We start from the raw sequence: 144,179 nt of genomic DNA, 5'->3' as shown, positions 1-144,179 counted from the left end.
AGGATTATCTTTCTTTCTCATCTGAGGCAGATGGGAAAGTATGTACTTAAAGTACACAATCGCCATAGGAACAAAGTAACCAGACTTTGGAGATGGTACCAGAAGATCTCAGAAATGACTGTCTCCCAAATTAACAAGTGAATTACAACTTCAATAGAGAATATGTGGAATGTAGCCTTTGAGTCATTCTCTCTCTCTCTCTCTCTCTCTCTCTATATATATATATATATATATATATATATATATATACACACACACACACACACACACACACACACACACACACACACACTCTGCCAGGCAAGTGCACTTCCACTGAGCCCTAGCCCCAGCCCCTGAATCACCTCTTTAAAAGCCCCCGTTGCTGCTGAAGAGCGAAATCACAGCCTGTGGGATAGGAGTTCCCGGTGTTTCTCCCTTGCTAGAAAAGCAATAAAAGTTATTTTTCCTTTAAAAAAATAAAGACAACAAACAAACAAGTAAACAGTGCAGAGATGGTGGAGCAGGTTGCACACGTCCCACCTCCTCTGCAGTTCAGAATTGAAATAGCTACTTTGATTGGTAATAGGGAGTTCACTGAATTTCAACACTGGACTTTCAGAGACTTGGAAAGACTCTGAGACTCTTATTATTGAATAGTGAGAAAGAGCTAATCAGGTTTGTATCTACACTGGCAGCCAGGAGCAGGGCAGGGCAGAGATGAGGCGTCACATAAAGGTAGAGAAAGAGATGTATGACATAATTGTTGCAAAAACAGTGCAGAAGGGAAAGTCAGTGTGAATTTAGTTGGACCTGAAGCTGCATACTGAGCAGTTGCATAGTAAGTACTCAACTTTTCTCAATTTATAAGGAGAGAACTGTGGCAGAGAGCCATCTTGATGGGCTCCCTAAGTTTTATTCCCTAAGCATGCACCTTAGAGAAATAATCCCTTGCATCTTCATCTCTTCTAGAGATCAGCAGCAATTAGTACCATGGAAAAGTGAAATAGTAGCAAGCTATCTGAATAATTTATACAGTGAGATCACAGTAATCCTAAATCCTGTGAAATCAGCCAGCCATCAGAAGGAAAGGAACAAGGCCCACTCTGCTACCCAGGAGCATAAGCACTTCTCCCTGCACACCAATGATTCTAGAGAATATACACAAAGCAACCTGCCCACATCCAAGTGGGCTTATTTGGCTGAGCAGGGGATGTCCTGGCCCCAGAGCTTCCATAATTTGAGTAGGTCCACAGGTTTTCTACCAGTCTGGAATTTTCAGAGCTACCTAGGTCCCACCAGAAGAGGATAAGGTCTTCTTGATCAATTCTGGTCCATGGTGCCTCTCTCTGAGTACCAAAAAAATCTGAAGTGCACACAAAACTGCCACCTGCACTGGTGAAGACCCGGCATACTTAAAGTCAATGAAATCTGTTATCTGTCCTGCAGACAAAGGGTCCCACCCACTCCAGAGAGGGTTGGGTCTGCTGGGCAGGGGAATTTCCCTGCATCAGCCACTTGGTAAAAACATCCCCCACCGCCCCACTCCCCGACCCCCCACCCCAGCCCCAGGTACCCAGTCCATCTGTGGAGTCTCCAGAGCCACAGAAGATAAGGACATGGAGAAGCCTTTGTGATTAACTCAGGCCCATAGTATTCCTTGCCTGCACCAAAGAGGGATCTGGCGACTGGACTGGAAGCAACACAGTCCCTAGGGGGAACACTGACCTACATCAGAATACCAAGAGCTGCCTGAGTTTGTGCCAGATCAGGAATAGGACTAGTGAAGACTGGGTGTGTAGCTACAGTGGCTGGACTCTTCACAGTTTTTTGAAGCAAGAGCCTGATCTAAACCTGGGAAAAACCAAAAACCCAACCCTCACCCTAATGCTGAACGGAGCAGTTTCATTGCTGCCTCCACACCCACAGCCAGTCATGGAGGTCATGCAATCAAGGCTCAGACATTGGCCATGCTTCTGGTGACTGGTGATTTCAAAACTACAAGTACCTGAAAGATGTCTCTATGTGTTAAACACCTTGGCAGAGAAAAAGTTGAGTCTTTTTCATATGTGTTTTTGATTTGACCTATGTTGGTATGTTTGGTTTCCTAATATTACTTGTTATTTCAAACTTTTATATGATTTTAAATATTTTTAATTTATTAATTGGATTTTTCTTTTTTCTTTTCTCTCATATGTATTACCTCCCTTTTTGTTTTCTATCCCTCTTCCCTCTCATCTTTGTTAATTTTTAAATTTGTTTTAATTAGTTACACATGACAGTATAATGCATTTATGCACTTTGATATATCATACATAGATGGGATATAACTTCTCATTTTTCTGAGGGTACATGTTGTAGAATCACATTGGTCATGCAGTCACATATATACATAAGTAATAATGTCTGGTTTGTTCTATTATCCTTCTTATCCCCACATCCCCTCCCTTCCCCTCCCTTTACTTTCCTCTGTCTAATCTAAGGTAACTCTTTTATTCTCTAGTGCCCACCCACATTGTGAATTAGCATCCACATATTAGAGAAAACACTTGGCCTTTGGTTTTTTGGGATTGGCTTATTTCACTTAGCATGATATTCTCTGACTCCAACCATTTATTGGCAAATGCCATAATTTCATTCTTCTTTAAAACTTAGTAATATTTCATTGAATATATATGCCACATTTTCTTTATTCATTTATCTATTGAAGAACATATAGGTTATATCCATAGTTTAGCTATTGTGAATTGAGCTGCTATAAATATTGACGTGGCTGCATTACTGTAGTATGCTGATTTTAAGTCCTTTGGGTATAAACTGAGGAGTGGGATAGCTGAGTCAAATGGTGGTTCCATTCCAAGTTTTCTGAGGAATCTTCCTACTGTTTTCCATAGTGGTTGTACCAATTCATAGTTCCACCTGCAATATAAGAGTGTATCTTCCCCCCCACATCCTCCTCAACATTTACTGTTGTCTCTATTCTTGATGATTCTGAGTGGAATGAGATGAAATCTTAGTGTAGTTTTGATTTTCATTTCTCTAATTGCTAGAGATGTTGAACACTTTTTCATATATTTGTTGATCAACTGTATTTCTTCCTCTGTGAAGTGTCTGTTCAGTTCCTTTGCCTATTTATTGATTGGGTTATTTGGTTTTTTGGTGTTACGTTTTCTGAGTTCTTTATATGTCCTGGAGATTAATGCTTTGTTGGAGGTGCACGTGGTAAAGATTTTTCCCCAATCTGTAGGCTGTAGGATTGTTTCCTTTGCTGAGAAAAAGCTTTTTCATTTAAATCTATCCCATTTATTGATTCTTGATTTTACTTGTTGCGCTTTAGGGATGTTGTTAAGGAAGTCAGATCCTAGGCTGACCTGGTAAAGATTTGGGCCTACTTTTTCTTCTGTTAGGCACAGTGTCTCTGTTCTAGTGCCTAAGTCTTTGATCCACTTTGAGTTGATTTTTGTGCAGGGTGAGAGGCAGAGGTTTAATTTCATTTACTTTTTTCTATTTCTCTCTTCTTTCCTCCTCCTTTCATTTTCCCTCTATTTTCCATACAGGTTAATTTTACTTTCTCTATTATCCGATATTTTAGTCTATTCTATATAATCACTTTCCCTTTTTCTCTTTGGTTAGTGAAAGGTAGAGATAATTTTTCAATAAGTTTTTATTGTATGTGGATATATGATTTGCTTTAAAGCTGTAGCTCTTACTGATGCTTATTCACTCCTCTCAAAGTGGAGCTAGTGATTGAACATAGCACTTTGAACATGTTGAATGAATGCTTTGAGACTAAGATGAATCCCTATATCAGGGCATATTATAAAGAGACAGTAGCTTTCTAAAAAGACTCTCACATAACAGTGCTGGAGAGATCTACTGTAACAGGAGAACAAATTTCAACATACAACAAGAATAACATGACAAAACAAGGCAATGAGATGCGTTCAAGTGTTCAAAAACTCTCCACCAATTAAATCCAGAGATACTAAAGTAGAAGAAATGCTGGACAAACAATTCAAAGAGTAGATTGTTCAAATGACAAGGAATTAAAAGAAAATCTAAGCAATGAGCTGAGGATATGAAAGAGCATTTCAATAAAGAGAGAAATTCTGAAAATGAATCAGAAATCTTGGAAATGAAAAACTCAATCAAATAAAAACCTAGTGGAGAGTCTCACCAGCAGACTAGATCAAGCAGAAGGAAAAATATTAGGGCTAGAAGATAAGGTGCAGAAACTAATGCTCTGACAGTAATAAAGAAAATACCTAGAATCAGATGAAGATAGAAATAACAGTCTCTGGAATGTAGTGAAGGCAGTGGAAGAGGGGAGTTATAGAGAAGTGCTTACATTAAAAACCAGAGCAATTTCAAATAAATAACCTCCTCCTGCATCTTAACGTCTTAAAAAACAAAACAAAAAAACCTATCCTAAATCTAGTAGAAGTAAACAATGAAGACCTGAAATTAACAAAATAGAAAATAAAAGAATAATATATATAGACCAATTACAAGCAATGAGATTGATACAGTGTGTGTATGTGTGCACGCCCATATCTCATTTTCATCATGAGTTTTGATTTATATTATCCCTAATGCTTATTTTAAAAATCTTTAATATTTTCTTATATAGGAGGAAGGATGGTTTTTGAGATATTGACTATTTTTCCAATGTCCTTTTCTTCTTTCCCTGCTTATAACAGTAACTAAGTCTATAGGTTCTTCCTTGGGAAGGTGTTCCAACAAAAATAAAAAGCCCAGAACTTGTTAGATGGATAGCTGAATTTTACCAGATCTTTAAACAGAGCTGATATTAATACTCCTCAAATAATTCCATGAAATTGAAAAGTAAGGAATTCCTTCATACTCATCCTATGATGCATTTATCCCCCTGATTCCAAAGACCCAAATATACTTCAAGAAAAGAAAAGTATAGGCCAATACCATTAATACAAAAATCTTTAAAAAATACTACAATTATTGCTTGCCCCCCATCTTGGAACCTCTTTCCCCATGATGATGCAAAAGAGATGATATTTACTTTCAATTCTCCCTCTAATGCAGAGTACTAGGTTCCTCTTGAAAGATGCCAAAACACAGCTAACACAGAGCTATAGTGTTAAGCTAGAATTTTCTGAAAATTTAGGAGTAAATAGAAGTTAACATACTTACAATGGAAAGCCTTAAATAATATAGGAAATATTACTGTTTCTAGAATTCACTGACCACAAACTCCATAGAGGGCTCCCTTGGGCTATCCTTCTCCAATTGTTGCTTGCCTCCTTGGTGCAGAAGGGCCCTTTAGCCTTATCTTTCACCCAAAACCCAGATCCAGTTGCTTCAAGCTCCCAAAAAGCCCTTCACAAATTTCTTCCTTTCTAGTTACGGGGCAGTTGTAGAACAAATGGTTATTCCCTGTTTGGATGTGAGCTGTTCCCCCAAAGCTCATATTAATGCAAGAATGTTCAGAGATAAAATGATTAGTTTATGAAATCTGTAATTAATTGGTTCATCCAAATTTGAATGACTGACAGGACGGTAACTGTAGGCAGGTGGATGTGTGGCTGGAGGAGGTGCGTCACTGGGAGTATACTCTGGAAGGATTGCTATTCCAGTAGCCTGTCTCTCCCTCCCCCAACTCTCTCTCTCTTTCTCCTTCTCTTTCCTTCTTTCTCTCTCTGCTTTCTAATTTGTTCTTTTTAGATATTATGACAGTAGAGTGTATGCATACATGTATACATACACGTATAAACACACATGTATACATACATGTATACATAATGTATACATGTATGCATCTATATGTATACACGCATGCATGTATATGTATACATACACACATGCATGCACACATGCAGGCATGCACACATGCATACACACATGCACACATGCATTCACACATACACACATGCATATACACACACACATACACACCCACATATATACACATGCATACACACATGCATACATGCATACACACTGTATAGATGCATACACACAGTATACATGCATACACACAGTATACATGCATACATACATGTATACATGATACACACATGTATGTATAAACTTATTCTAATTAGGATCCCGTCTTACAGTTTTTGTTTGAAGTCACAGAAAGGAAAAATTCCTCTCAAATTCCTCTGTATGCTGAATTTTCCTAAATGAGGGAATTTTTAAGACTGGGGACATTTTCCAGGGAACTTAGAACTGTGTGTGTGTGTGTGTGTATGTGCATGCCCATGTCTCATTTTCATCATGAGTTTTAATTTATATTATCCCCGATGCTGATTTTTAAAATTTGTAATATTTTCTTATATGGAGGAAGGATGGTTTTTGAGATATTGACTATTTTTTCCCTGCTTATAACAGTAACTAAGTCTATAGGTTCTTCCTTGGGAAGGTGTTTAAGACAGGTTCCCTTGGTCTAATAAAGAGACTAGGGTGTGGGAAAAGAGGAGTGCTGAGGAAAATACAGAGGAGGAAAGTTGTCCTTCAGATAAAAGCAGTCCTTCTCTGGACTGGGGGAAGGAGAGAGAAAAGGGGAAAGGGAAGAAGAGAGAGAAAGGGGAGAGAGAGATGTTTGTGGTAGCTTTTTGGCAGTGCCCTAGAACAGTGGAAAGATTTCAGAGTCCCGGTGCCACCATACAACAGAAGGGGTGATGTCATCTCTCCAATGACTCCCTCACTCACCCTGGCCTTAGAGCAAAAGAGCCAGCAGGGCCTGAGTGACCCAAGAGGAAGAAATCAGGGTGGACAGAGGAGATGATGTTGGTGCCTCTTGGATTCATGCTGTGGTGTGAGGCCTCAAGAAAACTCAGACTGACTTTTCTGAATAGACCTGGAGATAAAAATCAAGATGATTCATTTGATAAAGGGAAAAATACAGTAGGAAATGTGCTTTCTTTATGCTCCTAATATTTAAAATCATCTCAAAGGATTTCTGAGTTGAAATGATTAGTACATTGATTAGGCCAATAAAATTAAACATAAAAGCATACCCTAGATTTTCTCTGACCAGCACATCAATACCTGTAAGTTCATATCAGATATCTAACCCAGGGCTTCACAATTGTATCATAACTTCTGAATATTCTCCTGAGATGTGGGGTCTTCTGTTTTCTTCTGCGATAACAGAATACCACACACAGGAATTTATAAAGAAAAGAAATTTTCTTCTGAAGGTTCTAAAGCTTGGGAAGTCCAAGATCAAAGGGCCACATCTGGTATGGACTTCCCACGATGGAAGACACACATGGCAAGGGATCCTGGGCAAAAGAGTGGACAAGGATCAGCAAGAGAGCCAAGGAGTTGGCAGATTTTATCATCAACCATCTCCCCAGAATTCATCCATTCTTGAGGACAGAGCCTTCATGACCTAATATACTCTTAAAGATTTCACCTCCTAGTACCATCACAATGATGATTACATTGCAACATGAGTTTTGGAGGGAACATTCCAACCATAGCAGAGGGTGTCATGTAAATCATCTCTGAAGGTCTTCAAGGAATTCAGCAAGATTCTCAGAAAAGCCCTCAAAAATATGTTGCAGTTCCAAAATAACTGCAACCCAGATATCTTAATTTTTAAAATGGCAGCACAATTTGCATTAGCCAAACTAGCCTAGGTGTCCATCAATGGATGAATGGATAAACAAATTGTGGTCTATATACACAATGGAGTTTTACTCAGCCATAAAGAAAAATGAAATTATGGCATTTACAGCCAAGTGGATAAGAACTCGAGAACATCATGTTAAGTGAAATAAGTCAAAGGGTAAGTTTTCTCTAATATGTGGAAGCTAGAGAAGAAAAAGAAAAACAAAGATGGGGGTGGATCTTTTAAAAATCAAAGGGAGCTAGGCATGGTGGCACACACCTGTAATCCCAGTGGCTTGGTAGTCTGAGACAGAAGAATCATGAGTTCAAAGCCAGCCTCAGCAAAAAGCAAGGTGCTAAGCAACTCAGTTATGTCTCTAAATAAAATACAAAGAATAGGGTTGGATGTGGCTCAGTGGTCAAGTATCCCTGAGATAAATCCCTGGTACCCCCAACAAAAAAAAAATCAAAGGAAGCTAGGTAGGGGAAAGGGACCAAGGATTGAGAGGTGGGGAGAGAGAGGGAAGTACTAGAGAGTGATATTGGTCAAATTATATTGTTATATTGTGTGCAAGTACAAATATGCAATAGCAAATCCCATCATTATTTACAACTATAGTTCACCAATAAAATGAAAAAAATGAAAAAAATTAAAAAGCAAGAAAAGATATAAGTGGAAAAATGTAGTTTTATTGTGATGGAATATAATAAACTGCACACTTTGATAATTTTAATAAGTGTACACACAGTTTAAACCAGGACCACTATCAAAATAAAGTACACATCTTGACTTGAGGGTATCTTTGCATCCTTTTGTAATTCCCCCTTCCAACCTGTTGCTCCCCACTGCAACCCCCAAATTCAGACAACAACTTGGTACTCTTTTGACTTGGACATTTATTATAATTTTATATAAATGGAATCTCACAATATTTGCTCTTCTAACTTCTTCCATGGGAGATAAGTATTCTGCAGTTCATTCACGTTGTTGCATGTATCAATTGTTCATTCCTTTTCCTTAGGGAATAGTATTTTCCATGGTGTGAATATGCCACAATTTTTCATCCATTCACATTGATGTATGTTAGAATCCTTTGGCTATTACCAATAAAACTGGTCTAAATGCTGCTGGGTGATTTGTATCAATTTAATCGCCTATTGAAAATTACAAGAAAGCCATCAAGAGGGAAATGAAGGCTTCTCACAGAACAACGCCTGTTTCATGAAGATATTATAGGAAATGGGTACAGTAGATGGGTTAGTATCATGTGCTCCAAGTGCATGCCTCCCTTCCCCACAACTCTGCCAGTCAGAAAGCTGAGACTCTCACTTCTAGCTTAATTTTGATAATTAGGTCACCGGTTCTAAATAAAGTCAAGGATGTAGAAGAAAATGGGAGGCTAAGGAATGGGAGCTACCTTTCCCCAAGGGTCTTCCATGGGCCAGCACTATGATTTCCTATGTCACTGAATTCCATCTTCACAGCCACCTTCGTTCGAGACAGTGATTATTATCGTGCCAGTTTCACAGACAAATCAACAAAGTCCTGCAGACAGTGAACAATGTGCTCCGGCTCACCTATGCTAACATTTGCAGACTTGGAATCTGAGTCCATATCTGTCATCATCTGGGGCTCATGTCATCCATACTCCAAGGGGAGGCCTCTCCTGGGATGGTCAGTGGAGGTGACCAGCAGCAGCAGCAAGATGGGGGACCAGCTGTTGAAAAGTCTTTGTTCTGAGCTAGGCTGTTATTGCAGGCAGGCTCTTTCTACCCTTCCTTCAGGCATGGGTGAGGTGCAACAGAGGTCAGGGTGAGTCCAGGAGAGTTGGACATGAGCATCTGGCAAGGTTTAGAAGTATTCTGGGCCACAGAATGAGGATGTCACCATAGCCCCTGTGGGTGTGGGAAAGATCCCTGATCTTGATGTTAACAGGGTTTATACAGGAATTGATTTTATAAGGAACACTAGTTGGATAACTGATTTTAAGGGAACTTTCAAAATCAAGCCACAAACAAGGAGACAGATAAAACTCATTCATCTGGATGACAATTGGTAGTGACCTAGGTACATTCCCTGCTGCCCCTGGGCTCAGCTTCTCCCTCTCCTCATGGGGAGATGAGCTTTGGTCCAGCTGTGGCATGGCATCTCCTGGGAACCTTTGGCTGTCAGCGACTCTGTTCCCTCCAGTCTTGCATCCCTTCACCACTAGGTGGAGAGCGTCTCTCAGGTTTCCCCAGGGCTCTGTGAACCACTACAGTGGTTGTGTCCCTCGTGGTATTTTGAGTATCGATGCCATTCTGAGGAATTCCAGCTCATGTTAGAATTATTCATTGGCTTGCTAAAAAGTTCAAATTTTATGTTTCTTTCATTCTTGTCTGTTTTAATATAGTGCACTTAGATTTTTAAAACATTTATACTTATTTAATTATACTTAATTCATTTTAATTAACTTATTTAATTTACTAGACTTAAAAATGCTCTGGCCTATATGAATAACTTGGGAGATTTCCAGAAGACTTTCTTTACAGATTTTTTTTTTATAACGGTGAAAAGTGCTTCGAATTCCTCTTAAGTGAATTGTTTTCTCCTGGATCAACAGAGGTAATGAGATGGTAGAGATTCAGGAGGGAGGTAGAGGCTAGCTCTTGTTCCTGATGTGCTTTTAAGACTTCTGTTACCTGTATTCATAAGTCCTCAGCACAGATAAGACTGTACTCATAATGGTGCTCAACAGTGAATTGATTGCCGTGTTAGGCATTTTGCAAGTATTTCCTTCACGTCTTTGATCTCATTGATAGTAGGAAAGACCCTATTCTTCTAAGAATAAGAGGAAGAAGATGAAGCTATTATGAACTATTCAGGTCCTCTCTTGCTCCCCAACATTCAAGATATCCAAGCACAGTTTAAGGTTAGGAAACACACTTGACTTCATGTGTCCTTGAGTGTAGGACTGGTCTGGCTTTCTCAGCTCCTGAATTCTGCAGCAGGGGCCCAGAGAAGCATTACCATTTCAGGTGGCTATATTTCCTTATATGGTGATAGCCAAGCTATGAGATCTCCAGCCTCCAGAAGGAACCTTCTAGAGCTGAGTGCTGCCCATCCCTAGGGTCCAATGGAGGCCAACATTTAACACTGAAAGTATCCAATGATTTCAGCCAATCTGACTTGCACAGGTGCATTGGTGTTTGTCTTCAAGTGGAGATGCACGGACAACTTAAACTACTGGGACAGAGGGAAGTTGGAAATGTAAATGCCTTCCAGAGCCCCAGAATTCACAGTGTGTGAATGTGTGGAAATAGTGGCTTTCACAAGGAACATTTCTTTAACTGCAAAGGAAATTAGGCAAGCAGTTTATTTAGGAGAAGCAGAAGCAAGAGGAAAGTGATTTGCCTTTTTTTCCTCTTTTCTCCCGAGAGGAGGATGATCCTGCAAGAATCAACCAGCAGGGTGTAGGGACTCCTTCCCTATTTGCTGGAAATCCCTCCCTCCTGATACTGCTCATCACAGTTTCTGTTTTGCAGGTTGCTAACTGTCGGGAGGCAGCTGGAGGTCACAGGATCCCACCAGGGCTCAGACCAACAGGGAGGTGGGGTCGAGTCTGAGCCATCCCAGGGGTACCTTGGCATGGAGGGAAGAGAGTTGGTACATCAACAAGCACCTTGAGAGGGACCAGTGTGAATACTTTTTGTAAAGCACATGTCCTCAGGCAAATGCCATTTCCCTTTCAGGCAAAGTGAAGGGCCTGGTCACAGAGGGGGAAGTGAAACTTGCTGCAAACTTTGAGTACTGAAGACAGCCTTCAGGATTCAGCACTCCACAACAGGGCTTCACTGGGAAACATTTTGGGAAGGCATGGTTTACTTGGGGGAAAAACTCTTATTTGTCAATCACCAGCCCCCAGGCTAGAAATTCGGGAGATATGAGGAGCAAGGCAGGCACCCATCAGGGTCCCCTCAGCACTACCCTACAGAGCTTGCTACAATGATGGTGCTGTTCCATATCTGTGTGGTCAAATATGGCAGCCAGAGCCACAGTCACATCCAGTTTATGGAGCCTTTGGAGTGTTTACAACTGAGGAATGGAACTTCGTATTTTATTTAACTTTAATTTTAATAACTACATGTAGTTATGCCCATGGCATAGCATTGTTCTACACAAATCCACCATTTGTGGAAGGAAATAACTGTGCTGTATTTTAGATCCTGGCATCTCAATGTTGCAAGTATAGAACTAATGCTCCATTTTTTTTTCCAAGCAAACAATCAAGACATAGGATTACTGTTTTCTTCTGTCAGGCATCCCTTTTCAATTACTCCCTATTTAATCTCTCCATGTATTAATCGCAGCCCAAATGGGATGTGTGTGTATCAGTAACGTGACCAAGAAATTCTAAGGATGAGAAAAATTTCCTCTTTTTTGGTTGTTCATTGTAATCCTGCTGTAGATGAGTCCCAGTTCACATTATTAGGAGTATGAGCTGCTCACTGAGCCCCAGAGGATGGTGAGAGGCACAGCTCTCACTAGCTCGGGGACCTTACCTGAGGTCCCTGACAAGCTCAGTCTCTTTCTTCTCCCTAAGGAATGAGAATAATTATTAACTCTTTTTGTTACAGCTTAGTTGTCAGGACTCCCCAGTGGTGTTGCTTTTTTTCTCTGTGTCTGGCCCCCAGAGACATTCATTCAGTAATTGGGGGGTCATTGTCTACTAAGAGGAGCTTCATTCAACTACACAAAGGGAAAGCTAGTTGTTCCCTGTGTCCAGAGGCCTTTGTAAGGAAGGCCCAGCAGTGAGAAATGCTTTCCTTTGCAGTCAATGTTGGAAAAGCTGGAGGAGGCTGACAACTTCATTCAGGTCAACAGTTTCTTACTCTCTTGGATATTAGGGCAGAATTAAAGCCTCACATTCATTACGACTTGATCTGCAGCCATTATTTGTATTCAGGAGTATTTAGATCCACAGAAAAACTGATTTTAGGATGCAAAGCAAGAGGATTACAATCATTGCACAAATATTTAATAGCAAACCTACTATGTGCTAAGTTAGGTGTTATTCCTTATGGGTGCCAGGCAGAAAGTTGGAAGGTTTTCAGCCACTTGTAGCTTTAAAAAGTTAAAGATATTTTTATATTTATTTGACACATAGTTATTGTACATATTAATGGGGTGCAGCTTGTCATTTCAAAACATGTATACACCGGGTAATGATAAGATCACAGTGATTGGCATAGCCAACATCTGGACATTTGTTATCTCTTTCTGCTGACAATGTTCAAAAACACTCTCTACTAGCTCTTCTGAAATAGTCAACTTCACTTGCAGCTTTACAAATGGGCTTTTTACAATGTAGAAATCGCCATGAACAGGAGAGAATGATTTTTTTTTTCTAAGGTTGAGTAAGGATTTTGTGTAACATAAAGCAAGTTCTGTTGAGGAAATCCTTTTTGGATTTCTGAACCTCACTTCATCCAGGAAGATGGATTCTTGGCATCTCATGCTGTGTGTCTGTTTGGTACTTGGCTAAGACTTTGAAAATAATCATGACATACTAACAAATGCAGTTGAACCTTTTTTTTTCTGTGCTTTTCTTCCACCCAAAATATCATTTCCACTACATCTGATTTTCCATCTGAACTACCACCAGCCCTTCTCAGCACTTTTCCTCCTCTGTCATCAAAGAGCCTTGTTAAATTTTTTTCACACACCACAGAGATACATTGTCACATTTCTTCACAGGTTGTCTAGTACCTTGTCAAATTTCTTTATCATATTTCTCTTTCCCTAAACCATCTTGTCCTCCACCCACTCTCCGCCCAGCAACTTCCTCACATGCAGTATTGTAAGCAGGTTTTACTCTACCCAGGTGAAACATGGGGAGATTCTTCCTCATGATTTGAAACTATCAACTCTACGCTGAAAAGCCTGAACACTGTCAAGCATAAACATGAATAATGGCTAAAAGCATCAAGTTACAAGGAAATATATTTGGAAAGAAGGCAATTTATTAGCTTAAATGGTACATTTTCTTTTCTAATTTAAAAATGACATATTATATATATTATTAATATCTTCTATCACCTCAACATTGGTATATTATGCTTATTATGTTTTTGAAAATTGTATCATCCTAGTTGTCAATTATGTGGACGTGTGGCTTTGGGAAAATTTCTTGTCCTGAGTTTAAGAATTCCATATTTGTAAATGGGTCCACTAAAATATCTTCCTGCACAGTGCCTGGTGCTCCATAAAATTACTCAGCAAATGCTGTTTCTCTTTCTTTTCTTATTTAATTCTGTAGTCACATCTAATGATATTTTAATCCAAGGTCTGAATTAGAAAATGTATCTGGAAATAGTATGCTTGCTGGTCAACCCAGATTCTTAGGACCTAACTCTGTTCTGAATTTTTCAGGCCCTAGGTCAGGTCCTCAGTTTTAATGTCAAGTCTAGACAGGGGCTGAGGAAGTCAATGGCTCTGCCTCTTTGTTCCCTGCCATGAGAATAAACCTTGGTGCCTACTCGATGCCCCTAACCTCAGTTCTTGAAATGTTCTCTCTGTGGCACTGTGGGTAGCAGACAACAGGGCCCCAACTCTAAGCCAGTTGACCCCCAGGGAAATACTGAATTCTGGAAGTTAGGAGAGAGCTCATCCATGATGATCTTCCTGAAAGCCAGGGAACCAATGAGCCCACAGAGGGGACAGGTTCCCAGGCCACCTGGCCTCACTCCAACAATTGTCAAGTCCCCCTGTGAGCAAAGCCTGTGTTTTCACTCATCATCTAGGGCTTGGCACTACAAGAAGAGAGTGACCACGTTCAGGATGTTAGTGTCCTGAAGACCAAGCCAGGCCAGGGTGGAGCCAGGGACAGGCTGATGCAGATCTGCCAGGGCTTGCTCATGGCTTTTCCTCTAGGACCCTATTCCCTAAAGTGATATGCATGTGGAAGATAATAAAAAAGGGTAATAAGGACTTTTGGAGCTAAATACATTTGTCGGAAACTGGATTAAATAAATCATATTCCATTCTTCTTCTTTTTTTTTTTTTCAAATGCTAAGAGATTTTGAATCTCCAGGAGGAGGCGAGAGTGTGTGGCTTTCTCTGAGCCACTTTGCACCATTCCCCTTTTTAAAATTATGCATAATATGCTTTAGGAAATATGGTTTAAGATGATCTCTGTGACATTGACCAAGGCCCTCTGTTTCCCTGGCCTTAGTTTCACTACCTGAAATTAGTGATCACACCCATTTCCACCCTTCCTCCAGAGGGTAATGCTGTCTATAACAACCCAGTAGCTATAGGGTAGAACAGGACTCATCCTTGGCCTCTTTCCTCAGCACCCTGCTTGGCTGTGATGCTGAGAGGGCCTTCTCCAGCTGAGTGGTGTATTCCTCCTCTGGTCTCCCTCAGCACCACTGAGACTAACAGACTCACAAAGCATGCCCCTCCCGCTACCTCCAACACCCCAGCCTAACCCTACCCTCTGGCCTTCCTTCAACACAATAGTCCACGTCCAAGCCTCTGGGCCTATATTAATGCTGCCCAAACTTTTCTTCTCTCTTCCCCCTCCCCCTAAATAACTTCTTTCAGTTCAACTGCATCCTTACTGATTTTCTACCTCCTGGGTCCATCCATTTCTGATCGAGAGCATAGGAGTAGGTTCATCCAGCTCTACTTGAAGTTCTATCAGTTTTGACTTTAGGTATTTCGAAGCTCTGTGGTTAGGCACATGCATGTTAATGATCATTATGTTTTCTTGGAGTATCAACCTCCTTATTCATTATACAATGCCTGTCTTTACTCTTGGTAACCTTTTTTGCTCTGAAGTCTGCTCTGAAATTAATAATATACCTAGTCCTGCTTTTCTTTTTACCAATGTTAGCATGCAACTTCTTCATATCTTTACTTTTAATCTATGTGTCTTTATATTTAAAGTGAGAGTTCATCTATGGTAGGTCTTGTTTTTGGATCCACTCTGATAGTAGTCTCTATCTTGTAATTGGTGTGTTTAGACCACTGACATTTAAAGTGATTATTGGTGCCATTAGATTAATATCTGCTACATCTACCAACGGTTCCTAATCTATTTGTTGCTCTTTTTCTTTCTGTCTCCAGTTCTTTTTGCTTTCCCTGGTTTTAATTGAGTATTTGGTATGATTACATTGTCAGGTTCTGCCATCTGGTTTTCAGAATTCCATTGAGATGTATTTGATCCTGTGAATCCTGATAGGACTCAGGATTCCACCTGTGGAGTATCAAGGAGCCTGGACTTAGCTCCAGACACTCTCACCCAACACTAGCTATTGGCTCATCTATGGTTCCTCCAGAGCATCGAATTGATGTTCTCCAACGTCTCCATTCCCAACCTCTAGTCCTAGAGTGGCAAATGCTGGCCTGATCAGTTCCATCTGATGGGATGGAACTGAGCCACATTTTTAGGGTAGCAATATACAAACCTACATTGATAGGAGTAAAAATATGCCTAAATGAAAAATGAAAAGAGCCCAGAAGCATTCTTGAAGGACACTCCCTCTTCCCTACATTGACTGTTGCAGTGGTTGAGGTTCTTCCATGCCTTTGGAGGGGGAGTGCCTCACTGCTCCTTTGGTCACTTCTGTAGCCTCACCCCAAATCCACTGCTGGTCCCCAGGATGAGGCCCTAGATGAGGACTTTGATGCCCAGACAAGAACAGGACCCTTTGCAGAGAGCCCTAAGGATCACAGGCCATTGTGTCCAGCCCCTTTTCTCCAGAGAAGGGTTAATGCTGTCCCTGCAGCAAGTGGAAAGTCAGGGGAGGACTGCAGAAGGGAAAGTCATGGTCCTGGGTCCAGATCATCATCATCAGGGAGCCAGGGAGCTGGGACGGAGGCCCCCCTGCCATCCACACAACGTTGTTTTGGAGGTTCTTGTATTCCTGAAACCAGTAGTCTCCCTCTCTGAGCTCACAGTCTAATGCAGGAGGCCAGCTCTTCACATAAACATGAGAAAAGCCCTAACACAGACTTACATAAAAGGCCTCTAGGAACACAGAAACCTGGCTTTCAGAAAACTCCCCAAACTAAGTGCCATAAGTTCTTTATTACAAAAGGGTTTGGCAGCCAGCAGTGCTTAGAAGGACTCTCCAGGACAAGCAGCACCCTGCAGTGTGAACCTACTCAGGTATCAGGTATAATGTGAAGGTAGGAAGGAGCTGGAGAGATCATCTGGGGTCAGATCTGCCATTCGGAAGCAAGTGGATTTGACCTGTAGACAAGGCCCCACACGTCTCAGGATCCCTGAGATCACGCAGGCCTCTCTGAACTCACATGAGAGTCTGTTTATCTTTGTATTGATAAATGGGTAATTCAGAGATGTCCTCATTAAATGATAGACCAGAGAATGGAGGGAGGTCATTTTAGCTCTGCTTTAAGCGAGAGCAAAAAAAAAAAAAAAAAAAAAAGACTCCACTTCCTTTCCTATAGGTGGAAGATTCCCCAGCAAGACCACATTGCATTTAACTTCTGGAACTAACCACAGAGAAACATAACCTGCTATCCCAGGGCTTTGCCTGTTGTCCTGTCCCTCTCTTTTACAGCTAATGTAGGTTCTGTGTAAATCTTCTAGGTGTCTTCTCCCCAAAATCTCATTACAAAACACCCCAGTTCTTTAGGTCCAGTGAACAGTTTTTCAGCGGCCACCTGGCTGTGCTGATGGTGGCTTAGGAAATTTGTCCTAGAACTGGTCCTTTATCTTCTGGCTAGCATCAGTAATGGCTCAATAATTGCTTTATTTTCCAGAGAAACGTTAAGTCTCTGAAGTTTGATTTAAGAGCACCAAACGATACCAACACATAACTGTTTTCCTGTGAGGTAGTATAGAACCAATACTTAAAAAGGAAATTGTGAGGTAGGGAGTGGGTGTAGGCAAAGGGGATCCACAGAAGGCTTAAGGAAAGGCGGTACCCCACTGTGGGTGGGGATGAGGGCCATGCCCAGAGGGGAGGAGGGCCCTGAAAGGGGAATCAAATTGAGGGGCCTTGAAACCACACACCCTCCTTGCACTGAGACTGGGCCCGCCCTCTGCCCGCAGAAAGCTGCAGGGATATTGGCAATGAGGAAGCTCAGGCAGGTGCGGGGGAAGCAGCAGAGTGAGATGGGCAATGGTGAGGATGTTGGCAGAGGCATACGGCACCCAGGCCATCAGGGAACCTGGGATTCTGCATGTCCACCCCAGGGAGACAGAGGTCCTGGGGTGTTTTCCACTTGGCATGAACACATTGCAGGAGGGACCCTCATGGGAGTATGAGCGGATCCCCTGTAGGCACTGGGGTGTGGCAGAGAGGAGAGAGAAGAGTCCCAGGCTGACTCATGAGGGGAGAGAAAAAAAAAAAAAACCTTTGGACAATTCACATACTCAACGTCACATCTAGTTGGTTTGAGAAAACATGGGAAAGAAGAAGTGAAATTTGTGAACTGCACTGAGATCCATGCAGTTCACTGCAGGGGACAGTTTTGGTACCAATTTATCCCTATTATGCAAATTTCCTCCCCCAGTGGAGGGTTCCCGGTTGTGCCTGGGGACCATAGTGGGCACATCTGCTTCCCCTTGTACCGATTCACCAAGTCTCCAGGGCCCCATCTGCTGGGCCTCAGGCCAGGCGCTTGCTACTGAGGATGGGGGGGGGCGCTGGCAAGAGGTGGCTGCCACTTAAAGACCTGACTGACTCACTCTTGAGCTGGGAGGTGATGTGTCCTGCCATGAGCAGCCCTAACTACAGACATGGGGAAACAGAGATCAAGGGATATCCATATTGAGGTGGACCATTCTTGGTCTCCTCAAAATGTGGGAAAAAACCCCAAATAAACAGGGAGCTTCTCAGTGAGGCTCTACCTTCCTGCTTAGGAAAATCTAGCCAAGAATTTGGCAATTCTAAAGCACCAGGCTCCAGCAGAGCTCCAAGGCTGTGGTGCTGGGTCCTTGGCTATGTAAGTAGCTCTCTCAGGTCTGGAGCCCCCCTCCACCAACAGGGCTCTTCTTACCACTCATCACCTCCCATAGTACTTGGAGCATCCTAGATGCCCGACCAAGAGCCTTTCTCAGCCACCTTCCATGTTTGATCTGCTCTACTGGACTTGCATGGGGGCATCTCTTTTTGAATAAAGAAAACCCAAGATGCTATACTCCACTCATGTTCCTTCTTGAACAATCATTTTCCATTTCCTTTGTCAATTCCTTCTGTTTGTCTTCTCTTCCACATCCTCCATACAGCTTTCCCATTCCCGGAGAGCAGTCTCACATCCTGCTCACAGCTTCCATTACATTCAAGCATGTGCTGATTCCTTACAAATGCCCTAGCTGTGTGCTGGAGGTACCCACAGTTGTTTAGATTAAATAAGACTCAGCTTTCTTCAAATCCTCTCCCCATTTTCTCTTTTCTTCTAGATAGGATCTGAGACTGGGGGCCAACTCTGCATCTTTCCTTCAAAGCACACTAGATTTAATTAACACAAGTAGATGATGATGCAACAAATATTTATTTAGCACTTATAAGTTTCCAGAGAGTCTTATTAACACTGAGACCATGGCAGTAAATTAAAACAAAAAAAAAAATCCTGCTTTTGTATATTGCATCCCAGAGATAGAAAGTCAAGTCTTCTTGTCTCAGCTTTGCTCTCCTTAGGCCTCTCTTCCCCACTCTCAGCTCCCTCTTCTCTGGTTAACCCTTCTCTTTTCTATGAGTCACCTGCTCATTTCCCTGTTCAACCTTATCTCTTATTTTTTTTTTCTCCTTGAATATCTTTTCCCAGCCAAGCAGAGCTATTGCTACCAGACTTTTCGAACCTGATACATAATGGATTCTTTCCCCATGTTCATTCTATCTTGGAAACCCCTTCTTCCTATCCTTCCCCTTTGGATGCTGAAAAATCTGTCATTCTAGAAATCTTGAGTCACATCAGAGTTTTTCCTGGGAGCTTTCTCTAAGCGAGAAAACTTTCACTGATCCTTGCAAGCACTGTACCACTTTAAAACACTTTTGATTGCACCTTGTTTCAAATTATCTTCATGCAGGGTCACTTCTCATGGTAGTCACTGGAGGGCAGGCTCTGGAGCCAGACTCCTGAGGTCAAACACTGGCCCTGGCACTTTCAAGCTGTATGACCCCCAGGAGGTTGCTCAGCTTTTCCAGGCTTGGAAGGCCTCACCCCTAGAATGGAAGGTAACATTGGATCTTATCTGACAGGTAAATGTGGGGCACCTTGGGAACAAGCGGCTGCTTGTAGCACAGAGCACCTGTGAGGCCCATGACCCATGTTGTAGGTGGATCTCCTCTAACCCCAGCTTGCAGCTTGGCACTGAGGAGTTCTTTCTATCCAGTGATGCCAGGAGTGTGATCTAGAAGAAATCGATTGACTTTATTTTCAATTTTCCACTCTTCCCATTTGCAACTCAAATTCTCAACAAATTAATAAATCATCTCAAGTCTTCATTGTTAACATTAGGTGCCAGGTTCAAGATGCACTGGGGATAGAGGGAATTCAGTCAAGTCAAATGTCAAATGGGGTCACTAAGGGTGGGGCAGGGGTGCAGCCGGCGTCACTTCATTGAAGGAATCGCTACTCTTGTCTGGGTCTTGAACTTATTAATCATAAAATATATTCACCCTTGACTATATCTCCTTGATCTTCTTGTGCTTTGTTTAGCTTCTGTTTCCAGTGTTCTAAAATCGCCCCCCCCCTCTGCTTGGCTCACATTTCTCTTTCTGCTTCCCCACCATTTCATTTCTAGTTCAAATCCACCTTTCCATCCATCATCCTATAAACTGGCCTTTCCCACGGACTTGGCTTTCTCCTATGCTCTGTGGGGTTGGAGGGGAGCAGAGCTCTGCAGACCCAGCCCCACTTCCCTGTTCTGTGAGTCAGAATCTGTGCCTGCTCAGCCATGCACTCTGGAGACTCCTCTGTATCCTACTTCTCTAGGTGAGTCTCAGGGTTAACAACCCTCAGCTAGGGCAAGGCTGAGAAATTGACATGCAACTTTGTGGATGCATGTGGTGAGGACTGGGCCAAGGGAAGACTGCTTCGGAGGCAGGTTTTCATGTGTGTGTTTCTACCCTTTCCTTGTGGCTCAAACCCACATATCCCACGAGAAGTGGATCACCAAGATGGACTGGGAGCCAGCTGCAGAGGGTCCTGAACCAGGGCTTGGGACCACTTCTGCTTCTGCCTTCTTGCTTTGGGACTTGGCTCCCAGGTGAGTCCTGCTCTTTCACTGTGCAATGGGAACAGGAGGAAGGTTCTAGAAACTATATATTGAACAGCCACTTAGGTAATTATGGGCTTCATCTTAGAACCAAACCTTTGGGAGACTGTGGGAAGTTTGGATGCCCAGACAAGGCTAGAGCTGGTGAGGGCAGCCTATCACAGGATGGGGTTGGCTCAGGGCTGGTTCACAGTGGGAGAAGCCGAAGACAGTCTGGGTTGCTGAGGGCAGCACTATTCTCAGGGACAAAGGGAACCCTTTTCTGCCTACTTAGAGGTAAGGAGCAGTGGATGACTTGGGGAAAGACAACTAAAACAGATGCTGTGTGGCAACAGTACTATACTAGCCCCAGCTCTGCCTGGGAGCGGTGCTAGCTGGTGGCTGCACTGGGCTTTGGTGCAGAGAAAGGGCCATAAGTTTCCAGAATGATGGAGGAATGTGGAGTTCCTGCTTTGGTCATCTGAGAACTTCCCCTGAGTCTTTCACCAATTGCTCAATTCTCTGAATGTCTCTTTTGCTCCTTGCTCGGTGCTGGAGTTTGAGAGGCTATAACAGAAAGACGTGACCTTTGGAAAACAGCCAAAGGAACTACTTCGTGAGAATCTGAGTGCATTTGATGAGAACATATGAAGGATTCACCAAGGGGTCACAGAACCTCATGATGTTTTATTTTGATAGAAACTATGATATATTCATTGGAAACGGGATCAGGGATCTTTGGCTTCCAGCCTCCAAGCCTAGTCTTTTAACTCCCAATCCTTAATTCCCACATTCACCATTAAAATACAGCTTGATGTTTAGATTGACACTACGCCTCAGAAGTGAAGTAAGCAGCTGTTTCCAGTTTTCTCTTCAGGCCAGAAGTAGGTAAATGGACGTAAATGGTCTACAGCATCAAAAGGTCACCCTGAGGCTAATTCTCAGGACTACTTAAAATCAAAGGTAGCGAAATGCAATTAATGAAGTATATCATTCTTTTTTAAAGAGTTTTGGGACCTCTACTTCGTGTCTTCACTGTGATGGTCTCCAGGATGAGCTAGCCAGTGGCTCCCTTTTGCAGGAGGCTTTCAATGCACATTAAAAAAAATCTTTTTATTTGTTGTTTTTTTTAAATTTAATTTCAATGCACATTCATTAAGCTTCCTTGGAAACTGAGATGCAAAGCTATATTCTATAGTTTTACAAATAGATCCACAGACAAGGTTCTCACTCTGTTAAACACCCATCCTTTTGAATGACTTCTCCCACTTAGTTTGAATCCAGGCTATTTAAAAAAAAAATTTATTTAGTTGTAGATGGACAGCATGCCTTTATTTAATTTATTTACTTATTTTATGTGGTGCTGAGGATGGAACCCAGTGCCTCACACATGCTAGGCAAGCGCTCTGCCACTGAGCTACAGCCCCAGCCTGAGACCAGGCTATTTTTAAATAATGTAGACATTCTTTTGACCTGTGATCACGAAGAATACAGAAGGTGTAATATGAAATAAATTTCTAAGTGGTGTCTAACCATGTTTATGTGTATTTGCGTGAACAACATGCTCTTCATTGAAGAAACATGAAATGGCTGAAAATGATGCTACCTTGTTTATGAAAGTCCTCCTTGGGTGCTGTTTTCAGGGCTTGATGTGAAATCCTAATGTTGTATTTATTTCCTTTGAGTTTTACATTCCTTGGCTCCTAAACTTAATCACCTCTCCTTATTTTCTGGATCTGAACTCAGGTGATGTTTGGCTGTTCATCTGAAAGGGACAAAAGATTTTCACCAAAGAAAGGCTTGTGACCATACAGTTCTACAGCAGAGCAAGGGCAAAGCTCGTGGCATGGACGCAGCCTAGGCGTGGGAAAGCAGCTTTGCAGGTACCTACCCGCAGGGTACAGCCTCTGAGCTCACTCTGTCCTCTGAGCTCCCACCACTGTGGGCACATGCCACTCATGTCTTTACGGTGGTGTGCTGTGGGGAGCACAGAGGTAGTGCTTGCTGCCCCCCACCTTACCCACTCTCAAGACTGACTTGGTTTTCGTAAGCCCTGAAGTTACAGATGGGAAGTCAGTGTGCAGAGCTGAATGGCTATACCTGCTGGAAGCATCTACAGGTACTGCAACTGTTTCAAGCTTATCTCTTCTTCCTCGAATCCTCTGATCTAACTGGGAAGGAGTCTAGAGAAGATTCCTGCTTTGTTGGGCCTTGGCATATACTAGTGAGGACTTCACAGGATAGGGCAGACAGAGTATTTGTTGCATTTATTTGTTCTATCACTACAGAAAAAAAGCATTTCAAAATGTGTACAAAAGGATACTCTGTCCCTCCAGTGGTACATCCCTTGATCACAGCTAAACAGAGATAATTTAACATCATCATGGAGGCAGATTGGAAAGATGGCTGCGTTTTTTTTCTCATTTTAGAGTCCTGTGCATGTGTACCTGCCCGAAGGGAGGAGAAGAACTAAAGCTGTATTGGTTACAAAGGATTTGACCTCAACAATCACCACACAGAATATTATAAAAAAGTGTATTAGAAAGTATTGGAACAATATTGCATATTAATATCTGGTTACACTTGTTCACAGTGAGTGCTCCTGCACCAAAAGCATCTGTACTTTTTTTTTCTGATACCTGTACATCTTAAATAAGTTTAATTTTGGTTCATTTTAAAGTAAGAAACATTGAAATGGATATGCAATGAGGGAGATCTGGGTTTTAAATAGGGTTGATCCTTCATTATTGCTGGAATGGAAGAACTGAAGAATGAAGAAATACATATGCATCATGATGTATCTGTATAAGTCTAGTTCAACTCGATTTTGTTTTGGCAAGAAGGGGATGTTATGAGAATCACAATGCAGTCCAAACAAAATGAAAGAAGATAAAAGCACAAAATAGAAAAAAAAAACAAAACATAAAACAAACCCACATCTCCATAACAGGTAGCTCTCTTTCTCAGTGAAGATTCTAAGATTTATTTATTATGACTGATTCTAAATTTGAAATGGAACATGCTGGTTTCTGAAGCAATTGGTGCTGGGAAATGCCCTTTGGTGATAATGCAATGATAATGCAATGATATTTAGTGACTCTTTCACTAGGACAAGGACACACTCTAAAGTACAAATTACAGAGGGAACCTGGGATAGGGAGCGTAGTCCAGGCATTCCACAGGAAGCAGGAAGGACAGGCAGGAGAAGGGAATGAGAACCAGTGCTAGCTGTCATCTACAGCTCAAGCTGCTACTGGTGGACCCTCCTACCTCTGGTATTTATTTGAAACACAATGGGAGCGCATGGAATGTAGGCACACTTCAGTACACAGCCGTACTTGAGACACACACTCATGCCATCATACAACAGAACAAACCACAGAAGAAAAAGTGTGAGGTCATGCAAAATCCTACTTTTACCAGCTAGAAGAAAAACTTCAGCAACTTTTGGTACAGAATATGGCCACCTTTCAAACATAATTTAATTACTCGTTGACATAATATGAAACCTTACTTTAAATACAATAGTTTCAAAAAATGCTGTTACAATATAAAACCACAACAAAAGGTGTGCAAATAGACATTTATATTGGCTATAAAAGGCAGTGAGAGGAAGGGGCAAAGCATTTTAGAAAAGAACTCCCATGACCACTATTTACAGTTCTGGCTTAAGCCTTGCTTGAATGCCATTAGAAAAAAAAAAATAACTCCCTTCAACCAATTGAATTTCTGGGATGCATCAAAATGGAGAGGGTAGGTGAAATCTGCCAGCAAACTGGAAAGCTAAGAAGGTTCTCAGCTTGAGTATATGAATTTGGATAAGGCGTGTCTGTCTCTGTAACTGCATATTGACCAAAGCCATCCATAGCCCTGGTTCTTCCATCTCTTCCTTCACTCAATGCATTGGTGTAGCAGAGACTAAATTACCACAGTTACAATTTTGTTTATTTCCAGTTTCAAAATGCTATACTGTTCTGGAAGCAAAGAAATCCAAGACTGAAGAGTGACATCTTTCTGAACTCTGTCCTTTCAATGAAATTCAAGTGCACATGAGGAAGTATATTTGTGAACACTGAAAGGGAATAACTCACGTATAGAATTTATAATCATTCTAAAGGAGCACAAGTCCAACTTGAGACTGCTGACTGGGAAAAGTCTTCAAAGTGCTTTTTATCTTTGGAAAGCTGCCCAGACCTTCGACTGGTTTAGAATTCATTTAGATCAGTGGTTCCCAATTAGAGGTGATTTTTTTTCCCCCCAGTGGAACATTTGGAAATGTCTGGAGGCATTTGTCAATGTCAACTGTGGGTGCTGTGGGCATCCACTGGGCAGTGACCAGGGATGCTGCTAAATATTCTACAGTGCCCAGGACCAGTGTTTATCCAGCCTAAAATGTCAGTGGGGCTAAGCACTAAGAATCCCTGGATTAAATGTTGAGTTACTAACATACAATTTCCTCTCTGTTTCTACAAGTTTATGTGGACCTTGGACAGTTCCGGTGAAGACAAGTACTGTAAACATTTAAAACTGTATGCTATTTTTTTTTTTTTTTTGGCTGAGGTGGTAGAGAGTAATGACTTTAATGGTATGATTAATCTTGAGGAAGACCAGAGAAATGAGTGTGGAATCTGGAAGAAAGCTTTGGTTTCTGGGAAGTGAAAAAAGAATTAAGGTCCAAATTTCGGGACAAGTATTTAAAAATGTAGTGATAGGGTTTGGGGCCATTACAAGTATGGAAAATGGCAAAGCAGAGGTTAGGGATCCCCAGATTTACCCACAGGGACACTGAACTCATCCCACCTGGCGCCAAACCTCAAGAGATTCATCTGGGCAACATTTCCAACCTCAGAAGTTGAGAAGCAGTCCAAGGGCTCTCCAATCCTTCCCCTCTCCCTCTGCCTAGGGAAGCCCTGTATCACACTCTTTCCTGATTTATTTTCCTATGTAGAATATGACAATATTAACTCTTACAAAGTGCAGTCTTTCTGCTCTGGATGCTGGTGGCCCATGTCTTTGGTCTCACCATGGGTTGCTGGTCCTGCTGCTCACCGTTCAGTTTGCTGGGATGGCCACACCTCTCCGGTTCTACACACTCTTCTGGGGACTTGGATTATACCTGGGTGCATGAACCCCCATGCTTAGCACAGGGACTGCCATGCTCCTTCCCATGCACTGGCTTGTTTTATTGAACTCTTTCTGAAAATCCAGACTAATTGGAGAAGGGGGGGGGGGGAATGCTAGGAAGCCACAGGTGAGGGAATTTCAGCTAGCAGTCTACAGGAACGTCTAGGAAGATAACAGTTCTCAATGCTCCTGATGCAGTCCTGCCTCTAACAATAAAAATCTCGTTTTCAAAAGCAAATCATATCCCAATCAATCAACTGGAAAAGACCAAAAAAAAAAAAAAAAAAGCCACCTAAAAATCCATACCCCAAATTACAGGGTCCGTGAGGCCCATGCTGCCAGCAGGAGGGTGGGTGAGGGAGGCAGTCCTTGTGCTTTCTGGGTGGGGTGGGCTGCAGCTTTAGCTCATGTGGAAACGGTGCTCCCCCCTCGTGATGTGGGAGGAGAACTCGTACCTGTCCTGGCTGTGGTAGCCGCACATGTTGCACTCGAAGGGGTCGCGAAAGCCATGGCAGCCCATGTGGATGGTGTACATGACGTGATCCAGGAAGAGCACCCGGCAGTGTTCGCACTTGTACACCTTCACCTGCTCGCCGCTGGTGCTGACCACGCGGAAGGCATCCTGCGAGTTCTCGGAGGCCGCCCGCAACACCTCGTAGGCCCGCTGCTCCTCCTTGAGGGCCAGCCCGTTGCGGGCGTGAGGGTTGATGTGGTTGGTCAGGTAGATGAGGCCGCCGCGCTGCTCCTCCGTGTTGCTCTCGGTGTCCGTCGAGTCTTGGCAGCTGTTGCTCGGGGAGGCCTCCCGCTCCGAGGAGGCCGACTTGGCCTTGGACAGCAGCAGCAAGTTCTCCACGGCACTGTCCTGAGCAGAGTGGTTAGACCTCGGGGGGCCCTCCGAGGGGGGCTTGTGCAGCTGGTACATGGGGCTGATGACGGGGACCACCTCCGAGCCCCCCGGAGGTGTCTGCACCAAGGGGCGCAGGGACTCGGCCCCCAGGTAGTTGATGGCATTGTTGATGGCCTGGTCCATCACGTGGGACGTCATCATCTCGTTCTCCTTCTCATAGCTGGTACTGCTGTCGTAGGGCATTTCTGACAGGCACTTTTCCCCTGTGGAAAGTAGGTGACAGTGAGCGAGCGCCACACCTGGAGTGTTGGAGGGGTGGACTACCTGCTAGGCCCGGCCAAACACACCATCACCAGAGGAGGGGAGGCTGAGTGAAGCATCTGCCTGTTGGACATCTCCCTCAGGGTCCTACCATAGTCGGCACTTAAAAGAAATCTGGCAGGAAAAATCCATAAATGAATAAAGGAACCAAAGACTATCTGTGTCAATTTAAACTGCACATTTCAATAGACTAAACTAATACTTGTCTCTTTCATTAAACCTAAAATTAAACATTATGTTTAATTTAAAATCAATCTTTTAAATGATGTGTCTTTAGTAGAGAATTCTAAGTGATTTATAATAACTTTATCATAAATGTGTTCAAAATACATAATAATGATTTATTCATCATATGCAATAATTATTTAAAACAGTATTCTGCATATTAAATTCATACGTTTAATAATCTAGAATAAAATGTAATTAAATACACAGCGATTGAATATTATTTATAATAAAGTTATACATGTCTTATAAATAACGCAAAGGAAAGTGGGCTCCAACCTGTGATGAGTAGAAAGGATACTTAAGACTAATCCTTCTGGGGCTGGGGTTGTAGCTCAGTGGTAGAGTGCTTGCCTTGCATGTGGAAGGTACTGGGTTAGATCCGCAGTACCACATAAAAAATAAAATAAAGGTATATTGTGTCCATCTACAACTATTAAAAAAAAGACTAATCATTCTCTGCATCCTTCTTCTTTCACAGTCAGCAGCAGTGAAACACTGTGCAGCAGAAACATGTGGTAGAAAGTAGGAGGTGAACTGAGGAAGTTGCAGGGGAGAATAGCATGTCTTTCATTTATTCTTTAAATATGTACCGAGTCCTCCTGATGTACAGGGAACTACTGCTGAGAACTCAGTGGTTATTGGGCCTTGATCTCTAGGAACTTATGATGTCATATCATTGGTTTGTAGGAGTAGATGAACTCTGCTATACTCTTGATCTTGAATGTCCACAAAGGCCCATGTGTTAAAGGATTAGTTCCCAGTATAGCATTATTGAGAGGTGGGTGCACCTTTAAGAGGTAGAGCCTAGCCTGGTCAGTGGTGTAAGCCCATAATCCCAGTGGTTTGGATCTCCAGTTCAAAGCCAGCCTCAACAAAAGCAAGGCCTTAAGCAAGTCAATGAGACCCTGTATCTAAATAAAGTAATAGGTCTGGGGTCGAGCACCCTTGAGTTCAATCCCTGGCGCTCCCCACCCCCCCACCACACAAAAAAAGAGGTGGAGCCTAGTAGGAGAATCACAGACCACTGGTGTGGGGAGAGGCCTTTGAAAGGAATAGAGGGATCCAAGCCCTCTCCTCTCCTTTTACTTCCTGATCATGAGGTGAGTGGATTTTCTCTGCTAAGTGCTCCTATCTTGAACCTCTCCATAGATCCAAAGCAGAGGGGCCAATCAATCTTGAAACAGAACCTCCAAAACTGTGGGTCAAAATAAACCTTTTATCTTTATAACTTGATTATCTCAAGAATTTCATTATAATGATGGGGAACTGACTAATGCAAGTTCACTTCCCCTGGTAATTGTGAAATCTGAGACTAGATTTAACTTCATGTAATAAGCTTTGGAGTATACAGTCTAATAATGAGATAAAATTAAAGACACACCTTTTCAATATATTGTTTTTTAAGTCCAGTATGAAATCATGGCTTAATTAGCCAATTCATTGATTAAAGCAACACTTTTGCACTCTTATTGCCAGGACCACTGACTTGGGTTACATCCAGTGATGGTAAATGAGTAAGTCAGATCACATGAGGCCACCTATGGCAATGTCTGAGCTCTTTTCATTTTATTCTTCATTCTGTCTCCTTCCTTTCTTCAATGCATCTGAGTGCCCGGTAGGGATGAAAGGTGAGGAAGTGAAAATGTTGCCTGTCCTCAGCAGCACACAGAGAGCAAGTGGCATACACATTAAAGCATGATGGTCCAAATAATTCATCCCTAAAGGAAGGCTTGCCATGGAAGTATAACTCATGACTCTTTTCCTTTTGTTTGGTACCAGGGATTGAACCTAGGGGCGGTTAACCACTGAGCCACATCCTCCGGCCTTTCATATTTTATTAGAGACAGGGTCTCCCTGAGTTGTTTAGGGCCTCGCTAATTTGCTGAGGCTGGGTTTGAACTCGCAATCCTCCTGCTTCAGCTTCCTGAATTGCTGGGATTATAGGCATGCACCACCATGTTTGATTCAGAATTCTTATCTCATAAGAGGCAGCCAGCTGAGTGAGCTTTTGTGTCTTGGCATTGGGACAGCCAGAGGGAAGGGAGGAAAGAAGGGGCCTGGAGCTTTGATGAGACCCAGTGAAGGTCTGGGAGCCAGAGTCCTGGGTGCAGGCGTGGTATCAGAGTGGTAGGCAGGAGAGGCAGGGTCTGCCAGACAAAATAGAGACCATCCAAAGTAAAACAGAAACCATTGAAGGGTCTGAAGGAAGAAGTGGACTTTCCAGTCACTGTGGAGAGAACAGACTTCATAGATACAAGTGAGGTGGTGACCAGGACTCTCCTCAGTGTCTGGGTTATGGGTGATGGTAGCTAGTAAGGGTGGTGGGAGATTAGGATCCCAGTATGCCCCCCATTTTACCTGTAGTTCTCACCTTCACCTGAGCTACTCCTTACTAGCTTGTAAATTTACAAATAGTCCTTTAAACAGTCTGTGACCATTAAGGAGTGACCAGGAATATATGCCCTATCGTACTAAGAAGTCTCCTTGGGTTGCATTCCTTATTCTTAATGGACATGCATCATGTAACAACTTGGTTTCATTTGTTACCCTCTATTGGTGGTCAGAAGTGGCACATGCCCTGATAACATACAATGTGATCCTACAGAAAGAAAACTTGTCTGTGGCCAGTGATACTCCCTCAGAAACTGGATAAAATGAAATTTTTTTGGCAGTTAATGGTAGGGACCAAAGAAGTGGTATTTCCCTTCATCCAAGGTTAGACATAATTGTATAGCAGTCCTAAAACAATGCACATTTCTTGTTTTTTTGTGTTGAGGTTCTATATGCCTTGTTCCACTAACTCTAGAATAGAATGAACTTACTCTGGTGTGTACCCAAGTCTATCCTCTCAACAAATCTTGGCAAAGAGAGGAAGGGAGTGGGCTTAGTACTCAATTCTGCTAAATGTAAGTGTGTAGCCACACCAAAATTGGTGCTTTCTCACGGAAACATCTTGTTTCTCCCCAAAGTTGTGGTTCTCTGGTTACCTAAGTAATCACTGAAGTCTGTTGTTTTAAAGACTTGGTATCAACAACAAATGGGTATAGGAAAAAAAAACCCTATATTCCAGGTATCATGGCATATTGAAGCTACCCATGGAATTACTCTTCCTTAATATCCAACACAAGGAGAAACATAAAAACCAGTGAAATTTACCAACAACCCTCAGCTAAATAAAAAGATCTCAAAATTTATGAGATCTCTCTCTTCTCTCCAAGGGAAAAAAAAATTCTTGCATGAGATAGAGGAAAAGCTCGGCTTCTAATCTCATTTCTGAAATGCTTAGGTATTAATCAAACCACATGTTCAGCATTTTCCCTAATATCCTTATATTTACACAGAAACGATTCAAATAAGCATCTGTTTCCTCTTCTGATCAAGAACTGTTGAACCCTCTGTTAGCAAGAACCAGATGACACTGGAGAAGTAAGCAGATAGGCTGGTTCCCTTGGACAGAAGGAAGACATTAATGATTTAGGCTGCTGGAGAAGATGGCCCCAAGCCCCCAAAGTGTCCCCTGTGGGGACAGGAAGCACTATAGTGCTGCTGGTTTAGGGAATTTAACCAGATCTCAAAACAAGAGAGAGTAAGCCAAGGGAACATCTTCTAACAAAGGCAGCACTTTGCCTCACCTGAACTCCCCCAACCCCATCCTTGGCATTTTTTCAGGATTTAAAAATGTCGATAGCTCTCAAAGGAAAAAAAAAAGTCTCAGATACAATGGGAAGAACGTTGAAACATCAATCAAGTTATATCAGACCAAGTAGAATAAGTGAGATGAAAAGGAATGTCAGGGTTACCATGAAAATATTTTCTAGCAATACAAGGGAAGAAAGAAAGTAAAACAAATCAAGTCCATCCTAGGGAACAAAAACCTAATTCAAGGAGATGAAATACCTCATAATTGCTTCATGACATGAAGTCAATGTTTAAAAATTGAGTTTTAACATTCAAAATGAACAGAATAAAAGGAAAAAAGGGAAAGAATGGAAGGAAAAAGGGAAAAAAAAGAATGGACTTCAGATTGGGACAGTGAAGTCCAAATCAGTATTATTATCCATTTAGTAGATGAATAAGAAACAGCAAGTTAATAAAACAAAATGTGCTAAAAATTGAATTATTGACTTAAAGGGAAAAGACAAGGTAATAACAGTGAGTAAATATTTAAAGACAAAGAAATAAAAATAAAATTTAAGGATATGCTAACAGATATGGAAGACAAATTATTCAATATATGGATAACTGGATCCCTAACTAGAGGTCATAACAAATAAACAAAAGATACATAAAAGTGTATTGCTAAGAAATAAAGAGAGAAAGAGGGAAACTTCAAATTAAAATGGTAGAAAATTTTTACTTGGATGCAAAACACCAGAATGCATCCCAGTTATGGCATGTGACTTTAGTAAAGAAAGAGCTCTCAAGACATTTAGGGAAAAATGAAAATTGCTATAAAGAAAAAAAAAAGGATACTGGACTTAAGAGGTCTCCATAGCAATATTCAACAAGTAATGTCAACATGGCATGATCTAGAATTCTCAGAGAAAAGAGGAAGAGTTCCCCAAGAAAAAAGGAAGCGCCACCAAGGTCCGTCAGGATGCTCTCCTGGTACAGGGGTGACAGGCGGACATTCTCATACACAGTGATGGAGGGAATGGATTAGCTGTGGAACCTTTCCCAAAAGGTTGGTTGAATGTCAAGTCCACTCCATGAAGAGATTAACTGAAATAAAGAGAAATAGTGGCAAAAGGACTGGACCTGATTCTTGAATCTGTTTAAATATACAGATGGTAATAAATAGCCAAACTACTGTGTCGGTAATGATTATAAGAGCAGGATGTAAATATTTTGAGGTTGGACAATGTAAAAACTGTGAACATTGGAAAGTGGAATAATATCCTTATTTCTCAGAGAGAGTCCAAGTGCAGGACACACACACACACACACACACACAGAACTGGGGACTGAGCCTCATCTCCTGCCCTTTTCTATTTTTTTTTTTTTTATTTTGAGATGGGATCTTGCTAAGTTGCCCAGGCTGGTCTCCAAATTCTGATCCTCTTGCCTCAGCCTCCCAAGTTGCTGGAATTAGAGGTGTACACCCCTATGCCCAGCCATAATAAATATTTAATCTTAGAGTAATCCTTTAAAAAATGATATTCCCATCTGACTAATTGAAGATCAGTCAGTCCTCCAGTTTTATCTGGGTTCTTTATCATCTCTTAAATTTAAAATGTGTTTAACATGATAGAGTCTTTATGAAGGTATTTATTTCACATCTATCTTGATCCACCTATTCATCACCTTATTGACTTATATATAGGAGAGAGAAAAATATTTAATATTGGTAATTTGTGGATGTTGGGTTTTGTGGTGATTTAAAGACATTAATCTTTGCATCATTTTTTTTACTGTAACCATTTACCATTTTAATAATACAACAGGGTGTCTTCTTCTTGTAAAAAAGAAAATATGCCAGGATAGTTTATAAAGGTTAGCAGGAATATTGATCATCATTATTTTCCTCTTTGTGATTTTTACATTTTAAAAATGTTCCCATCCCAATCACCATACAGACTTAAGAGAAAAAAAAAAAGAAAAGAATGAGCACCACTATTTAATATAAACTCTTTTTCCTCACTGGATTCACTGATCCTATTGGCCATTTCAGATGATCTTAGAAGGCGGGATCTTTGATGGATATAATAGTGAGGAATGTTGCTAGCAAAACAAATACTTCTTCATACTCTGCCAAGATTTGATTTAAAATTTTTAGTCATAGCTCCTATATCAATAATTTCAACTTTATTATTCTGAGCAATATTCAACATGAAAATAATACCATCTTAACCTTTTCAATGTGCTTTCTGGTGTTGAAAGCACTGCCCCATGTCGTATCCCTGACGATCCTCAAAACTGCTCTGGGGAGGGGGAAGGGATGCAGACCCACCCCATTTCAGAGATGGTGACACCAAATTTAAGACTGCTCAAGACCAGCTTCCGGTCACCTGGCAGGCACAGCTGGACCTGTACCCTGGAGCAACTGGACCAGAGCTCTTGCAACTGCACCATTGCTGGACCAGCAGGTAATAAACAGCTGGATTCCTACCCTCCTCAGTTTACCTGAAGGACAAACAGCATTCTAGAGGTAAAGAAGGGATCCTTGAGATCCATCTCCCTTTTCATTTTAGAGATGGAGAATCTGTGACAAGTTAGGAAGAGTTGATGGCAATGCGCAAGAAGCACAGTTTCAGACTTGAACTGCCAATCACCAAGTCCCAGGAAAACAAGAGAAGCCAGAGAAGCTGTGAGGCCTTCCTTCCAGACTCTGCTTCTGCTACCCTGGTCCAGCTGTTCCCATGATGCTTCTTCCTCCTGTGTTAACCTTTCCCCTGAAACATTCACTCTCATCTGAGCTTTGCTCCCTTAGAGTACTTTTTTTTTTCCTTCTTCTTTTTGGTCTCATTTTGTTTTATCCTTTGAATAGAGAGGTATGTGAATCAGGACAACATCCACACTGGTCTCACTGGGGTGGCTACGGTAGAATTTCACAGATGTTCCAATTGATTTGATGTCTCCAAAAGCTAAAGCAGTTGTGCACTTATTAGATCATATGGCATTCTCCAGGTCCCTAAATTGAAAGAGGAAGTCATATTCTACTTCCCAGGGTCAGTAACTCTTCACAACCCTTGGACACACTTGCTGCTTCCTCTCTGCCCATCTTCCGGGTTGCTCCATCAAACCCTTGCTCACGGCCTATGTCAGGAGCCTCTCAGTGGTGCTTCCTGCCCAGGGAAGGAGCTGGGGACCCTGCACCTGGTGCTACAGAAATCTCATTCACTCTAACAGCTTACCTCATTCAGCCCAGCACCCTGCTCCTACTCTGCTCAAGAAATGAAGAGTCTCCCTTCCTCTCACAGTCATACAGCTCACAATTACATCATCCCACAAGGTGTCTCCAGGTAGAATTTTTACTCATTTACTTATTTTTAAAATGAATATTTTCCTGCCCTGTTCTCCCAACCGCCAATTTATGACAAACCTCTATTTAATCAACAGATCAAAATGGAATCCTAAGCAGGGTGTGGTGACGCACACCTGTAATCCCACCACCTTGGTAGGCTGAGGCAGGAGGATCTTGAATTCAAAGCCAGCCTCAGCAACAGCGAGGCACTAAGCAACTCGCTGAGACCCTATCTTAAATAAAAATACAAAATAGGGGATGTTGCTCAGGGTCGAGTTCAATCCCCAATACTCCTCCCAAATAAAATGGAACCCTATTTGAAGCTGCATGAAGGAGGCTGATGCCCAAGAAATTTACCTCCCCTCTATCCTTTTCTTCTTCCTGCAGTGCCCTCTGGGGCCCCAGTCTTCATTAACTACTCTTCTAGCTCCATCCCCTCTCTCAGCAACAATCTCTCGTGGGCCACTCACTGAACGTGGCCCTTGAAAATTAGCACATAAAACTAGAATTCCCTCTCATTCTAGCATCTGGATTTATCTTTCCTGCAAATGGTATACTACTCTACTCTAGACAGTGAAACCCACTGTTTCCTTCACCAAATCCCTGCCCTGACCTTCCATTTCTCTTTCACCAAACCTCCCTCCTGTCTCTGTTGATGCCATCACTCCCTCACTTTCCCTTTTCCAATCCATTTCTGGTCCTTGCTGCCTCTCCTTCTCAAGCTCCTATTAAAAACACGTCCATGCTTTTCCTGCCTTCTGAAAGAGAGCACATCTCTCACATTGGCATGCAAAGGCCGTTCATCACGTGGCCAGAGCCTTCTGGGACAACTTCACTTTCATTGCTTCCTGGGTACATGAACTAAGGCAGAAACACGCCTGCTCCTCCATCATGACCCACGAACCCCACTCCCTCCCCCTCCACCACTGCCATTTCCTTATCTTTATCTGTCTGTCTAGAACCCTGCCCGACTCTTCCAAATTCTATAATGTGCTGAAATCCTACTCCTCTCTCTCACATCCCTCTCAGCTTCATGAAGCTTCTACTGGTCATCTTTCCTGGACATGACTCTTTCCAGGATAATAGTTGAGAGGATTTCTAAACCTTCTCACATCCTTGGGGTCATGCTATGTGCACAATAACTCTGTGGGTCACATAAAAATAGAACCAAGGGACTGGGGTTGTAGCTCAGTGGTAGAGCACTTGCCTAGCATGTGTGAGGCACTGGGTTCGATACCTGGCACTGCACATAAACAAATGAATTAAATAAACGTTCATCAATATCTAAAAAAAATATTTAAAAAAAAAAGAACCAAGGCTTGGGGAGGCTGAGTCATTTTCTGAGGCCACAGGGTTAATGAGTAGCCCTGCACTGACCTTAGGCTGGTCTCTGATCCTAATGAATGCCACTGGGGCAACTGCTTCAATGTCCTCCTTGCCCTTCCAGTATCCAGCCTGGATGACAGGTATGGATGTATCTTTCTATCGTCTACATTACGCAATAACTTCTCAAGGAAGAGGAGCCTCACTCTGCATATTTCTTCCTCTTAAGGAATGAATGCTCAAAATAATAGTCCTAGTTGTATCTCCCTTTCACTAGGCACCTCTCAGGGGCCAGTTGCTGTGAGATTCCTCTTATTAACTCTCATGGTCCCCCATCTAAGGGGAGCACTATGGGCTTCTTGTGAAAAGTGGAAATCTGAAGCTCAAAGAGGGTGTTCAGGCATGAGGGGGTCTCACTGTGTGATGGGCCTCCAGGCTCTTGATCCTGGTCATACTAACCTGGTCACCCTCAGAGAGACAGTGACCACAGGCAGATCACACCAAGGGCCCTAGATGCTTGCAAAATCACATCTAAGAAAAACTGGTGGGAGAGGGAGGTCAATATAAAGAAACGTATTGGAAAAAATTTCTAAGACATATTAAGCTTACCACTTTTTGCTTTTCAAAAACTAAGATTTTTTTCCCTTTCTCCTACCCTCAACTAATTTTCTCTGGAGTCTACAATACCCACATAGTTATTTTTTTAAGAGAGAGCAAACATTTTAACTCTTACCAAGGAATTTCTGAGGCATAGAGCTCTTACGTCTGGCGACGTTACTTGCTAGTCTGTCCAGCACGAGGGATCTCTCTGATCCTATCTTGCACAGGTCTTCTGCCATCTCACTGTGATTAGTTTCTTCTTTAATGACTAAAGTCAAAGACAGTTAGAGAGGCCAGTTTAGAAAGGCTTAGATTTAAAGGAGTCTGTTGTGTCCAGTGTTACATCTGACATTTGTTAAGTGCCTAAGAGAGTCAGGACGTTCCTAATTATGATTATGACTAATCTTCCCAGTAACCCTGCCAGACAGACAGAGACTTGGCTATAACAATGTCAAAGACCAGCCACCTGCTCATGCTCCTTCCTATGACCACACCTTATCCCCAAGACCAAAAGAATAAGTACCACCACCATCACCCAGGGCTGGGCCTAGATTAGGTAACTGTGTCCCTCTGAAGAGTCCTTCTAACCTTTCAAAATACAAATCCACAACCTCAATCCATCCTAACAATAGCCCTCTGAGAATCAAAGAACTTTCCGATCTAGGAAAGACTTAGGACTCTGACTCCACTGACTGGCACAGAGAACTAAGATGCAGGAACATGGCCATTTGGGATCCTTTGGCACATCTTGGCAAGGTGGGGGCAGAACCCAGACCTCCTTATCCCTGAACACAGAGCAGACTCTTGGTAGTCAAATAACATCTGCACACTTTGAAGACAGAAATCTTGAAGGTAAATGCAAATGAAGGCTTTTTCTAGTCCATCTCTCTTTTTCTATATTACCTCTTTTCATAATTGAAGATACAGCTTTGCATCCTGCATAATAGCATCTATTGACTTCTAGTTTTTATGGCTGGGATTTTTGAAATACAACTCTTTCATGTCCCTGAAATTTATCCCAATGTTTAAGGAAAATATAAACTGCCCACCTTCCACGTATCTAATCAATTCCCCCAACACCCATTCTGCTTTATGCTCCTTCTCAGGTACTTTGTGTTGATTATCACAAGGTCTTTAGGTGTATTCATTTCTAATATTGATTTACCTGTATATTCTTCAAAGAGTTCTACATATTATAGCCACATTTTCATATAATGCTAGACTTGCCAATTCTCTCATTGATTTTTTTTCCAGATTCATATGTGGTTACCTAATTCCAACAAGATTTACAAAGCAATTTTATATTAAAACCATGCCTTTATTTGGGAGGATGTCCATGGATAGTATCCACACTGCTGTCCCTCTGCAATCTTCCACACTCTTTCTTGCCTTGTTGTGGTTTGGTCACTTTCTTTGCTACAAGGATTCTCAAGTATTTTATGTCTTTATTGGTATTATGAACACTACTCCAAAAATCCATGTTTTGGATGATATTGCTGATGTATTTATTTCATTTTCTAACAGTGTAAATCTGTGAATCAAATAAGTCAGGGTGTATAGCCCACACCCCAATTTATAGGAAGGATATACATAAATCCATAAAACCCAATGCTACCCATTTTATACTTCACCTATCTAATTAACATGCTCATTTAAATGATCCTCCTCTGTAAAACAGGCCCAGTGACCAGTCTGCAATGCCCTCACACCTCACATGGGATTTCTCCCCACCATACCACAGGCTTTGACCCCCAGAACTGACCGCAGTAAGGGAAACGTGAACCTAAAGCTCTAGAATCTCTAGCTACATCATCCTTACTTACTCCTCAATTTGTGTTCTTGAGGTTCAAGAAACACTTATTTTTTTTTCCATAAAGATATTAGGAAATTGCAACAGGTGACCAAAAGCCTTTTACTAAGGAAAATTATAGTCAGAAAAATAAATCTTACTCTACATTCTTTAAACTAGGCATTGTATTTACTTAATGGACCCAGCTGAAAAGGGGCTGGGGAGCCAAGAGATTACTCAACAGTCCCTCTGAGCACTGATGAGGGCTGGTCTCTGAGGGATGTGGGGGACAAGAGAGGGGAAAAGCCAAAGAAGGTGCAGGTTCAACTGGCCCTGGCACAACCCAGCTGACATGACCAAGACCCAGGAACTCCCCTGCCCTCCCAGTCCTGCACGTAGTCTAGCATTTAACTTTCATGAAAGTTCTTTTGATGGATCCTCTCAATGCTGAAAGTTCCTTAAACTAGCACTTACTGTATGCCTGCAAGGGATAGGTGTCAACAATGGTAAAAATCAAGCTATCTTTGGCTGCCCAAAGGCACACTGTTAAAGACTATGAGTCCCCAGGGTGACACTGGTGGGAGGTAGGGTCTTAAGTGAGCCTTAGGTCACTAGGAACATGCCCTCAAAGGGCACTGTGGGGCTCCAGACCCTTACTTCCCTGCTCCCCTGGCTCATGGTGATGTCATGATTTGCTACTTTGCCATAGGTCCCAAGCATGAGGCCAACCAATGACTGACTGGAAGACACAAAAATGCAAGACCCGAACTTTTGTCTTTGTACATTGATTACTTCTGACACTTTATTTGATATATCAAGATATTAGGAAATTGCAACAGGTGTCAGAAAGCTCATATACACACATACTGGCTAAAGGTATTTAAATCTTGGCTGCACATCTTTAACAAAAGGCAGGAAAACCTCAATGTCATTAAATGCTAGCACAGCTGGCTCTGTCTGTGGCCACATTGAGATCAGATGACTGCATCTTTCTAGAGGAGCCTTCACATCTATTGAGAAGAGGGACATGAGGACATTACTGTATTGTTCCCCATTACCTGACCACCTGACATTTAGGCTGCTTGTTCTCATGTCTACATGTTCTCTTGTGCTTCTCTCGGGACACTATTTTGAGGATGACCAGACAGGCACTGTCACTCACATTCAAAAGATGAGGCCTGGTGATGTGATGTTTCCCAAAGGCTCATGTGTGGAAAGCTTGGTCCCCAGGTGAAACTATTGGGAGATGGTGGAAACTTTAAAAGCTGGGGCCTAGTTGGAGGCAGCAGGTCACCAGGAGTGGTGAGGTATGCCCTTGAAGCCGACATCTTGTCCCTAACCTCTTCCTCTATCTTCTAGTTCCCTGGTTGCTGTGAGGTGGACAGCTCTGCTCTACCATGGGCTCTCTGCCATGATGTTCTGTCCTATCATGGGCCCAAAGCAATAGGGGCAAAATGACCATGGACTGAAACCTATGAAACAGCAATCCAAAATAAATCTTTCCTCCTTTCAGCTGATTTTCTTAAGTGTTTTGTCACAGCAACGGAAAGTTGACTAACATATCCGGATTGCATTAAGAAACAGATTCAGCAATGAAACTCAATCCTGGGTCTCGTGAAATGACAGTTGTTTCTCTCCTGAAAAACAGCTCACAGGCTGCTGTAGGTGACAGCTTGTTTCTTTAGCAATGAAAAGGGTGGAAGAAAGAGACAACACTATGCACTAGGTCTGTTTATTCCACTGGTTTTGTCTTAGATCTATGTCTATATCAGATTATTTCATTCAACAGAGCTTGGTATTGCAGTTAATAAATCCTCAGTAAATATTTGTTGAGTGTATAAAATGGCTTACTAAACATTAGTGTATAAATTACATCATTAGGACCACTTGTTTCTAGAACCCATTAATTAATATTTTTTACAGAAAAATAAAGTATCTGAGTATTCACATTTTATTAAAAAATTATATTCTCTTCCCCCATTCTTCTATCTTAGGGCTGGCCAAAAATTGATAATTGTTAAATTACCATTAAATTATTATTATTTTTCCATTCAGTGTCTCATTTTCCACCCACTCTCAATGCCTCTCCAACCTAGACCTTAGATTTTGAATAAAGGTAAATGATAATGTCATAGAATTTTTCCATTTCACAGGTGAAAAGACTGAGGCCCAGAGAAATCATGGGCCTCAGGTCCACAGCAGATCAATAAGAGGGACCACACTAGACCACACCATCTCTTGCCATGTGATAAGTCGATGCCAAGACTAATCCGAATTAGGACTTCTGACCATTCTTTTCTTCTGCTCTCATCTGCCATTAATAATCTGAGTGTACTCTGATGAATTTTCTTTTATAAACTAATTGTCATAACATTGAGTGAGGCTTAGAAAATTTGTAACCATTAATTTGATTTCTACCCTATAATCTAATGATTACTAAATGAATAGTGTTTTGAAAGAGCTTAACTTCATTTGATCTATTTATAAATCTCTAATCTCTTATGAAGTCAGAAGAGAACCTTTTATAACACTGCCACTCCTCTGAGTAAATCAGCCTTCTTCAGCACTTTCCTTACATCTTTCACTTTGCATTATCTAAAGACTTGAATCAAGGTATGTCGTTATGCAAGATATATAACACAGTTCAGGAGACAAATTCAACTTCCTCTACTTCCTTGACAGCTTCAATACTACTGACTGTCAGGGTCTACCAATGAGCTTTGCCCTCACATTCCTGGCAGATGTGGATACTCTGCCCTTAATCCGAACCCATGAAGGAAATTATAGGTTGGAAGTGATATGATGGAAATCACAGTCTGGAAGTCCATATTTGATCAATTTAACAAAAAATAGATTTAAAGCCAGATTTCATAACTTGTTCCAATTATTAAGTACAAAGAAACAATTATTACTCTAGACTTTTCTGTGCTTTCGTTTTTTTGCTGTGCTAAGGATCGACCCTAGGACCTCATGCATGCTAGGCAAGCACTTTATCACAGATCTACAGCCCCTGCCCGAGACTCCACATTTGAAAAAAAGAAGTCAAAACCACAAAACAAAACAAAACAAAAACAAAAACAAAAAAAAATTAGCACAAATCAACACCTAAAAAAACCAAAAATTTTCATGAGCCACTAATGTTTTAGGTGTTTCTACAGATTTGAACAGGGAGGGTGTTTTAAGACAAACTCTATCTGGTCAGACATGAGAAGTGGAGAAGAAGAACATGCTCCTAGTGAAATTGCAATGTTATTGGTCAAAAAGTTCCCTTTCAGCCATGGTGGGGAGCAGGCCTACAGCTCTGCTCCTAGGGCCATTCATGCACAGTGCTGGGAGGGAGAGAGATCACGTCCAGCCTCGGAGCTTCAGCGCTTACCTGGGTACAGCGTGCCTGGAAGGCCCATGCTTTCCAAGTAGTTGTGGCAGCGCTCTTTATGTTCCTCTAAAGAGCTTCGCTGTTTATAGCTTCGGCCACAATATCCACATTTGTGAGGCTTACCAACTGCAGAAAACACAATTGAGTTCAAGACCCCAATTAAATGCTGGCCTTCTGTGTCTTGGCAATGCATGCAATACAATTCTTATCAAAAAAAAAAAAAGTAAAAAAAAAATTCTACTCTTGAGAGCTAAAAGCATTATGGACTCAGTCAAAAATTATTGAACTTAAAAATGTTAATGTGCAGGGAAGTACTTGACTGTACCAAGAACTCATGTGATTCATGTTTCTTCTTAATTTGTCTATTGTATTGACTATCAAATTCTCTCCTCCACGAATTGCTGACACCTGTCTTTTAACTGGAAAAAATCAAACCACTGGAATGTTATAATGTGGATGCCAAATAGCTGGACAAAAAAAAAAATGAGGAAGGCTGGGTAATCTATGATTCACCCCCAGACAAAGGCTTCCTGTCCCATTCTATGATGTAGGCCAGGTCTGGTGCAACATAGGGGCTACATCTAATGTGACTAGGGGTGAATTTTAATTCAGGAGGCTAAACTGGATAAATTTATGCTTCAATGAAATGATCATTATATTTCTAGATTGCATTTTATTACATAATGCAAATATATTTTAACTTGCATTATCTATACAAAATATTTTATATAAGGATACACACAACACCTTCTATATTTTCCATGAACTGAGTTTACTGTTTTCTCACCATAGAGCATTAGGATAATGTAGGTTTGAGACCAGCCCTGTTTGATATATTCAGGATTATGGAAATGTTTTCTACATGGCCGTCAAAACATGGTAGCCATAGCTCATGTGGCTATTAAAGGTCTGAATTCTGGCTTGTGACAAAGATGATAGAAGTTTTAATTTTGTTTAATTTTATATTGCTAAAATTAGAAGACTACTTATGGTTAATAGCTAGTGTGTTGGGCAGTGATGTTATGAAATGAATTTAGCCCTTCTTGGATTTTAGTGAGTGGCATTTTGGGAAAAGAAGACTAGCAAGGAAACCATATCATGCCTATTTAAAGACTTTGATAGAAACCATTTTTAAAGATAAAATAGCCAATATTTATTTAATCCTTAAGAAATATAAATTTCTACCCTAACACCAGGATAGGATCTTCTTTCTTTCTCTATTTGATTTAACATATTTCAAAGTATTCAGGAATACTTGTTTGATAACTGGTTTAACCAATGTATATGTTAATCCAATCTTTTTCCTGGGTAAAACGATGCTATGATTAAAGAAGAGAAATATGAAAACCAAAATTTGTCTTGGGGAACATTCAGTAGAGATAACAGGGATCTTTCTTTATCTATAGAAAGTGATGTGTCCCCCAACATTAAGAAATAATGATGAAATATGGAATGTTGCTTAAAAGGAAATTTTATTGAGTACTATCTTAGAAATTAATAGGATACAGATAATAATCTATGTTCCTTCCTGGAAAATCTATACCATTGGTGAATTATATTATCAAAATTTCCTCCTGTATAAATGGCATGGTGTCTAGGTATCCATTTTTCTGAGTATATGAGTGATTTTTACTCTGGAATATGAAAAATGATCACTGTAAGCAACTGAAATATATCTCCAGGAACAAAGAAAGTCTTCTAATAAACCTTGCAACTTTCAAATAAGGAGTGAAGAAGGGGACTGTACCCTTATCCCTCCTGATTCCCCAAACTTCTCTTGATATGAGCATGGGACGAATTCTACAGCTCTAAAAATTCTATAACTAACGTGTTGGCATCTGAAACTTCTGGTTACCACTGGTTGCTAGGAATAACTGTGTGGATGATTCTGGCTTTTAATAGAATGAGGGGCATAGACATTCTACAAGAGAATACAATGTGGCTACTTTTGAGTTTGCCAGATAAATTTTGTTCCGTGAAATCTTTTTGAAGAATCTAAAATTACTGCTTTTTTTTTTTTTCAAGAACTCCATGCCAAAGTCACTTTCAGACAGTAGAATCACCAGTGTCACTGAATCTAGGACAGCTTTCTCCATTAACTCTTTGATGGAATCATAACATAATTAATTGAAAGTCTTCCACCTGTTATACATAATTACTCAGAGACTTCCTGAATGAAGTAAGCAGGCATGGAGCCAGAATAACATACAATATGCACTAGATTTTCCTCGTTTCACAGGAGAGAAAAGAGAGAGTCATCATTTGAAGTTCTAAGGACTGATATATGCAGGAGATATTTGTATTGCAAATGAGAGTGATCCCAAGATGCTGAGGATATGGTTGTTATCAGCCTCAGAGTCTGTGGTTTCCACCAACTTGGGAAGGGGGTGCCTCCTATAAACCTGAGGGCACTATTGCTGTCAACTGTGTCTGTGCCTGTATGACCCCTTGCAAATGATAGACGTGAAGTTGCTTTCTGCTAGGTCACAGCATGCAGTACTGTGGAATGTGCAGATGAACCCTACAGGGGCCTTATTTGTCTGTTTGTCCCTGGCACCACCTCGCCTCCAGGAGGGTCCACACCTGATCATCACATGTAAACACTGGTAAGTGCTCACTGCCATGGAGTCAGGTCCCTGTCTCAGGAAAGCCTTCTGTTCTCCCTATTTCCCTGCAACAAACTACTCCCTAGACTGAGCATTTTCTCTTCCAGGTGAGGAGGTAGCAGCCCTATTGGCAGCCCCTCCTGACCAGCCCACTTTGTTAAGGAGAGCAACTCCTCTGCTGGAAACTGCTCCTTTCTTGGCAGGTTTCAAGAAACTTACCCAAATCATCACAATTTTCGGATTACAAGCTTTTTTGGGGAACCTCTAGCATGCTCATTACCAGGAAGGAGGTGGGAACAGAGAGGAGATGGCTCACAGCCTGGGACTCCTCACCCTTTTCTCCAGCTGACTCAGTGAATGCCCTTCCCACAGGGACTACTCACCAGAAGGACCAAGCTCTTGCCAATACTTGCTAAAATGTGTAAACACGTTATTCTAGGATCACTGCAGAATCACACTCATTTAGAACTCCCCTAAAGAAACTCAGAAATGGGCCTTGGGCAGGTATTCAAGCCCTCCTCCTACTGGAATTCTCTCCCTCCTACCCAACCTACTGTCCACCCTCTTGCCTTCTGTTCCACTGGGCCCTCATGTGCTCTGCCATGTCCCCTGTGAGACATGGGTGTTTTACTTGTGTGTACCTGCAACCCCTTGCAGACTGAGCACCCTGAGGGGCTCAGTAAATGTGAGACAAAGAGATGGACAGAGGAGAGGTACTTAAAACCTGCACCATGAAATACACTTGTCACATTTGGGAAGAGGTGGCCTTAACCCTGCGAGTCTTTTGCAAAGAACACATGTCCCCACCTTCTTTGAGGGAGGATCCTCCTTATCTTGCTACTTGGGACAGCAGGGAAAAGCTGTTCTAAGGCATTCCCCCATAGCACCTGCCCAGAGTGCTGCTGCAAATGGCCTAAGAGGTGGTTGGTGGGGGCCAGACACTCCCAAAGGGAGGGACAAGATCCATCAACCTCCAGTTCACAAAGTCTGTCTCACATATCCCTACTGGACAGTGTGGAAGAAACCCATGCATGTCATGTGGAGACACACTGTAGGCAAGCAACATACAACCTGATCTTTAAGAGGATAGAGCTGCCGGATAATGAAACACACAGGAAGGTTTCTCGGGAGGCAGATCTAACCTAACTAAAGACTTCCTGTGTGATATAGGTTAGGAGTATTTGGACAACTGCTAATAATGATTGACCTGAGACTCCCAATAATTTGGGATACACTTAAAGACAAATACTGCAATCTAAAATCTGGTGAAAGTCCCAAACTACCCTCTCCTGCTGAGGCCCTGACTGGTCACTGACAATGAAGAATCACTCTTGGACTTGGGCAGGCATGTCCTTGGTCGGTGGGGTTATGTCCTAAGCCACTTGGATGTGTCACCTCTGCAAAGAAAACTGTCCCTACTGCTATTAAAAATACTCCATGTAAGACAGAAAAAAAAAAGTGTATTTGGAAACATCTAGGGCATGAGCAGTGCACCTGGTGAAGATACAGCTGGAAAAATTCTTTGTAGAAATCTCACTTACCTGAAAAAATGGAATAAGGAGGCCTCTTCTGAAACATGCTACCTGAGGTGACATTTCCTGGTGTGTGTGTGTGTGTGTGTGTGTGTGTGTGTGTGTGCATGCATGCGTTTATGATTTTCTCTACCCATTTCCTCTGTTTCAGTGGAAAGTGAGGGACTGAGGCCCATGCTGAAATCATGGCAGCCAGTAGCCATGGAGGACTGTGTATAGGGCCAGGCGGGAAGGCAGCCAGCAAGGACAATTCCCAAGTACACGATGCATGACCTAGAGCCCCACACCACTGCAGTGGAGGCTCCCCTTGCCTGGGGTACCAGACATTCCTGGCCTGAGCCCAGGAGACCTACCGGAATGCGTCCTCAGGTGACCGGTGAGGGCATCCCTCCGGCGGCAGGCGTAGTTACAGAGGTGGCACTTGAAGGGCTTCTCCCCGGAGTGCAGCTTGATGTGCCGCAGGAGGTTGCCTTTCTGGGTGAAGGAGGCCCCACACTGGTTGCACTGGAAAGGCCGTTCCCCTGGGATGAGGAGAGGAGAGCCGGTGATTACAAAACTCAGTGTGGGGACAAGAGGACGACGACAGCAGCGAGAAAGTTGTTTCCCACGGGGGCTCGGTGACTTCCACCGGCTGCAGGTTTGATAGAACATGAGGCTTTCAGACTAAACCTGCCAGCTCCTTAACGCTTCACTGGCTGGGTCAATTTGATCTGAAAATCTAATTTTTTTTCCCTAAATCAGAATGGCACATCACAATGCAAATTCAAACTCATTTAAATAAAGTGACTGCAACATTTTGTGATGAAGAGCCACTCTTCCTGATCAGCAGTTTTGGAATAAACCAATATCCAATTTTGCGTGTTGTGGCATTTGGTGGGGTTTTTAATGTGGCTTTTTTCAAAGGGTCTTTAAAATATGCCACTGAAGCAGCAAAATAAAAAGGAAACTCATTAAAAATGCATTTCAGGATCACAAGTTCATTTCAGCGTTACATTCTTATATTTAAATGAAAGGCACTTCATTATAACAGTTATAATAACTTCTTTTCATTTACATTTTCCCTGTATTTTCCCTTTCAATTTCTTCTCCATTACCTGTCTGTCCCTAAGCAGGCAAATCAGGAGAGAGACAGACAGAGAAAGTGAGGGTGAGAGAGGAAGAGAGAGAGAGAGAAAAAAAAAAGAGAGAAAGATTGAATAAAATGAGAAGTTAAGAAACAGTGAAGCAAGGACCCATTTTTCAAAGAAAAGTCCCAGATCTCCCTATGGCAGGGCATGAAGGTCAGAGTTAGTTGAGATTCCTTGTATTTTTCTTTCTTTACAACTTCTTAAGCCTTTTAAGCACTTATTTGTCTACATCCATAGATGACAAATCATATTTCAACTACAGACAATCTGAGAGATACCATGTCGTTATCACTGAGGGATTCTTCCAGGGTGGTACCACTGCATATGTGACTAAGTACCTGAAACTTCTGCTTAGACTCAGGATCTGATGAAGGGGATGAACAGGTCTTTGCAAGAATTAAACAGGCTGTTGTCTTACTGGGGAGTCACAGATCTTGGAATCTAACTTGATGAACATTGCATTTGATTCCCACTGAAAGGAGTGATACATTTGTCTTGTTTAAGTAAGAAAATATTAACGTTCTTTTAAAAAATAATTGAAAAAAAAATTAATGCTTCATTTATAAGAAGGGAACTATGTGACCACAATTCCTGGTACTGAGATAACCACAAAAATGTATGTTCCAGGTAAAAAGTTTTTCATAGGAATAAAGAATGTGTTAAAATGTCTTTTCAATCGTGTTCCCAAATGATTGATCTGACTGTGATGAAGGAGACAGCACTTATCAAAAACAATTAAGTAAAGCATATCTGGTACTATTAAAATCCACACCAGATTAAATTTTAAAGTCTATATTGGCACTTGAATTTCCTGATGATCATCGCTCTTTTTCATTGTGCACGAAAGATGTGCTACTATAAAAAGTTGAAACTAATTTGCAGTGCTATTCAACTATAGGTCAGTTGGAGGGACACGGCTCTCACTAGAATACATTCAATATTTCTCCCAAATTCCTGTCCCATTTGGACTTGGAGGAGCAGAGAGAAAGGGTTTCAAGTCAAGTAAGTTGGAAGGTAATAATAAAACGAACTCACTAACTACCTTCTTCCCTGAGTTCCAAGCCCACCCATGTAGCTGATATTGGAGGGGGAGGTTGAAATAGCTGGGAGCCAGGTAGCCCTGCAGAGCCTCCCATGAAGAGGTCAGTTAATTATTAATTAGATATACTTCTAGGCCTTCATTGTACCTGTTCATGAATATGTGTGTTTAACTCCAAGTGGATAAAAAGAGAAAGAAGACTGACTACTGTGTGCAGAGAGACCCAGATCCGGTGAATCAGAATGTGCCTCCCACCACAGGGTATTCTTACTTGGAGGTGGGCACCCTCAGGCTGGATGGGAAAGACAGTGGGGAAAGTCCATGTCACAAAAATGTTCATAATGAGGATGTGGGGACAGACACTCCTGGTGACATAAGTATGTTTGTGATATGACCCAAAGTGCCTAACATAGGAAGGACCCTTGCTGTGCTGGGGAAGTGAGGAAGTGTCAGGTCTCCCCAAGGTCTGAGCTGCTACAGGGAAGAGCTGCACTACACAGGTAGAGCCACTGTTCAGATGATTACAGGCACGTCTCACTTCTGCAGGGAGGCAAGGTAGCGTTTCTTGCAGAGTCAGACTGGTCTTCTGATTTGAGTCCACAGCCTTCCAGCTCCACTGGAAATCTATTTGCTTCTGACTGCCTGTGTGGGTGCATATGTAGCCCAGGGCCAGGGCAAGGTCTTGGCATTCCTCAAAGTGAACACAGGTTCCACTCAAGGAATCTTGCTCTTGGAGGTTTAAACCTAAGAGGGCACATCCGTGAAGTGGAGCTACATAACAGGGCCCGGGTTCTGTATTCTCCTTCTCTTGCCAGTGGCAGCTGCCTTCCCTGGGCACGTCAGCAGCTTGTTCCTGCATCTAAGTAAGATTAAGTTTCTCCAAACTTGCATTTATATTTATTTAACTTGGACGAGGACTTTGATGACTGCAAATTCCAAGTTTAGTTTTTTATCCCAGAGACTCTACACATTTTCCACTGTAGGAGACCCTCTGTAAGAATTTTGGAGACCCTGTTAATAATTTAATTGGGTAAAAGAGCAAGTCTTTATGGATATGTACCTCAAGAGATTTTTGAGGGCCTATCCAAAGAAGATGAATTGAAAAATGTTTGTATCCCAAGAAGGGACCTGGGCCTGTTCCTGTTGCCCCTGCACTAAGGAGCAGCACTGTGGTCAGGGAGCATAGTGCATGTGCTTTTTGATGTGACAGATTGGGACAGAGTCTGTGCATGGCAATCTCCTTTTTTTTTTTTTTTTAAATCTGTTTGCTCTTTATCATTTATAATAATAAAGCTACACATGTGTGTGGAGGGTCTCCCCTCTACATTTCCTGCTTCTTTCCTACCACTGTCCATCTAATTCTTACACTCTGAGATGCGGGCGGAGAAGGCATTGCTGTTACTCCTGAATCACAGATGTGAAATGGAGCAGCAAATAGAGGAACTGACGCCCAGCACCAATGACAATGGCACCAGTGCGACTGCACCAAAATGGTGACACAGGCAGAGGCAAAGGCCCTGTCCTGGAGATTGCTCTAAAATCCCCTGCTTATTAGGGGAGAGACTAGGAAACCCAGGAACCCCCACTGACTGGGTCAGGGAGAGGGGGATGAACATGACACGGGGTCAGGATGCAAGTCCGAGCTTTCCATATGGGTCATGAATCTTAACTAAGCTCTCAAGGGAACAGCTGTCCGAATGGCCTTGCTTACTGACTGCTCCTCAATGGCACGTCCCTGCCCCGTGTCTCCTAGGGGTTTGTTAGAAATGCCCACTGTTGGCTTCTCCCTGGAATTGAATCAGAATCTGCATTTTCACAAGGTCAGACTAATTCATTGGCCCTTTCAAGTCTGCTGCTCTATAACTCCCCTGAATATAGGCAATGCAGACAGCATGGCTTTTCAGATGTATTCCACCCAGATCCCAGGAAAATGAAAACCTTTGTAGCATGTGTAGTTGTTCAAACCTAGTTTAGCCAGACTGGGTAAACACCGATAGCTACCTGTGACCATCTGTATTTATACAAGTGGAAATGTACTGTGAAGAAAATCTCAGTTTCAGGGGTTTCTTCTTATTGCTTTTTTTTTTTTTAATAAAGTGTCAGGCAGAAACTGTAAAGTTTATGGTATGTCCCTCTTTCTGGAAGTGATGTGCTCTGTAAGTGAAGGGCTCAGCACAAATTGGGGTGTATGTGACACTTAGTTACTATTTGTGGGGAGGAAGTCAGCAGCAAAGAGCAAGTGCCACTCTGCATATCAGTACTTGGCAGGTTTATTCATTAAAAGCAATTATTCTTTTTATCAAAGGCTGCAGCCATTATAGTTTGGCAATTTAGTATGCCCGAATTTGATTCACTTATCAAATATTTATTTAAGAGAATTTTCACTATTCGATTGGGCTTTACATGAATTAGCAGAAAAGTAATTCATTTGTGAGGTTGATTCCTCATCAGGAATGTATCACCACAGGTCCTAGAGCGCACTGTTAAGTGTCTGTCACAGGGTAGCCTCCTTCATGTTAATTTCCACCTCATTATAAAATGGGGATGGCAGGATTCCTCTCATGCAAGCTTTTCTTAGGGTTGGATGTGATGGGTCTATTTCACTGAGTTATTTGAAGATTAAGGGGCCCACTCAGAAAAGCAAATTTTGCTTAATTTTAGAAACTAAGTTTTTATTAAATATGAATGTCTATTGAAAATCAACTTATCTGTGATTTTTCAGATGTGTTACAAATGGAATACTACATTTTGGAGACCACCTTGATTCACATGTAAAAATTACAATCCCACAAATATCTGCATTTCCTGACTTGTTTTTCTCAGTGCATTTTCTGAATCCCTGCTTACTTTTTTTGATTTTTATTTGGTTCCATGCAACGAGCACACCAGGCTATAATTTTCAAGTTATCCTCCTCACTTTCTTGAGATATACAATCTGCTGTTTCCATAGCAGCTTTTCTCCTCCTGGACTATAGTGGTAGATGCTATTTTCTGATGACCTAAGGATGCCAGTTCACAGGCAGCAAGAGCTCAGGGTATCTACATTTTATGGCCAAACTTTCTGAGACTACTACAGATGGTGAATGTAATGTGCTTTACCCACCTTTAAGGAAGCTTTCTAAGGAAAGAAGAATTTCTGTTCATTTCCAAAGAAACCTCATGCAAGATAAGTACCATTAACATTTTACTTCTAAGAGTCCATTACTGTCAGTGGTGATAGTGTGACAGTTCTGTTCCTAAGTATGTGGCTGTTCAATAGACAGGAATCACTAAGACATGAGTGGACAGGGCCATCATGGCCAGCTGAGACTCATGGCCCCATGACAGGGCATCTTGTGAGCCTGGGTACAGTTCTCAGATGCTGGATTCCCTGGGTTTTTTCATTTTTGAATACAGAATATTACATTATTTTCTACTTCCAAAGTCTCCAGGAAAACTTTCAGTATGACAGGTTTGGCATGAAATTCTTTACCAGTTGGAGATGAAAGCAAGTGGCGATATCACAGTCCTATTCAATGTCTCAGCCGTTACAGGGTGACCCATATGAAAACTGATTCAAACTCTTTCTGATAAACTACATTTTGGCACTAGTCCGTCATTAACTGATTTTTCTGAACAAGTTCTATTACTTAGAATGAATCGAAAACACGTGGTTTCTAAGTGGGAAAACTGAAGACTCTGTTTTGGTGCATTTAGATCTTTCTGACTTGCTCTTAAGCATGGATCACTTAACATGGTAACCTAACAGTGTAGCTGAGACTAGCATGTATAATACGAGGCCCTTGACAGACTGCACATGTATATGCTGTTGACTTTTCCCTTCTTATTTAGAGGGTCAGTGGCATATGTTGAGAAATCATTCTAAATATTGTTCCATGATGATGCTATGGCATCAGTACAAGTTGGAGCCAATTACATGCAACTGCTGTGCCGCCAGTCAATTTGCAGTACGCTCAAAACACTCCACATAGGATATTTTGCTCTTCACCACCCCATGGGACCTTCTCAGGCCACTAAAGGAAAAACTATGCCAGGCCTTACCAGTGTGGCTTCTTTTGTGAACCATGAGCACATTGGGCCCGATGCAAATGATCCCACAGATATCACACTTTAGTTTTCCGTTAGGAAGACGAATGCCTCCAACTCCCGACAAAGCCGAGCTGCCTTGGTCCCTGTGAGAGCCATTCATTTTCTCTCCCGAGGCATCAAGCATTCGTAAATCCTCCGCACATTCTTCCCCATTCATTTCACAGGCACGCCCATTCTCTTCATCACTCTGAGTCTCTACTTTAACATTACTGGCTGAAAGAAACAATACAGGAAGCCACTCAGTGTCACTGAAAAAAACAAAACAAAACAAAACAACACAACAGCAAAAAGACAATCAAACGGACGCAGAGAACAACTGGACAGAGTTCTTAGCATGTACCAAGTCGCAACTTTCCTTATGTTCAATCCACATAGGGCTTGGATGGCAGCCCCTAAGGATGCACCCAGGGCAGAGGGATATGGGAAGGACCTGCAGACCCCCTTCAGAGATCTAAATAGAGAGCACCTAAAAATGCATGAAAAACTACTTATAAAGTTTGCACTTTAAGATTGAGCCCTCACTTTAAGCAGGTTAAGATCATCGGATCCACAATCTCATGGACTCTCAGGAGGAATCTGGGGCTGAATTCTGTGGACACTTTGGCAGACAAGCACCTAGCATCTAGAAGGTGAATATGCAGTCACATGATCCAACTCCTTAGAATAAGTGAACTTGCTGGGAGAGTCCCTAGAGGTGATTTATCAAGCCTAAAGAACTTTTCTTACACATAATGTTACCTTTCCTTGTTTCATGTAAATATTCATAATTTGGGGGGAAAACTCATGCTTGGAGTTATGACCCCAGATCCTTTCAAGTTTCTGAGAGATCATTTTGTTTCTCTGGTTCATGAGCATTCAACGTCCTTTTCATCTTACAGTGATGTAAATCCATCTGGAGTCCTAAAGTAGAGGTGGTCTCTTACATTTCTGTGTGTAAGAGATCAGGAAAAGTTATCCAAAGGCAACTATTTTTTTGTGGGGCAATGAACTGCTGGGGTGAATGAATACCACAGTTACCGCTAACTCTGCCTGACTATTTTGGTCACACAGTGGTAATTCTATCATTTGCATATTTTTCTTCCAAAAGAAAATATGAGACACTGTTAGCATTCTTCTGAGACACTGATAGCATACTGATGGGTCCAGCACTGTAAGGAAGAGAAACTGCAGTTACCCTGAAAGTCACCATGTTTCTCTCAGTTTGCACAGACTCCTCAGAGTGGGTAAGTACATTTTGCTAAGTAAAACCATCAATGAATCAGATGACAATTATGTCATTTTGGACTGAGGTTTCCCATCAACAGTCGTCAGAGTTGGGTCTTTGGAGACGTAGCCTCAGCATCAAATGCTACAAGGGCAGATGCCTGGGTCCCCCCAGACCTGCTAATTCAGAGACTTGGGTGGGCTCTGAAATCTGTGTTTTGATGAACCTTCCAGGGGACTCTAAGGTACACTCAAGACTGAGAACAACTGCTTTTAATAATCAACCTAGTTCATACCCCTCCATCTTTGTTCACCAAATTCCTTTTGATTTGGAGACTTAAGAGTCTGGATACTGAAAGCCAAAGACCTTGTCTGGGATCAAAGCTCCTCTGTTAAAAGCTCAGAGATCTTAGGCAAGTCATGTAATTTCTCCATGCCTTGATTTCTTCACCCACTGAAAATGGGAACTATCACAGCACTGAAGGGTAGCTGGAAGGATTAATTGAGCTAACAGCTGAGAGGTAGCTCAGGACGTGGACTGGAATATGGAAAGTAGATGCATGCTCCCCTCAGAGAGCAAAGTCCACCTAACCCCAATAAAGTTTACAGAACTTACCTGGCACTAGGCCCACAGTGTTTTTAGGTACACTTGACTATTTAAGCCTGAGAAGAACTCCACAAGGGAGCTACTGTCATTATCCTATTTTAAAAGTCGAAGAAGCTAAGCCACAGAAAGGTTGAATTTGTTAAGGTCACACAGCTAGTAAGTGGCAGAGCTGGGAGTTAACTGCAAGGGTACCTGGCTCTGGTGCCTACATTTCTAACCACTCTACTGCCAAGGTTTCCTCATGAGCTCTTTGGAGAAAAGACCTACAGACAAATTAGGGAGTGAAAGGAATGAACTAGAACAGCCCCCACCGTAGACTTGGAGGCCCCAGAAGTAATGATGTGCTCCTGCCCCTTACTATCAAAAATGGCATTGCATAAGACCATCCTAAGATGAGCTTCTTCAAATGCTGTTTCTTACAGAGGTCTGGAGATTGGAGACTTAGGGCACCTTGCATCTCAGCAGCCTCTTACTAACCCTTGTGCCAGAGACAAAAAAAAAAAAAACAAATCCTACTGATGTAGTCATGAAGGGAGATGAAGCAGGCAAGTGAGGCCCACCTGCCATCCAGGTAAAGATGTTTCCTGACTGCTGAGTTGTCCAGAATCAGTATTCTCCAGTATAGGTGCTGGTATCTTCGGGGGCAGAAGCTAATTCACTAGACCCTTATCATTCAACACTGTCAGCATTAGTCTTGCCATGGTTTAAGTGCCCTCTAGAGTCTCATAGCTAAAAAGGCTTGGTTCCCAGGGTGATGGTGTTGGGAGATGGACCCTGCAAGAGGTGGTGGCAAGCACCACCCCTAGGTAATGGAGGCAGGCCCATAAGGGACTGTGAGGCTCCCGTCACTCAGCACATCCTGGCTCATGATGTGAAGGTCTGCTCCAATGTCTACTCCCTGCTATTGCCAACTGGTACCCTCACCAGACAGTGTTCATGGACTAGAATCCCCAGAACCATGAGCTAAATAAACCTTTTGTCTTCAGAAGTTAATGGTCTCTGGTATTTCATTTTAGTAATGCAAAGAGGAAGAAAGACCTGAGCTAGCACACCTGCTCTGTCTTCCCATGCTGCAATGCAACCATAATTCCCTCACCAGATGCCAAGCAAATACTGGAGGCATACTCTTTAACTCGCCAGGCTTCAGAATTATGGGCCACACAAACCTTTATTTTTTTATAAATGTAATTCTGTTATAGCAACAGATAATGGACAGAGTCAAATGTGAGCAAGAAAGATGATAAAGCTGTAAAGATCTATGTGATCCTTAAATCTAGGATTATTTTTAATTATCTACCTTGTGGGCTTTTAAAAGTGAAACTGGAGCACTCTGGAGCCCAGTGGACCAAATGACAGTTAGTGTGACAAGTTCTTCTACCTTGACACAGGGCTGTAGCAAAGCATGTGAGACAGAAGCTCCCGGGGATGGAAAAGAAGAAGTGTGGGGGTTTTCTCATCCCCTACAGAAGAACATGGTGGTGGGATGATCCACTTAAGACGTACCCCACTTGGCTCTATTTCATTAATTTTAGAGAACTAGTTACAGAAAATTTCCTCTGGCTTTCTCAAGGGTCCATGTGCACATGTAGCACCTGAGCACCTTCCAGAAGTGACCCTTGCTTTTTTGCATCAAAAAGAATGTTGAGTACCCTTGTGAATCTCTGGGTGGTCTATGGCATGTGTCACTGAGGTCTGTGTGGGCACTTTCTGCAGAGGAGCAGGACAGCAGGGAAGCATCGGCTATGACCTCTGGGTTTCTGGAATCAGGAACGGAAGTTCTGCCATAGCAGGCTGCTTGCATAAGGAGGGAAAGCTAAATGTCAGGAAGGAAGCAGATGAAGAAGCGTGGGGGATAGCATGCAATGGATATTGCCGTGAATACCACAGACATCCTCAATGCCTGGAGACTTGACATCAACCACTAATTTGCCTAGGGCACATTGAAGGCAGGACTGTCATTGCTAGGCTACACAACAGGGTCACAGACAGCTCTAATAGAAGCCAAAGAGAGAGAGAGACTCAAAGGCATGAGAGTCTATCACAAATCATCCTGAGATCAATATGGATACCCAGATGGATTTGTGTGAGAATATATGTGTATAAAGAGATCCCTTACACAGATCTGTACGAACAGCAGTAAGAATTTTCAGCAATGAGAACAGGTATCTCTGAGAAGAGAATGAAAGCTGCTGAGATTTTCTTCGTCTCTGAGAAAAAGACAATATCCCAAGATCCTTGTGGGCAAGGCTAACGAATGCTAAGTAATGGAGACGTGGCAGAGGGCTCCCCGGCAGCAGACCGAACATGGTTTTACACAGGAGCTTGAGGATAGTTGCCAAGAGTTCTAGAACAAAGGGTACCACAGTGGTGAGGACAAATTCTAGGCTACACCGTGACTGAAAAAGTCCAAGAGGAAGGGGATGAGCCAGGGCCAGGGGAATCTGTGAGAAGTGACCAGGTGACACCCAGCACAGGGCATGCCAGATCCAAGCAGTGTGGGGGTTTTCTCTAAACAGGTGGGGAAGGCCCTCACATCACTGTGTACAAACGTAAACAGCGCACTTGTCATGTAGAGGGCATCAGAGATTTCTATTCACTCAAAGAGGCGTCCATGAAAGTGGGGGTCTCCATGCAGAACTGCTCAGGGTGGTACTGTTTTAAAGTACTGTCACACTCTCTCTGAATATAGGGAATATACTTATAAATATTTTGTAAACCCCAACCCTACTCCACACTTAAGACATCAACTGAGCTGATTAAATATAGAACATGAAATAAGGGACTTGTGCGTTGCTTTCCCTGAATGCTCTGGCTCAAGCCAGCTTGAGCTCTTCCATTGACTGAGGGATAATGGACACGGGTCCAATTTTATTATTCAACAAACATGGCTCATATTAAGAGTGTTTGCAAGCTCTTAGTCAAAAGCTATGTTGACTTCTCACATGCTATTTAAAATTAGGACAGATTAAAATCCTATTGTCACGTATTTTAGAGGTCTTCTATGCTATTGGTAACCCCTTAGTTGTAAGAGAGGCTCCAAGCTCTGAACGTGACATGGCCCTCAGCAGATAGCAAGCTGCATTGAGGAATCGGGAGACTCCAAGGAACTCTGAGGTCAACAGAAGCCAGAGGCCTGGATTGGCTGCCAAGCATTATGTTCACTTGTGAATAATTAAACATTTTTAATGCATAGGCATAATGTACGCTGGCAGCCCCACCTCACAAAGAGGTTGTATTTCCTCTTCATTTTCCTTTCCTTTTTAGAACGTGTCTTTATATTTACTGGAAAAGTGTATTTTTGGTAGCAAGAATGCATTTTGCCATTGAAAAAGTATCCTGAAAGCATCACTCCAATATAATCAGTTCAAGACAGGTAAGCTTGAAATGCACAATATTTTAAATAAAAAATGGGAGATACAAATATCCTTGCTACACTAGTGATTAGTAAGTAAAAATCAAATTGAATAAAAATATTTAAGATTTACCTTGAAATTATCTATGGTAACTGACTGAAATTTGAGATGAAGAATTATACACGTTACCCAAAAAGATTTATGAAATTTAAAATATTTTAAAGGCTAATAGAATCATTTATTATAACTTATCATTATTTAAAATGTAAAGTTTTTATCTTGCCAAGGTGCATATTATTTGAACTACTCTACTTACTTGATGTTTTAAGCCTTTAAATAGAATAAAGTCAGGGAGAAAGAAGACAGAAAAAAGAACATTGGAAAAGAGTATAAAAAGAATGAGTTTCAAGGATATATATATATATATATATATATATATATATATATATATATATGTCTTCCTCAAGTTTCTAAAGACACAAATTGGAATAAAGATAGTGGAGGAGGTCAAAGAGATGGTATTTTAATTTCTTCAAGAAAGAAGGAATTAGGTGTTAAAGGACATGGGAGACAATTCTTCATCATGACCACAAGGTGGTGATATTGACCTAGAACAGTTTGGTTGCTGTAGGGTGGGGTCATCATCAAAGTTAACCAGCCAATGGTGCAAAGGAGGATATTTACAATTTGGAAATGTTAGGGGGAGAAGTGAGTTCATATAAATATGTTATGAACATATTTTTATAAATATGTAGACAGAAAGTATCAAAATACATATCATGACTCATAAAAGCTCTGGGAATCATATGTATTCACATGCAGCAATTTTTGCATCCTGAAGGTTGCCAAAAGAGCTGTTTGAATGTTACAATATTCTGGGGACTACCCCTTTCTCAAGACTTAATGGAAACATGTTAGGATGTGGGATGTGGGTTTTTTTTTTTTTTTTTTTTTTTTTTTTTGCACTGGGGATTGAACTCTGGGGTACTTAACCATTCAGCCCCAGCCTTTTTTTTTTTTTTTTTAATTAAGAGATAGAGTCTCACTGAATTGCTTAGGACCTTGCTAAGTTGCTGAGGCTGTTTTCCCGATTCACCTGTCTCAGACTGCAGAGCAGTTGGGATTACAGGTGTGCACCACTGTGCCCAGAATTATCTTATGCATGTGCTGTTTCAAAACATTTTAACAATATTGTTCATCTCATATTAATATGACTTCCCTATCCTGACACCTTAATTTCCAATGTTTATATGTGCACATATAGATATTCACATAAACAGTTATATAGGAAAACACATATATCTCACAGAAATAAATATGAAGCTACTATTCTGAAATTGAATCAAAGGGATATCAGTTGAGAAAGACTTCTATAAACTTTTAAACCTTGTAAAAGTCATTAATCTAGTATGTGAGCAAAAGTATCCTTGGATTGATAATGGTGTATCCTTTGGGTACCAAACAGATTTGTTAACTAGGGTGTCAGAAACCTTTCTTTAACTATTACTGACACCTCTTTTCTATGAGACTATTTTTATAACTGTTATAGTATCAGTGAGCTGGGCCTGGGATGTAGCTCAGTGGCATAGTGCTTGCCCAGCACACTCAAGTCCCTGGGTTCAATCCTAAGCACTGAAAAATAAATAAAAAAACAAAACTCCAAACAATATTTACAAGCACAACCTGTTTTCTGATATTGTTTTGTAATATTTAGTAACAGGGGATCCAAAGACTGAAGTCCTAAGGGAGTTACCAACTTGTAATACTTTCATATTCAGATCTCTGTGCATGTTTAAAAAAAAACTACATTCTCTATTCTTTAAAGTACTCCTGTAAGGCATTGCCCAAATGTATTTTATCATTTATCAGAAAAGAAAAATGAAATTAACATCTGCTTCTGGTTTAACAGCTCTGACCAGAGAATGTCCCACCCGCACCATGTGGAAACCCTGTGCTTATTTACACCATGAGGCACCCTGGAGAATGGCAGGGAAGCCTATGATTTCTTCTCTCAGTTCTGAAATTAATACTCCAGAGCAAGAGGAAGACAGTATGTTTCTTTCTCCTGTCCTCCAAAATTGTAAGAATTATCTTGAAAACGTTTGATGGTGAAAGAAAAAGTATGGCCATTTTTTTCATTGCACTTGATAAAAAGGAGATAATTAAAAAATTAACCCAAAACTGTTCAACAGCATCAATGAACAACAGTTCCATCAGTACTACCCTTACCCTCTCTTTGCTTTTGCTCACTAGCATGCTCACCAGCACATCTCTCAACTATCTAAACCCCACTGAGGCATTTCATTGTTTAAGAGATGAAATGTCCCAGATGGTAGATGTTTCATGGACAGGACAGTAAACATTTAACAGATAAGTTAAATAAGATAACATTTTTTCAAGTGCAAAGGAAAGTGTGGATGATAGAACATGCAATTCACAGTACTGACACAATGGAAACTGAATATGAAATGAGCATGTTTCCATTTCTAGAAGCAAAACATATACTTACGAGAGAAAGATTTGGGAATTATTGCATGAAAATCCCTAAAGCCATCAGCCCCATATGTAACTGCAATAAAAAACAAGGCAAAAAGAAGCTGGATTGTAATACCATTAGAGATACAGTGAGAGTTAAAGACAGCATTATTTTTAAAAGCATCCTATTGCTCAAAATGACTGGGTACCTAATAATCTACTATTGGCTCTCTAGCAACAGAAAAGCATTGCTTAGACCATGACATTATTTCCTAAGAATCTGAACTCAGAGCATTACACCACAAAGGGTAGTTGGAGCAAGCTCTGAGGACTTCAACATCTTAGAGGCAGTAACCCCAAACATTTCAGAACTGTGAGAAACCTTTCATTAGTGTTGGTCTAAGATCTCAGCCTCATCATAGCATCTCAAGTGAGGCCACATACCTCTACAAAAGCAGTATGCTTTTTTTCATGGGTGGAGCGTATTGCAAATGTTCTTTATTCAGCTTTCTCTTAGAAACATAGAAAATGAAAAATTTTCCATGCAACACATTGGGTGGGGAAAAACTGTTTTCCCCTACTTCCAGAATGAGCTACCAATTTCTGTTGGTATTCCTTAGCAGCTGCTTTCATAAATGGTATCACTACCTCAAATGTTCAGGTTCTAACTGTTCCACAAGACTTGTTTCCAGGGACCTATTTCCTAAGACTTGGTAGATTCTGCACATGGGCATTGCAGGTGTGTGCACACATGTACAACCACAAATGCACACTCGTTTTTCTCTCCAAGAGTCATATTCTAGTGACTACAAGAGTTATGTGCACAATGCAGCTGCTAAATTAACCCTGTTGGATGAAGTGCTGAATCAGCGGAGAGGATTCTGAAGTGACCTTAGGAAACAGAGCTATTTATCAAGCTCCACTGTCTTCCAAACTTACCTGACCACAGACCTTTCATTTTTCCCCATGAAAAACTTTGTAAAACATGGGGATCATGGGCCAATGCAGTTGGAGAGACACTTTCAAACCTGCTTCTTGGAGTGACTGGCTTAATTATGTCCTAACAAACCCTTGATCATCATCCATTAATTTTGTTCCTTGATGGCCTAAATCCTATGGATGCAATGTGATTGATGTCTTCAAATAGCAAATAATATAATACCAATTTTATTATAACCTTTGCTGTTCTTGTCATCTTCACTGAGCTCCAAATGTTTATATAAACTCTTCAACTTCAGTTATTCTGTGTCTGGGGAGCAAGGACATCTGCCATCTTAAATAATGGGAGAAAAGGCAAATGTGTTTTAAAGGGAATTACGTTTTAAGACGGGGATACTACAACAGGCAAAAACGGTATAAAATTCTGATTAAATGACAGAACACAGAGATGCTTCTGGTAGTGATGATAGTGCAGATGTGGTGCTTAAATATGACTTGATTTGGGAAGCTAACTTCTTAACCTAGCTCTCTGGCCACACAGCCACACCATAGCCACCTGCTGTATATTCACTAATAGTCATAGCAGTGGGGAGGTATTACACATGGTCACTGGTAAACTGAGAAGTAAGGGGGCAAAGAGATTAGAAGTGCATACAGTCTGTCCCACATTGGCCTCACCATTAGAAATGTAGATTTGTGCAGTGTTGGGTAAGCTATCCATAAGCCTGGAAATATGCAATCTTGTCAGAATGCTTTCTATTGTGTGCATTACCATTTACTATAAAAACTATGACAGTGCATTACTAGACATTAAATGCTAATCACTTTCCAAAGCAATCAGATCTTTGCCTAGTGTAATTCAAATTAGCCTCATTTTTGTCTTAAATATTTAATTCCTTAAAAATGACAAAAAGTTGAAAACTAAAAATGTAACTGTCAAGTTGTTCTACTTCTGCCCAGTAAAGGTGAATTGAGAAGAATGCACTCTTGCTCATGCACCATTCACGTTCATACATACAACCTTCTGTGTTCAGAAAAAGAAGTATGTGTTATTCTGTATGGACAAATAATGATATAAACAGCAAAACTCTAAGCTAACTCCAGTGTCTTCTGGTGGCCAATCAATCAGAGCTTTACAAAAGTCAGTGCTTATAAAGCACTTTCCATAAACAACCTTGAATTGAACCTTAGGGCATCATTGCGCCATAAGGGGATGGGCACCATCACCGTTTTGCTGGCAAGGAAATATGAGGTCAAAGTAAATTTCTGGAATTTTCCATCTTGGTGGTTAACATGTAAACATGCAAATCGAAGACCCTATCTAGTTAGTATCTGATAATCAGCCTTCAGAACACATTTTCCCGTTCCATCTTTCCTTGGCTGGCACAGGCTTTTTGGAAGCCAGGTCTGTGGTGCTTGAGAGGCACTGGAAAGTATGTAGGTTACTGCAGTTGTGTAAACGTGAATACACACAGGTGTGCACACATGCACATGCAGTTACACTCATCTGTACACGGGTACACAGGAGTAACAATGCACTTACCAACAGTCTCTCAATGAAGAGACTGCCAACCCATGACGTGAAGGGTTTGGCCAATATGACCTCCCCTGCTCCACCCCTTGGGTGGACTTCAAAACGAAGCCTACATTCCTCACTCTCCATACAGGTAGGGGCCAGAACAAAGACTGAAGGGAAGCACATACCCAGTGATCACTGAGAGTGCCTCATGCTCCATGAGCTGGCTGTAGTGCCTGGCAATATTCCCACACTGCTGCTGGCAAGCTGGGAAACAGGCCATAAGAACCTCATGGCTCCTTTGAAGAGCTGTGCAGGTGCAGCACTGCTCTGCTCCTACATCTAAGGCTTATCATACAGTTCAACCCTTGCTCCTCTTAGAAGCTGTCATGGGGGGTGGGATCCTGGAAGTCATTGGGCGATTCACTCTCAGCCTGTTGCTCATTTTTTTAGTAAATTCTGCCCCGAATTTAAAGCCATAGTTTTATGAAAAGGCACAGATAACAAAAATGCATTGAAGTCTTTTCCCAAGTTTTCTAAACTTCATGAAATACATTTTTCTTATCAAGAATTAAATTTAACTCATTTGGTGGGAATTTCTGTTTCCAAATGTCTTGTGAAATTTTTCATATAGAATGCTGTGAGCACCTTGGATTCTGAGTCCTATTCAGATTGCCAAATTGATGAACATTGCAGGAGGAAAAAAGGTGGCGGGGGGGGGTATGCCCACAAGAACACATTTCAGTTTGCATCTACCTGTGCATATCATTATAAACTTCTGCTGTTTCACCTGAGAGAGAGGCTAAAACCTACTTGAGATTTTTGAAATGAGAGAAAGGAAATATGCTTCCCTTTCAAGTCTAAGGACAGTGACAGTTTTCTAATGAAGGTAAATTATTTCGGTTTGTTCTTAGGAGAATTTAGAAATATGCTGTAGCTTGACGTTTATGGGTATGCCTTAAGTCGTATTAATCTGTTAGTTACAATCAATTCATTACATTTTTTTAAAAAACATTTATTTTTTAGAATACCTTTATTTTATTGGCTTATTTTTATGTGGTGCTGAGGATTGAATCCAGGGCCTCGCATGTGCTAGATGAGCGCTCTACCGCTGAGCCACAATCCCAGTCCCAAGTCATTACTCTTTTATGAACTTGCCTACGTATGGTTTGCAATGACCTATAGGCTAGAGGCTAGAGCCTATAGCTTTGGTATTTAATGAAGGACAGCCTAACCCAGTGGCTCAGCTTCCAAGAGAATCACAGGATTGGGGCAGCAAAGGAAAGGCAAGAGGAGGATCAGGTCCCCCACAGAACACCTGGGCATGTTAATACTTGAGTACTGGTCGTATCCTGAGTAGAGGCCAAAGCCAGAGGCTATTAAAATTGTTCCGTACCTAGACATCTCACAAATGGATGGGGTTTCTCCTGGGAAGTGAATGCTACAGAGCTGGCATTCGCTACTGCTTGTTCAAGGAAGGTATTGCCATTTCAGTCTTTTTAGTCTTATGGAAGAGGCAGCTTACCTACAAACAACTCCAATGTCATGGTTTTTGAGACAAAGCTGTGGAGTATTGATGTGAGGTCTCACATCTATGACTGACCTTTCTGCCACCCTTTCCACTACTTGCCTAACTGCAGGGCAGGAATGGCTTTAACGACTGTCTCTTCTCCCCTTCCCTATCCACCAGCTCCTTCTGATCAGACTTAAAGGGTGTTCTGTGCAGGGGTCCTCTGCAACCCTATGTTCTGTACGTCCCCAACAAAATACCTTTGAGCCAGAGGCATGCAAAAGTGTGAAAAAGAAGGCAAGAAGATCTATGCCCAGGGGCTCTGATGGCAGAATCCACCTAGACTTCATCTTGCTTACTGCTCTTTCACCCCTCCAGGCTCCAGAATGGCAATACCCCACTCTAAATGCATCCTCTTCCCAGATTCAACTTCCTTCCTACGTCCTCACATGTGCTAGTGTGATTGATCTAGATTCCATCCATTCTTACACATGTGGGTTTCACCTCTACCCTCACCTCCATTTAGCCATATTATCTCAGTTCTTTGCAGATGTCTCCCTTACTGTTCTCCAATCCCATCCCATCCCATCTCACATATCCACAAAGCCACTGGCATTGCTTATCCAAGGCTGTAGTCCACATCATCTCCTCGTGTATTTCCTGCCCACCATTTAGCATTTGGCTGGTACATGTGTGCATTGTGGGGCCCTTGCTTTCAGGGTCTCCTGCCATCTATCCTGACCAGTGGACTAGATAATCATCCTCAATGTGCACTTATGGGGTCATGTCTAATTTCCATTATTTCTAGTGTTAAGATGAAACAAAGTCTCCTGTCGTGGGTCAAAATCTGCCTGTTCAAGAAACTGGACCTCCTACAGCCCTGCTGTCTCCATTTGAGCCTCTCTAGGATGGATGCCCAGCTCTGGAAGTTAGCTGTCTCCAGCCTAATTCTGTGCCCAGATAATGGTCATGACCACAGTACATGGCATCTTCTCTTCTCACTTGCTCTCTGGCATAAGAAACAAATTTCTTACTATGACTTTCTTATGATAACTTTAGAAGTTGAACGTTTTCAGAAATACATGGCAGAAAGTTTGGTTTCTCATGCTGGTAACTTGGTGCAGTTCCCAGGAAACACAGTGCCTTCAGACCAAGTTAGCAACAGGGATAATCATTCTTGCCATTATTTGGTGTTGTCTGTTATTTCAGCCCACATGGACTGCTCTCTGTTTGAATGGGTCCTCTGGCTTCCTTTGGCCTGTGTCCACACATTCCTTCCGTCTCTGAACCTGGATAGTCATAAGTTACCAGATTACAACAGTGGCCATCAATTCATTCATGGAAGGAAGAGGTGGCTGGGCAGTGGAACAAGCATGAGTGTCAGGGCCAGAGGGTAGCTTGACACTGAGTACTGCCTCCCACTAGCTGTGTGAACTTGGTTAAGTGCTAACTACTCAGAGACTCAGTTTCCTCATCAACCAAATGGGAATAAACATGTCTGGTTTGGCAGGTTTGTGGGAAGACTCATTGTAATACTCATAAGGTCCCTCCCTGCTCTTCAGCAGGCACCACAGGGACAACGGCACTGTCACTATCTGCTTAGTAGAAAGCCAGGAAGAGATAACACCTTATCTTCTTCTCAGCAAAGTCTCCAGGTCCTATGGCATTAGCTACACCCAAGTAACATTCACCAAGTTTCTCAAGTGGGAACAACAGTAGGGAGCATGCTTTGTAGTCCACCAAAGGTGAAGGAGCAAAGACAGAGGACCTGGGGGAACACTCCACTCCATGTGTCCTTCAACCCTGAGCATGTGCAGCTGCCCCTTGAACTCCCATTGCTCCCAGTACTGACCAGCTCCATCTGGGATGTGGTCAAGGTGACCTTCCTAAGTACCTCATTTACCCTCATGGTGTTTCAAGATGACAGGTTGAAAGACCTCTGTGGTTGCTTCAAGAGGGACTTGCCAATGATGGTCAAAGTCATTTTGCTTAATTCCTAGATCCAGGTATCTGATCTGTCTTCCAGAGCAGACAGCATACAGAAGGTAACGGAAGATGGGAGAGACTGATGTCTGTCCGTCTCACTCTCAATGTGGCTCAGCTGGTCCACCTGTCCTACTGTTGTTTACATTTAATTAACACAATATTAAGTTTCCCAGTACGCTAATTAGGCTGGAAAAAGCTCTGATTGATAAACACATGGCTTAGAAAGGGAAATGTGCACCAAGATTTTTCTACAGAGTACAAGGAAAGAACAGGTACAAAAATAATGGTTCCATTTATGGAATTATCTTTTAATAGTCATTTGGTCTGATCACCTTAGAATCATGATATGGTGGGGTATGTACGTTCAACAGGCTTAAAAGAAACCTTAGGGATATTTCCTAATATTATATTCTTGCTTTTTTTCATCTTCTTTTTTTAAAGATATATTACCTTTCTAATAAAAATCATATTTACTTGTTTTCATTTACTCGAAGAACACCAGCCAAGTTTCTAAACACCACTTCCAAGTTCTATGGTTTCAGGAGAATCATGTGAAAACAAGAAAAGGGGAGAAGAATAACAAAAACACTGAGAGAACTTAGGTCAAGCTCTAAAAACAGAGAAGGAAATGGGACGTTCAGGCTTACTCCTTATTTATCATTTATCATAAGGGAAAGACAATGAAAATGGGAGAGGAATAATCATAACACACCCCCCTGCTCCACTCCCATGAGAGTGACAGTGAGATCCCAGATCAAAGTAAAAAATTAAATTTTAACTAATTTTTCATTTCAAATTTTATCCCAGTAAGGGATATGTCTACTGGTCACACACAGGCCAACATGGTAAGGGAGGGAGATCCTAGTAAATAACAGTTGCACAACACAGTGTGGACTGTGGGGACTGGCAGCAAATACTGTAGGAATATTTCTATGGCCAGCAGGACTCTGTGCTTCTCCTTCCAATGTCTGGGTCCTAGAAGGTCAGACCAGAGACAGCAAAGGCCCCTCTGCACGGCCAATGGACGGCACTGTTCACGTGTGACATGGAGCCACAGGGGAAGAAGGGCACAAGCCAGGGACATGGGGTTGCAGAGCTCAGCTGTCAATCAGGGTCCCCATGATATAGGTCACAGATCAAGAGCTTGATCCACTGCCTGGGATGTGCTTTGGCTGATGCATCTGCTCACGGGGTCTCTTAGTTTGGCAAAACCAAGGACTGAAGGCAGAAGGAAAGAAGTTGACTGTTAAACTTGACCTGACTTCCCGAAATATGGTCAACACAGCAATGAGTTATAGGATGTATCACTCCGTGATCTAAAACGAGGGCACACATGCAAAGAGAAGGCTGAGGAATAAGCCCAATTCTGTTGCCTTTGGCCCCTGAAGCAGTCAAGTGACGAGGACATCAAGCAGCTCGGCTCCTCTGAAGCCTCTGCCAACACTCACGGCTATTCCCTCCCATACCCAGCACTGGCTCTGTGTCAGCCTAAAGATTCCAGAAGCCCAGGCTTGGCTTCAGGGAGGCCAGAGATAAAGTAATCTCCCCCAGGACACACAGAGGGTGGATCCTCTGCTGTCCCTCCCTTCCAGAAGCCCAACGGGTCCCTGTCAGAATTCCAAGCAAAGGGTGACTCAGCAGAGGAGGAGGAGGGAGAGGAAGGATGTCTCAGGGCTGCATGGCCCATGCCCACAGGTGTGGTCCTGCACACTGTGGGTTTTCGGGTGGGTGCTGATCTTTAGGGAAAGAGTGTATTAGTGAATAAGGCATGCTCAGAAACCCTGGGGAGTCAGCAGGCCTCCAATGGCTTTAACACACTGCAGGTGGCGATGAAGCCTCATTCTGGCCTTAGCCACTTCTTCCTGTGCTCCTCCCATGAAGCCTGTTTCTCAGGCTTCAGCTGCGGTAGTGAGCCTCTGGGTAGTGTGGCGTGGAAAGTATAGGGCCGCTTGGCATGCCTCTGACTGAGCTGGTTATCTGTGGAAGGGAGCAAGTTCGGGAGATGTGGCTGGAACTGTCGCACGAGGGTTGGGGTGGATGCATCTGGCCAGGTAAACTAGCACACACAGGCACGTGTATAGGAGTGGTCACATGTGTTTAGGCAGGGTGTACATGGGAGCTGGCATGTAGCACACCAAGATTGTTCTTCCTGCACATAGATTTACCAAGGCAGTTCAGTAAAGTAGCATCAGTGGATGGCCCAATACAGAGACTTTTCCATTAAGGAGGACAGCAATGCAAACAAGTTATATGACCGCTGATGTTCTGAGCCCCAGGTCAATTGCGTATCACCGTGGCACACATTCCCACAAATCCTAGTTCTGGGGGCAGGAAGTTACAGAAAATGCTACGAAGTCAAACTGGGCCTCCATCTTATTAAGAAGATGCCGTAGAGTTCATGTTCCTTCTATTTCTGAACCAGGACACATTCCTGTGGAGACTTCTGGCCAAGGGACTGTGACTTGGGGCAGAATTCTGTACTGTGACAAGTCAGAGTGAGAAGACCCAAGATAAGGGATGTGGAGACTTTAAGCCCTTCAGCCTCCAGTGTTAACTTACTGTTAACTTTGGTAAGATAAACCCTAAAGATTTCTTCTCCTAAGGAATGGTTTAAAGCTTTTCTCTTTTTTTCACTTTTTCATCATTTCTTTTTCCTTTTCCTTCTCTCTTCTTTCACCTCTCCCCCCTCCCCAAATTATTTCTAACCTTTAACACTGCTTTATAAATGCTGAGCATACGTTCTTGCCTTTGACCATGACCAAGCCTCCAGGTATCACCCATTAGCACTGGATTGTGTGGACTGCTCCAGCCAGCGGCAATGCTACTGAAATGGATTTGTTCCTGGCCCTTCCTCTACCTCCCAGTAGCTCTCAGACCTGAGAGAGTCACATGACATCACCAAGCCTCAGCTTCCTCACATGTGAAACCCCATAAAAAGCCAGTCTCAGGACTCCGTACAACCATAGGGACACAAAGACCTCTGCCTCTGCCACCCCTTCTCCTGACCGAGCCCCACCCACCACCTTCTTCTGAGCTCAGCTTATTACTCAGAAACCTATGGCTTCCTGGCACTTCTATCAAAATATCACATCTCTTGGGAAGAACCTTCAAAATGCCACATTATTTTTCCTAGTAGATACCAGCTGTTTCTTAGGATTACAGTGTCTCAAAAAGCCCTGTCCTTCACACCCAGTAACATTTCTTTGAAATGGGTAGTTCCTCCCTTTCTTTCCTATCTTTTTAGTTTCATAATTCAATGACACTTTATTGGGAAATGTATGGAAATGACCCATTTAGGTCATATATTCTTCCCATTTTAAAATGGGAAGCATGAGGCATGTAACATCTAAGTCAAGGCTGCTGGCTCACTAAGCTGTCCCCATAGGAGCCTGTGAGCTTTCTGTGTAAAGGTCCTCTGTTAAATGTGTCCTTCACATTCTCTTTCTTTAAATACTTAAAGCATCCCTGTCGGGCAATATTCCTCCCACTTTGATAATTAGAGAAATAAGACTCACAGAGTCTCATTGAGCTGCCCAAGGTCACCAGGTAAGAAATGACAAGAAAGGATCAGAATCCAAGTTCACGGGGCTCCACAGCCCACTTCTTCTTCCTGCATTTATTCCCTCTCCTAAGTCCTGAACCAATTCTTACAAACCTTGCTCTCTTAGCAGCTCATACATTATAAAATGAAGCCCTTTGAATAAGCCATTTAAGGTACTGCTGGAGGAGCCATGTCCACCTCAGGTATTCCACACGTGTGCACGCCAAGCCCCAAGGGAGTCGCCACAGAAATCATAAAGAGAGAACATGGTCCCTCCACCAGGGAGATTTCAGTCTAGGAGCACGAGGAGGAGAATGTACCAGAACATTATGGGCCTTGATTCTTCAGAGGTCAATGTGGGAGAGGTGTTAGGAGTCACATAGGGTTTGGCTTCCCAGAAGGAGGACATTCAAAAAGCAGAGCAGGAAGAGGGCTTTCCAACAAGCCATAATGCAGCCCGGGGCAGGTTAGCAGCAGGCATGGGGTGAGGCTAGGAGTGGTCCTCGGCCAGCTCCAAGAGTCTTGGGGACAGTGACCTGGAATGCCGGAAAGATGGCAGTCTGGGCCTGATTCTAGAGCCTCTGGAGCTGACACATGATGTCCTCAGGTAAGGGGTACCATCTGAGGTGCCTGCCCAGTGATCACGTGGTCACTGTTAGGGATTAGTCTTAAGGATGGAGAAGCCTGAGGGAAGGGGAGACTCTGACCGGTGGTGACACCCCACAAGTAGAAAGAGGGAAGTTAGGAGCCAGCAAGTGGTTTGAGGGAAAAGCAGGATCATGAGGTGCTGAGAGAAGGGGCCCTGTCCCTGAAGGCAAAAGCACATGCCCCACCCACTCAAGGGTAACTCTACTTCAGAGAAATGCCACCAGCCAGCAGGAGACCCTGAGCTTCCACAGCTCCACTTCTCTATTCTGTCCCACCTCCCCACCTCTCCAGCCTCATCCAGATGCACTGTCCCCAGGAGGTAGGCCCACGGATAGCGATTGTGACACTGTGCCGTGTGTCATATTGTAACTGAGTTTCCACATCCTCCTGGCTGTATTGTAAGAGCCCAAGAAGAGGAACAAGGGCAAATAATGAAATATAGGAATGCAGGAAAAGAGGAAGCCGCCCAAGACACCAGCCCAACTGAAATGTGAAGAATTATGGAGAAGTGACAGAAAGGGAAGTAAGAGCAAGGAATTGCATTCCGTGGCTCAGTAGAGTGCTCACACACACACACACACACACACACACACACACACACACACAAAACGCACAGACATACATGGACACACCAAAACAGACATAGATACACACAGATACTCACAATCATACAGACACAAGCACAGAGACACAAGGAGAGACACATACAACCACCCAGACTTAAGGACAGATGTAAACACAAAGACACATTTTCACTCACAATCACAGAGACATATACAGACATACAAAAACACAGATACATGCAAACACAGAAACATACAAACAGACACAAGCATACACAGATACACATATCTTCACTTATACTTCAAAGACACACACAAACACACACACACACATACTAAATTACACACGATACACTCTCATATGCATAAACGAAACAGATACACACTAACACACATACACTCACTCACACAGAGGCACACACATCCTCAGCCATAGACTCACAAACACACACAGGGCACCCCCCCCCATTCATTTAAAGAAGAGACACAAAGATATATGCACTCTTTCATACCACAACAAATGTGCCCTCACTCAGACATATGCAGATACAGAGACACACACTCACACGAACACATATACCTTTAATCTAATACCTTTAATCAAACGTTTCAGACTGAGCTCTTAGTTCTGAGCCTCAGAAGGAGAGTAGAACTAGCCTGCTTTAATCCAGCTACCTGAGGGGTCTAACCTGAGAGTGCTCTAGTCGTCTGCTCTTAAATGGTCTATATCCTGGAAATCCTAAATTCCTAATGATTCTAATAGAGGCCATTCTGTTTTTTTCTTTTTTCTTCTCTTACATTTAAAGAAGTCAGAATAAAAACATAGAAACACTTTCTTAATGTTATAATCAAAAAATCTAATTTTGAGGCTGAGATTTTAAAAAGGGGACTAATAGGAAAGAAAGCTTAAGTATATTTAGATAGACAAAACGCATTTAGGAACCTCCAGATATCATTTTTTTTTTAAAGGAAGAGAACAGAAAAGGAGAGAAAAGACTGGAAAAATAAGAACAAAATAGCAAATTAACCCGTTTGTCTGTGGCATTTTCTGTTTGGAGAGATAACCGGCACCGAGCTCTGAGTCAAAGACATCCCCACCGGAGGAGCTTGGAGGTTGCTTAGAAAAAAAAAATCCTTATCTAGTGTTTTCACAGGCACATGGCAGGAGTGGGCAGGGGCCCACCAAGGAGGCATGTAGCCTGTCCTGCTGTGGAGGCCCCTGGATATGGATGGAAAGTTCCCTTAGCAGCAGAAGTTGAGGCACCATTGTCCCCCCTCTTCCTTACTCCCCGACAGAAACAGGGGTTACCCCGAGGACTGCTATTGTTCTGATAGGAAACTACAGATGAGCTGTGGAGACTTAAAATGCAAGCAATACTTTCTGAGGTTTGTTTCTCTCCATTTGTTATATATTTTTTGTAAACCATCACTTTAAACTTTGCAATGAACTTAAAACTAAGAGAAACTGTGAATTGATTGGGTCAGAAGCTTTGACCATGGCACCTTGGCTTGCCACCAATGTACACAGTGTTCAGTGGACATCTGGGTCTGGAGTGGGGCATGCTTCTGGCAGGAGGGGACTCTCCTGTGCTCACTGGTGTCCTGACCACTCCTTATACAGGACACTCCCCTGCTGCACTCAACCCTTCACCAGGCCACTGAGGATGTCACCATACAGGTTCCCATCCCTGTGTGTGAGAAGGAGAGTCTAGATGTCTTAGTCCTTTGGCTGGAGGCTGGTTAAGATCTGCCTATGGAACCTGATGGAATGGGCTGCCCAGAGGGAGGCTCAAAGCCCAACTGCCTCACCCTCTGGAAGATCCAGGACCATCCTCCTCACATCAGATTACTCCTGATGGGAGCGCTCCTGGGACAATCACTCTGGATGCCATTTCTGCAAGGCACATATTGTTCTTACCTGTCATAACACTTTTGACATTGAAGTGAAACACTGCAGCTGGCCATGCATGCCACTGAAATCCCAAACATCAATTTTCCCACTGAGATAAGTTTAAATGCACTCTAGAGGCACCTATTAAGCCCCTGCCAATTCCTAAGGAGTCTCTGCCCGCTCCCAGGGAGACACCCCTGTGACCACAGGACCTGCAAGCAAGAGCACTGCTGAGTTTCTCTTCAAATTCTTTACCAATACTACTGGCAATGCTAGAGAGGGTAAGAAAGATCTGAATCTCTAAAATTTTGGCCTTCTCTTTTTTGCCTTCAGTGTTGGCCAATAAGTTTCTCATCTCCAAACTTTGCTTTTTTCATCTAGTTAAGAAGACTACTTTGTACAAAGACAGCTGCTGGGGTGTTGTGCCCCCAGCTTTTCTGGCTCTTCTCAGCTTACATTCAGATGTCTCTCACCCAGATGTCACTTGCTTTCTGCCCTGAGGTCCTGAGGCTGCCAGGAGGGCTCTGTTCATACAGGTGCACTTCATCATGCTACTCTGACACCAAGGTGCCATGGCACAGTGCAGAGGATCCTGGTGGGACAGATGCCTGGTTCCCCGATAGCAGTGACCAATGGACACCCTTTGCATTGGCTCTCTCTTTATCCTCTTCCCTTCTACCCCAGAATCACCATTCAAATAAATTAACTCTGCATGGGTCCCTGTCAGGCTGGGAGAACCACTGATTCCTTCCATGCCAGGGAGAATTGCTAAAGACATACTACAAATATACAAAGGCAAATTTGGGTGTTTTTTTTTTTTTTTTTGCAAATGTGGGTTTTTAAAATCCTATGTTACTGATAAACACAACATAACCCACAAGTCAGTGCCTTCCAGGAAGATGCCAGGAAGATTCTGCTTTCTCTGCAGAATGGGTCTCTGCTCGCTGGGTCTCCTTCCTGTCAACAGAGATGCTGGCAGTGGGGGAGCTTTTGGGACAACAGGGTCTGCCCTGCAGAAACAGGCCTGAGGCTTTGAGAAATGTAATATTCTTGGGCAAAAATATCTAAGAGGGTTGTTGATAAATTTAGAGATTCATGGAAAAGGGGTTCCTTTAAATAAAAACAAAATAGTTAAAAATTTACCTTGGAGCAAAAGCTTTAGCATGCCCCTCACAGTCTCTAGAAGTCCAAGAGACCTCCTGAGCTCACCTGGGAGCTAACTCTTGTAGCATAAATGCTCTTCCCTCTGTCACCTGGATGTCCTCACCTGTGTCACCTGTATCACCTGAATGTTTTTTTCCTGTGTCACCAAGATATCCTCATATGCATCATCTGTGTCACTTGGATGTCCTTGCCTATATCATATGGAGGCCCTTACCTGTATCACCTGTCTTCTGGGTGGTCTCACCTGTCATGTGGGTCTCCTTACCTGTAACACCTGTAACCCAGATGATAGTGTCACAGAGATCATATAACTAGGGTCACCTATGTCACTTGGTACTGGCCTAGATGGTCAGTTCTTCAGTGTGCTAACATCAGAGCACCCCTGATGTCATGCTGGAGATGAGACAAGAAGGAAAAGGGACACTCCTTTTTCTGCACTCCCTTAGGGCCAACTGGTTCTCTGCAAGGAAAAAAAGAAAGTAGGGGCCAGCAGACATCTGAAGGTTCCAGATGCCAGTCCTGTTTGGGGAGATATGGTGGCCTGGGAAGGCTAAAATAGCTCATTATGAAAAGAGAACTGGCTGAAAGAACTGAGGCAAGAGAGGGGCACATCTCTCTTTTTCTCTCTCACTCTCCTTTAAATGCACAGGGTCCTGAAAACCTTGAAAACGTGGAAATGTCAATGCTTTTAATGCAGGAGTGCATGTTCTCAATGTGTCCTGTGCCTGGGCTTTGGGCACTGCCTCCTGACTGAGCACCCTGCAGGCCTAGGAGCTTCCAGCCCTTTCCTTAAAGTGACTCTACCACAAAAGCTAAGCCTTAACCATGTGGGAAGCCAAAATCTTGCTTATGAGCAATATTTCATCTTCAGGCAACAAAATATAAAAACATTTAAAAATATGCAAGAAGGGAAAATATATATTACATGTAGCTCACAGAAAGTTTTGCTCTCTGCAGTTGCAGAATATTCAAATCTAGGTTATTTATTATGCCAACATATGTTAGGTAGAGGACCAAGCAAAATAAAAATCGTAAAAAACAATATAAGCATATTTGTACTTTAGCTGAGAAAACGTTCATATTCTATTTCAATTCAGAGGCTTCAGGTTTAAGTGACTGAAGTATAAGAAAAGCTTAAACTGGAAAGATCTGCATAAACACCAAAGATATTGAGGAAGTCAGTCCTTTGGCCTCCTTTTAAATTGCTACATTTAAAGTATATATACTTGAAAAGATCAACACTGTCACGAGCTGATGTCATCCCCTCCCACTGACATTATTCTTACTCAGAAGTTAAAAACCTCCATCTGTATCCACCAGTGACAACAGGCCCAGAATGAGAAAGAAAGTAAAACTGACCTCTGAGCCAAGGCTCAAAGGAGAAGTAAAAAAACCCTGAACTACAATTCACACGCTTACTCATGGGTGAGTCCCTGAGACCCTCATTCCCAGTTTATATTCCCTTATTTTATGAAAAGACAACTAAAGGATTCTCATTTTAATTTTCACCAGGTGAGAAGCTGCAACTCAGAAAGCAGAGGAAGAGACCAAAAGTGCCATTCAAACAGATAAGAGAACTCAAAGCCAGCAACGTTCAGGGTACAGTCATCTCTACAGGCAAAATGACTTTTTCTTTCTGAAGCTCAGAACCTTTGGGTTAACAAACACAAGTATATTCTGGCCTCAGAAACACATTTTAGATCTGGACCGCTGTGGAAAATCCAAAATCAACAGCCTTACAACATGGGAGGCAAGAGAAAGGAACCAATAAATGAATAATGAAGGCTGGGAGTGGCAGAGCTCTTGCCTAGCAGTTTTTAAAGGGTTGGAGTGTGTAGTTCCCTAGTAGAGCGCTTACTGAGCATACACAGGGCCCTGCATTCAATCCCTAGCATCATCACACACATACACACTTATACAAAATAGTCTTTAAAAAAATCTTGGGGAGGGAAGATTTCCTATTCAAAAGAGTTAAAGTATACTTGAAACAACGCAGACAAAGCAGGGTAGGCTTCAGTAGTTTAGAAACTTTAGGCTTAAAAAATTCCCCCTGCCTCCAAAGTGCTAGATTAAAGAGGTGCTGGCTGAGGTGGCCTGCAAGCAGGGGGACTTGTATGTCAGACCTGGCACAGCCCCAAGTATGACAGCGGCTCCAGAGGCTTCTGCTGCAAATGAAGCACTCGCCAGTCACTGGCTGAGTGATTTCACACATGATTGGGACAATGGGTTTTGCCTCGTAGATCCATTTTGGTGCAAATATATTGTAGATGCGATTGCAACTATCTGCCAAGTGCCTAAATCTCAGGTAGGGGCAAAAGGATTTGGTGTCAAACGCTTCCAGGGTTCTGTTGCCGGGAAAGTAGACATGGAGGAAATACAGAACATTCTGAGATTAAAAACAGGAAATGGGTGAATTCAGTGCCCCTTCTGGGAAATGATGAAATGAAATGTGTTTCAACCTTAAGGTGTAATCATGCAAAACTTAGTTTATCAAGGTTATTAAGACATATGACTTCTCATCAAGATAAATGACTTTTTAAATTTAAAAACCCAATTAAGATAAAGCCTACTCCTCTGGTATCATAAATGTCTAGTGATCATGTCCGCAACCCACTCTTCATATCATAAAAACTACATAAAACGGAGCAGTATCTAATGTACTGTGATATGATAAATGTTTCAGTGACCTCAAGCCAAAACTTACAAAGTTCATAATTAGTTGGTTTCCACAATTTTATTCAGAGATGGAATGCACGAATTGAGTGAAACTAGAATTACTGTGTTAAAGCATAAATCCCTTATGCTAGAAAGCACAGCTCATGTTTTCAAAGCAGGTTTGAAACTGGTAAATATGTCAAATAAAAGTACACTTTAGCTTGCTCCTTGGAACTAGTATGTATGCCTGTGTCACCACCTGTGGCTCAGTCACTGACACCTAGCATGCAAGAATGAGGGGCACCAAGAACCCAGCCCGCGCAGTGATCCTTGTTCACAGATTGACACCTGGGGCAGTTGTATAAATCATACCAAAGATCTACATTTATGAGTAACCAATGCAAATGAGAGGGAATGAAAGAACAGAAATGATGGGAAACCTAACAGCATAAATATTTTCACACTTCAATGACACATTTCTAACGGTCAGGAGCGAGGCAGAGTTATCTGTGTGCAAGGTTAGCGTCTCTCAGCATAATGAGTTATCAGCACCCAATTTACCCTCCCCCGCCTGCCTCTGCATCCTGCCTGAGGATTCACCAGGCAGCTGCAAGCCCCCCGAAGCAAACTCTCTTTCAGAATTGGGGGTGAGGGGTAGGAGTTGCTGATGGTTCCGAGGTGCTACTTGTTCAGGGCACTACATTCCCACATGGGCCTTGCAAACCAAACCTGGCATCTGCACCATCAAAGCAGAAGCTGGGTGGGAAAGGGTAGGAAGTAAGGAGAGAAGGTATGCACTTATTCTCGAGAAATGGAGTTAGGGACCAGGCTCAACAGCTGGCCTGCTCCTCAAAGGGGCAATGCATAGAACTTGTGGGTACTCCACCTGTGCGTGTATCCCAGAATTTCTGATAATAGTCCTCCAAAATGGGTGTCATTGGCATGTAGCTGCTTGGAGAGGAGGAAGCTACTCAAAGCTACATGGTGGCCAAGGACTGACCTGAGATTCACCCATGTCCAGAGCCTATTCCAGACCTACCTCTCCATCCTTCTCACTGCCCTCATTTTCCTGTCTCTGCTGAAACCCCTTTCCAAAGTTGGGGATCATTTTATGTTTCTCACCTAATTTCTCATAGTTAACTTTGGTAAGTTCATCCCTACAGATTTCTAAATGAATTTATAAAATAAGACAGATGAGCTGTCTTGTTTCCAGAGCTTTGACTCGAACTATGCATGGAGAGTCACTATATGTCCCAAACTTATTTCTCATAGATCCTTTAACATACTTTTGTTTGTTTGTTTGTTTTTATTTGTTTCTGACATGCATTATTTTTTGTAGTACTGGGTAATGAACCCAGGGGCCTTGAGCATGCTAAGCATGTGTTCTACACTGAACAATTCTTCCAGTCCCTGTAACATGTTTTAAAATGTTATGAATTAATGCTCTCAGTGCAACAGGGTTTTAATTAGGGTGAGAGGGGCTGTAAACTTTCTTGGTAATAGGCAATAATGGAAGAAATGATGTGAACTAGAAAATGTTTAAGGGTAGAAAAGCCACCCACCAATGACTCCCTATCACCTCCACTTCTGGCCCAGCTTACTCATGGCTTCAGAGCAAGTTTATGGGGGCCTACCTCGGGTGTCAGCCCTCCTCCTAGGGTCTACTCCTCCGCCCACACAAGCCACACCTGGTAGGCAAACCACTAAAGTACACCTGAAGTCTCTATTCTCAGCCATCACCGTCTTCCATCAATCTGTTTTAAAACTCTAGTCATTCTTGAAGATTCAGAATATAACTCATCTTTTAAAAAGCCTACAAAGGGTCTCATCAAAACTGATTTCTGTCCTTGCTTATTTTGTGGGTTTTTATACCTTCACTGCACTTTGCATATTCTGCCCCCTTCAAAAACCTCAGGCCATATCTCATTCATCCTCTTTATTCTGCACTATATGCTCAACAAATATTTTATGAATGGAACTAGACTGGATCATAGAAACCGTGGCCAAATTTTCCTATAGGTTTACTAATGATATTTAGAATACAATACTAATATGTCTCAATATATAATTCAGCCAATTCAGTTCTTTTGATGGTAACAGAGGTCATAAACACGTGGCTTAAACTTTAAAAAATGGTAACAACTAAGGACTCCCATGAGCCCCAAATTTAGAATCAGAAAACTTGGGTTAGTACAAGTAGGATGATTTAAAGATGACTTAATTAAAACTCTTTAGTTTTATAAATTGACCAAGCAGTGGCCAAGCAGGAAGTCTGGCAATGCTAAGAAGTGAATGTCATTTCTAGGCCAAGCCAGGGCCTTGGGCATGTGCTGGGAATGGGCCTCATCTGTGCAGCAGGAAGAGAGAAGTAGGGAGGACTAAGTTTACAAGCCATGGCCAGCACACTTCTCTTCCTCTAGTTGTATATTATTCAAGGGAAGCACCTCTGAGCATCTTCTACACATGCTTCTGGTGCCTTTTATTAAATGACTGGGTGCTATTACTAAACAATGTGACAAAATCACTTATTGGATTTGTTTCCTCCTATCTCAAGTCCTATCTGGTTCATTTTTCTCCATGTCTGTCTTTAGGAGTGTGGTGGACTATGTCCACTCCAGGTCCAGTGCCCCTAGTTGGTTCATTCATAAAACAAAATGGAGGCCCATTTTATTTGTCTAGGGGTCAGGGCCTTCTGTGCTGCTGTGGATGATGTCCACGGTCTCAAAACTGTGTTCTCGTTCTAATCTTGGCACCATAACAATAAGGAAGCAGCACCTTAAAGAGGTGTTTTACCTCAAGGGATGTGCCAAAAATAACTGTTTCTTGATGTACACATCCTACTTATTTTTCTTTTAGAGGTGAGAATTTTTCAAATGGTCCATTTGTGGAGCATCTCATAAAATCACTAATCAGCAACAAATCTTCTTTTCCTTCTCCTTTGGCTTGAACTCAAAGGGATTCTGAAAAATGTTGGATGTGCTGTTTCAAGAGGCAGCCATTTAAGACTTCAAAAATGTTACTATTCCGACAAACTTTCTATCACTATTTAACAAATGCGAAGCTATAGCTTACTGATAGGAAATTAAATAAGCAAATTCTCTTAGAAATGCCCCTGGCTTATCTTAGCAGAAACTCAGGTTTGTTTGGGTTTTTTTTTGTTGTTGTTGTTGTTATTTCTTTTTTTTTAATTTAAAATTTATTTTTTTTCTATTTTTTATACATGACAGCAGAATGCATTTTAATTCATAGTACACTCATAGAGCACAATTTTTCATGTCTCTGGTTGTACACAAGGTAGAGTCACACCCTTTGTGTCTTCATACATATACTTGGGGTAATGATGTCCATCTCATTCCACTGTCTTTCCTACCCCCATGCCCCTTCCCTTCCCTTTGCCCTGTCTAAAGTCCCTCCATTCCTCCCATGCTCCCCTGGTCCCCAATATAGATATTTTATTATTATTTCTAAATAAATAAAAGTACGTACATTATACTCTGAGTATAGTAACATGTCCCTCCTCTCTGCCGGGCCTCTGTTTCTTTATGGGCCTTGGAATATGAGCCCTCTAGGCCCCAAAGGGGAATGGGAAAGGGACTCCATCAGTAGGCCCATGACACAGGAGGATGGCGCAAACATTGAAAAGAGCCTATCCACATACTAGTACTCTGAAGCTCAGCTTCTACCTCATTCCCCTTTTACTTGAACTTTCTAAGAAATCTTTTGTGTCCATGGCATGCATACCACTTGCCCTTGAGTGGTTCAATGACTGCACCCCAGAAATTCTGGCTCTTAGGAGAAGATGAATTATCTTAAAGATAATATTTTCATTCACCAAAGTAAAAATTTAAATCAATTAAAAATCTGATAGAGTTAACTATAAGACTTGTTTCACTTGAATAAGGAGTATTGAAGGAGTATTTCCATGGGGACAGTGGCAAGTTTTTCTTCTCTTGCTTAGGCACATAGTGTGATTTTTTTTTTTTTTTTTTTTTTGCTCCTTTAAAGCACTTGAAAAAACTTAATTTTCAATGATTTCCTTAAAAAAGCTTGGCTTTGAACTTAAGCTTGATTCCCTGAAAAATGACCAAGAATTACTTCCTCCTGGAGGTGTTTGTGCTGGTGGGGAAGCTGGGGATCAGAGCAGAGTTCTTAGAAGGTCAGGAATGCTAATTTCATCATCATCATCAATTTTTTAAAAAATATCGTTTTAGATGTTGATGAACCTTTATTTCATTCATTTATTTATATGCGGTGCTGAGAATTGAACCTCGTGCCTCACACATGCTAGGCAGCGCTCTACCACTGAGCCACAACCCCAGCCTTCATCATCAGTTTTAACAAAGCCATCATCATCATTATCAATTTTAGCCGATGATTAGACTGTTAAAAAGAAGCTGTTTTCAGCCAGGCCTCCTATGAAGTTTTAGAAATGAGTCTATCAAAGGCAGGAATTCTGTCTAACATTTCCAGGAGATTTTTATGGACTGAAACGACACATACTGAATCCAACGAGACAACAAGAATTGGAAGATCCTGTCCTTCCATCCAAATATGAAAGGCTTTAACACAAGGTGACGGTGGTTTCCCAGAGCTCTTCCTGAGAAACTGACTCATGAGCTCTTGGTTCACAGGTAACAAGGGATGTGGCTGAAAACCTCTCACACAATCTTGTGGGCATACATGTGCCATCTCAGGAGGAGCAAAGGAAGTCTGGTCCTTCAGAACTGAACATGATATAAATTTGGAAAGTACTGAAGATGTGCTTAAGATCCACATGTTTAGCAGTAGTGAGACCCATGGAACTGCACAGCTTGAGTCAATGTGCTCTCTTCTAGCACACCCTGAGGGTGCAGGCAGATGTGGACACAGAGCTCCTTGCCAGGCAGGGGCTGTGCTTTCTCTTTCATTCTGCATTCCTTGCCAAGACCGCTAAGGTGATATGGGTGCCGTGTTCTAGGAGGGACTTGGACACACTGAAGAATGCCAAGATAGAGCAAGAACAGGGGGAAAAAGCAAGACCCGCGATATTTTGGTTGATATTTCATTGTATCCTGAGGAAACTAGTAAACATTAGCTAGGAAAAGGAAATATTTACATGGCCTGCTATAGCTGTTTGCAACAATCAGAAGGGGGCTCTAATATTTGGGAGAAGAGAAAATAACTGTGTTGCAGCGGGATGCAAGGATGGCTGCAGATAGGCAGATTTCAGTGTCTAATCTTCAGAGTTTTCCTCAGTCTACAGCAGGTTGCCTCTTTTTTATGCATTTATTTGTTGTTTTTAGGTATACATGACAGTAGGGTGTATTTGGACATATTATACATACATGCAGTGTAACCCACTCCAACTTTGATCCCATTCTTGATTTATACATGATTTGGCATTACATGATGGTGTATTCATATATGAGCACAAGAAAATTATGTCTGACATTCTACTGTCTTTCCTATTCCCATCCCAGCAGGCTGCCTCTTGATATGTGCCAACAGGTGGGTGATCACCTGTTAAGAATACTAAAGAAGAATTTATGCAAACGCCTAATGATTTCTCAATGACTTTTATCTAATATGTTTCATGGGAATAGGGTCTCTCTACACAGCAACAACATACAAAGCTCAAAATGTACATATTGCCAGCTTTACGGGCACTAGAGGTGGGAGGAAGGTGTCAGTGTTAAAGGCCCTTTGGTATTTCTGTTTCATTCATGTGAAGACAGAAGCTACTATAGTCATATGCATGTCACTAACAATGGGGATATGTTCCAAGAAATGCATCATTAAATGATTTCGTCTTGTGCAAACATCACAGAGTAGGCTTAACAGACTAAGATGGCTAGGACATTACCAGGCAATATAATCTTATGGGATCACTGTCATGTGTGCAATCTCTTGTTGACTGAAATGACATTACATAGTGCATAACTTTCTACCAGAATAGCCAAACTACAATCTGTGCATTCAATAAAAGTAGTTATGAATTTCAGTGCATCAGGTTAAATATTTAATTAAATATCTTAATTGAAGCAGATGTTCAAAACCAAACAGAATGGTTGTTGGGATAAGGAGATAACTTATTCTGCTTATTCCATATTTTATTTCTAGTTTTTTTTTTTTTTTTGTATTGGGGATTGAACCCAGGGGTACTCAATCACTGAGCCACATCCTGACCTGTTTTTTTTTTTGTGTGTGTATGTTATTTAGAGACAAGACCTCACTGAGTGGCTTAGGGTCTGGCCAAGTTGCTGAGTCTGGCTTTGAATTTGTGATCCTCCTGCCTCAGCTTCCTGAGCTGCTGGGATTATAGGCATGCACTACTACACCCAGCTATTTCTAGCTTTTCTTTTTAACATTTTCCTCTCTATCTGCCCAGTTGTAGCCTTCCTCTCTTCCAACAGAAGGTAAACTCTTTGACCCCATGTACCTATCTTCCTTGTTGACCCCTGTGCCTAGTAGGGTGCATGGGACAGCAAAGGTGCCTAAGCATCTGTCTCATTAACTGATATGGCAAAGAGGCTCAACAACCTTTTGCTTGGTCCCTTGCATTCTGGAATTCTGACACAACTTAAAACCTGCTCCTCATTTACCACCAAATCTAGAGTGAAGTGTGATAAAAGGCTTCTTTTTAGGTCTCCACAGTTTACTGGACTTCTTGAAGGAATTAATTCTAATATATCTTTGACTTTCCATAACATTTAGTCTAATGGCTTGCAATGGATTTAGTGATTACGTTGGAGAACCATATGGGTTTGAGAAATTTGTCAGTAATTCAGATTTTCTTTCAGTTTTCAGGACTAATACAATAAAATAAATTATAGTATATAACTACAAACATTTTAATAAGATGGTAAACAATGGAGGACAACACAAATCATTTCTGAGATCCCAGAATGCTATCAATCTGGATTTATTTGTATCCATAAGGGCTGGGAGAAGGTCAGAGGGTGTCACCTTGACAGACTCCAAACTGCAAAGTAATTTCTCATTATATAGCAAAACTTAAAATAGTCATTCCTCTTATTTTCTTCCCACCTACATTTAATTCAAAAAATTTTAGATGACTCATTTTATTTTTTCCCAATTGTTTCAGCACTGCTCTCTTCTCTTTTGATTTAAATATTTTCATCCTAATGGTTAAAATGTTGAATCCTGACTTTCAATTCCTTACAAAGATGACGTTCTATTTAAACAGCCAATCTCATGGGTCCTATGAAAAGGATTTCCACAATACATTGAACTTCATGTCTCCACATGTCAACATGTTCATGCCATTTATACTTTTTACCCCGAGTTGTATTATGTGGCTGAGAAACAATACAAGGTGCTCAACCACCTGGAAGGATCTTGTTATCCACCTGCACTTAAGGTACAAAGTAAGTGGGGTACAACCAATAGTAGCTCATATCCAGATGACAGGCTGTGGGCTTCACCAACCTCTTCTTCTATGCTATTTGTGCTTTCAGCATTGGGACAAAGCAGTGCAAGAGTTGGACTCAGGCAAACAGTCTGAAAGTTGTAAAATCTGTTTTCAAAAATGCCAAGGACATAAAGGTGAGATGTGGACAATGGCCCAAAGAGTGGGTGATGTCTGGAGAAAAGGATCTTAAGAATTCTGTTGGCCAAATCAAAATAGATTCTTTGGGAAGGACAGAGAAATGAAGGCGGAGGCCAGCAGAGGATGTGGCCTGGGCACCCACGAAGAGGAAAATGTGTGCAGCGAGCACAGTCAAAAGGGTCATCCTTTCTAACCCAGTTATGCAAACCAACACATTTTTGAAATATCACTTTACACATCATATGAAAAAAAATGATTTCATTCAATGGATTTTCCAGCAAAGAAAGAGGGGCTCTTAGGCAGGATTGCCCCACACATGACAACTCTAGAGGGGTGGAGAGCTGAAACTGAATGCCAGAATTTCTTCAAAATCAGCTACAATAAACTGGGCTCATCTTCTAAAGCTTTAACATTTTGTTTTGTTTTAAGAACATAACTCTTACTACTTCATGACTAAATCTTGTTTTTGCATAAAAAAGCCATATCCCCCAGTTTAATTCAACATTTATTCAAAGGTATAGATTCTAAGAGAACTTTTTACTACTTCTAAAAGAAAAAGAACACCCAGTCTAGAATATTCACAAGCATGTGCCTGAGTCTCTGAGGGACATCGTAGGAGGGAGATGCAAAATAAGCGTGAGCAATAAAAAATTTCGATCCCCCAAGGTCAAGTCCCCCACTGGGCATGTGTCCATGCCTGCTCACAATATCAACCTCTTGGTATTCTCAGCTAAGATGTGTATGATTTCCATAGCTAGATTCAGTAACTTTTAAACCACAAAATTTTTTTTTTCATTGTCAATAAACCCTGAACCAGGTAATCCCCAACTAACTCATTTAACAAGTAGTAAAAAGAAAGAGCTAGTGGATGGGAGACTTGTGTGGCTTTGATTCTTCCAATTGCTGCCAGCTACACCACTAGCTTATGATACTTATCCCACAGGGAGCTGTACCTGACTATCCTGGGCAGCCTGTTCTCCACGACTTGAGGGGAAAAACGTTTACTGCTGGGCAAAGCAGTTCCGTCACTGGTCCTTACATCCACATAACAGAAATTTGATGAGAATGGAAACATGATCAAATTGTTGGAAGGAAGCAGGCAGTGGGTAAAATAAAGGAAGGTAAGAGGAAAGAAGGAAGGAGAGAAGGAGGGAAAGTAGAGAGGAAGGGAGAGAGGGAGGAAGGATAAAAGAAGAAAGAAAGGAGACAGGAGGGAAGGAAGGAAGGCAAGAATGAAGGAAGTAGAGAGGAAGGGAAGGAGGGAGAGAGGGAAGGAAGGAAGAAAGGAGAGAGGGAGTGACAAAGGGAAGTAAGTAGAGAGGAAGAAAGGAAGGGAGGAAAGGAGGAGGAAGGAGAAAGAGAGAAAAAAGAAGGGGGGAAAAGGATGAAGAGAAAGAAAGAGAGAGGGAGGAGAGAGACAGAAAGATCAAAAGACAATAACAGCACAATCAAAGCCACAATGAGTCTCAGTGTTTTCTGGATCATGGTGTGCTCAGGAAACCCAGCAGCCACAAGAGCAGGAGCAGCAAGCACACCCTGTCTCCTGATCTGCAAAAAGAGCCCCAGTGACAGCGGAAGGCGTTCCTTTCACAGGAAGGCTGGGGTCTGTACCAGCAAGTGGGGCCAAATGCCAGAGTCACCCATGCATGTGCTGTCAGGACATGGGTGCTGGGGTGAAATAGCAGGCTGGTGAGTTCTCCCTTGAAAACTAGCCTTTCCTTCACGCTGCTCCTTCGCTCCAATAGCTTGTAGCAACATTTTTTTTTTTTTTAAGGAAGCTAGAGGCTCCAGTCACAGCCATCTTTGCAAAAACAATTTCACAGATGTGATGGTATCTGTTTTTGAAGCTTAGTTTACCTGGGAGACTCCCCAGCATGCTCATGCGCATGAAGCAATTACCTTGTTTTAAGAAAATTTAATGGAAGAAACGAAATACCTCAACACAGAAAAGTGACCACATATCACACAACTAGAAATGAAGTGATAAAAAGAAAACTAAAAGTCATTTATTTTTTTATTTAACTCAGCTCCTATGCTTTGGGAAATTGATTGGTTTTACATGCTTCCATTTTGCTATATTCTTATTACTTTATATTGAAGCAAATGCCAACGAAATCTATAGCTGAAGTTAATTTTAACTTAAGTTAAAATTGAATCGGATATAGACTTTTTATAAACCAAATGTGGGCAAAAAAAAATAGATGAACTAAAAAGCAAAATTTCACATGCACTTATGATACCCATTGAGAAAACATTTTAAAAAGTAAATTGATTTAAAACTAATTTTTAAGAGTTGATAAATGACTAGTCTCTGGGTAAAATTCCACAAAGATTAACCTTAAAAAGTTTTCTAGGGCTGGGGATGTGGCTCAAGCAGTAGTGCGCTTGCCTGGCATAAGCCGGGCGCTGGGTTCGATCCTCAGCACCACATAAAAATAAAAAAATAAAGATGTTGTATCCACCAAAAACTAAAAAAGTAAATATTAAAAAATTCTCTCTCTCTCTCTCTCTCTCTCTCTCTCTCTCTTTAAAAAAAAAAAACACACAGTTTTCTATAATGTAACAATACACTTTTCTCAGGAGCTCTTGAGATTTGTCCCATCCAAAAGGTAATGTCATTTGGCTTATTAGACCCTTGAGCATATAAAATGTGGTCAATCCAAACTGAGGTATGCTTCAACCATAAAATACACATTGGGTCTCAAAGACTTTGTACAATAAAAAAGTAAAATCTGTCTCTAACAACTGTTTACCTTGAGCATATGTTCAAAATATCAGTATTTGGGGTATACTGAGTTAAGTAAAATATATTAAAATTAATTTCACATGTGTCACTTTTCTTTTCTTTTTTTTTTCCTTTTTGTTTGAAAATTGAGAAAGTACTTATGCAGGTCCCATTATATTTCCACTAGAGAGTGCTTCCCTAGAATATGCGATTCACCTATTATACAAATATATTCCAGAAATGCTGGTTATCACCCGTCCAGGAAGCCTTAGTCTCCCATACAAGGACTGTCCTGGTAGCTGCATTTCATAAGACAGGCTGAGGCTATCTGCCTGCGATCTGATTAGAAAGACCCCCTACCTAACCGTTAGCCCCTGTATGCATGAGTATGTGGAGCGTATGCACAGAACAGGCTGATTTTAAGGAAAGGTCTTACGGAGATACCCCATCAATAAAAGTATTTTTTAAAAATTTTAAAAAGTAGTGATAGAAATAGAAAAAAATAACAAACACAAATCTTAACATAAATTCTCACACCCACAACTATAAAGTCAAATATAAAAACCAATGTGGAGACCATATATGAGAAGTAATATTCCTTTAAAATCATGAGTAAATGTGGCCTTTAGAATGACAAAAATAACGCCATTGTCCTCTTAGGATTAAAGCCTCTTCACTAACCCTCACCTTCTCTCTTAAACACTAATTTCACTAAAGACTGTTTCAACCATAGTGTTAAGATTAAATAAGTAGTAGCTACACCAGGTAATATTTAATTGTCATTATTCAACATTATGGTAGAAACAGAAGCCTAGAGAAGTGCTCTGGGGTCACTGGAAGATTCTTATTTTTATTGCAACCAAGTTCAACTGGAGAGCATAGAGATATTGCGAAAGCAGTCAACATTCTGCCAGGTTCCAAGAATAATAATAAAAATAATCATATGGCTGCCTGCAGGGCTATAATAAAAGTCCTTTTCTCATTTCAGCAGGATTTCACTTCTAAGTTAACTGTCTTTCATTCTGAAAAAAGAGAATGCCCATTGCAACTGGTTTGGAGGCCTTCCATCTATCACACCCTGCCTGCTGGGGAGAGACACCGGATGTTCAGGGCTTCACCGGAATCATTGCCCAGTGACTTCAGTGGAAATTGACAGCCTGCAGCCACATCCCCTGTAGGGGAAGTACTCTCCTGGCAGCTGGTCTTGCAGAGACACACCCCAGACCTGCCGCCAAAGATGCCTGCCCTGAACTCACTCCCGAAAGTAGGGCATAAACAGCTCTTCAGTTAATGGAATGAGTTCCAGCAAGTGTCAGGTGCATCTGAGCCCAGATGTGCCAAGAGTGTCTCCAGGCCTTCCGCAGTAGGTTTAGTTTTTTGATTATCCCCCTAGACATTTGCATATTGCTAAGCCCTTACTGAGAAAGTGTCCTCAGGGTGCCACTACAGATATAAGAACAATTGAAGGGGTCACCTCTCGGATCGGATCTGTGTACATACTTCAAGGTTGCATTTTATTGATGGCAGGCACCAAAAATTCTCTGGAAAGGACCAAATTAATCCCATGGTTTGAAGAATACTGTGAGGCTGAGAATTTTCTAGAAAAATCATTGTAATTTAGTAACATGCTAATGCAATTTAGACTAGGTCTTGATTTGCATTTTAAAGTTCTTCAAACTAATACGACAGCTATAGTAATAAGGATAGCTCATAATAAGACACAAAATTCTTTTCTAATCATTCCCCCAGCAACCAAATTAAATGCTACAGAAGTATTCTACGTATTAATATGAAGAATCCAGCTGCTTCAATATTTCCAATTTGTGATATCAATAACAAAGAGTCAGTGGCAACCAATTCTTGTTGGAAAAATTTTATTTTCCCATTACTAACCCACAGCCCTACCCAAAGTCCTGACTCTTTCATAATACTCCCTCCACAGAACACTCAGATACACAGCTGTCCACAAAACAAGTCCTTCTTTCAAATTTCATTGTAGCTGTGAAGATATTAAAATTGTACCTCAAAACCAGAACCAAACCAAACCAAACCAAAACAAAAGAGCCCCAGTTTGTAGCATCTGCTGGAGTATGTGGTGTAAATGCTTCTAACCACGGTTGACTTCCAACAGTTTAAACAACAGCTTATCCGGTATGATGGCTCCCTGCAAACTGCAGCATGCTTTTTCAGTACCCTATATGTTTCTGTTACCCCACACATCCTAACAGGTAAAGGGCTTAAAATTTGGAGCAGATCTGTGGTAATCTGTGATATGTAGTTCCTGTTAAGATTGAAGAAAACTGGGGCTTATCTGGTGGGGGTACAGTAGCCAGACTCAACCCATGCACTATTAGCCAGACAAGGCAAAGAGAAGGTGGCTTCCTGAGTGACCCACTGCCCCAGAGCATTCAGCATTTCATTCAACTGCTTCTGCATAATCTTTACAGGGCAATGGTTAGGGCTCTGCTTTGTGTCTCTGTTTAAACCTTTTTACTTTTGCATAAAAGGAGGGGAAGCTTTTTTTTTTCTTTTTCTTTCTGGGTTATATTTATACTTCCCAAATCAGAAAATGTCCTAACCAGATAGGAGGACAGGTGGCAACTGGCAACCACAGCTCAAAAACCTTTGCTTTTCTATTTTTTTTTTTCCATTTCTTTCTGAAACCCCATGTAGAAGGAAAGTTAACGAAATGTCAGTTGGTCGTTTTATACACAGAGCTAACACGTCTTTCAACACAAGAGAGAACAAAGAAGAAAATAAAATTGGGACAAAAAACCGGAAACAGACAATGGCATTTATTCTCTGATAGCACTTTTAATCTTGGAATCTTATTTATTTCTCCAAGTGATGCAATGAAGTACAAGGTGATCCAGAATTTGAGTTGTTAGAATAAAATGAAGATAAAATTAGTATTGGTTTTGTTAATTAAAAAAAAAACAAAACACTTTCTATAGTTATGGTCCTATAGACACAAAATAAAAACAGAAGGCATGGTTTAAAAATGAGAGGATGGTATTTTTTTTAACCTCTTCTGGTCTAATTTTCTATAGGTATTCCTTTTTTAGGGACATTGACAACAGTAAAAATATATATAGACGTGTGTGTGTGTGTGTGTGTGTGTATCTATCTATCTATATCTATCTATATCTATATCTATCTATCTATCTAGATAGATAGATACACCAGCCAAAAAAGATTGCCCCTCTGCATTTGTAACTTTCATGCATGGGAGGTGCCAAGGGAAGTGAAGATGAACATGTGCAGGCTGAAGGGTGGCACTTAAATCAGCTGCTCACCTGGGAGATATGTAGAACTATCTAGTCTCAAATGGCCTGGGTGAGGTAGCTAGCACCATTGGGGATGTGGGTTGTTGAATATCCTGCAACGGGAGGAACAGTCTCACCAAAAAGAGAACCCCCTCTTTTCCCAACACTAGCTGTGCCTATTGAGAAACAGTGACCTGAAATAACCAAGATGATGGACATAAGATACCAGCCCTAAGCTTCCTCCCTCTCCATTTGGAGTTCTCTCGCCCACCCTCTGCTCTCCTTTTACCTTTCTCTCTTTGAGGAAGCAACACAACACCATGCCATCTCTTCCCTCACTGCACATTTATAGGATACCTCCCTACTCTAGAGGATGCCAGGTGCCTATATGGTGATATAGAGCAAATCACAGCCACATCCTTCATCTGGAAGTGAGGATATGTGCTGCTAAATAGAAAAATAAGATGGGGTAAGTCTAGAAGTGACAAGACTGCTCTCGGATCATGTGGCCCAGAAGAATGATGTTTCTTCTCTGGGGTTCCTCAATCAAGACTTGAATGAAGAGAGGAGGGTACCACAGGAGCCCAGGAAAACATGGTGGACGGGGATGCCATCATTTCTAGCTCTTAGGTGACAAATTTCTGCTTGACTCCAGGCTCCTCCTGGGCTCTTAAGACACTGATCTTGTCTTCTCTGTTAGTTCTTTCCTATTGAGCTTCAAATATATTTAAATATTTTCCCTCTAAAAACATCAACCTATAAGTCCCACCTTCCCAGTCCTTCAATGTCCTCTATCCTGAAATCCCCTACCATCTTCTTTCTCTTCCTCCCTCTGTATGTCTTCTCTTCATCACCCACAGATGTGGTCCTCCCATCCCTCACCCACCCACCTCTCCACTCTCCTTGGCAGTTTGACTTCTGTCTGCACTCTGCTGAGCTACTTTTGGGAAATGCACCAGTGACCTCCACCCAAGGCTCCTTGGAGGGCACCTCCTGCTCACCCTTGGATTCTTCTCACCTTCATTGGAATCTCTTTCCTCTGGGTTCCATGCCATATTCCTTTCTAGAAAATTATCCTGAATCAAATAACTTATTCTCTGTCTCCTTCTTTGCTTTCTCTTCTGGACAGTTAAAGATGAACCTTCCCCGAGGCCTTTGGTGTTCCTGACGGTTCCTCCCACTGTCCCTCCTCAATAGCTAGTTTCACTGTTACTTCCCTGAATTCCACCCAGTTCCTTGGCTAGGAACCATCCTTGGATCTCACCTTCATTCCCACTCCATGATTACTCCCCATATTGCTCAGTAGAACCACTGCTGCCCCAATCAACAAGATAGAAGCTACAGCCACTCCACCTGTAGACCTACATTCAGTGAGTGGACAAACACCATGGCCGTGGCTGAGAGGTGACAGCTTGACCTGCCCCCTCTCTCTCTGGTGTAGGACCGGAGGCCTCACTGGTCTCAACTCTTGCCTATTACAAAAGGGATCTTTCCAACACACAGATCTGCTGGGGTTATTTCCCACATCAAAACATTTGGAGGGTCCCCTTCTGAACTCCATTCTTCTCATCCCAGCACAAGCTACAGAAGCCTTTTGCACCTCTACTCCTTTGTCGACTTTGGTTCCTTCCGCCTTTTCCCCACCTTTCCTAAAGTCAAAATATAATTCACTTTCATGCCACTGTTCAAACTTCAGTCTTCTCCAATCCTTCACCCCACATTCCTGCCCACCTTCCAGCCCACATTCCTGAAGAAAACACTCTTAAATTCTTATAAGTTTGGTTTTGCATTAGCCATTCTCCAGTCTTTAAACTGCAGGTCTAAAGGGCAGGTGCATCCACCTGGCCCAGCAAAGGGCTCAGAAAATAATGCTGTGATTGGTAGGAATTTACTCATTTCTGGAGGGTCAGAGGAAACTAAAATTCAAACAAAGCACAAAGCTGACCTATGTGGTATTTCCATAATCCTAAAGTGAATTCAGCAGGGAAGGAGGTAGAAGGGGGCAGGGCAGCACCTCACTCAGTAGGAACTCTGCTTTGGGTCAAACACTGGAGAACTTTTAGGGCTTTGTGGCCACTAAATTTAACACAAGGAAGTGGGGACACGGTTGGCTTTTATGTGCAGGAAGCGACTAGCTCAAAGTGTGAGCCTGTGTTCTTTGCATGTCCCTCTATCAGCACACTCGCTCTCCCTCCTTCCCCACCAGGGCCAGGAGGGGCCTGGTTCAACTCTTTGTATCTCAGTGGTTCCCGGTGCAGATCCAGATGTGAAGCTTGCTGGGTTTTTTCAGGGAACCTCTAGGTCTGCCCAGCCTGAGCTTTGTTGCCCTCTGTCCTATGACTAGGAACCTTGTGTCTCACATTGGGCTCAATGTGCCAGTACTTTCGTCCCGAGTCACCTGCTAACAGGGTCCCTTGGGGACAGTTCTAACCAGTCCCAAAGACATGGAGCACACCATGTTGAAAACAGGGACAAGATCAACATTGGCAGTCAGATGACCATCTATGTTGTGCTACACCCCAGGGCATACCTTACGCATATCACAGCCAGGGTTGAGGTGACTCCCCAGCTCTCACAGGTGCGAAAAGGACACAAAGTCACTGCCAGGACTAATGAACTAAGACACACAGAGCCAGGGGCCCTGACTATCTGCAACGCTCCCAGGCAGAGAGTGAACAAAAGAGCTGTGGTCTTTTAACAAGTACAACATACACCCCACACTCCCATATCCCTACCCACACACCACACAAATATATATATATAAATAGACTACACCCCACATAAATACATACCCCACACACCATACACACATATACACCACATGTATATATATCACACACACATATATATGCCACATATACATACACATTACATACACATACACAAATACACACCACACAAACATATATATGCCATACCTTCCACATATACATATACACCACACATACCACACACATATATATGCCACATACCCCCATATATACACATGATACTACACATACCACACATTAACATACACACCACCCACACACTACCACAACACACCACAAACACACTACACACCACATACACACATATACCACATGCACACATATACCACATGCACACAAACCCCCAAACACTACCCACATATACATATCACATACACACACAACACATGTATACCACACACAGACCACAACACACCACATATGCATACCCCATATACACGTATATATACAACACATGCCACAGACACATACCGTATACCAACATGGATACCCACATATATCTATCACATATATACACACATGAACATATGAACCCCATGCACACATTAATATAAATACACACGGAGACATACACAAGTCAGTTTCAGTTTTCACCAAGGAACATTCTTAAACCTCTGCTGCCTGGTCTCACCTATCTACACCAAAAGCTAGCACAAGATGGTAACTGACACAACATAAAATCTAAATTTTCGTGTCCCAAAACTGTTTGTGAGTTCTGTGAGGATCCTTACAACTCCCAAACCTTTTCCACTGAATGACAAATTAGGGGTATAAAAAACAGAAAGGCAATGCAGAAAGTTTGTAATTTTAAGTTTATTTTGAAGTGGGAAGGAATCACCTGTCACAGAATAGCCTCTCTGGCCAGATATGGAAAGAGGGTGGGAGGATAATTTTTCTATTGCTGTTATTGAACATTTGGGGCAATATATAAATGAGACAGATTGCCACCTGGGTAGAAATGTCCATGGTAACAATACTGATGTCTTCATGAGGCAGGCCCAAGATAGAGGCAGTAAATTGCAAGCTGAATAATACAGATTTTTAAATTTGCCCCATCAAAACCACTGCACAATCATTCAACTCTGAAGAGGGGGCAAGGAACCAACACAAGGAAGGTGAATGGGCATCCAAATGACATGCTTTTAGTTTTCCTCAAAGAAAGGAAAACAACAGCAACCAAACAGCCACCTGGGGTGGGCAAACAGTCCCGGCTTGGGACTTGTTTCACATTTGAACATGCTTAAGCTCCGCTGCAGCTACTGCTCAGATTCTGCGAGATAATATTTCTCCCCAGCTAAAATTGGGTTTATCGGTTCAGAAGAGATGCATTTCACAGATAAAAACAACTTCCTCTAGCTGCCGATTAGATAAGCAGGCTCACATCCGTACTCAAAACCCTGCTGCCCAATCTCCAGCAAGACCGGAGCCCGCTGCTCTCTTCCCAGGGTGAAAACATGTCTCCAGCCTCTCTTCCCTCCACAGGCCTGGAGATGCCTGTCCCCCACCCCCAACCCCCAGCACTGCTCTGGTTTCCTGCCTAACACTTCAAGATGAAGGACAGATATGGCACCAGGACGACTAATTAAACTATATACAAATCCAACAATTCCCACGTCAGATCTAAAATTCATGGCTGAGTTGAGGGTTTTTGACTTCAACGGAGAATTTTTTTTTTTAAAGGAAGATTTATGATTTCACACATACTCATTTTTTTTTCTGGATTCTGGGGATGGAGTGGGGTGGATCCGGATTTTTTTTTCCTATCTTTTTTGGTTTGTTTTTCAATTTTGCTAGGATGAATTAAACAAACCCTGGTCAGAGGATTCAACATGGTGGACCAAAGTTGTGCTGAAGCAGTTTCTCTCTCAGAGCCATGTGCCTCTGAATATCCACTGGGAGATGTGAGCTACAGGGCAAAGAACCTGTCCTGCAATGAACCACTGAGGAAACAAGGGCCAACTCCTCACAACGGTGGGAGGCCATTCAGGTGCTCCGAACCAAAGGAGCACATTCTAGAATGTGATAGGAATATGTAGAAATGCTTTCTCTCTCCACATCCAGACTCACACAGTTCCTTCTACCTTGGAGCAGGTCCTGCACAAGACTGTCGAGATGACCAGTCCATGTGCCAAGTTGTACTGAAGCCATATTGTCTCAGTTCTTTGGCTGAGCTAGCTCCATGCCCATCCCCCTTAAATCATGGTTCTAATTCAGCTCTAGAGCACTCCTGTGCTTCTGCCCCTAAATTCTTCCTCAAATTCAACTCTAAACCCTAAATCTGCATGGCATCCTCCTCAGGGGTGGTCATCCTGGTTTTAGCCTCAAATCTCTGTCCTCTGGCCCTTCGTGTTCCTTGTGCTGTAGGCTACCAAAACTCCTGCCCCTGGTCTGCACTCAGGTGCAGGCAAGAGGCGGGGTGGGGCTGGGGGTCCTCCTCCTGCACGGCCAGTCCTGTGGCACAGTTCCCAGCCCTCCCAGTCAGAGGGGCATCATGGGTACTTGTCAAAGAGAATCCAAGGACATGGAAACATGGAAGGAAGGAAAAGGCAAGAATTCAGGCTGTAAAGAAGAAGGTATGGAACTATGGTTGAGTAAACGAAGAAAATCACGTCTTTCGTTTTATTAAATACAAAACACCTGTCTGCTCTCTAGATATTAATCCTGACATAATTCCTAAGGGAAAGTTTCTTAAGAGCTCCTGGTCAAGAGCTCTCAGAGTAAATCTCCATCGATTTTTCACTTCTTTAATATTGGTGCTCTGGCTGCTTGAATAAATTTGGGGTTGCCTTAAGAGGTCACTGAGTGCTTTCTCGGCTTCAAACTGTTTCAGACACAACCACTTCAGAGAGCTGAGAGTTTTCTCCTTTTTAAAGAGACCACTTCAGAAGAAAAAGCTACCGTCTCATTAAGGAGATGTTCTGATGACTAAATCTCTCCTTGCCAGAAAGTTCTTCTTTGACTCTAACTGAAAATTCTTCAAGTTGCGCTTTAAATCCGTTATTTCCTCTTATTCAGACCTGGAAGAAAATGGTGGCCAACTAAGGGCTCGCATCTTGCTCTGACTTAAGGCCATCACCTGGTTTCCCGTATTTATATGTGGATCTAGAGTGTCCCTGCAAGGCTGGATGAAGCAATGAGGTATGGCACTGTTATTCTTCTTGTCCTGGGACCAACCCACCCACCAGTATAACCTCCCACCTCCTCAGCAGGAGGTTGATTTCTACCATTTCCCAGCAATTCTTTTATTGTTCTGGTCTGTTCTTGTTGATGATTGGATTCTTCTAAAACTGAATGAAGTCTCTGGCAATAAAGACTCATAGCTTTTCAAAAGCATGCCTTGCCTCTTTCTAGAAAAGACACCCTTGCCATCCATTATGACCAAGTGTTTTCCCATCTTTGACCATCTCACTGATCCTCCCTGACTGTATCCTGGATCTCACGGCCAGTACCCTTCATCTCTCCCGTACTCCTTCCTTCTAACTCCTTCCTCTCTTCTCTTCACTTTGCATATTTTACGGATTAGTTTTCTAAACTAATAAATTTCTCTTCTATCCTTGGGGCTGCAAAGTTATCAGCTCTCTTTCCCTTTTCTCAACTAAAGCTACCAGGGGGCTCCCTCCACCCTTCGTATTAATCTGTAATACTTATGCTCTGCACAAGCTGCATCTTTTCTGGTCTTTTTTTTCTTCTTCTAACTTTATGTCTTTGCTATACTGTTTTCAACAAGTTGACAGAGTTTCCATGGAACCTACAAAGTCACTCTGGGACACAAGTTTAGTTGCTACTGTTCCTTAAAATGAGGAACTGAGCTGGGAGTGGTGGCAAGTGCGTGTAATCCAAGCATCTCAGGAGGCTGAGGCAGGAGGATTTCAAGTTCCAAGTCAGCCTCAGCAACTTAAGTGAGACCCTGTCTCAAAAAAAAAAAAAAAAAAAAAAATATATATATATATATATATATATAAATGAAAAGGGCAGAGAATGCAGCTCAGTGGTCTAGAGTCCCTGGGTTCAATCCCTGGAACAACAACAACAACAACAAAAACCTGAGGCTCAGAGAGGAAAACCTGCCCTGAGTCACAAGAAGAGTTCTGGCTTGTCCCCTCTAAGACACATTCTCTGCCAGGCCACCACTCCTTTTATATACCCTTTCCTACTGCCTACCTTACACTTTTGTCTCAGTGAGGGAATTCTTCTAGTTTCCTGGGTCTGTTTTTTATATACCTTTGTTCTAATGACCCACTTCCATTGAATAATTTGATGAAATATAGCATCAAATGTATTTCCTTGAATCTATGAATTTTCCCTAACTTTTCATATTGTTTCCTACATACTCCTTTTATTTAATGCTACACACTACAAATTACCTTACAAACAACTTATGATCACATGCTAACACTAGATCATTTTCTTAAAGAATCACACAGGGCAATCTCTAAATGTGGTCGCCTTGCAGCATGGTTTCTCCTGACGTCTGTTTCTATGGGTGGGTCTTCTGGGTCCTCTCACTCCTACTTCCTGTCCCCACACCTCTGCTGTCTGGTGTTTGACATGACTTCTGGGCTTTTGCAGCCTTTGCTTCCTGGCTCTGAAGAATCACTCCTTGGCCTCCTACTGGACCCACAAGGACTTCTATGCTGCAGATATCCCTGGGCCCACATCAAACAGCTCTTCCTGCCTATCCACAGAGGGAAGTCAACGGCTACTCTCTTACCCAGCAAAGAGGTTTTCCAGGGTCTTTCAATCTCACAACTCTGAAATTCCTGCTTTCTAAACTTCATCCTGAAAGGAAAACTGGCCTAAAAATCAAGTCACACATGACAAGGGGTGCTGAGATGAGCCCCCAAGAAGTGACGAGCCCCCAGGAAGTGACAAGCCCACCCCAACTCCAGGCAAATGCTTGCACTAGTTAAATCTGGGACTGAGCACTGGACTCTGCATGAAGGGAACACCACCCTGGCAGCCAGCCAGCAGTTCCAACTGAGGCTGGGAGATCCTCACCCAGAGGCAATTCCCCTCAGTGCAAAGTTCCTAAGGGAGACATCACCCGGCTATTTTGCAGGTATTTATAATAATGATTTATTTATCTATCCCAAGTGAATTGCATGCTTGTCTCTACTCTCCAGGAATCAGCCTGACTTTCAGTTCCCCAAAGGATGCCCACACTGCAAGGGCTTTGAGGGCATCGTGGCAGCTCCACAATAGCTACAGAGATTTCAGGGCTGAGTCTACGGCTTTCTCCATAAGGACCCAGAGCCAGCTCCTAACTCAGATGACTGGGCTCACAGTATATTGCGTGGTCAATGGATAATTTTGGTTCCTGGTTCCTAAGCCCCTTGTTTGGCTATATGAGCATCTCAGGCATGAGCATTTTGGTTTATGCTCAGAGTAAGTGGGAAGAACACTTACTCCCATTGCACTGGGTGCTTCAGGGACTAAACCAATGAAGAAACCCTGGGGCAACCCCACATTAGTTATTCATATGTCACTAATGCAAATTTTTACTGTGTATATGTACTATCAGTGTCTTAATGTTTTTATTTAAATTAACCTTTCAACTTACATAAATGTGTTTTGAAAGTCTATGGGAACACCAGTATCACTTACAGTAAATCAAAGGTAATCTTAAAAATAAGAACATCCATTAAAAAACTGTGTGATCATCTGAGTCTCAACTTGGGGAAATTCTGAAATGATGTATGTGGCTGTATTCGCAGAACAGAGGAATGATGGACAGGTGTTAAATTTCTCTTCCCATCTACCTTCCCACACAGAGTAGCCATTTACTAAAAGGGAGAAAAGAATTTATAAATGTACTCATTCTCTGCATTCATCTACACCATATGATTTTAGCCACTATCCTTATTTACTTGAGCCAGAAGGTGCAGCTAAATTAAAAGACAGTCATTATACCCAAAGTAAACTTTGTTTCTAGGACACATGAAAACATACAGGAAGTTTCTCAGTTGTTGTGTCAGGATGTCCTATAGAAAGACATGCAGTGAGGGCTTATGGAGCTAAGATATATCCATCCAGCCTCCCTGACTTCTGTATCTTTGTACCTTCATGACATGATTTTGTATAAGTAGGTGCTCTTATATCACAGATTTATCTTTTTTCAAAAAAGAAAAATTACTATTCTAGGGAACTAATGACTCATTAGCTCATGAGAACATGGTATAGTAGACTGAAAACTAATCTTTGAGTCAGACAATGAGTTTAATTCTGACTCCACCATTTGACGTTGGTGAGTTCACTGAATTTCTCTGGGCCTCTGTCTTCTTGTAATGAGAAAAGGAGGACAAAGTTTTCTAAACATGAACAGCAGCATGTATAAGTTAACTAGTAAAGTGATTTCAGAAGGTTCTATACCCATCCCTTTAGGGAAAATGTATGTAAATGTTTGCTAATTTAGATAATCTAGATTTTTTCCTTTAACATTAAAAAAAAATTCCCATCTATCACTTCCTATTTCCAGTTAAATATGCCACATAAGAACTAGAGATTAGAAGGATAAAATAAAATGGCCAGATGAGACTCCTTCTAATCCAAAGCTCCAGAGAAAACAGCCCTATGGTTATAACACATAAAATATGTAATTTTCACTATCTACAACCAATAAAATTTAATATTCCTGAAAGTGCATCAAGAGCAGAGGAGCGTAATGGAGACATATCCCATGGCAGGGTGGGTGACCCTCACCTCTGCTATTTTGCTGACATGTGGGTCTTAAGGCCATACTGGCCTATCAGGGTTCATCCTCCTTCACACCAAAGGACCCCATCCTGCCAATCTCTGCACCACTTTTCCTTAACATGATGGCTGAGGGAAAACAGTGAAGAAAAAGACTCATATCTCTCAGTCGTTGTCTGGGAAGGACATAGAGAGACGGAGGTTTCACAGAAACAGAGCAGGTGACAGCCTGCAGGATGCCAGGACAACCCGACTTACCCACTCCTCTTTCACTCTTGGAATTCTGCTGTCCTCCAGAGGTAGTGGAAAGGTCTTCAGGGACAGGCATGGGCTCGTCACCATCATCCGGAGTGTCACTTACTGGGGGACTCTCCTTCCCTGAGGAGATAAGTAGGAGCTTGAGTGTCTGGCTGTGGCTGTTACCAGGAGGGTGCCTGGGCTTCCCCTTGGTGGCTTGAGAGGGTGGCATAAGGAGGTGGTAACTGGATTGAGTGTTTCCCTATAAAATAATTTTTTCTTTCTAAAAAAGAATATAATTTTGTCCCCTCAACCCAAACACAAAACAAACGTGTAAACAAAGATTCAAAAAGGAAAAACAAAAATAGAAACTCAAGATTTCCACTATTAAAGTTACAGAATGGGTATGTATGCACACATACATACATAATACAGGGTGATATATTTTGTTTCTTCAAAATGAACTAGCTCTTAGACATTCTTATGCACGTAATTCCATACCAGGGGCCATACCTCTACAGTTTTGTATATAATGGGTACTTCAGGATTTATTTAAATCCTTTTTCTAACTTTGAACCTATATGGCTTCCCATCCTTTTTGATTATTAAACAACACCGATGAACACCTACTAGCCAGTCTTTGTACATATCCCTAATAATTACCACCGTGTAAATCTCCGGAAGTTTTCTGACTGGGTCCAAAGGCATCTACATTTTTAAAGTTCTTCACATGTTTTGATGAAGCTTTCCCCCAATAAAGTGGTTCCCTTTTCATTCCCCACAAGCCTGCCCCACCCACCCTCATGCTAGGATCCTGCTCAGACCCATGCATCCTGGGTTTGTTCACTTTCTTTTCAAGAGCCATGAACTCTTTTGACAGCTGCCCAACTTAACCTGGTAGGCAGAAGATGACTGGAGAGGGATGGAAGGGCTCCGTGCCTACTGGAGCAACAAGTCCCTCCCTGCATGCAAAAAAAAAAAAAAAAGTCTATCAATGAAACTTCACTTTGAAATAGGAATAAAATATAATTCATGAAAACACAAAGGTTCTTCACACTTCAGTAAGTATGATTTGCCAAATGAAATTGGGCTTTATAGGATATCATCTTTATTTTGATTAGAATTAAGTTTAGCCAAACCCTCTAGGAATGGGGAACTCTTTCCCGTTCTGAGGAATCCAATATTGGGAAGGCATAACCGGTTTAAAAAACGCTCTCTTCCCATGGAGATTGAAACTCCTATAGCTTCTACCCTTTCAGAGCTAACTTAAACTCCAGTTATAAGGCACAGAGTATACCCAAGACATGGCAGAGAAGGACCAAAGCAGATGCAAACTAACCTATTACAGCTGCTTGCAGAAGATCAGTTTGGATGAATATCCTAAAGGAAGTCCAATAGAAAAACAACAGTTTGGGGTTGTATGCTTGCTGAGCTGGCCACCAGGTTTTACAGGCAATGTGAGCTTCCCACATAGAAAACCCAGACTTTTACAAAAGCATGTAAATGACAAATCAAATGTTAAAATTTCTAGAAAACATGACTAGATATGGTGTAAAATTTCCTTGTAGATTTGAGTAAACAACCTCCTACAAGAATTAATTTTAGGGGACTGGCAAGACCAGTAAAATCATTCCCAATATATGAAACAACCTTTACTGAAATCTTTAAAATAGAACCTGCACAGGCACCAAGGATATACGTTGGGGAATAATACTGCATTCTCTAGGAAACAGCCATCACAATTTAATATTCCAGCTTAGCTGTAATTAGTGCAATTGGCATATTTTCAGAAAGAGCATTATTGGGTATATTTGGATAGCCAATACAAGATGAATAGTTAAAGATAGGGTAGGAGTAGAAGAATTTCCCAAAGAAAAACAAAAGGCCAGAGATAAATTGATTCAAAGTGCTCAGGTTACGCAAAAGCCTTGGACATGTACACTAAGTCAGTACTATTTTCTTTGCCCTAAACAGAAGGCCTCAAAAATAACCATAGTTAGATGTCTTAGTGTTGGTTTCTTCACCTCTTTCATAAATGAGAAAAAAAACTCTGAATAGGAAAATGTGGGAGGGATATGAATCCTCTGACTACTTTTACTTTCCTAAGATGGTGACCTAGAATAATGGTTTTCAAACTCTAAGGACTTTAGGAAAGTGGTAAAAGGAATTTTATTTATTTATTTATTTATTGTTTTTGGTAAGAATAGCACCATAATCTCATATAGATCTTTAATATATAAAATAGGTCTATATAAGTATGGACACTTCAGGGTGGGGCAGATGGACCCTCAGAGGCCCCAGGTTTCCATTTCAAAGACTCCCTAAAGGATCAGACAGTGTCGTCTCTGGCCCATGATTTAAAGTGTACAAGGCCAGCCAGGCATACACTTTCATCTCTGGGATTCATCAGGTGTCATCATTGTGGAATGGGGATGGAGGCTAAGAAACAACCTTTGGACTTATCTTTTTATATGATCTTCCCTATAAATTTGGTGTCTTTTATGACCCTCTGGGCCCGTGTAGGTGCTAAAGCACCCAAGAGCCAAGGGACAATGATAAAGAATTGTGACTTAGCCAATGAAGGAATGTCATACTTTTTGCTCAATTCATGCTAAAATGCATCTTTAAAAAAAACTCTCTAATATTACTCTTTTAAAAATTTAAGGGGGGGCTGGAGATGTGGCTCAGCGGTAGCGCGCTCGCCTGGCATGCGTGCGGCCCGGGTTCGATCCTCAGCACCACATACCAACAAAGATGTTGTGTCCGCAGAGAACTAAGAAATAAATATTAAAAATTCTCTCTCTCTCTCTCTCTCACTCTCTCTTTAAAAAAAAAATAAAATTATAAAAAAAAAAAAATTTAAGGGATCTACCTGTTAGGGAACAATACCAACTACAGCTTGTGGAGGATGTTCATAATAATAAATGTGCTTCTTAAAACTTACATCTGTCTTAAGTTTCTGCACTGAAATGCCAGCTCTCCAGTGTCCCTGACCTTGTTATCTTAGTACTTTTATTTTTTCCTGCATGGGGGCAGAAAGGAGTAATGAAAACAGTAGGGATCATGATTCTAAAATACCGTGATTTAGAATGATCAATAGGAACTCCCTATGCAGAAGAAACCACATGGAGAAAAGGGAGGATAAAAAAACCTGTCTCAGTGCACCAGGGGCATCATGCAAAAAGGCAGAACCAGAAGGAGCAAAGTTGGCTATATTCACATGCCCTCCAAGAGCTTGGTCTTAATTCAGCCTTGCCTCCACTTAACTCAGGGATGGTTTTTAAGAGATCATCTGATTTGCCTAAAAGCTCCCCAGTGTGAGTCACCGTTGCGGAGACATTAATCCCTCAGGTAAGCCTCTGTACCCAGGAACCCTTGGATTCTTTTACTGCTGGAAGATCTCCAGGAGAAAAATTTATGGCTTCATGAAAACTTTCATGATGGCAAATTCGTTTTACATGTTGACTTTCAAGACATTTGCCCAGTTAACCATTCAAATACAAGACCATATAAAGATGACAAAAGATTTAGAAAATGATGTGTTAAATCAAGTCAACACATCCCCAAATATGAACATGGGGTGATAAGGAGACTGTGGACCTGGAATACAGTTCTGGTTTCACCAGTCTGGAAGACTGATGGGAACATGAGATGGGTCACATCTTAAAAACTCTTACCCTAAGTGTAAAAGGAAGCTAAAAACATTATTTTGGCCTAGTTCATAGGGTTGTAGTGAAGACAAAAATAAAAATGATGAATATGAAGTCTAATATGTTAAAACAAGCTTATGATATTATTTGGTAACCTGTAACATACTACAGAAACACACAACAGGTATAATAATCAGCTCCCCTCTTTTCCTGCAGTGCATGCACACTGACAGGCTACCTCAAAGATGCAGCCAGGAAGACAGCAAGTATTAACAGTCATAATAATTTAGAAAAGGTGATAAAACTTCACTTGGAAAAATGAAAGAAACTTCTAGCTAAATTATCAATATATGGACTTATATTTAGTTTATGTACTGCTTATGTGTCAAATGAAGCATTGCCTATGAGAAGTGTTTGTGGGCCAGTTAAATGAGAAATTGTGTCATTTGCTTATCAGCTGAAAGCAATGATTTCTCAAATTATAATTCACCCAGAAAAATTCTGTGAACTCCGCCCTGCTCCCAAACGCACAAGTTTTTTTTTAAAAAAATATTTTTTTAGTTGTCAATGAACCTTTATTTCTTTATATATGGTGCTGAGAATTGAACCCAATGCCTCACACATGCTAGGCAAGCACTTTGCCACTGAGCCACAATCCCAGCCCCACAAGTTTTTAAAATATATAATTACATGATAGAAGATAAACCCTGGGGTAAATAAAAGCTGAGAACATAGAAACCCAGCTCCATAGATGAGTAGAGGCGTTTGCGCTCTGGGGCTCAGGTGAGGCTCATGCCCCTGAGTCATTACCCCATAGAGATATTAGGTTTTCTTGTCAGTCATTTAAACTCTCTGAGTCTCAGCTACCTATAATTTGGAGATGTTAACTGTATCTCTTTCAGTAGGTCCTGGTAAGATAAAATGAGGAATCTCTTACTTAGGATAGCTTTTGGTTAATATAAGGTGTTTAATCAATGTGATTTACTATGATTAACTAGATGAATATTTCCATTTCTATTTCATTATATATAAGTTTCCTTTCCCTAATCAGATTCTGTATATTTACAGGGTGTGTTTATGTCCATGTTTCAACAAACACATTAAAAAGATCTATAAGGATATATCCAATACAGGGCCTTGGGTTGTGGCTCAGTGGTAGAGCGCTTGCCTCGCATGTGTGAGGAACTGGGTTCAATCTTCAGCAACACATAAAAATAAATAAATAAAATAAAGGTATCGTGTCCATCTACAACTAAAAAAAAAAATCTTTAAAAGAAAAGAATATATTCAATACATAGTTAGGGCTATAATAATCTGAGGAACTTTAAAGACTAACTGTTACAGATTTTCTGTTACTGTTTCCATCTTTCCTGTTACAGATGTACAGTAATCCAGGAGGCAAAGCCTTGGGTACCACAGTTGGAGCCAGAGATGCATGCTAGGATAGGTCTCTCAACATCCTTCACTCTTCCAGACTGACTCTTTCTTCAGAAACCAAATGAAAAACATAATGCATATGCATACTAAATATTTGGAAAGAATTCTGAGAAATTACCCAAAGACTTAGTGAGATATACCCTAAAGGAAAGGAAAGCTTGCTTTAGGCATACTCTCCTCCAAGCCTACCAATAACATTTTCCTAATTTACATGGATTCAAGTCAGTAAACATTTATTGAGCACCTACTATCTGCAAGATACTGAGGACATGGTCCACAATTTTAGGATATAGCAAAAAAAAAAAAAAAAAGGAAGCAAGTGGTTTTAAAAAAGGCAGATAGTAAGTATCTTGCTATTTTTCAAGTATTCAGGTGGAATCCTAAGAAACTGCTGACATTTGACTTTTTATGAAAAAGGGGATGATTCAGTAACATGTCAACTTCTGTTTGGCTAAGTGTGTATACTTATACCATAACTAACTCACCCCTTTCCTTCCAACACCCATCTTCTAAGAGAGAGTCCAGCTTAATAAATACCACTCCAGAATTTCCATAAACATATATGTAAGCATATAGAAAAAGTGTGTATGTGTGTGTAAAATTTGTGGTTTTGTAAATAATGGGATCATATTTCACATGCCTTTTCATTTTCATAATATTTTCAGACTTCTTTCTATACGTGTATATTCATTCATATCCTCCTCATTTTTAAGAGCTATTATGTAAGAGTGCATGGATACACCATAGATTTTAAGTATTTATAACAATGCTACAACAATATGCTTAAATATTCTTTATACTTGTGAGAGTCTATTCCCAAGGTAAATTTCTTAAAGAGAAGTTGCTAAATTGTAGAATACATAAAATTTTAGCTTGTGCAGATAATGATGCACTTGTAGACCAATTTTTACTTGTTCCAGTTGTATACAAAGCATCTGAAGGCCACATTTTAAAAGTTGGCTTTTTTTTTTTTTTTTTTTGCATCTTAGGGAGTTTATGTCCAAAATGTTACAAGGGAAAAGGTGGAGATGGCAGAGTAGAGGAGGGAGACACCTGTGACTTGCCATAATTCTGTCTCCAGTTTGATGGCACCTGAATACCTTCTGCACATTTTCCAGTAAGCAGCCATGGGACAGGGAGGCACCTTGTAGATGTCCGATAGAAACACTGACTTAGACTAAAATTCAAAATTCAATAAAAACTTCAAAACAGGAGGGGGCAGTTTAGCCAAGGACCCCATGGCACTGACTGACCAGTGTGACATGAAGGCCTGTTTTCCTGGATTGGTAATAAGCCTGTGAAGTTCTAAAACATAAAATACTGAAAACTCCAAAGTCCAGGAAGCTTCTACTACTTCCTAGTACTGTCCAGGTACAGTGCCAGACAAATGGACTTCCTGTGTTATCCATTTGGGAGCTGTGCAGGTCTTGTTACGCTGGCTAGTGGCCCATCCTCAGTGGGGCTGAACAGGACAGTCTGTGACCCACCCTTAAGGTCTCCATTAGTGACTTCTCCACTTTCTGGGCTTCCTAAGATGACAAGAGCTATGCCCAGAATGTTTTGAAAAGATATCATTTAAAATGGATCCATGTTATTTCTATACTTACCAAATATTCAAATAATCTGATCTGGGCTACACTATTAGTTTTTCAAGTTAATTTTCTCCTCTTTTCTGTCTCCCCCCTCCCTCCCTTTATTTTAAATACTATCTTTGGCATGTCCTTAGGTTCTAGGGTGGACCCAAATGCAACTGTTTCTCCTAGAATTGCAACATATATTTAATTATTTCCAACTTACTCTAGATTTAACACTTAAATTAATTATGTTATGGTTTTTTTTTTCCCCTGTTCAGGTTCTCCAACTGGGATCATTTGTTAAAGTTGAAGTAAACAGACACAAATTCCAGCTTGGTCTTGTCTTTTGCAGAACAGCCCCTCTGCCTCCCCATGAGCATTGCAGATGCCTTGACTCCTGGCTATACAGGTATCCCATAAGGTCTCACCTGAAACTTGGGACATGTCTTGACCCTCATCAGCATCCATTGTCTTCAGGTTATCTGAGAAAGAGAGGAAGGGGATTTTTTAGTTGAAAGCAAAAATACTAATATGTGTGTGTGAGAGAGAGACAGAGAAAAAAAGAGAGGGGGAGAGAGAGATAAAGAACCCTTATGCTATTTAACAACAAGGTTATCTAGCAAGAATAATGCATTTTCCTCCTCACATACTTGCTGGAGTATCTGACTGGCACAGACCTTGATCCTTTTAAAAACAGCATTACAAAGATTTATAAAAATATCATTACAAGCACAGGAGGACCAAATTTGTTATTTATTGTTAATTTCCTACTGCATAATAACCCAAAATGCAAACTGACTGCAACAAAATTAAGCAGAAAATTAAATGGCCCTGGGTCATTGTAGGCACAGAATTCATTCTCTTGGCTGATCCATAGTTATGTTCTTTCTAATTTACTGAGCATGCATCGATGAACCTTGAGTCAGCTTGGTGACACGCGTACAATCAGCAATCAAAAAACGAAGCAATTTGCTGAAGAATGTCTCATTTACCCAGGCAAGGCTGCATATCTGAGCAGCAACTGCACTACCTCCATCAATAATGAATACACCTCCAGCCTGGCAGATGGGTAACGCAGGCACTGCTGTCCTTGTCCCTCACTCTTCCTCAGACCTGGCCCTCAAACTCTACCAGCAAACACTCTTATTCAGGGAGAACTGACGGCAGTGCAAGCCAGGAGAGGGCCCAAACCTTCCTGTTTTGCTGACAGGGGGCTGGCTTCTCAGATTGGTTTAAATTTACAAATACAAACACGAGAGATGCTGCCCTATAGTGGCCACAGGGAATGTACCACAGGCTGCACTGTGAGGCACTACAAATGGGAAGGGACCCAATATCAGTGGGGTAGAAGTTAGGGGAGTGCTGTGCTTTGCACTTGGGCTCCTGGCCTGCAACTCTCTGGCACCCATAATATATGACATCTGGTAGCTCTGTTGATAAGAAATCTGTGGCCAGCAGCAAGTGACCTCAACAAAGTCTGCTCATTATGCTTAGAAAGCCTTTGGAAGAGATCCCTCACTAACTAGCAAACTGAAGCTATTTGTTGACTCTAAACCAGCCCTCACCCCCATTTTTTCTTTGCTATCTCTGTCTCTTGGGTTCAGATGTGTGGATGTGAGCTGAAGCCTTTTTTCAGCAGAGATCTGGAAACTGATGGAAGATTCAGGGTCCTTACCCTCCCTCTGTTAGGCTGAATAGTGTGTGGGAAGATATTTAAAATTTTACGTATTATAGTTACATGTGTTATACATATAACCTTATATAGCTCTACATCTTTAAAATCTTTAATGGTACAGGTGGAATATGTATTCTCAATTTCAGGAATATCAGTATTAGTCACGAAGAGGACATAAATGACAGTTCCTTTTTCCTGTATGGGGAAAGGTTTTGTCTATTTTTGAAAGGCACTGAACTGGTCTTAGTGTGCTGTGAACTTTCAAGGCGGGTGCATGGCTTAGGAGAACTGCCTGAGCCAGAGAAGAGAAAAAGACCCTATACCCCATGTGTGCTCCAGTCCCTGAGTGAGGGTCACCAGCAACTGATACAAGACAAAGCAGACCTAGAGCCAACCACAGAAAACCCATGTGCCTAGCATTGCCTGCACTTCTACTGTAAAAAAGCAATATCCTACGATTCTTCTGAAACAGTCCAAACATTATCATAATTAAAAAAATGAGACTCAACTGAAAACAATCTTAGTACTTTCTGTATAGCACTCACATGAGAACTAAGGACTTAATTATGATGGTATGTAACAAACCCCTTCCCAACTGTCCCAGCATTGCTGAGTGAAGCCTACAGAAGTCAAATCTTATTGGAACAATGACTTGAACAAAATTTCTGGAATGCCTACTTTGAATTTTTTGCTACATGACAGATAGAGGTTTTGACAACTTAAAAAAAGAAAAAAAACAGAGACAATGCTTTTAATTCCCACCACTTAAAACTAATGATTTTTTTTCCATGTGTTTCTGTGCTCTTTTGAAAAGAAAGGACATTTGTATTCCAAATGTACTATTTCAAAATATTTTTCATTTAATACACATCTTTTTATTTAACCAATATGCATCATTGCCATCATTATTTTTAAGGCCCATGGCCACTCAATTGATTTATTTAACAATTGATTAAAACCTATTATTGTACTCAAGTTAGTTCTCATTAAAAGATGAAAATGTTTCCAAAGGCCTGGCTAAAGGCTGCCCCACCCAAGCACCAAAGGAGAAAACACCTGCCAAGAGATGGTGGATGACCCTCTAGATGTGCTGTCTGGGGCAGAATTGCTGGACACTGTGTTCCACTGGACACATTGGCCTGATCGTTCAGGTGGCAAGATGTGTGAATATATTACAAGCCAGAATCTCCACCATCTGCCCTGTGGCTGGTCCCCAGTCAGACCCTGCCCTGTGGTAACCCCTACTCCAGACAGTCATGTCACAAAGAGAATGCAGATGTCTCTTGGAGGGAACTGGGGGGGAGAGGGGAAGGTGAAGCTGCAGAGAACACCACGTAGAGCGAATTTAGTGAGAACCCTGGGGACAGTGGTGCATGTGAGGAACCTGAAGCTCTATCTCTGTGCTTTGTCATTAAAGCTCTAGAACCACGTCCAGCTCTGGTAATGTGGATCTTTTTGATGCAATCCACCACACTTCAATTTTCATGCACACTTTCAGCCAAACCTTCTCTGGCATTGGGGACTTCATGGACTTGTGACCAGTGCAGGTACTCAGGGGCCCATGCTCAGAGGGTCCTTTGGTGTAATGTCTGTTCATGCCCTGTGTAGAAATTCTTAATAATTTCTGAGCTGGGGCCCAGGAGCCAGTCTGTATAGGGCCAGTGACTTCTGTGGTTGACATGCCTCACTTCACAGTATTGACTTAACAAGCTTCTCCAAACTCCCCTCACTCTAAATGTGCATCACTTAGGATGATAAAAACAGTGATTTGAAGGATACTTAAATCCCAACCCGTCCCCTTGTAAGTCCCACCTAGGCTTTGCATCCAGTTTATGAAGCACCAAGTTAGCCCCTCTGATCCCACGTGGAAGGAATGCAAGTGTCAAACAGAAAATGGGATTGGTCTCAACTAAAAAAGGAGCTGATTCAGTGAATGGAGTTAATCACAAAAACAAATTTTTGGTGTGTTTTCACAAAGTTTCACCAAAACGAAAAATCAAGACCATTAGGTCTATAAAGGGAGATGCCAGAAGGAATTATTTCACAAAAACATTCTGTGATTTTCTACTTTGCTTGGGAAACCCAAACAATTCCAGGCAAAAGCTAACCAAATCAATAGAAAACCCAGCAATATCAGTACACTAACTTTTTTACCTGTGCAATTCATATAACCATGAATGCTTTTATTGTTTCTTTGGAGCAAGCAGTTCTGAATCTTGCACAAGGGGAAATAGATGCAGAGATAAGTTTAGGCCAATGTGACAGAGGCTGTTCAGGGCTGACCCTGTAGGGGAACTGACAGTGAAGCTTCTGTTAGAATCCACCATCTCTCCAAATCTCTTTGCCTTTCCTGTGTCTCCTTCATCTCCTTCTCCTCCCATCTCTCCCTCTCTCTGTCTCCCACTTACTCTCTCCCCCCTCTACCTCTTTTTTCCTTCCTCTGTCTCTCTCCTTCTGATCAAACAGGGAAGAAAAAAATCTTACTTTCCTGTTTCATTCAAAGGAGTCAATGTATCACCAACTTTAGAGAACCGGAGCAAAAGAAGTAAGAATGGACTCCAGGCAGGGAAGTGCAGACTCACTGTCTCTGCAGACACATGCGGGACCAGGAGCCTTTCCTGAAACCACCTCCTGCACCTTGCCTTTCCTCCTTCCACACAGAGGCTGGGCTGGAACCTGGCTGGCTACGGGAGAGAAGCATCCAACAGCCCTGGGCAGTTGCTGCTTCCAGGTGAGGAGATGGGCCTGTCTTCCTTGGAGTGGCCCCATTTCTAACGCAAGCAGCCCAGAGAAGGACACAACCAGAGTCCCCTAAGCATGCAAGCTTGCAGGGCCACAGGGGAGCAGCTTCCAAATGTCCTTCAGCTTCCTCCAGTGAGCACCTCCCTCCCCGGACTTTCTATGAAACACAGGGCCTGTTGCAGAATTCTCATATGCTGAGTCTGGATTAATGAATTTAGAAGGAAAATCCAGACCCCTGTGAAGATTACAACTTTCTTACTTTTCAAGCTATTAAAGAACTACCAAGTGTGGGTCATGCCACACTTCCTGAAGGAAATACTGAGGGTCCGTCAAAATTAAGCCCATTCTCTGGTAGCATGCAGTACTTATCACATGCCTTAAAAAACGCTCTCTGAGATTTAAACAATTTCCTTGTGCTTTTTTGTTTGTTTTCTAAGCAAGTGCGTGCCTCCTTCTCATCCCTGATACTGTACAGGTAATTCTTGCACAGTGATGTTTCATTACATTTCTTGCCTTGTGTATGACAGAATAAATCAGAAATGGATGCTAGTGCTATCTAGCTTTGTTCAGGCAATGTATTAAATGTCTTGCATTGAGAGGTAAACTGTTAAGCCTCACAGGAACGTCCTCTGTCTTGCCCACCATTCTATTGGGAAGCCCTAAACCAGTGTCCAGCTTAGAGCTCGGATTCCTATTTGTTAAATGTGTCTTTAACATTTACAATCAATCCCAAAGGATCCATATCATTTCCATTTTACAGAAGAGAAAACTGAGGTAAAACAGATACAGCCTGCCCAAGGTTATCTGTCTAATAAAAAACAGAGCTGAGGTTGGAACCTGTGGACATGTGATGGAGATGTCTTCCCTCTAGCACTTCTGCTCATTGAGAACTTTGACCCGTGTAGTGGTCAAAACATTCAAATATCTGATAGACGAGGAATGGATGCTACTTATATTTTACCAGAAATAAACATATTGCATGTAATACTTTGAAATCAAGCCAAACTTTATCTTGGAATTTCTACTGTATTCGTTAAGTTCTAGTTATTTAGTCCAATATATGCTCCTAGTTTTTCTTACTCCCCAACAAATAAAAGCTGCACTAGAGTTACTTTGTGGGGTTATTTCCTTAAACACTTAATGATGCTTGTTTTGAAGGGAGAGGGATGTGGCGGGGTGGACAGGACAAGACTATAATCTATCTAAAATGCCTAGGTCACAGACCTCTTTAATAAAATGCATTATTCCTGCTTAGAGACAAGTTCTTTCATCTTCAGACTGGAAGATTTTATTTTTGCAAATCTATCATATCACCATGAATTACACTGTATCTTAAAAAAGAAAATGTTCCAAGAGAAAGCTAAGGCAATATGCAAAGTCTTTGTATCTAGTCAAAGAGACCTTCTTGGTTTGCCTAACAATTTGACAAAACAGGTTGGTAGAATATAAAAACTTCTGAGCACTCTTATTTCATTTCTGATTCTTTTCATTTAAAAAAAATTAGCTGCCAATCTGCACATTTTCACGATTATTCCACAGAGCATTGCTGGTACAAATAACAATGAAAAACAAGATTTAAACAGGAAAGCAGGAATCCAATTTGGCGTTGTTCACACGGCCCCTCCCCCCACTTTAGACTGAACCACAGAAAACTCCAACAATTTGTTCTTAGTCTTGAGGGCAAATTAGCTCAGATATGCAGTTCTGTCCTTTCTGTCCTTTTCCCCCCTATGGGTAGGAACTGATATGTAAAAGGGGAAGGGTCAAAGGGAACTGAGGAAGACTTAAAACTAGATCCCCAAACCATGATATTTGAAAGCCTTTTTAGTCAAGACATATTCCAGACTGAAGGGAAACTACACACATGCACACATGTACACACACGAGTATTTTAAAATAGATATTGCATTAGAAAAACTGTTTTAAAACAGGGAAAGTAGAGTGGGAGACATTTCTCTGAGATTATATATTTGCTATTGTCACAGGACCAGGGCTGGACATCCAGTGGCCCATGAATGTCCTTATATCACATTGTGTTGTTTTTAATTCTCTCATAGTGCACCCTGTTTATATAAAGAAGAGGGGTTTCCCTTCTATACTCTTGCACCATCTGATCTCAAACTACTCACAGACAGTATGGGAGAGGCATAAAGTCAAAGCTGACATATTTTGTAATAGAGTTTCTCCTGACCACAAACATTGGCCACCTCCTACATAGTTTCCTCAAATATAAATGGCTCTTATGCTTTATCACTTAAATTAAAAAAAAAAAAAGTTTAGGGCTGGGGTTGTAGCTCAGTGGCAGAGTGCTTAAAACTTAAGTTTAGGGCTGAGGTTGTGGCTCAGTGGCAGAGTGCTTGCCTAGCACATGTGAGACCCTGGGTTCTATCCTCAGCACCACATAAAAATAAATAAAATAAAGGCATTTTTTTTTAAAAACTTAAGTTTAGAATGATCTTCTTCTCACTGATTTTGGAAGACCTTCATGCATGGCTAGGAACTGTGCAAAAAAAAAAAATGAAGTGCAATGAAAATAAGATCTATATCTTTTAAAAAAAATATAGCAACTGCTCCCAAAGTAATGCTTCACAGTCTCTCTCCAAAGTGCTGATGGCTTGTGATTTATTATTGTAAATTAAAGAGACAGAGGATCCCAGGAATAGATTATGTGTTCCTATTATTTCCAGATTGTTTTTCATTTTTTTAAAGAAATAAATGTGAATTTAAAATATTAGCTAAATTCTTTTACTTAGCAAGGATTTGTGGTGTCACAAAGAATACAGAATCTTTTTTAGCCCCTCTAGCTTTGAATTTAGGCTAACATACCAGTAAATTATTTCACATGGACATTTTAAAACTCAAAATTTAAAACCATAGCTGGTAGAAAAATCCACTTGCACACCCATAACATTTCCAAACAATGCACCCTACTGCAATATTGATATTTCTACAAGGCCGTTCTACTTCAATTGCATGAATTTATTTGGCAAAAGTTATGTTTTATTTAGACCCAAAGAAGTAGTATCATCCAGATCGCCACAGGAACATCCTGCTCTCTGCAAACCCATACATATACTATGTATTAAAATTTGAAAAGTCATTATTAATTGAGTTGCCTTCTGAAGATACTTTCCCAGGTACTACAAACTTGTCATTTTACTTCTAGTAAAATCTAGCTGGTGGTGAGTCAAGATCTACAAATCTAGATATAAACACAGAAAAAATGTTTCAGATCAAATAGTTTATGGGATTCACTGTAACACACATATCTATTTATTCTTATTCTTTCCAATAGGAAAGGCCACTTTGATCCCACCTATTTATAATAAGGCTATTCAGCCACTGCTTTAGGGAAGAGAAAGAAGGATAGATATGTTACTTGCTGCCTCCAAGTTAGGATAGGCCTCATGCAAAAGGTGGAAACTTTCCCTAAAGCACTAGAATTGTGAGCTCAGTTCCACTTACAATACCCACAAAATCATCAACTATCATCAATTACAATGAGATAACTTTTTCATAAAAACTATACATAATAAAAACCTATGCTCATAGTACACAGAACAAGGATTCAAAAATTAGGTTCCTGAAATAATGGCTTGGTCTCTTAATGGCTTTAGTACTTTGAAAATTCACCCCAACTTCCAGTGGTTTCAGCTGAAGTCAGAGCAAGCTGTATCTAAGAAGGGTAAAAGGACCAATAAATGTATTAATTAAATAATCACTGCCATGGACCAAAACCAAAGAACAGAAAAAAACATCCCTCAATCATTTGCACTGGTTCTTCAATTGGATAATGTTAGTAAAAAAAGGTCTAGATTTTTATTTTATTCTGTGATAGAGAGCTTGGCACTTGCATCCTCTGACCCAAACCTGGAAGCAGCCTCAAGATGTTCATAGCCAGCAACACAAACTATGCAACAAAATCCATTTGAAACGTGGGTGCCGGGTCCAAATCAGGATTGTTTGGGCTGATTCTGTAATCCTTCACCTTCAGCCTACAATGTCCTCATGCAAATCCAGGGAGGACAGGGTCATTGGTACAACCACACAGAACCTTTCTACTTCCTCATTTGGATGTCTACAAAAACCATCATGTCTTTATTTATAATCTGGAAGAAAATGCTCATGCCATCAGAGAGTTAAATACAAGAAAGCTGATATTAGTCATTTTTTCGGCAGCCCTTAAGTAAATTGAAATAATATATTTTCAATGTTTTATATTAAATATTCTTTTTTAGCAAATTTTATTACTTTTACAAAAACCCTGCCTGTTCTTAATGTAAAATTCTTTAAATTCAGGCAAACATATACAACCTTCATCGTATATCAGGAACACACTCATAGCAGAAAACTACAAGAAATTTCCAAACCAATTTTTAAATGGTAATTAACCACCTTGTATATAAGGACCTGAGATAATGAGCAGTTGGTTTTAATTTAATGAAGTGAGATAAACAATCTGTCAATATGTTTTTAGCATGAATCTCTTTGAATATTACTTTAATTTTCTGCCCTACACAAAATTCAGCACAAACAAGAAGGAAAAAGGTCACTTTTTCAGGCTAAAAGTGGGGCTCGCAGTAGGGGGTCGATGGCTTTCTCTAGTTTCCATTAAAAGCACTGGAACACATTTCAGAGTGCCTCAGAAGTAAGCTAAAGGTCAATTCCTCATTTTCATGTCTTCAAAAGATTCAAAATTAAACATTTTCCCTATTAGGTCCAGGGAGGTATCTTTTGTGGAATTTTATTTGTCCTAGTGAAAATGTGATGATATAACAAATTAAAAAAATATCAAAAACTATCAAAAAAATCAATAGTCAATATAGAATCCCTAGCTTTGGAAAAAGTCTCTAACTCCAGAGCATATTGTTCACTTTCAAACAGTTTCAAATTAACAGAAAGTGGTGTAAAGTGTAGATTTTTTGTGTGTGATCTCAAAAATGGAGCACAAAAATCTACTTCAATATACAACATGCCTTACAAACACTTCCTGCAGTTCTTAGTTATTTCAGTGTGTCCCCAAACCACACATATGACAGAAAGAAAGAAAGGAAGGCAGGAGAAAGAGGGAAAGAAAGAAAGAAAGACAGACAAGGCAGATAGGACACGAGAGTGGTGGATTCCTCCTTCACAATGCACTGCTGTCCATAATATGTAACCATCCATCCATTATCATTAACTTCTGGTGAGAAAATGGCGGGAAGAGTCAGATTTTCTGTAGCAGGGAGCTGCTTGCTGAAGAAAAATGAATCACTGCACACTTGAATGAGAAAATATGAAGAAAGCACTTTGGCACTAATTAGTGCCCACTTTAAGCAATTCGTTAAGCCATGGCCCTGTGCCACAAGCCATCAGGAGGTGGAGCATGGGGCCAACCCGAAAGCAGAATGTGCAGATGGAGCATAATGATGCTCTCCATCACCCCAAGACAGTGAGCCCAGACAGGGTGCCAGGGTGCCACTCTGAGAGCAGGCCACCCACCACAAAAAAAAAAAAAAAAAAAAAAAAAAACAGAGAAACAGAGGACCACACTGGCTATTCCAATCCATACAAGCACAGCAAAGACACTCAGTGACACTCACCAACCAACTTGCCTCCTCACAGCCAAGCAAATCCCGACTTTGAGACCCTGCTTCTCAGAGTCCCTCTCTGACCCAGCCACCTGGAAGGATCCTGGTGCCTGGTGGTAGGGCCTCAGCTCCCTCCTTGTCTTCCTCAGAGGTCCTACTACCCGTCTTGACACTCCACTGGGGCACAGAGAAAGGTGGAACCAGTTGCCAAATATGCAAAAAAGGAGGGAAGCTAGTTTTCTCTCAGGAAAGCACACACAGGAAGGGAGCCTGGGCTTCCTGTCCTAACCAAAAACGAGTTCAGAAATTATTTGAACGTCTGATTTGTCAGGCGTGTGGTGGAAAAGGGTGTTCTTTTAGTCAACAGGAATTGTGAGTTCCCCAAAGGCACAAAATGGCCAAGGAAGAAAAGAAAAAGGCTCAGGCCTCAGAAGGAGAAGACAAATGGGTTCCACACCTGTGACTTGGGGTTTTCAGCATTTTTAACAGTTTTTCACCAGGTGGCTGGCTGAAGACACCTCTTGCATCCACCTATTTATCACAGGCAACCATGAGAAAGAGAAAATGTCAACTGAAACGATGTGCCAACTGTCTACAGATTAGGCCTCAGTTGCTCTCCCTATGGGCCCTTTTCAGGAGTAACCACCAGCACACAACAAAATAGGGGTAGGCACCCCCACCCCCACTTTGAAACCTTTTGCAAACCTTCTTTTAGTGGCTGCTGTATTTCATCTGTAATGTGCAGCACTACATCCTTGGTGTTTCATCATGTCTTAAAAATATTTGTTAGAATATTTAAGAACAGTTAAGAGCTATGTCAAAAGCTATTAAAGCAATGGCACTAGAAATCTAAAAACTGGAACATATATTCCAAGGAGATGGAGGTATGAAGGCACTTATTAAGATGAAAAAAAAATACAATGAAGCCATAGTTGACATGAAGAACCCCAGTATGAGCATTTAATCAGCACCAGAGTACAAGACAGTTTTATTGCTATTTATGTAGTTTGGTTTGGGGTGTCCTAAGACCCTAACAAAATCCCAGTTCTCCTTAGCACCTTATCTGAATTTTAAGAGAGTGTGTCTGTGTGTCTGTGTGTGTGAAACAGAAAGAGTGAGTTTAATGTTGATCCTCTGAAACTCACCATTTCTAAGACCCAGATCAAAAATGTACTTGTGCCTTTTTTTTGAACCAAATAAACTGACTTCTTTCAAGACGTGAAGTGGATTCATATTTTTGCTTCTATGCTTTAAGAATGGTCACTTGTTGCTTTTGCAACTCATCTTTCTTCCCATAGAGTGGAAAGACTATACCATGCATATAAGAAATGAAATAGTTCTGAGTTCTCTGTAAATACAAATATATAAGGACACTGGACAGGGAGTGGTGTTCACAGTCAGAAAAGGAGCTTCAGCAACTCTGTGGTGAGAAGTAGAAGCCACAGTGCCCCAAATGCTTGTCAGTTCTTAAAAACAGGCAGCAAAAGTCAAGGTTTCCAGAGAACCTCAGAGGGCTCTTCGTTTGCTTTCTACGAGCTGGATCCACTTACAAGACTCTTCCTTAGAATACAGTACAAGAACCAGTACTTATTTCATAGTGAAATTGCTATGTAATTTCAAAGATTAGAGAAGGAGAAAAATAACATTAAACAGTGCTATTCTTTATGAATCCTCTGCTAACTGCAGTTACATGAGATGAAAACACAAAATTAGGCAAACAATCAAAATACTATTATCATTTACATTGAAACTCACCATTCTAAATAGAGAAATTCATTTTGTTTTTGTAAAAGGTAAAAAAAAAAATGGTAGCTATATTACTCATGTTAGGTCTGTATGATTTAAAACTCTTCCACACTGCGTGCATGCCTCACTCCACACTGTGTGCATGCTATGTGTGTGTGTGTGTATGCATGTACATATGTAATTTATTTACTGTATGTATTAGTATACATAATCTTGATATAAAAGACATGTAATTCTCTTAGGTTTTAAAGGTTTAACGTTTATACTGATAATATGCTACTGCATTAAGCAAATCTGATGCTCACCAATACAAATCAAGAGAAAATATTCCCCAAACCAAAGAAACACCATTCTCACTCTAAGTCTTGGGCCAAGTAAAGAAAATACAGTGGCCTACAACTCTGCTGGGCTTTAGACCTCTTGGTCAATAAATTCACTGTGATATTAACTTTTGAACAAAGGAATCATCTCTAAGGATGGCTACAGTCTACCTTTTGTTTAGGAGACTGTGCACAAACTTCCCAAAAGAGTCAAACACAATACACTTTTATTTGTAGCCACTGTGGTCTCCTGTGAGACCACAATGGTGGGCTATTATTGCTAAAATGCTCCTGAATTTGGGGAGGAAGATGTAGTTTTCTCAGATGAAGACCTCTAATTTAAGGCACTGATGAATTAAACAAACAAGCACTGTACTGTTTCTAAACTCCAGCCTTCAACTATCACCAGGATACAAAAGGGGAAGAAAACAGGACCATTTAACTCAAAATATATTTGTCACCAGCTCTGGTGGGTTGCAAGACTGAGAAGCTCACTTTTTTCCCCATGTAAAAAGGTATGTTCATGGGAAAATGTGAAATTAAAAATATTCTATCAAATGAGATGTTACAGTTTTTAAAATGTGAAATCATAGTTATTACTGTAACATGGTCTGCGTGTTACAGGATGCCACTGTAAGCAGGTGAATCTTCCTATCATGAATATTTGCCTCTGTTTAAATTTTAAGCCGTATACCAAATAATCCAATGTGTCACTGAAGCAATTCAGACACATTCTAATATAAATGATGCTTAACCTGTTATTTTTTAAAATCCCATATAAAAGATGATCCAACTAACCTCACTGAACAAACACCTTCAAACAAAGAAATTCAAGAGGGCGCAGGCATTTTCTTGAAGGTGTCACTCCCCCCTCAACTGATAACCCTACCCGAATGAACCACTCTTAAAAGCATTTGAATTTCCATTAAAGTTAAAAATATTATACATATTAAGTATTTTCAACTTTTATAAATTTTCCTTTCTTACCAGAAACTGATTTCACTAGTAAGAAGATATTTCTTTAACATCATTTTGTCTTTGGAAGTTTAAACAAGGTACTTCAAAGATGAAATACACTCTGCAGCAGGGTGGGAAATCATGCGTGGGTAACGTGAGAAAAGCCCCGAGTTAAAATTCACTCTGGGTGGGTTACAGCCCCCAAAGGGAAGGGAAACTGCATGTGAAGCCTGTGCAGCTTCAGACCTTATGGAATCGTTAGTTTTTTGGCCACTGGATGCGATATTGTATGCCTCCAAATTAGAAGGAAAAACAGTCATCCGCTTCTGAGATTCCTGAGGAATCACCAATGATGCTTGACAGATTTTAAAAATACATTTCAAATAAACCTCAAGTGATCTGATGTTTTACTATTATTGAGAGTTTTCCTGAGAAGGTTTTCTGACCCACAGGGAGCAAAAGTACCAAGTTTTCAAAACCGGGATAATTCTGTTTTGCAGAAAGCAAGCTCAGGCTTAATAGAAGCAAAATGCTTTTACCTCAAAAATAAGAAAAGTTTTCAATTAATTTTTTTACAAATGACTTTATAAATGATTTTATAAAGGTTGAATTCTGTGATCCCACTATATGTGTATATATGAATTTAAATATGAGCAGGAGCTAGAACATCTTCCTGGTGACAGCGGAGCTGTTCAGAAGTGCCCCGTGTTGGCCTGATCCTGCACCTACAGTCACAGCCTAAAGCGGCAGAGGCTTTGACAAAACTCATCGCTCTCACTGTCCTCAGAATGGAGAGGCTGACGTGAGCAACACCGACACCAGGGATTACGAATGTTACCGCCTAGTCTGTCCTTTCCAGCTCTCAGGGAAAAAAAAAAAAAATCAAATTCACCAGTTACCCAAGTTTTCCTACTGAAATTGAAAACACTCACGTGGATTTGTGCGTCGCACTTTGGGGGCCAAGACTGATCCTCCGCGTGAAGAGCGACCTTGGAGCCGGGCTCCCTTTGCCCTGTGGGTCTCGACCGGGTCACCCGCCCTGCCGCGGTCCCGCGTCCCGCCCGGGCTGTACTACGCTGGCTGCTCAGGGGCCCAGAGCTGTCCCCGCGTCGCCACTTTGGGCGCGGGCCGCGCAGGCACTTGTTAGAGTGCCCTGCTAACTTGGCCGCGGAGCTCTTCCCAGCTTTCTTTCACAATGACTTCCTGAAGTTGCTCACTCGCATTGTTCCCCATTTCTCCGCCACACTCCCCGCCCCCCGCCGGCTCCGACCCGGCTTCGAGCTCCCTGCCGACCGGCTGCCCCGCGCGCACAGCGCCGCCCGCGGGTAGCGCACTTCGTTCCCTCCGCAGCGGCCGCCCCCGTCGCGCCCGCGCGTCTCCACCTGCGGCCGCCCAGAACGGCGGTGGCCCGAGCGCGCGCGCCCCCGCCTTGCGCTCCGAAAACTTTGGGGTGGCGCACACTGCCAGTGTCCAGCTTGACTTGCTCTCAGTCCGCCCGGCCCAGCGCGCGCCTTGGCCGCCTCTGGGTGCGCTGCTCCGGTATACGGACCGATGAGCGGAGCTGAAAACAGAACGGGACGCGGAGAGGTGCGCGCCGTCCCGTCTCAGTCCCCACCGCTGGATCCCAGCTTGCCGGACGCCCGTCCCAACAGCAACTCTGGGGCCTGTCGTGGCGCGCGCACAAACTTTGTAGCGGCGTCGGACTGGGGCCAAGATCCCCAAATCTGCCTGGGTGGCGGCGGGCATGGGCCGTACCTGCTGGCGCCGCCGCCGGCTGCAGCCCGTTCGCCCGCGCCGGGCCCGCTCGGCGCGCCGCCGCCACCCCCGCGCGCAGCGCGCCCGGGCCCTCCCCTTGCAGCCAAGCTTCCTCATTCCAGCGCAGCATCGCGCCGCGGCCCGGCACGGGATGCCGCGGCCGGCGCTTTGCCCGCGGGCCAGGCAGCCCAGCTCCGCCACAATACTGCAGGACCCGCGCGTAATCCGGGGTGGAGGGGGGGCCGGCGAGGGCTACATGTGCGGGCCCGCCAAGAAGGGGAGGGGTTCGCGCGCTGCTTGGCCGGCAACCCTGTGCGCCAAGCCAACTGGTCGATTTCAATACCAGCTCATTTGCCCTAGAGGAGACTTTAGGGGCTCGGGACGCTGTAAAACACTTTTCTCAGGGTCTACCAACGTTTGCTGCCCTCCCAGCTCCAAGACCCTGGAACTGGAACCCATTGGCTCCCAGATACGGCTGTGGCCCCAAGATGCTAGTGCCCAACCAAAGGGGTGGGAAAAGTTGATCTTCCGCGAGTGAGGGGAAGGTTCAATTCATTTTCCCAGACAAGACAACCAATGGAATACCTCTCGTCTCTCTTCCCTCCCACCTGCGCAAGGCAGAAGTTAGGATGGCGCCTTCCATCTTGGCCTGTGTGCACACGCAAGTGTGGAAGGGGATCTGTGGGCGGAGGTAACAGCAAAGGCAGTTCTGCAGTCCCGCTCGACGGCGCTTTGTACCATAGACCTCTCTGTGGCGTGTAAGACACCAGGTGCCTGGGTGGAAATAGGAATGCCACCTCTGACAGCGCACCCCTTCAAAGAACCTCTCATTCTGATTAGCTGGGCCCCACCCGAGCGGGGACCAAACGTGTGTTTTCAGCCTTAACAGAAGAGGAGGAATCACTAATTCCACAAACAAAGCCAGGTCCCCGCCCGGTGGCAGGGGAGGGAACTCAGAGGGGAGAGATGCACCCCTTGTCTTTCCAGGCTTGCTGGAGCCCTCAACAAAGCACAAGATGAAGATGGAGCTGTCCTGTAAGGGCTGCAGACAGTCACAGGGTGCTTGCTGGGGCATGGTCCCTCCAGGAAGGCTCGTGTTAGGATTTGCAGGGGTAGATGAAGGCACAGTCCTTCCAGGTAGAACAGTTGGGCAGCCAGAAAATACAGAAAATGTCACTTAAGGGTAATTGAGAGTGACTGGGATCACAGCTGCCCAGCTGAAGCATATCCTGGGGGTGTGGCCTGGCTGAGAAGACTGGTGTGGTAGGGCCCCCAGCACACACCTCAGAGATCAGTTTTGTCTCTGCATTCCCTGGGAGAAGTCCCCACTATCCACCAGGAACCCCAACACCACCTGGGCGAAAGTTTTGCTGGACCACTGAAATAACATCTACTACTCAGTTTGTCCTGGCAGACATTCAACTGTGCAGAGCCCAAGCAAGTTAACTTGGTGATAAAGCCCAGACTAGTGAAAGTTCTATTTCTAGTCCTCCCCTTCACTTTGTGACCTTGGGTAAGTTCTTGAAACTCCTGAGCTTCATCTTCTGTATTTGTAGAAGAAATGCATGTTATTAACCATAGAGAGTCCTTATCAGGATTCCATGTGGCAGTAACTACAGGGTATAAGACCCAAAGGAGGCCAATGATGTAGGGAAGGGGTCATGGGACATCTCTGGTTCTTGGATATGGAACAGGCATTGCTCTTTAAATATGTGCATTAGTCCCCAGGAATAGATTCAGGCATGGTCTCCCACCAAGGCATGTGAGGCTCTCAACCCAGATAATTTGGGCTGTATGATATTGTTGGAAATCCTTAACCTTTCTAACCTGTTTCCCCATTTATAAATTGGTGGCAGTCTTTCTTCTGGGATTGTTTGTGAGTTAAATAGATCATATATGGAAAATCTTGTTATGTGCCTAACAAGGAGGACTTTGTATATAGTGATACTTACGTATTCACTCCACTAACTACCAATGTCCTATTGAGATGGGAAGAGTGCTGCAGAGATAGACCCCACATTTTACTCCTTACCCCACCCACCCCCAAGCAAGTAGAATTGAAGTAACTGTGTTTGTAACCTGGGTCTTGAGGAGAGACACCAGGAGACCAGAGAGTTCAGTAAAATCAAATGCTGAAGCCCTAAGACACAGCAATTAAAGTATGTTGGAGGGGAAAACATTTTGGGAAACTGAAATGTGAGATTTTTTAAAAAATGTTATTTCTATACTCATTTTGTTTTGTTTATACATTAGTTGTATGTATTGTCATTTTTGTAATGTTCTAGTGTAGTTTAATTTATTCAGGAATAATAGCTAAATTACTGGTTCTTCTTTTGAGAGTGTTTTGTCAAAAGAATAAAGACTACCTATGGAATTAATCAAAGACTCCTTATTCAGAGCTCAGCACCGTAAGGAAGTCAGCTAGGCACCTTTGTTCTGGCAGAGACTGGAAGAGATATTAAAGGAAAGTGAATTTTATAAAGTAAAAGAATGATTGAGGAGATCTGATATGGTTAATAGCTTTGTTTCTTACTGAGTTTTCAGCAAGTTACTAAACCTCCATAGGCTTCAGTTTCTCAGCTGCAGAACATACCTATTTCACAACAGTTTTGTTAGAATTAGGTGAAATTAAATGAAATAACATCTGTAAGTAGTCGTTACAACTATACTTTCATTCAATTAAAAAACACTGTTAAAAAGTGCTATAATGCATCCTCATTTTTCCTCCAATGGTTGGGAAACAGCATGAATAAATATTTTTTTTAAATAACAAGAGAAGATTTTTTATAGTTAAGAAGAACTGATTATCCTTCTATAGTTTTAATCTGAGAGAATTTAAATAGTCCTATCTGAAAAGTAACATGAGAAGTAAAACCCAGGACTTGGATGGAACAGTTGCAACAAAGTTTCTTTTTCCAATTTTCATGTTCTGCAGCTTTTTCTTCTGTGTTTTTGAGAACTAATGGTTCCTGGCTTGGGGCAAGGTCCTTAATCCTTTTTCTTGGGCTCCCACCTTGGTTTGGTTCTTCCTCAGCACAGAGCATTGGGTCCCACTTTACTGCTGGAGGATTTCGAGAAGAGGGCAGGATCTCTCACTGTCAGTGTCTAGGAAAGAAGCACCTGGAGAGACATGCCTCTGAGCACTCAGTTTGCAACAGCTAGAAAGCCCTCTCTGGCACACTGGTGCCTCCAGCTTCTAAAATGCACAGGAATTTTTTAGTGCTGCTGACCATTCACATCAAAGGCTTCAATCACCTTCACATCCCAGGTATACTACCGCTGACAACCAAATTCTTCCCACTTCTCAATAGTTCTTTCCCTTTGTTCCCATTGATATTTGTAAGAGAAATGCACTTAGATTCTCTAAAATAATATAATTTATCAATATCATTGAGCAAAAGAGAGTAGAAGCCAAACTGAATCAGATACAGTGATTTGAAGAAGTGAGAGTTACACAAAATACTTTCAGATGGAAAGTTTTTGAAAATGTTTTGGGTGAATAAAGGAAAAGTAGATATTCCTCTGACCTGATAGATTAGAATAAAAATAGATAGCTTGTGTCACCCCTGTTGATTTCACTGGATAGGAATGAGATTGGAACACTACATCTGAATGTGCAATGTCTTCATTCATTTATTAAATGAGCATGATGCATTTATTTATTACTTAGTGTTTAAGACAGGAGGGTCACAGTACTGCATAAGATGCAGTCTTGTCTCTTAAGAGGCTCAAAATCTATTGAAATAATTGGGCAACTAAATAGCTTTATTTTGGTGTAAAATGAGACTGATAATCCTTTTAGAACACACAGGGTGGCATTTAATAGCTGTTGGAGTTGGGGAAGGCTTCATGGGCACAGTGAAAGAGGAGGGAGGACTGAACACAGAGAAGTGTAAGGAGATGCTTTCTTCTAAAGGATCCAGGTAGGTGTCATTCAAAAGTTCCCTCTCAAAGAGCAGACTAAGAGTGATATTTTATTAACCACCCTGACTTTGGTCCTGCTGTCTTATGGACATTGTCACGTATTATCTCCCATCTGACAATTGAGCAAAGCTAGGATTACATGATATTAAATCTCAGAGAGGGACTCCTACCTTGGGTTGATAGAAAGCCCAGAGCCTGGCAATTAAGTGAACAAACTAATTAAAGTCAGATTATTTTTTAGGTCAATTGCGTTGCAGTTATTAGGTTTCCCCAGGTTTCAGTTTCCTCTTCTGTAAAATGGGAATAAGAATACTAACTTTCATTGTTACAACAATAGCAATAGCAAACATTCCTCAGGAATGTTTGAGGTCTAAATGGGTTAGTACATGCTAAACACCGGTTAGGTGATTGATGTTTTGAAGAATTTAGTTTCTAAGTGGTTGGGCTGGGAGACAAATCTTGGTCTGTTCTTTTAACCATGACTCTGCCTGTTCTTTGCAAATAGCCTTTCAAACCATGCCAGCTCCTCCTATGGCTCCATCCTCATTCTCTCATCATCTCTGCCTCATACTCTCACCAGATGGTTTTCCCTCTACCAACCATCTATGTCCTGCCTGTGTCCCATTTCCCAGTGGAGAACTGGGATCTCTGTAAGGATGGATTTCTTCTATACAGCCCTCACCAATTGCTGGAAAACATTTTCCTCCAGTTATCCTTACATTTTTTATTTCCCCTAAGATCAAATTTTCAATCTTGATAGTGCCAGTCTTGGTAAGGATTTCAGATGGACATTTTGGGGAAAGATTAAGAATTTTAAATAGGCTTTCCAACAGGTAAATACATAGAAATTTAGTCCCGTTATTTCTGTATTATTGCAGTATTTTCCTCTCTTTGGTGTTTACGAATATTTGTTATCTAGTCTTTAAAGAAAATAGAATAATTTTTGGAAAATTATTTTGGATATGCCTCATGCCTCTCTCTATGGTCAGTATCTTGAAAACCTCTCCAGAATGAGATATAAATGTTGTCTTTATACTGATGACTCTAAATATTTACATCTGCAGTTCAGATCTCCTGAAACCCAGAGCTGTGGACTTTTCAGTGGAAAGGAACCTATAAATCTTGGTGTCTATCCCATCCCCCATATAAGGGCACTGTCTGAATTTGGTTGAGTTACTTAACTTTTGTGAGAATCACATTTTCATCTCTCCAAAAGGGAAAATAATCCTACTTCATGAGGTTTTTTTAAGAATTGAAATAAGAACATGGATATGAATCCTCAATGGTAATACCTCTTTATTGACATTACTTATCTCTCCTCTCCTTTTCCCTGCTTGGAGATGTTTTTGAAGATTATTAGAAGGTGCCATCTACCAAAGAGTGGTAGAGTTTCTGAGATGTGTTCCCAGATCCTCAGATGGGGCTAACCTGAACCCAATTGCAAGTTGATCCTTTCTTTTTATGATAAGAGCTGGAAGAATAATCTTTTGTGGGTGGAGCAAAGTTTGGCTGGTCCCAAGAGTAGCAAGTGAGCATTTATAGTAGCACATGCTACATTTGAAAGTTTATTTTAAAAATCTTTGGGCTGGGGATGTGGCTCAAGAGGTAGCGTGCTTGCCTGGCATGCGAGAGGCACTGGGTTTGATCCTCAGCACCACATAAAAATAAAAAGATGTTGTGTTCACCGAAAACTAAAAAATAAATATTAAAAAAATGTTCTCTCTCTCTCTTTTTAAAAAAAAAAAAAATCTTCCACAAATATTTCCTTCAGCCCAATGCTGGTGAGTTAGATATGGAGGACAATACACTTGTCTGCTATTTCTCCTGTGCCAGTCATTGGCTACTCCTTCTTAGTCTCCTTCTCAAAACACTTCCTAAAACTCCCTAGATGAGGTCCTGGACATGCTTCATGCCTCTGTCTATGGTCAGTACTTTGAAGACTCTCCAGAATGAGATATTGGTGTTATCTGTACACTGATGACCCTAAATATTTACATCTGCAGTCCAGATCCCCTTCTGAAACCCAGACTGTGTATTCTACTGCCTCCCTGGAACCTTTCCTTGAGGGCTAATGGGAATCTTATATTTGCCATGTCCTAATTTGATCCCTGATCTTCCCCTTCGAATCTACTACACCACAGCCTTCTTCATTTCAGTGAATGGCAACTAGCAGTTGCTGAGGCCAAAACCTTGGGATTATTCCTGATACCTCTCTTTCTCTTGCCATGCAGTAAACCAGGAGGGGGCTAGGATGTAGCTCAATGGTACATCACTTGCCTAGCATGTATGAGGTTCAATCTGCAGGAAAACAAAAAAACAAATAAACCACAACAATAACCGCCCCCCCCCCAAACCCATAACACCAACAAAAAGCAACCAATCCATCAGGAGTTCCTATTGATTCTTTCCCTAACAGAGATGTTTATCCCAACCTCCTCTCATCCCTTTGCAGACACAAGTTGCCTCTCATCTGTAGTGGCAGTGACCGCCTAAGTGAGCTCTCTATTTCTGCTCGTGCTCCACACACACATCAAAGAAACCTGATAAAAAACTGAATCTGATTGTGGTGGTTCTTTGCTGAATGGAAGACCACTGCTCCCAAAGCAAATCCCAAGTCCCAGGAGGATCTCTGACTTTCCCTCTCCCTTCTTCTTCTCTCCTGACCACTCCTGTCCAGCTACTCTTCCCCTTGCTTACCCTATATTTTGCTCTGGTCTGCATTCTTTGAACACTGCAGACAAGCTTGCTGCCTTTGCCCTTACTGTTTTATCTTCTAGAATGTTCTGCGCTGGATATCTGCCTGCCTGTCCACTTACCTGCTTCAAGTCTTTGCTCAGTTGTCATAGTGACATTGAAACTGTCACTGCCTGCTCTATGAAACAATGTAGCAACGCTTACCCAACTTGAGCCTTACCTTTCTTTCTCTTTTCCCTGTTTTCCACAGCATTTCCATTTAGCATTTTCTGGTGTGCTCTCTAATTAGAATTCATTTTGTTTGTTCTCCATGAAAAGCAGAGCTTTGGCTTTTTGTCTGTTTTGTTTCCTTAGTTCCTTAATTCATGACCAGAACATTTAACAGATATTTCTATATAATGGCACTACTTTAAAGGGTTTATCTGACTTTTATAACTCAGGAAAACAGTTTTATTTAAATAACAGGGCAAGGAATTGGCACATAGGTTTCCAAATGTGTATAGGAGCTGTGTTTCCCTGGTCTTGTAACTGGAAGGAGCTTCTTTCTCTTCTGACCTTTCTGCCCTGTCTGGGCTCCACGGTTATGTGCATCACAGTATTTCTTTTTGACTTATTGAGTTCTCTCTTAGCAGTAAAGTCTTCTGCATAGAATGTTCTGAAATTCTTTCCTTCTTGGGTTCACAGAAAATTTGGTGATTTAATTTACACAGTCCCTATCTATTGTTCATGTTGATTTTCCAAAGAGGAAGCAAAGAGTAATTTCCAAACACAGCATTTTAATATAATGAACTTTTCCTAATTTTGTTCTGGTTCTATGAGGCAAGTACCCTATGTGAGCTGATACCTCTATCTCTCTAGGAAAGAATACAGATCAAGAGTAGAGTTTTCTCTATATCAGTGATTTAGAGATTATTTACAGATATCATATAGTCTATAGCTACAAACAGCCCAATGGCAATGTATTCTTTTAATATTTGCTTGTAATAGTCTTATTACTTGCAGATATGTTTTTCTAATGAAGAAAAAGAACTCATTTTCTGTGATATGTATCTCAGAAAGTGGCAACTTTATTTCCACTTCAGAGCTCAAATTCACAATTTTCTTTAGCTTACACAGTGTTTTGCAATTAAACTGAAGGATTGACTTCTCATTATAATATCCCTTTATTTTCTATGATTATATCTCATAAATATTTTTCTACAAGACAAGTTGTCTCCAATAAGTTGTATTGAATGACCCCATGTTTTGGAAGAAGGAACAGTGCTGTCTTGGTTTATAGATGATAGAAAAGGCTACTTTTGAAACCAGTTTATGCAGACTGAAGATCCCATTTTTTTGGTACAAATTGATAAAAGGGACATGTGTATGTTCATAAGATTGTTGACTACAGTTGGGGAAACATTGCATGTCCATCAAAAGATGACAAACCAAGTGACTACTAATTCAGGAAAGAAAGAAGTTATTTGACTCCATAGTTTCATCTGTAGAGTGCTGATGTACATAAATTGATCATCTAATGGTCAGTCAGAACCTCTATGCCATTTTAATTATGTTGTTATAATACTATTTATTATTGGCCAACCAAAAGCCAATTTCAACTTTCTTGTACCACTCCAGCCTTTGAAGAGCCCTGTGTTCACATCAGAGGGCAGCTTTTGGCCCTCTGGATTCCAAGGCCATTAAGCCTGAAAGACATAGAGTGTTGTGCCAAATGATTGATGTCCTTTGAGCCGGACTACCTGATGTAGCAGAGTTCTCACAGCAAGTCCAAATGCAGCGGTCGATAATCATACACTTAGCCATTGCCCCTCCACTACAACAGTGTACTTCAATAATCACCATCGAATTGCTCTGGACCATCTCTCCCAGTACATATTTCTTCTCCATTCCTGGAGCTCCCGTTGATTTTAGTGAAAGCTCCCGGCGCCTAGGGTAGCAGTGTAGCAGCATGTATAGCACTATATGATTTATATTTGCAAGGCTTTTGAGCTGATCAGCAAAAAGCACTCATCAATCTTCTCCTCCCCGGGAAGTTGGACCATGTTATTATTGTTATTTTGTGGATGAGGAAACTGAGGGAAAGGAACATCCCCAAGTGAAGAGATTTCTTTTGCATAAGGAAATACAACTGCTTCTTGATGACCCCAACTAATGTTTGACAAGAGACATTCTCACAGGCAGTATTGAGCATTTTGCTTATTAGGCCGATATGGCATTGTATAGAGATACTCAGGCCAGTGGAAAATGCTGCCATTCCACTATGACAATTCCATTTTTTTCTATGAACCTTATTTTTTTCTTTTTGTGATTTTTTTTTTTTTTAGTTAAGCTGATTGATGTAGAAAGGCAAATGGGACCTTCCTCCCCTCCCCCCTTTTTTTCTGTGCTTTACTTGATCAAGGTGAATAGAGAAGAGCTCCATGGTCATTGCCCTTGGCCTCTGCCCACTCATAGTAGGTACCAACAATACCTATCAAAGGGTATACTGCATGCTTTGCTGCTTTGCTTCTTTTGGGATAGGTTTGCACTAGAATCATTTCCTAGGTATAATAAATTTAGGAGCCTCCCACAGTGGAACTGACAGCAAAGGCAAAAACTGTCAACCCACCTCCCCCCGCGATGGGAAACTTCTCAAGGTTTTCCCAGCAGTGCATTAGGCAGTGCTGTAAGAACCCACTGTTGTGCGCGTTTTGAGACTTCATGTCTTCCATTAACCAATTCTCAGACAGAAGACCAGTGTCTTCATTTCCCATGTTGTTGAAGTACTTTACATAGACTTTAACCCAGTTGCTAAATTGCTTGAATTTGTTAAATGTACAAAAGGGCCTCCTCCCCGTTGATGGAGTAAAAGTAGATGTTTGATTAAGTAGATAGCTAGATGTGCTTTTTTCCCCCCCATCTGGATGTGTTAAGGGGGTATGTTTGAAACTTAGCACTCAGTTCATGCCTTTCAGAAGGGGAGGGAAGAGGGTATTTAACAAGGTTAATAATGACAGAAAGAGGAATTGACACCACAAAAGAAAAAGAATCATTCTAGCATTTCATGACAGTTCAAAGACAGATGTCGTTGGCTAAGTGAGAATCTCGTAGACATGGGGGTAATATACACCTTATATGCATATGGATTAGTGAAAGCAGACTGTCAAGTCAGGAAGGGTAAGATTGTCAAATATGAGACATAGCTGCAGAAATCCTAGAGAATTACTTACTATTTATTTCTTCACTTAAAGACCCAATCTGTTGTCTTTTCACAGACAAAAGACCAACTACTTTCAGAATGGAGGCAGGTCAAAGGTGGAATGGGACAGAGCTCTGTATGGGGACTCTTGAGGACACCAAGGTAGAGGGTCTATTCTATTTTAAAGTTTATTTTTCATCTTAGCCCTATGCTCACTATAGTCTTTTGTTAGCTCATTCAACAGGGCCATGTCTAGTTCCATCTTCCCAATGTCCACCATGGGGTATATCAGAATTGCAATTTTGATATGAACTCAGATTGAGCAAGTTATATTTGAAATTCCTTGTAATTAATGTAATAATGGAAGTCCACCACACTGAGTTGACTTTGGCCTCTGCAATAACATGCAATGCCTTGGAGAGGCAACACTGGCCTTTTGCACTTGGCTAGAAGATGTGGTAGCTGAAGAGTGCCACCAGCCAGAGATGTTTAGGCTTAGTTTGGTAGATGAAAGACCTAAGTTTGGTCATGACTCTCTCTCCAGCCTTGAGCAAACCATTCAGCTTCCAAGCTTTGGTTTCTCCATCTACAGGATGATAGTGGTAGACAAGATGTTCACTATGAATCCTCCCAACTGATATTCCAAGACTCTGTTTTGCCCTCGCAATATATTTCCATAAGCCTGGCATGGAACTGGAAACAGCTTTTGGGGTAAAGCTTTACTATATTCCAAGACTCTGTTTTGCCCTTGCAATATATTTCCATAAGCCTAGCATGGAACTGAAAACAGCTTTGGGGGTAAAGCTTTGCTAGTACTTGCCCTATTATCTCTAAGCATATCATACCTCTCTATCTTTCAGTGTAATACTATACCAGGGCCTCAAACTCTGAGGGCAGTCAGAACTCATTATACTCTCAAACACACACGGCCATGACCACTAAGTCTGTCACTTACTAACCTATAGTGACTGAAACCCTTGGGCCAATCCTGGAGATTTTGACTTGAGGATTGTGTGATTTTTCCTGAACAAGTCGTAAATTCTCCTAACCTGAAGCACAGGCATTCTAGAGACAGAGATCCAACTGACTAGTGCAGCATCATTCTGGAGAAGTTTCACATGTCTTGCCGATGGTATGATTTTCCTGGGAAAGTCCTCCTGAGTAAAAGGAGAGACACCTGGTGAAGACCAGCATTCTGGGAAAGGCTGCCTACTGCACAGGCAGAGGGAGATTTAATGAAGATGAGTTAATATGGGACTAAAGTCACTGTATTGATCTGGGGGAAATCCTACACTCTGCATTGAGTTGGGCTGTTGTGGTAAGTGGGAAATGCTTTGGGGAAAACCCATAACTTCCCCAAATGCCTATGTAAATGCCTACAACATGGAAAATTAGCAGGAAGAGCTTGCACTGTCATTTAAATTGGAAATGTTGAGCCGCTACTAAGGAGAGGCAGTGAAAATAAAAATTACAACTGACTTCAGGTTCAAAAGCCTAACATCATCTAATGTGCAAGAAAGAGTATGTGAAAAATTTGTGGAGAACACATTAACGAAGGGGGAAAAAACGCAAACAAAAAAACAAACCTTTGTGGGAAAAGAGAATCTGATAAACATTATAGAAATGTGTTGAGAAATCTATGAAGAGTAAAATGGATGAATTGTCCAGGGGAAGGACAATGGGTAGAGGTGAGGAATATTGAACTGGACATATATCATCCAAAAGACTTTTACTTGTGTAGATGACTTTTTTCTTAATATCAAAGGTGGATATATGGGGAAAATGGTATGTGGTTATGTTTCAAAATTTCCTCATTAATAGAGATGCATACCAAGGGATTTGTGGGTGAAATGAGCTTTGCTTACAATCATAGATAGAAGAGCATTTGAGAGTTGGAAAGAGTTTGGTAATATCTTTGTAATTGTTGAAGATGGGAGATAATGTGTTTTAGTCAGCTTTTTTTTTTTTGTCTCTGAAACCAAAAGACCTGATAAGAACAATTGGAGGAGGAAAAATTTACTTTTGAACTCACAGTTTTAGTGGTCTCAGTCTTTAGATGGCCTGAGATGAAGTGGTACATCATGGTGGAAGATTACGGTAGAGAAAAGCAGCTAGGAGCATTGCACCAGGAAGGAGAGAGTGAGATAGAGTAGAGCTAGAAATGGAGATGGAGGGAGGGAGAGAGAGAGAGAGAGAGAGAGACTGACTCCCCTTGCCAGATACAAAATATATGCCTCAATGGCATGCCCCCAATGACCTACCTCCTCCAGCCATAACCTACCTGCCTTCAGTTACCACTCAATTAATCCCAATCAGGGGATTAATTCACTGATTAGATTAAACCTCTTATAACCCAATCATTTCACCTGTAAACTTTCTTGCATTGTCTTACACATGAACTTTTGGAAATATAAACTATAACACACCTATAAGGAGATTTGTTACATAATTATCTGTATTTTTATATCAATTTGAAACTTTTATGGTAAAATATTTTAAGAAAAAGAGAAAAAGAAAATGAGAAATCTATTTAAATACAAATGCCATTTTGAGATATTTGCAATGAATATGAAAATGGTGAGATTTCTTAATATACAAAGAGCTCTTACAAATTAATAAAAAAAAGAAGAAATGGTGGACAAAGGACTTAATAATGAGATTTACAAAAGAAATTTTAAAAACCCAAGTTGAGAAGGGATTACAAGCTGCAAATTAAAATGAATATGGCTACTTATCAAACCTCAAAGATTGTTATCAAGGGTATGGAGATTGAAGTCTGGTGATGGGAGGATTTTGCCAGTTTTTAGCATTATATATCAGGATAAATCAGAATATAGGAACTGTGAGACTTTTTACTAGTAGTTTTAAGGAATGCATGCAAAGAAATAACAGGCAACATAAGGAAATCTCTATGTATATATTTAATGTTGTTCTTTAGAATGATGTTTCTAGAAAAAAAAAGAAAAAAAATACAAGCCTAAATGTTCACCACAAATAGTATTTGTCATATTCATACAAATGTGTATTTTGAAGCTGTCAGGGTACATGATTAACGTGTATTTACCAAGATGAAAGGATATTCACTATATGCATAGTTGAGTGAAAATGCAAGTTGTTGGATAGTTTTAAATATTTCTCACATATTTTGTACATATATCTGAAGGTACATATGTCTGAAGGCCATTTACTGAAATGTTAACATCTTTGGTAAATTTTTCTTGAGCAATTTGTACTATCTTCTTGATTGTCTTCTATATTCCTTGACTGTCCTACATTATCATTTATTACTAATTATATCTGAGCTCTCTAAAGAAACAGATCCAATAAGATGTATATATAGATACGTAGAAAGAGACTTATAATGAGGCAGTTGACTCATGAGATTATAGAAGAAGTAAAGTCCCACAATCAGTTGTGGGCAAACCGGAGACCCAGGAAAGTTGGTGGTATAGTTCCAGTCCAAGGCCAAAGGCCTCAAAAAACAGGAGCTGCAGTGTCAAATGGCAGGATAAAATGAATGTCCCAGCCCAAAGAGAGAAAGTACTCAAGTAAATTGTTCTACTTGTTGATCTTTCAGGCCCTCAAAGGATCAGACTGGATGATGCCTACCCACATTGGTGAGGGTGATCTTTATGTACTCTACTGATCCATATGCTAATCCCTTCCAAAAACATCTTTGCAGAAAAATCATGAATAATGATTTACCAAGATATCCTTTAACCCAGTTAAATAGACATAAAATTATTCATCACAGTAACACTATAATATTAACATTTTCAAAAAGCTAAATAGATATTTTTAAAAAGGTAGTTGAGATAATTCACTTGATTTGGTTCAAAATCATATTGAAAACTATCCTATGATAATTGATTCATTTTTGAAAGAGAAAGAAAATATATAATAAGCAAAGACTGTTTTGAAAAATACTTTAAATCTAAGAGATAAATGAGTGCAAGACTGTTGGGAGTCTATTTGATAGTCTATTTGATAATTTTGAGAGTCTATTTGATAATTTTACCAGTAAAGTGAAAGATGAAGTTTATTGAAAAATGGTAGATACCACCCAGACATCTACAAAGTTCAGGGGGTCATCCACAATATTGTACAACTGTCATTACTACTTTCAGGAAAGTTTTTGTCACCCAAATGAAAACCTAATACCTATGCAGCCATCACTTCTATTTGTCCCTAAACCTACTCCTGGAAATTACGAATCAGTTTTCTTTATCCCTATTAATTTGCCTATCCTGCATATTTCAAACAAATGAAATGCTACACTGTGAGGTCTTTTGTGTCTGACTTCCTTCACTTAGCATGTTTTTGAGGTTCATCCCTGTTGTAGCATGTATCGATATTCCTTTCCTTCTCATAGTTAAATAATTTCTACTCAAAGCATATATCACATTTGCCTTATCCATTCATCTAATGATGAACATTTGGATTGTTTCTGCCTTTTGACTACTGTGGATACAACTGTTATAAACATTTCTGTGCAAGTTTTTGTTGGAATACCCATTTAGGATTCTTTAAGGTATATCCCTAGGGGTAGAATTGTTCAATCCTAAGGTAGTTCCATGTTTAATTTTTAAGGAACTGTCAAACTTTTTCACAGCAGCTGTACCATTTTAAATTGTTAGCAGATTTTTTTTCCTTTTTTCTTTCCCTTCCCCACTCTCCTCCCCTTTCTCCTTTTTCCCCTCCTCTTTTTTTCCTCCTTCCTTCCATTCCTTTCAGTTACAGTTTGGATATGAGGTGTTCCTCAGAGCTCCTGTTAACACAGGAATATTCAGAGGTGAAATGATTGGATTCTGAGCACCGTAACCTGATCACTCCATCCTAGTTTGAATGGAATAACTGGATGGTTACTCTAGGCAGATGGGGCATGATTGGAGAGGTGGGTCACTGGGGGCAGACCCTGGAAGGGTACATTTTCCCTGCAGCCCCTGCCCCGCATCCCCACTCTACGTCCCAATTCAGCCATGAACTAAGCAGCTTTCCTGGTTGGGCTCTTTCTCCATGATGTTCTGCCTTGGGCCCAGAGTAATGAAATCAGCTGTCTATGAACTGGACCTCTGACACCGTGAGCCACAAATTATCTTTTCCTCCTCTAAGGGGTTCTTGTTGGGTATTTTGGTCACAATGAAATAAAGGCTAACTGAAATACCTTTCTTCGTAAATCCTCAGAAAATGTCCAGATCACTGATGCCAGAGAAGTGAAAGCCTGGTTAGTGAAATATTGAAATCAGATGTACACAGAGATGACCAATTATCTCAGACATTCAACTGCCCCATGCTTCCAAGTCTAAACAACAGTTAGAAAATTATACTTTCAAGAGCGGTCCTCCAGTACTGCTGTAACTTTAGAGAGTGTTTCTCCAATTTGAGCATGTATTCTGGTCAACTGCAGAACAAATTGCTAGTCCCTACACCATTTCAAATATAGGAAGTCTGTGTTGAGGACTAACACTGCATGCCTGACTAGTTCCCAGGTACTGCTAATGCAGATGTTTAGGGGCTCCACCTTTGAGAACTGTTCTGAAGGGATTAAAGGAAAATCTTAAGCAAAGCATCTTCTGGTGATGTATATATAGGATTTTGGTGATTTTTCTTTGTCTAATTAGGAGAATCTGCCTTTCCTAAACACATGGTATAGTAGCTGATATGCATAGCATCATTGGATTAATCCACTGATGGGTTCATAATTAAATGGACTATTCAGTAGTAGTAGAAACAGTAGCAGGTGGGGCCAACTAGGAGGGAGTAGGTAACTATGAGTATGTCTTGGAAGATTATATCTTGTCCCCAGCCCCTTCTTCTTTCCCCTGCTCTGCTTTCTGACCACAATGAAATGAACAGCTTTTTTTGGCCACACCTTTACTGCCATGATGTTCTGCCTTACCACAATCCCATAGCAATGGAGACAGGTGACTATGGACTGAAATCTGTGAATCTATGAGTCAACATAAACCTTTCCTGTTAAGTTGTTTTTATCAGATATGTTGTAATAATAATGAAAAGTTGATTAATACAGCATGTGAAGACTACAACCACTTCAAATAATAGCCAAATAACTACAAACTAGATAGTAAATACCGTCTGAAAATTGCAATTAAATGCTAATAAAAATATATGAAGTTAACAAACAAACCAATTACATACCTTCTTTCCTAGCAGAGTCACATCACCAGATACACTGCAGGTGAGCTCTTGACATTCTCTTTTTCCTGGAAAATTCTAGGTATAGGTGGCTCCTGACTGTTTCCTGCTCATCTTTCTCAGGAGCCAGACACCGAATATAATTATTAAAACCCACCTCTACTGGTCATTGTATAAATCTCCTTTATATAAATCATCTGTTACTCAAAGTTCTGAGCGTCATCTGTCTTAGTCTTCATTTCCACAAATTCAGATCCTTAAGCAGGGATTTGATAGCAGGTAATTTCTCTGGAGAGAATTCCAGGAAGCACTGGTGTGGAGGTGGAAGGAGACACAGGGAAGGGAAGGAAGCCAATGCTGCGGTGTAAATTTGCAGATAACCATTGTGGGCAACTCAGGTCCCAAGGACTGCTGGGAGATTGCATAACCCACATCTTTGTAGTATGAACACCAAGAATCAAGGAAGCTAGGCAGCTCACCATTGACTCATGTCAACATTGATAGAGGGCAGCTTTTCCAGAGTGTTAATATTTCTGGACTTCCAAGTTCAGTTGTATGTGAGTGGGTATGCATGCCCAAGGCCAATGAGAGCTCAAGGGATGGGAGAAGGGCACCCATGACACCCTTCTATCTGATTTCTCCTCAATTATCCAGAAGACTGAGAAGAGTTTCATTTGTGCACTTTGAGTTCTGGTTCTGACCAGAGAAATGTTTTCTTCTCCATCTGGTTATTGGTACCTGATAACCTCTAAGTAGAACATTTTTCTTAGAGATAAGAAGTTTAAAATTGAAAAAAAAAATTAATTACTGAAACAAATCATAAAAAAATCTAGCGGGCTCTGATAATAGGTTTTGGGACTATGAATCCCTGAAACTGCCTCCAACTGTGTGAGGGTTTTTATATGTAGGGTCAGAGATGGGTGTATTTTTCTGAGAAGAGGATCCAAAGCTATATCAGGATGTCAGGGAAGGTCTGTGATGCACCTAGCCAACTTCCCTCTGCTCCCCCAGAAAATGGTTAGGAACCACCAGGCTGGTGTTGAGAAGATATTCATGCTACAGTGTAGTTCTTCCATAAGAGCAATTGACCAGTGGCAGTGTCTTCCCTATCTAATTTAGGGAGAATGCTAAGGGTAAGGGTAATGCCTGAGTGGAATAAAAGGTTCCAAAACAGGATACATGGACCCTAACCCTCCAACTACCATGATATTTATAGCTTTTTGCCGTGGGCCAAGCTTGGTAGATTCTTAAGTGAAGTCAGGTAGCAGCTTCAGATTGATGCTTTGTTTGGTCCAAGAGGGTGTACACATATTCATGCAGTGTTGTGTCACAGATGCCTGCTACCAATGCATTGAGCACTTTTCCTTTTTCCCTTCTTCTCTCCCTCCCTCCCCTTTCTTTCTTTCCTTACCTCCCAGTTACTTCCTTTATGTTCCCAGCCTTCATTCCTAAATGTTTCCCTCCATTCTTCATTTATTCATCTGTATATTATCAATTGTTCATCACTACCTGTCAGGACCTGGGCCAGGCTCGAAATCTGGGAGATGCTAAGACATCTGCCCTCAGTCAACAACTACAATGTTTAGCGAGGAAGATCGAGATGGCATCAAATGTCATTCAGGGTGACAAATGCTATGTAGAAGAGTAGTTGAATATATTGAAAAATGTCAAGGAAATTAGCAACTTCTTCATAAATCATTTGTTACTGAACCTAAATCATTGAAATCTGGACATCATTATAGCTTTATATTCTGCTTTTGACCCAGCTCTCCATGAAATCATTCACTTCTTTATTTCATTTTTACAAAAATGATATAGAGTGCTGGGGCCTTGAGATTTCCTTCCCAAAAGTGGCAGCTGGAGGTTACTTGTCCTCACTGCCTTGGCTTCACATTCTTGTGATCCACAGTGTATACTGGACATGCATTTAGTATAGAGGGCAAACCTGTGAAGGGACCATGCGATGATTAGTGGGTCTACTAGTGGTCTAATTCATGACCTCTGAACAGACAGATCAGCTCACTGACAGGAAGTGCTTGCCACTGACAACACCAGGAAAGGGTCCAGGAGCATCCAGTGGGGCATAATCCAAAAAAAAGGTAAGGAATGCAATGGAAGAATTCAGATACTCCAATAATCTTTCATTAAAGGTCATACACATCAGGTAGACAAAGCTTATTAGTTAATGCATGAGTTTATGAAAGGACCAGCTATTCTCTGTCATTGTAGGTTTTGGGAATCTATACAAGTCCTACTAAAAGATGGGTGTGTATCTTTTGTTCAGTCTTCATCCCCTCCCCTTCTGGGCACCCCTTAATTGGATTAGGGGCTGTACCTAACTCAAAATGAGTCAGTTATATTTTTACTCCCCAGAATTTAAAATTGATACTTAACCTGATGGGCAATATCTAAGAAGGTTGTGAAAAAACTATATTACAGAAAATATTTGGTCACATATATGGCACAACATAGAAATGACTTTTGCAGATTTATAAGAATGAGAAAGCCACTCAGCAAGGAAGAGATAAGGCACAGAAAAGTGGGGAGGAAAGAGTAGCTAACGTGCCTGGTTGAGAAAACTTGAACTTTCTTGATATTAAGTCTAACATTTATCTGTTCTTTGGTATCAAGGGGCATATCTTATTCCCTATTAGTAAAGAAACAAATAAAGAAAACAAAACTCAGAATGTGATGTAAGTAGCTTGACTGGATCTCCCTCACTTAGAACCTAAAAGAACTTGGCTTATTATTCAAAGATTGAATTTTTATCTATCTATCTATCTATCTATCTATCTATCTATTTTTGCAATATGGGAATTCAGTTCAGGGGCTGAGTTACATTCTTGTGATCCACAGTGCACACTGGACATGCATTTAGTATAGAGGGCAAACCTGTGAAGGGACCATGCGATGATTAGTGGGTCTACTAGTGGTCTAATTCATGACCTCTGAACAGACAGATCAGCTCACTGACAGGAAGTGCTTGCCACTGACAACACCAGGAAAGGGTCCAGGAGCATCCAGTGGGACATATTTTTTTTTTTTTTTTTGAGACAAGGTATTGCCAAGTCACCAAGACAGGCCTGAAGCTTGTGATCCTCATGCCTCAGCCTTGCAAGTAGCTAGGATTATAGTCATGCACTACCGTGCTCAGCACAAAGATAGAATTTTGAAAGTGTGGTTTATTCTCACTATGCTGACCTTCGCCGTGGCTGAATTTCTTTAGGCCATTCTTTAAAGGAAAATTATTATGACCCTGATGGCAGACAAATGTAATCTTCAAGTCTATCTATTTGGCTTTCTGACCCTAGAATATAATAGGACCATCTGGAGAAAATGAGGAGCTGGATGAAAACAGGGCAGTGTTACCCCCAAGAAAATCAAAGCAAGTGTTCAAAACAACTGCCCAATTCCTGTCAGAGGACTGTCCCCACTGTGAACATTTTCAGTAATAAGATACTCATTCGCCTGTCTGGGATAGCTGGAAGCATTCTGAAAATGAGGTGAACTTTGGTTGCTCCTCTTCATTGGGGCTCCTCATGTGGACTTCACGGCCATATTTTGAGTGGAGGGGGTGGGTTCCTGCATCACAGGAATCCATCTGGCCAGCTTTGTGGGCCTATTGACCATCTGGGGTCTATTTTTATGACACATTTTTATAATCAGACCTTTAAAAAGTCCCCAGGCCATAATCTCTTGGTTTCTGGTACTCCATGAGTTCATATGAAGTGTTATGGGAGAAACAAATGATTCAGAGAAAAAAGAGTGAAACCAAATAGGAAGTCAAAAAAAGTGAAATTTTACAATGCATTTTCCTGTCCTTTGCTTGTCTCTATTTTCCTGGCCAGGATTCATCCTGAGAGACTATTTTTACCCTGTCCCTGACCCAGCGAAACCTTGAGGTTCTGCAAATTTTACCAGATTTAGATTCCATTTGTGTTTTCTCTATAAGCACTTATTTCTGGGAAAGAGGGGCCATCAGGAAGAACTGTGGCTTGTACTTATTTCTCTTTTATCATAAAGAGTGGGTCTTAGTCTCATTCAGGGGGACCATGTTTAGAGCAGCCCTGCTGGGGAGAAATTCCACAAACTGAAGAAATTAAAGGAAGATAAATCTCCTCACTTAAGGGCTCTGGGAGCAGAGAATTCCATGCTCTCTCTGTTCTCTGAGGCCCTAACCTTGGGGATTTCGGGGCTGAGTGAGAACTGAGTTCAAAGTCAATTATACCTCCTCACTGCAGTTTCCAGAACTGATTTTGAAACTGTCTGACTTGTCCCCCATGCAGATGTCTATAGGGCTGTCCTAGGGGGAAGAGGCTCATCAAGACAAACTCCCAAAGTACTGAAGAACAGACATCTCCCACAGAGAATTTTCCCACACTCAGCACTCGGGGCAAGGAGAAACCAAGAGCCAGAACCAAGTATAGCGGAAATCACAAGACGGGGGCAGCAGCTGTGGGGAGGGCAGCTGCAGCTCTTGCCAGTCTGGGTTGCCTCTACGTGGAATATTCCAAGTCTTTGAATCAGATGGCAGAGGAATTTGAGTGAAAGAGAAGGTGAAAGAACTGTTCTTAGGGAAATAATTTACCTGCATCCACCATGAAAATATGGTGTCGGTTGAATCTCATATTCTCTCTCTCTCTCTCTCTCTCTCTCTCTCTCTCTCTCTCTCTCTCTCTCCATCAAAGCAGAACATGCTGCCTTGTCTGAACTGAGAGTGAGACCTGGGGTCTATTTCTGGTTCTGCCAACTGACTCCTGGGTGACCTCAGTCACTTCCTCTCTCAGACATTCAGAGTTCCCCTCTCTGAAAAGAACTTTAGAATATTCTTACAATCAGAAATTAAATCTAAGAACCTAGAATCTATTAGACACGGTTCTTGATTTATTACACCCCGAGCCTTCATAGAATCAAATTGGTCAGGGGTAGATAGGTTACAAGGATAATGTTCCCTGGTCAATTTTATCCTGGTAAAGATGTGCCCAAGTGAAATAGTTCCCCAATGTCAGTTTCTCTGATTTCACAAGTCTATGGATGAACTTCTTCTGGGTTCCATCCACAGTGGATGATAGAAGCTCCTAAGAGAACAGAATTTGGGCTGTACTGATTCTGGAAATAAATTTTGGCATCAGGAAAAATACTGTCCAGACAAATCTAAGACTGTTTATTAACTTTATGAATGTTAAAACTCCTATGGTGACCCATAAAACTGCAAGAATAAGACATATCACTTCCAAATTGTGAATAGTAAACACTGAATCTAAAAGGAAGCAAGAACAGTGTAAGAGTAGAAGGCAGGAAAAATAGAAAATACAAAAAAAGGTGATACAAATAAATTGAAATATATCATTACTTGAAATAAATTTCAATAGACTAAATTCTCTCAATAGTTAAGATTGAACCAAATTTTAAGCATGGATTTTAAAGATCATTTAACTATGTGCTATATAAAATAGATGTAAAACATTTAAGTTTTCTGAAGTATAAAAGGCAAAACTGAGGGAAAAGATAAAATAGTCAAATAGAGATTAAAGCAAGCAAATAAATGAAAAAACAGGTGCATTTAAATTCCTATCAAATAAATGAGTTTTAAGGTAAAGGGGATTATGAGAGAATATGAAGTTTATTATTTTCAGAAACTAAACTTTTAAACTAAGAAATAGCTTTATAATAAAGAAACATAAAAGTATAGGTCTAGAAGGAAAATACATATACCATCATAAATCTAAATAAAGAGAAATATACCATATTCATGGATAGATACCTTGATGTTTGAGAGATGATAATTTTCCAAATTGATTTAGGAATGCAATTCAATCTTAATTGAAATTTCACCTTTTTACAGATATTGACAAGATGATTTTATTACTATGTTAAACAGCTTTGAGAGTTAAGATTAGCTAAGCAAAGCCATAGAAAGGATGTAGAACCACTTGCCTTACCAGATAATGAGAAATATAAAAACATAGTGATTAAGATGGTTTGGTCTTGGTTTAGGAACAGACAAATTGATGAGTGAAACAGAAGAGACCAAACCAAAACAGATGTGTGTATGTGTGTATGTGTATGTGCGTGTGTTTGTGTGTGTATGCGTGTGTGAAAGCTTAATTCATAATATAGCTAGGATTGTGAGTGAGCAGAAAGAACAGATTTTTCATTAAGTCATAGGTGAAGACTAATTTGCTATCCACATAAGGAAAAAATGAAAATTAAATCTTTCCTTAATCCTTCCCTCTAAAATCCTTAAAGGTGAAATTGTGAACTACTGAATTTTTAAAAAATGTGCCTTACAAGTCAGATTTTTAAAATTGATAATAAAGTAGTAACAAAATAGGCAAAAGATTTGAATACATATGGAAGAGAAACAAAAATGACTTATAAACATATGAAATGATGCTCAATCTCACTAATAATTAGGGAATTGCAAAATGCAAATTAAAACCATATTATTTATTATTTTATTAAAACCATATTTACCTATCATCAGATTGGTAAAAATTAAAATATTCAAAAATTTTGTAGAAGTAATCTTTGTAATAATCAAAGTTTTAAGAAACCAGAAGATCCAGTGGGTGGTGAATATTTAAAATAGTGTGATGTATGTTATAATGGGTTGCCATATAGCAGGTGGAATGAGCTAACTATTTACTGTATACCAATGTGAATGAATGCCATGAATTTATTCTTGAGTGGAAGAACCAAATTACAAAAGAGTAAAAAGTTAAAATTCAGTCAGGTGGAATTCAAATATAGAAAAGCTCTCAAAAATTAATGGGTGTTAGAAAAAGGAAAAATAGCAATATTTTTCTAAAGAGCATAGGGAAATAAGCCCCAAATTCAAGATAGTGATTTACTCTTAGCAGGGACAGGAGAGAGTGAAATGAGAAATACCCAGAAGGTTTCAAAGTGATGATTAAAGTGCTAACCAAGTTCATGGCTAGGGGATGACTAATCATTACATTTTATGCATTTTATAATATTGTATATTCTAGTTTTTAAGAAAAAAATTATAATGTCTTGGACAGGTTTTTAATTTAAACATATAATTCAACATTAGTTTTATATGCATAATATTTCATGGCATGGCTACCTCATTTTGAAACCTTAATAATTTTTCTATTGATGTAAATATAAGAGTTTTTTTCCCAACTTGGGGCTATTCTCATGTCACAAAAATTTAAAAGACAACTTATTAAGTTCATTATTATTAAGAATATTAAGTCACTAACTGAACTTTTTATAAAAGATTATTTTAAAATAAAGGGAAATGTTTCTGTTTAACAAAATAAACAAACCCATGCTTTGTACCTGCTTCATATAGAGATTTGATGCCAAGGACATTGCTGGGTCAAAGGCAGGCCCAGAGAATGGTCAGATAACCTAAGGTTTGCAAGAATAGGAGAGGGATTTCTTTTCCTTTGGAGAGGGTGGAAGGTGAAACAAAAAGAAACAGATGAGACAGGAGTGAGTCACTCTGTGAGGCTGACTCTTATTCTGGAAGGCTGTCATATTCCAAGACACCAAAAGACTTTCTGTCTGCCTTTAACTGCTTGGTAGTGGAAACTTCAATTTTGCTCAGACTTCTCTTACTACCTATTTACCACCCACATGCAAATTTCTCTTGCATGGAATTCTCCTCTATACAAACTTAGTGTGCTTTGTTTTTCTCTGTAAATTTAAGGAATTGCATTTTTCAGTATGATGAGTGAGAACAAGCAGAAAATGCAGGCATAAGGGATTGATATACAAGGGGAT

General features: G+C 41.3%; 1 protein-coding gene across 1 annotated transcript; it reads right to left on the bottom strand.

Moving 5' to 3' along the window:
* Positions 1-26,245: 26,245 nt before the first annotated feature.
* Positions 26,246-119,716, bottom strand: Ikzf1 (IKAROS family zinc finger 1). Its single transcript, XM_077796802.1, has 9 exons — positions 119,650-119,716; positions 106,136-106,189; positions 99,068-99,187; positions 59,430-59,489; positions 51,710-51,970; positions 45,856-46,023; positions 41,365-41,490; positions 36,333-36,467; positions 26,246-27,026 (listed from the first exon to the last, which is right to left on the bottom strand). The coding sequence occupies exons 2-9, from the start codon at positions 106,173-106,175 to the stop codon at positions 26,317-26,319; spliced, it is 1,620 nt and encodes a 539-aa protein (XP_077652928.1). The 5' UTR covers positions 106,176-106,189; positions 119,650-119,716; the 3' UTR covers positions 26,246-26,316.
* Between the last annotated feature and the right edge of the window lie 24,463 nt (positions 119,717-144,179).

This window comes from Urocitellus parryii, chromosome 3 (assembly GCF_045843805.1).
Source record: "Urocitellus parryii isolate mUroPar1 chromosome 3, mUroPar1.hap1, whole genome shotgun sequence".
In the NCBI taxonomy this organism is placed as follows: domain Eukaryota; kingdom Metazoa; phylum Chordata; class Mammalia; order Rodentia; family Sciuridae; genus Urocitellus; species Urocitellus parryii.
Note: the sequence above shows the minus strand (reverse complement) of the source record. Positions and strands in the feature narration are given on the sequence as shown.

What these genes read in the sequence shown, in the direction of transcription:
- Ikzf1 (XM_077796802.1), bottom strand. Translation starts at nt 106,175, where the DNA reads ATGGATGCTGATGAGGGTCAAGACATGTCCCAAGTTTCAG. An exon ending in AATTCCCAAATCTTTCTCTC is followed by an intron (nt 51,971 to 59,429) that starts GTAAGTATATGT and finishes TGTTTCTTTCAG; the next exon opens with CCAGTAATGTTAAAGTAGAG. An exon ending in TCCAGGCACGCTGTACCCAG is followed by an intron (nt 36,468 to 41,364) that starts GTAAGCGCTGAA and finishes CTTTGACTTTAG; the next exon opens with TCATTAAAGAAGAAACTAAT.